Source organism: Pleurodeles waltl, chromosome 10 (assembly GCF_031143425.1).
Source record: "Pleurodeles waltl isolate 20211129_DDA chromosome 10, aPleWal1.hap1.20221129, whole genome shotgun sequence".
NCBI classification, from domain to species: Eukaryota; Metazoa; Chordata; class Amphibia; order Caudata; family Salamandridae; genus Pleurodeles; species Pleurodeles waltl.
The window spans coordinates 1,003,608,332-1,003,752,510 of record NC_090449.1 but is presented as its reverse complement, the minus strand read 5'-3'; the positions used below and the strand labels follow the sequence as shown (position 1 = coordinate 1,003,752,510).

General features: G+C 43.6%; 1 protein-coding gene across 1 annotated transcript; it reads left to right on the top strand.

Annotated features, from left to right (window-relative positions):
* The first annotated feature begins 53,769 nt into the window (after positions 1-53,769).
* On the top strand, positions 53,770-126,965 carry BMP15 (bone morphogenetic protein 15). Its single transcript, XM_069211857.1, has 2 exons — positions 53,770-54,494; positions 125,808-126,965. Exons 1-2 carry the CDS (start codon positions 54,164-54,166, stop codon positions 126,695-126,697), a joined length of 1,221 nt encoding a protein of 406 aa, XP_069067958.1. The 5' UTR covers positions 53,770-54,163; the 3' UTR covers positions 126,698-126,965.
* The last annotated feature ends 17,214 nt before the right edge of the window (positions 126,966-144,179 follow it).

The window sequence follows — 144,179 nt, the reverse complement described above, 5'->3', positions numbered from 1 at the left end:
GACAATTCTGCCCTTCCAGCTGAGAATAAGGAGTTTGAAGACATCACTAGAGCTAATACTTTATCACCTCCTTGAGACTACGATTGCTCTCAATATTTGATCCCTGGATCCAGTGGTGGCTGGTGACATTTGAAAGTCGTGGGGCGTTAAAGGTGGGTATGCTTTTACATAGTAAGTGAAGCAAGCACGCCTAATGGACAAACATGGGGTCCAGGGTGGGTCCGCCTCCCAAAATTGTTTTGAAAAAGATGAACAAATGGTGCATGTGAAAGACAAAGAATTTAGTGAGAAATTAAGGTTTATAAAGCAGTGCAAATGTATAGCCTTGAAATATTAAACACATTAAAAACTGCACAATATCTTACTGAAATAATAAGTTCAACAGTTATTTTAATGTGCAAATTGTACAGCATGACAACTTCAGGCCCCTTAAGATGTATGCTTGTCCAGTGTCTTGAACTGCGTGCAACATCAACTTTGGAAGAAAATGTTCTAACCAGGCATTGGGAAGCATCCAGAGCTGCTAGCTGCAATCAGCCATACAGAAATATGAGCAGGCAGGTATTTAAGTGGGATGCAAAAAGTGAGGGGTCTCCTAAAAGTACATGTAAAATACATGTCTGTTCTTCCCTTAGTGTACCACCCGACCTGTATTTTGGTTTCTCTCTGAGATCTTACTGCATCCAGAAATATAACACAACAACTGACGAACACCTAAAACTTGTCAGTCCTATTGGCTTTGTCAATGTTATTTGTTTATGCTAAATGAGTGACAACAATGACTTGTTATAAATAATTAACATTGGAAATGTTTCAATTCTGAAATTGTGAGACTATAAATTATATATTATTGAGGCCTGTGGAAGGAGTATGGCCTTCAGTTATGTGTGCTTTATGTTAGATATGTTTGCCCTTTTTCTCTGCACATCTCATCCATCAGCACATTTCCAACATCCTCTCTTTCCTCTTCAGCACCCTCTTTTCACTCTTGCCTGAATTCACTTCCTCGCATCGCCCTCATTTTACCATCTCAAATATACACTGCACTCAAACACATTGAAGCACTTTATTTCCTTTGGCTTTCACCTTCTAAATATTTTGACCTCTTTGCACAACCTTTGCACACATTTACACTGAATCTTAATTGTAACTGTATTACATGACCATTGTTTTGTGTGCTCTACAGAGGCGCCAACCAACTGACAGGCACTGTGCTTTGCCAGCTTCAGTCTCAGCGCCAGCCCGCTTAATCAAAGCCCTTCATAAACACCTGGCAAAAGTCTTCATTATTGAAGAGTAATACGAAAAAAATACAGAAACACAGCAAGATGAAACAGTTAACTCTCTTGGGGAATGCAACATTAAATAAAACATGAAAAAAAGAGATGAACAAAATCACTGACACACATTGCCTTTGCGTTTTTAACATTCATTGTTCGCAAATCAATCCATGTTTTTGGCATCAATGTTAAGGGCATGAAGATAGGGCCAGTTTTAATGCCACACAGCAGATAACTACCTTTCCTATAAGCACAAATTTCTGCCTTTGAGCTTGACTCGGATACTTGGATAAACATTGCAAAGGGAATTCAGAAGCATGCTCCTTTTTTGGAACAATTTAGCGGGGGAACAAATATAGCAGCTCCACTTCTGAAGGGTCTAGCGATCTGCAGACATGGCCTGGGGTGCCACAGTGGGGAGGCTAAGGTGACAGGGTTACAACTCAATATAAATAACTCAAGATTAGCATTATAACGCTTACCACTATCTAAAACAAGACACCAAATTACTCGTGCTTGCCTTCACTCATACTGTGTGACGAATGGGAAAGGATGGGATCTACGCCTGTGAATGAGGGATGGCTGCCCTCATGCAGAGAAGAAGACTCTAATGCATGAAACCATAATTCTAAAAGCGTCACTGGCCTACAGTGGATAGCAACATAGACCACAATGGAAACAAATGGCTTTAGAAAGCTGAGCCCTGCATCATGAGTCACAGTGCAGAAAAGTTGATTTACTGCCTGGCTTCTGTCTCCTGCTTCAAAGCGGGGTATGTCAGGCAGGAAGCCTAGGAATGACAGCCCAGAGTTAAATACATTGATTTGTTTGAAGGTACGATCATAGCTCCAAACAAATTGATCTGTTTTTTAATGTAGATGTGCAGGAATATCAGATGGGCAAAGCCCCTTAGCCCTAAGGGAGAAACTGCTCCTGTCTGGATCCAAGATCCCCGTGGCAGGATTCACTCTCCTTGGGTTCTCATTACGAATTGGACAGAGTTTGCAGCGGAGACAACAGAGGTTTGAAATTAAGTTTACCACCCAAAATCACTGCTGCAAAGTCTGGCCATTGCACTCAGATTTATCAGGTGTTTTTCCAAGCAGTTTTTACAATTTCCTGCGAAAAAACTGCTTAGCTGTTCCGTCTGCTCTGACAAGGTAGCAAATGTCTGCAGTGCTGCAGGTGGGGCTGTGGGGTTGTTAAATGCAGGGGTGGCTATTGTTAGGAATAACTGGTGGGTCAGTGCGTGGAGCGGGGTGGTGCGTGGGGGGAGACAATAATAAAAAAAGAAATACACTTACCTGCCACGCCTCCACCGCTTCCGCTACCTTGGTGCTTGCCTTGCTCCTCCGCACCCAACCCAGATGCTTCTCTCATGCTGTTACACAGCATGAGAAAAGCGTTGGGATTGGTCTGAGCATGCTGAAATGCCGCTCACAGAGGGAGTGGGAGCTTGTGCATGGTCTCCACCAGGCTGTGAAAGACAGTTCTAAGTGTGCATGTCAGTTTGGTCAGCCTTAGACAGCCAGTCAAACTGACATGCGCACTTAGAGTGCACCACTACCCTTCTCCCTGAGGATGCTTGCCCTGCCCCACCCTAGACTCAGTGGAAAAATAAAATGATAATTAATTATTATCATTTTATTTTTCTGCTGATTTTTAGCAGTGGGGCATCGCTCCTCTGCCATAGTGGAGGGGCCGCCCCTTGTTAAAGGGTAAGGGAACAGCGATGACAGATGCACTTGTGCCTGTCTGAGGGAAACATTAATTGCTCTACCCCAACTGCAGTAGGCAGGGCTGTCGAATGATGCTTGTGCCAGCCCTAGCCCCTGCAGTATACCTTAAAGGCCTGGGATTATCAGGTCCAGGGATTTTCACTGATAATTCCAGGCCCAAAACACTCATAATTGTGATTTGTGTTATTTCACCTGGAGTTACCACTCGAGGTGAAATAGCACTACTTGTAATAAGGGCCATAATGAGGGATTTAAGCCCGTATTTATACTTTTTTTGCGCCGCATTTGCGTCGTTTTTTGATGCAAAAACAGCACAAACTTGCAAAATACCATTGTATTTTGTAGGTTTGCGCCGTTTTGCGTCAAAAAGCGGCGCAAATGCGGCACAAAAAAAAGTATAAATACGGGCCTTAGGCGCATATTTATACTTTTTGACGCAAAACTGCGCTAACGCAGTTTTGCGTCAAAAAAATTAGCGCCGGCGGCACCATTCTGAAGCGCCATGCGGGCGCCGTATTTATTGAATGACGTTAGCCGGCGTTAGCCGCCGGCGCTGTCTGGTGTGCATTAAAAAAAACGACGTACACCAGGCAGCGCCGGCGTAGGGGGAAAATGGCGTGTGGGCGTCCACAAATGGTGCAAGTCAGGCTGAGGCAAAAAAATCGCCTCAACCCGATTTGCGCCATTTTTTTTTCACTCCCAACCCCCATTGAAATGACTCCTGTCTTAGCAAAGACAGGAGTCATGCCCCCTTGCCCAATGGCCATGCCCAGGGGACTTCTGTCCCCTGGGCATGGTCATTGGGCATAGTGGCATGTAGGGGGGCACAAATCAGGCCCCCCATGCCAATTTTTTTTTTTAAAAAACACTTACCTGAACTTACCTTAATGTCCCTGGGATGGGTCCCTCCTGCCTTGGGTGTCCTCCTGGGGTGGGCATGGGTGACAGGGGGTGTCCCTGGGGGCATGGGGGGGCACCTCTGGGCTCCTTCAGAGCCCACAGGTCCCTTAACGCCTGCCTTTTGCAGGCGCTAAAAAACGGCGCAAAAGCGGCCGTACGTCATTTTTTTTTACCTGCCCACTCCCGGGCGTGATTTTTGCCCGGGAGTATAAATCCCACGCACATGCCTCGGAGTCGATTTTTTAGACGGGAACGCCTACCTTGCATATAATTAACGCAAAGTAGGTGTCCACGCTAAAAAATGACGCTAACTCCATGGACTTTGGCGCTAGACGCGTCTAACGCCAAAGTATAAATATGGAGTTAGTTTTGCGTCGAAATTGCTTTAAAAAAAAACGACGCAATTTCGGCGCAAACGGAGTATAAATATGCCCCTTAGTGTCTAAGAGGATGAAGTATTGACAACCTATTTACTAGTAAATAAAAAGTTTCACTAGACACTCTACCTCTCCAGTGGGGGCTCTGCTGTTTTTGATCCTGAGCTGAATATACACCTTTTGTGGACTACAGGGAATTTAATGCAATAACCATATGTAACTAGCACCCCTTTCCATTGCTAACTATATTACTTGTTTAAGTGAAGAGGATAAAAGTGTCCTCCATGTTTGATTTGAGAAGAGCGTGCGGCCTAGCAAGAATCAAGAAAAGTGATGAGTGAAAGAGAGCATTAATACAGGGTACCAGTACTTACATACTAATGTTTTTTCAGTTTGATAATACCCAATGGTATTTAGCTCCTGGTTAATTAATCTTTTACAGACATACTAGATGCCTTCCCTGTCACCTACCATCAGGTAACCTGGAACTGCATCAAACGTAACTTTGTTAAGAACTTTCCACATTAAAACAGGATCATCTTTGTACAAAGTGGGAAAAAATCATTTTCAAAGTTTCTAGTGTGGCCTTCCTAAAATTTGTTACAATGGAACAAGGGCTAAGTGTGCACCCAAGAAACTTTGTAGCAGTATTGGAGTGTCCAAGACTCCAAAGCTCTCTAATATTTTCCGGGTTTGCAAACTGCAATGAACATTTTATCCCCAATCTTTAAACCAATCACTGATCTGATTTTGAAACGAGTTGACTCCTTGTTGGCATACGAAGAGGACTTCCTCAAGTTTTATCAGATGCTTGCGTTGAGTCCCATTCTACAATATCCTTAAATACACCTGCCCTTCAGTGTCTAAACCGATGCATCTTCCTTTGCCATTTGGGGTGCTCTGTTGTGACGTCACACAGATACGGGAGCTGTGCATCAAGTTACATTCCTTTCCAGAAACTTTACCTCGGATTAGAAGGATTTACACAGTGGAATCACCATTTGGATGGTCTTTACATCCCACTGTAGTGTGGACCGACCATCTGAACTTAACCTTTTCAAAATCTATGCTGTGTTAATCCCAGGCTCGAAAGTTGGATGCTGATCTTCTTTCGGCTCCATTATTATAACATAGAATTTCGACCAGAATGCAAGCATGACAGGTGCCTTATCTCTTCAGCAGGAAGGAGATGAACCAGAACCTCCTGCGCCAACAGAACCCTGGAAGAGGACACAACACATCGCAAAGAAAATATTATTCGAGGAACAAAGAATTGACTCTCGACAATGGATCAATGAGGAGTCATGGCTTGGTAGTATACAGAAACCAATTCTCTACATGGATCAGTGTATAAACATTACCAGTGAGAATTGACAAGAGCAAGGGAGAGAACATGCTCATTGTTAGTCTTCCAGGAGTGAGGAAAACCCTGGATTTGGTGCCTAGTCATTCCTGTAAGTTGCACCCCTCCACTCAAGTGTTCACAAAAGTGCTTCATGCGGACAGGCGAAAGCATCATCATAACCCCCTATGTCTCCATCAACCATTGTCCAACTCTGAGACAGACACGGTTCCTAACCACAGTGGATTTCATTATCAACCCACCCAAGCCTATGTGGTATGTAACTATTGTGATGGTTTGGGATTACTATACTAAGGTTGGACACTTATTTCATTTCCTTCACTTGCTAAGGCGTTTCCTGGCCTAGATCTTCAGGTTGCACGGTCTTCCTGAAGGGTTACATAAGGGATCTCAATTTATCTCTAGCTTTGGGTGGAAATGCTGAAGAGGCTGGAATAGCCTTGTAGCATCTTCAGACAGACTCCTAAACTTCAGTAACGAAAAAGACGGTCATCTTGCGCCTCCACTAGGTCCCCCAATCAGTGCCTTTCACGCTGTAAGTGACCAGAACCCCACTAAAACTTAGCTGCGTGTTGCTGCACCCCAAAAACTAAATCGAACGCAAACGCGGCTCAAAATAGTTGTCCATTATCCCATGCAGAATTACAAAACGTCATATTCATTCTCTGCCGCAGTTATCCCGGGATGCTATTGATGAATTTAGACAACTAAAGTCCTTCATTTGAAAAGGCCAATAAACTCTGCCACACTCTTTTTTTTAAGATTCGTACCTATTCTTATATAATAATACAAAATTAAGCAACTAGATCAATGTTTGAAAAAATAGTCATAAATGAATCTTCAAGAGCCTGCTGCCACCTGGTGGACAACCTGCACCAACTCCTTAAATAGCTATCTCCGGGTAGCAAAATAACTCGTGCTAATTTTTGCTGGGTAGTAACAGCTGCCACGGCTTTTTGTCATCTCAACAAGTGCTGGCAAAACTTTGTTGATAAAAGTATAACCTTTAATGTACAGACTTCTTTCAGCTCCGTCGAACTTTTCAGCCAAAACAGGATTAAACATCTTCGGCAAGTATATATTCCACATCCTCATTCAAATAATTCTACAACCTCACCTGCCCCATCCACCCCTGCTCCTCCACAACACTCTGCCTTCTCTCTACCACCCTTTACCTGTCTGATTCCCTCCCTGCAACTCTGTTACTCTCACTTTACCTGGTATTGGGAAATCTATGGAAATACTTACAGAAATACCACACATATTACAAGGAAGATATTTTTGTTGATGACAACCAGCACTTATTTTGGGTAAAATTACACTCACATCTTATAAATTACGACTCTTATATATCACTATATACTAATTGTACGAGCTTTTTTGCTTTTAACCACCAAAATAATCAGATTAGATATTCCCTTTAACTGTTTGCGCACTAAAAACACTTATTGAATAAACCCCAAACGTTGTCATGTTTAGTAGAATTGAACTGAGGATCCCATTATAGCTGTCTGATCGATTATGTCAACGTCCTCCATGGTTGGGTATGATAGTAACAAGGTATAAACCATGTTTGTGTAAAGAGTAACATTTACCCAACTAGTCTTTAATGAGGCCATGATTTCTGAACCAGCGATTAATTCTCATTGATGTGAAGCAAGAGAGCATCTCCTACTGATGATATAAAATACTTGTGTGTAAGGCACAGAGGTCATAACCTTCACTTGTGGTGAACTTGCATAAACATTAGAAATAATCTCTCCAGCCGGATGATTTTCCAGTTTATTTCCTGATTTGCCTGATACACCAACTCCTCACAAAGCGTGCTATATGTGTAATATGCTCTGAGTGATACCAGTTGAGGAAAGGGCGTGGCTTTCAGATTATTCGCTTGTCACATTTTACCTGCCCTTTTAGTGCCAAGAGATTCTTGGGGTGGTAATGCCCTTTATAGGTCTTGTTTTTTAAACATAGCTTAACAATATGTGCACCTTAAATGAACGCCTTTGAATGTGTATGAGAAGGCAAAAGGCAAGGTTGTCTGAAATATTTTCAAAACTGAAACAATCAAGGCTTATACAACATGAAGTTATGAAAATCACCATAAATGAAAAAGTCTGCCTGATGCAAAGGAGTGCCAAGTAAAATCTGCGAAGAAACCAGATCCCTCCATAGAACTGTTGTGAATTCCACACATCGATTTGCAGCTGTTCTCAGTTTCATCGTGGTCAGTGTGGGGTTAGAGGCGTTCTAAGCATCACACACCAATAATAGAAGCAATGCCTGTAGGAAAGTACCCCCAAATACTGAATGCCTTCATTTGCATAATACTTGCTTGGCTCTTCAATTCCTTGCCAGCCGCCAATTGCAAAACTTTCATATCTGCATCCCAGGTCCAGCTCCCTTCTTCTGGTAAATTCCTACAATATTTTGCATTTTGCAGGCTGAAGAGGTGTTAAAGCCTAACCTAACAATGATCTAAGCATTAAACCGTATTACAAAGCATCCAATCGCGGGAGAATGTACCAACGAGCTCCCTATGGATGACGTGTCTTTGATCAAGGACAGGGACATTGATCTCAGCCTCAAAATGTTGAAAACAGCTTGTCTTTTGTAACATTTCAATACCTGTGAGCCACCTATGGGTTGTGTGTTGCAAGGGGAGCTTATTGCTATTGTATTGCAAATAAATGTAAAACATTTAAGACATTTTTTAAAAACACGGGACCCTCTAAGTGGCTTCCTGACAAATAACTTGGAACATGCATTTTCTCCATTAATTTCCTGTTTTTTACTGTAGGTGTTGGAGAGCTTTAAAAAGACTGAAGAGTGATCCCATGAATATTTTGTACATTTCTCAAAGACTAACATTACTTCATGTTTGTATTTTTTTGTAGCTCATTATCACCCTTGGGTTTCTTGATTGTAAGAGTGATTAGTAACATTATTTATAGAGAGATCAACTATATTTCCAGTTCTTGTATTAATAGGTAGGTTTGGGGAAATTCAAAGGTCCTGTGTAAGAATACTGCACAACCGTGGAGACCTCACCCATCATGCTCAACTGAAGCGAAGCAAGAGTATCAAGATGGGACCAGCTTTGTTGAACGGGTGACGGGCGCCTTAGTGTACTATCCTTTATTTTCAGACTAGTACTGAGGCACAGGTCATGGATATTGTGATGCACGTCTGCACAAAATCTTACAGAAGAGATATCATTCATCATCCAAATTCAGCGATGGAATTTCATGGTGGGGGGGGGGGCTTTTGCTCCTCAATATTAATCTTGCTGCTCTGAGGTGGGTACTGTGAATACAAGGAGTTAGTTTAGATCTCAGACCAGACACCTGTTTTTGTCTTTAATAGCACAAAAGGCTGATCACGTGAAACTTCCTAGAGGAGTTGAAGGTCTCAGGTGTCCTTGATTTGGTGCTGAAGCAACCTCACCTGGTCGTTCATCCTTTGCTTTGGGTCAAAGAAGAAACCCACTAATTTTCCCTGTATCTACAAGACTAGTGAGCTTTCGCCCGCCGCCACACGTGAATAAACTCTGACAAGGCCAGCAAGTTCTTCCAGGAGTTCTAAAACTCCAAAACCAAATGAATGTGGTTGTTTAATGTGCAAGAAGAACAATGTTTTTAAGTCGCTGATTCCCCGACTAGGAGAGTAAGCTTAAGTTTAAATCGATCATCCAGCAAAGAATACTGCAACTAACTTTCGAAGATGGTACTAACTTTCGAAGACGGTACAGCTTTCGCGATTAGACTGGAAATTGTCTCAATCCTGCATGAATATTATATACACCATTGTCTCTACAGCTTTGTTTGTGCTTGGCTGTTCCTCATATATGTCCATCTTTTATGAAGACTTAATTTCAGTGGTTCCATGTACTGGGGATTTAGGATGTAGGATGAATAAAATTAGCTCTCCTACAGGTACACTTTGCCACTGGTACAAGAAGACATGGCTTCATCTAACTGTATTTGTGCAGATGCAACCTGAGGGATATCTTTAAGGAACACACCTCTGGAACCTGCCTGGATGCTGCGTCCCAAAAATAGTACATCGAGTAGTGAGGTTTATCTCTGACGCTATGAAACAGCTTAACGTCGTGCTTATATCATTGTGGCAAAGGAACTTGTTTTAAAACTGCAGCCCAGACTCACAAGAATCTGGTGCATCAGTACTGATGCACCAGATTTCTTGCGCCCACCTAACCACAACGTGGGTACGCTGTATTTACAATACGGTGCACCATGGTGCACATTAAGCCAATAGCATCAAAGTTTTTATGCTATAGTGGCGCTTTGCTCCACTAGCGTCAAAAATGTTGACGCTAGTGCAGCAAAGTGCAAGGAGTCCCATTGATTTCAATGGGTGCGTCCTTTTAACGCCTGTTCTGAGCAGGAGTTAAAAATGAAGCTAAAAATGGCAGAATGAAATCTTGTAGATTTCATTGCGCCTTTTCTGTGGGCCTCCTAACGCTAGAACACCCACCTTGCATGCATTATGGCAGGGCGCAGGCATAATGTGGCACAGCGGGTCACAAAGGGGCGCAATGCATGCATTGCACCACTTTGTAAATATGGTGCAGCGATGTTTGCCTCGTTGAGCCACATTAGCGTAAAAAAATGACGCTAATGTGGCACAAGGAGGCGCTAGGGCCTTATAAATCTGGCCCTATAACTTATAATGTGAGCGCAATGCTTGTTGCAATGCAGTACGTAAAATCGTATTGAGAGACTTTTAAAACCGTTTGTAATTAATATACTTTTAGCGTTTGAATATAAGAGGCCATCCCTTTTGGGGAACTGTGTGCTACAGGGTTTTAACTGCACAGTAGTATTTTTCCTTTTTATGTTTTAAAGCTGTTATATGAACAGCGCGACCCGCTTTTTAAAGCTCACAATAAAGGCAATCTAGGAGTGTACGAGCTTGACACCTCCCCTCTACATATTAATATCTGAGAGTATAAAATGTGTCAGGGTAGACGCTGGGGTCTCCAGTCCTCGAGGCTCAATGTCCATCAGCTCTTGAGTGCTCTGGATGGTTGTGCAAATAGAATGGCTCAGTGAGCTGAACACTTGCTGCGGCAAATGTGGTGCTCTGGAGACCAAGACTTCAAGTTCTGGTAAGGCAGAAGTAGCCTGCTATTGTGTAGGTCGATAAGTTTAGTGTTGCAAATTGGGTAAAAGTAATATATGTTATTTGCAATGCTTATAAATAGCAGAAGTGCGGTACTGAGCGCTACATAAAACAACTTAGGGCCAGATTTAGAAGAAACTGGCGCATCAGTACAGATGCACCAGTTTTTTTGCGTCACCCCTGCCCAACGTAGCGACACCATGTGTGCACCATATTTATGATACGGCGCACCATGGCACACTTTAGGCCAATAGCGTCAACATTTTTGACGCTATTGTGGCGCTTTGGTCCACTATCGTCAAAGATGTTGATGCTAGTGAGGCAAAGTGCAAGGAAGCCCTTAGGTTAATATGGGTGCGTCATTTTAACACTTTCTCTGAGCAGGGGTTAAAAATGATCTTATAGATTTCAATGCGCCATTTTTGCGGGCCTCCTAATGCCGGAATGTTCCCCTTGCATACATTATGCGTGACGCAGGCATAATGTGGGGCAAGGGTTTGCAAAGTGGTGCAATGCATGTATTGTGCCACTTTGTAAATATGGCGCAGCGAAAATTGATTCCTTGAGCCATTTAGCGTTAACAAAATGATGCTAGTGTGGCGCTAGGAGGCACTAGGGCCTTGTAAATCTGGCCCTTAGTATCTACCATCAGTAATGTGAATAGAGCTTCTAATGCAATATGTAGTAACAACTTAAAATGCGACAGTGTAAAATAAGTAACTTAAGGATGAATTTAGAATACCAGGATACTGTCCTGGAAACCTCTTGAGGAAGCCTGGTGCCCGTTGAGTTTAGAGAACATCTGTGCCACCTGTAATCCGTACCATGAATCTAGTTGTGCAATCAGACTGGAAAAAGACTGTGGACAACGTGTAATTGTAAGTCTAATTATTATATACATTATTAGAAATATTACAAAATCTGAGGATTTGTTAATCGTCCTCGAGTCTTGAAGTGATGCTAGTGACAATGGCCATGTGACATATGGAATTGATGCACATTTTCCTCGTCACTCAATGCCATATTGCCTGTGTTGTATATGGATTCTGTGTCTGCCCACTTGTGGTCTACCTAGCTAATACCTACTTATACCTAAAACCTGGCTGGATGCAGTGTGAGAGACACATACACACCTGCAAACGTGCATCTGCGCCCGCACACACACACACGGCACTCACATAAACGCACACATACCACACACAAAAACACACATCAAATTCACAAACACACACACCTGATATCGTTTACATTATTTTCGAGCAAGCCATGATTCATAGCATATGTGTGAAAAAACATTGATAAATGACAAGGGTCAAGGGAGCAGTCTTGATCTGAGCTTTGGAGGACTTTCCACCAAGATAAAACAATCTCAGTCCATTCAGTCAAATTGGTACCTGTGGGGAGTACCTGCTTACCATTTCTGGCCTGGAACAAGAAAATGTACATAATGCATGTGCCTAACACTAAAACAAAACTATAGTTAACAAATAGATGACTTGGGTAGAGAATAATAGAATGATTGAAATGACACCAACATGAAGAAAATGAAGTTATAGAGTCCTTAAAAACCGAGAACTCTTCCCTAAGGAGCTAAGTGAACTCAAAAAGCAATTAAGTCAACAGTGTGTGATAGAATGGGACTAATAGTGGATTGAACAAAGGTGAAATGTGCTAAGCCCCCTTTGGCTGGTCTTTTTTATCTGGAATATCCAGGTGCACCCATTACCTAGACCGCTGTGCAGGTGAAAGTTCATGCAAATGCAAATGCTTACATTTTTATCTAAAAAGTGCATTGCAATTCACTCTGTTTGTCTTCTTGCTTTGCCTCAGCTGGCACGGCCCAGGGCAGGGTCATGATCCAGGACGCAGGCAGGAACAGGGGTCTGCGGGGTGCGCGTGATCTGAGGGAATAGTCGCTCTTCGAGTAGATTCCCCTTTATTTTAGTTATAATGGAGTCATCTGGCCTGCTCCTATTAGGGCAGGGTCAAGACTGATTTGCCTATGGTTGTGTCCAAACAAAGGTGGCACGGTGGGCAAAAGAACGATGGACTGGAATGTCACTCCAAGCGATTGCCACTGGTTAGACTTATCACAAGCATTCCTCCCATCACGTTGTTTGTTTGATGTTCCATCCTTAGTGGCAACGGTATGGCCAGACATTGGTCCTGTGACCACTGTGCTACTGAAGCCAAACTGCACATGAATGATGCACCCCAGTTGGGGTAAGGTCGGTCTTGGGTTCTTTCCAGTCCAATCCAGATAGACTGGTAAAGCATGGCTAATCACCAGTGAGAGTATCCAGGCGCTGATATCTGGTGCTGCCGGGGCTTCTTCGAACAACCAGGTTTTGAGTCCTCCTCTGAATTCCAGTAGGGAGGGTGAGGTCTGTAGGTGAAGAGGGAGGTTGTTCCAAAATTTGACAGCGTGGTAGGTGAAAGAACACCCTCCACTGTTGCTACGATGAATGGGGGGGTTGTGGGTGAGGGAGACGGAGCGCATCTGTCTGGAGGGGAGCTTTGTGTTGTGTTTCAACCTGTCCCAGCCCCTTCAGGCTCGACTGCTCATAGTAGAGCAGGGGGAAGACTGATTTGCATACAGCTGGGTACAAACATAAGTGGCATGGTGGGTAAAGAAGGAGGGGTTGCAATGCTACTGTGAGCAATTGCCAATGGTTAGACTTATTACAGGGCTTCCTACCAAGCTAATAGAGGTGTAGCATTTTTTTATTTTGCCCTACATTTAAAAGAAACATATACATTCATTTAAATTAATATATAACATAAAAATTTTGTACTCATTTTTTCAAGTTTAATAAACTTTTTTAATTCTCCCAATACATTATGATGGGGACATCTCTGTCCAGGTGGTGGAAATCTCTATATGATAAGTATAGGTATAAGTAAAAAGCGTGCACAACAATGTTATGTTATGATATGTTATGTGAATTTGTAAAGCACACTATCACCTGCGAACGTGTGTGTGTGTGTGTGTGTGTGTGTGCTGTGTATGGTAGGTTTGTTAATTGAAAAGCCATGTCTTCAGCTTCTTGCAGAATCCAAATAGAGAAGAGGAGGCTCTGAGTGGGAGGTGATTTCATGCTTCCGGAGTCAGGTAAGAGGACGGCTGTTCGCATGAAAACAATCATGCATACATGCTGAGGCTGAATGAAAGGTTCTGAGACTGCAGGAGAAGTCTGCCCAGAGGAGCTAGGTCACCATGCCTAAGTACAAGGGACCATTGAGAACTGCAGACTGGTGTGGGAGAGATACACGAGCCAACCCGTGTGCTGGAGTGGGTCTCCCCGACCCCCCCAGTTGCTGTTAAATCACCATTGGCATGCTGCTTCCAAGAACAGGGAGAAGGAACAAAACAGGAGTTGACCAGAGTGCTGGAGTGGGTCAGCCTGCCTCCTGATCTCTGTTTATCTGGTGCTTTGTGCCAATCAAAGAGAATGAGAATCTGAGGGAGTGTGGCCATGTCCAAGGTCTCCAAAGACTTTGTCCAATGCCTGATGTCCTGTACTGATTCTTACAAAGAGGGGAGGATGGTCAAAGACTGAAGTATCACCTGCAACAGTGGGATTAAGTTTTCATTTCTTTGGGAGAGAAACGTTTGCTTTGGGCCTGCTCCCCTATGGGCATAACAGAGGTTCTTTCAGAGGAAGCGAAGGTTCTTGTACCCAGTGGGGACCTTGCAGCTACTACACTCAGGTAACCCCTGCACTGTTACCCCTGTGCTCACCAGACATTGGAACTCTTTCGGCTTCAATTAGAAAAATATATTGTAAGGAGTGACAGCAACAAATGCATTGAAAGGCTGACCTATGGGTCACCAGCACAGAAGTCTGCTTACACTAATCATAATGAGCATACTCCTGTAAGATTACTCTAGGCCTGATACGTTTTTGCCCATTCTCCCTGCTGTAGAACCCTGTGTCTTTGAGTTTTTTTATTTATTTTTGTATAATAAAGTACTTCTTTTTTATGAAAGGTAAGCGCTGGATTGGACAATCATTATTGCATGCTATTTGGAAATTGCTGAGCTCTGAGGGGCTTGGTACGTCACTGCCAGTGTGTCACTTTTTGTGATGCACCGGTGGTGGATAGTGCAGTGTGTCACTTTTTGTGATGCACCGGCGGTGGATAGTGCAGATCCATATCGACAAGACCACACAAGTCCCTGTGTTGCATTACACTGCATCAGGGAGGCGTACCATGGGCATTGTGGTGGGTGTTCCCATGCAACACCCATAGGTTTTGACACATTCCCAGATTTACAATAGTCCGTAAACCTGGGAATGCGTCAAAACTGTACGCCTCCCAGGGCAGGCACAACAAGGAGAAATATCTTTATTGCTCCTTACTGTTTCCTCTTTCATTGTGTGCTGCATTCTGCAGCACACATGGAAAGAGGAAATTGCCTCTCTGGATTGTTTTTGCGCAGGAAGATGGCCCTTGCATTTACAGTGCATTTCTACCCTTTCCCTGTGGCTCAGGACATTGCAGAAGTGTCACTTGCTGTACTGCCCTGAGCCACAGAACTAGTAAATATGCCCCTGAGTCTCTACCTCCTTGAGAAGCCTTCAACTGCTCCCCCTTAATAAATATGAGGCTCAAGTACTGAAAGGTGTACTTGGTGTACAGTTTCTAGTACCATAATAGGCCAGGTGGTAAAAACTCAACCACCACCCTGCTGTGGCCCAGTAACTCCTGCTTGCCCTGAGGCCCCTGAACAGATCCGACAAGGCTCAACACTAGTTAACAGCCTGAGGTTAGGTACTGGGCTACCAATTCTAAGTAAAATCATGAAAATGTTGGAGTACCTCAATAACAATCTTCAGTAGCAACTTATTTTTCCTCTCTCAATTTCGTGGTGTTGAACTTTTTTTGCGACAGAAATAGCATTCCCAGGCCTCTGGAACGAGATCCTGAGTTTGGCCACTGACGGGAATGCTGCTTTTCTAGTTTTCTGGGACAGCTCAACTGCTTTTGATACTGTGGAGCATCCATTATTTTGGAGATGATGGCCAAATTACCTTCACACTATCCTGCCCTGGTTTAGCTTGTTTCTAGCCAACCAGTGGCAGTAAGTCAAATTAGGCCTCTATGTTTGAAGAGGTTACTTAGAGACCCTGCTTCATCCCCTGTGTTGTAGGTCCTCTATACTATATCCCTAGCTATCTCTAGCAATTTGCAGGTAACTACACAACATGATTCAACGGAATGTAGGTATCTATAAAAGTAGCAACAGTAAGCTATCTTTACTAAACTACAAGAGTTCCTGCTAGCTGTTGCTGAACAGATGGTCTTTACATGGCTAAAACCAATGATGCTGATCTTCAATTTAGAGAAATAAAAGCACACATCCTTCTCTCGAGAAGCCTTGTAATGATATTCAATTAAAAAAATATATTATTTCAGACTATGCTGCTTAACATTAAATTGTTTGTATAATCTGTCCCCTGACTCCTTAAGGAATGTACAGTCCCATATATATTCCATCACTCAGGTGCTCAAATGAAATCCTGGTGGTCTTACCTACTTTTTAGCTAACCACTAAAGGGAGTAGACAATTCTCTGTGGTAACTGCCAAGATTTGGAATAATCTTCCACAGAACCTGAGATCAGAAACGTATTAAGAAGACTTCAACAATCCCTAAAAAACTATTTTGTCTACTTTACCGGTATCATCCTTTTGCGAGATTTGGAGCGTTGATCAGGATCTAGGGTACGAGGTGCTACATAAATACAGTAAGTGGTAGTAGTGTTAAATGCTATTGTTGATATAGGGGCTCATTCTGAGCCCGGCGGGCGGCGGGAGCCGCCCACCTGGAGGGAGCCGCCAAATGGCCGCTCTGCGGTCGAAAGACCGCGGAGGCCATTCTGGCTTTCCCGCTGGGCTGGCGGGCGACCGCCAGAGGGCCACCCGCCAGCCCAGCGGGAAACCCCTCCCCACGAGGAAGCCGGCTCTGAATGGAGCCGGCGGAGTGGGTATGTGCGACGGGTGCAGTGGCACCCGTCGCGTATTTCAGTGTCTGCACAGCAGACACTGAAATACAAAGTGGGGCCCTCTTACGGGGGCCCCTGCATGGCATGGGCACTGCAGGGGACCCCAGGGGCCCCACGACACCCCTCACCGCCATCCTGTTCCTGGCGGTCGGAGCCGCCAGGAACAGGATGGCGGTGAGGGGGTCGGAATCCCCCATGGCGGCGCAGCAAGCTGCGCCGCCATGGGGGATTCCCAGGGCAGCGGAAAACCGGCAAAAGACCGCCGGTTTTCCTTGTCTGACCGCGGCCAAACCGCCGCGGTCAGAATGCCCTGCGGGGCACCGCCAGCCTGTTGGCGGTGCTCCCGCATCCCCGACCGCCGGGGTCGGAATGACCCCCATAATCCCCTATTCTAGTGATACTTGGAGAAAAGAGTGATGCCTGCGGTCACCAAATCCGGTCACCAGATCAGGTTCACCAGATCAGGTTTGCAAAATGGGGCAATGGCCTACTTGTATGAAGTCAGGTTTTAGTTCCAAGTCTAACTTCGTTTGTCATTCACTTCTACCGTGTTAGCCTCACTCTAGTCTCAGATGAGTGGTTGACTCTGTTTAAACACATCTCTTGGAGGCAGTTGTCGTTAATGTTGAGAATGATGCAGAACAGGTGATATCTCCTGCTGTATCCTCGAAATACGGAGATACATTTGCATGTCTAGAGGCAGAGTTAAGATAGATACTGAATTCCCCTAAATGCCAGAGGTGAAGTAAACCAAGTCAATAACTGGGTACAAGCAGGAAGACACTGTAAGAAAATCGTATGGTGGTACAGTTGTCCATGTGGATCTACCAACACATCAGAGTTATGGTGAGGTGTCATATAAGAGACTGTAGAGATAAAGGGGGTGATTCTGACCCCGGCGGTCCTTGACCGCCGGGGCCAGGGTCGGCGGGAGCACCGCCAACAGGCTGGCGGTGCCCCGCAGGGCATTCTGACCGCGGCGGTTTGGCCGCGGTCAGAACAGGAAAACCGGCGGTCTCCTGCCGGTTTTCCGCTGCCCTGCTGAATCCTGCATGGCGGCGCAGCTTGCTGCGCCGCCATGGGGATTCAGACACCCCATACCGCCATCCTGTTCCTGGCGGTTCGCCCGCCAGGAACAGGATGGCGGTATGGGGTGTTGTGGGGCCTCTGGGGGCCCCTGCAGTGCCCATGCCAATGGCATGGGCACTGCAGGGGCCCCCGTTAGAGGGCCCCACAAAGAATTTCAGTGTCTGCTCAGCAGACACTGAAATTCGCGACGGGTGCAACTGCACCCGTCGCACCTTCCCACTCCGCCGGCTCCATTCGGAGCCGGCTTCCTCGTGGGAAGGGGGTTTCCCGCTGGGCTGGCGGGCGGCCTTCTGGCGGTCGCCCGCCAGCCCAGCGGGAAACACAGAATAACCGCAGCGGTCTTCTGACCGCGGTGCAGTATTCTGGAGGGGGGAACTCTGGCGGGCGGCCTCCGCCGCCCGCCAGAGTTAGAATGACCCCCAAAATGTCTTTAACAACAGGGCACCACCAGAAAAGCAAGATATGTAATAACCTGGTCAAGGTAAGTAACACATGTAGGTTTCCATTGCAGGTAATGAAGAGTGGGAATTGACACTGTTGTACCAAATGCTGGAGTGGGGAGATCCCCACAATTAGCTATAATGTCATTAACCAAATAGTTGAGGAATTACAGAGTGCAGGTGGCCACCCTTTTCATTTGGTACCTTAGCCAAATAACAAAATTCATGAGCTCCCAGCTAGTTGCTTGCAATATGTCAGCTTGCTTTACTTCCTCCATTTTATATCAGTCCTCTGTTCCTGCACTTTTTAGTGTATGCAAATCCAGCTCCCTTGAGCTTGTCTACCTCCCTGATGCAGTCCTGGATATGCTGCAGTTCTCTTTCTTTTGAAGACTTTTCGGTGTCTTCAGTGCTTAATTTGTGCCAGTGGTTTCCAATGCAGAGCACCGGCACTTATTTTTCTGCCTCAAGCATTTACTGCGAGCAAAAGACAATTATGGGAAAGACGGAGGAAGAGAAAAATGAAAAAGCCTCATAAAGGGAGAAAGCAGAAAGTTGCAAGAGTGAGCTGAAAGTGCAGGGAGTGGCTGTAAATGGATTAAAGAGGCCCGAGACGGCTTCAGGATTACGCTGCCTCAATATTTTGTGTTCGCACATTTAATTGCAGCAGCTGCGTGTTTGAAAGGAGGGCTTTGGGCACCAGCATGTTTTTTACAAATTAAGAACTAGTTTACCCTCTTGCACAGGAGTCCAGCAAGAATCACCTAATGTGCTTGGGAACACTGCAGTGCATGATTTTACATTATTGTGGTAATAACATTTCTATATGTGTACTGTTTTAAGGTTGCATTTGCGTGTAATTTTCAAAACACTTTCCCCCCTTTATTTTTTTATTTTTTTTATTTTCAGGGTAAATTATTTTATCGTGCAAAAGGTTCAGGTAGGTAGTCGATTTGTGAAGTCTTTCTCTTTTTTTACTGAAGAAAGGTTGGGACTGACTGTTTCATTCCACCTGATCTGCATCACCCTACTCATAGGTACAGTCCTGCTGCTGATCTTTGAGGAGGTTCTAGCCTGCCTTGTAAGGTGACCAAGCCAGGATCACCACCTAATCTGGGGTCCAGAGTTAGCTCCAGAATTCCAAGATGTTGCCCAATGTAGAATGGATGAACTAATTGACATAGTTAAGTGCAGGCAAGACACCCTGAGCTCAAGCAATTTGCCATCCTGTAGCTCCTAAACATTTAGGACAGCAGGCATGTGCTATTGTGACTACCTGGAAGATGGTGGACAAGTAATCATCCAAAGAAAACTTTGAGAAGACGAAAAAAAAGACGACAAAGGAACAGACCATAAAGCCATCCTCCCTTCCCCAAAATGGAGAGTGAAGACGAGTCACATCATCGCCTATACAATGGAAGATTCACAATGTAAAAGGACAAATCCCTATTACAGAGAACAGGTAGAAAAATAGAAACAAGCATCTTGCAGTGTATTCATAGTAACATTTCCCAAAGAAACAAGCGGACCCTTGTGATTCAAGCCCATATGTCAGGGTCCATAGCATCCACTGTAAAGCATATGTCCTATTATGAAAGTCATTCACTTTTTACTTATTGTGGGAAATGTTGCTACACTTTGAGATTGAAGAGCTCCTCAGGCTGACATGTGCACACAGCTGCAATGGAGATCTTAAAGTGCACCCAAAAAAACAGAGTGGGAATTAACAGGCATATTAAATCCTGTCTGTGAAATGAGGCAAAACCCACAATACAAGACCTGGGATGAAAAATACACAGCGGCTGGCCTGAACTGTACATTTTGTTGCTCAAGACGCCGTGATAGCCCCAGGTGGAGCTATCGACTTCAAGGAACTGTATTGTTAAGTTAAATCTTGCAAAATTCATATCTTTATTACTGTATGTCGGATTTTTATCATTTTGGTCTTGTTTTACACAGATAAATAAAGGATATTTTTCTAAAACTGGTGTGGTGTCCTTTTGTAGTGTTTTCACTTATTACTGGGTGTTCTGTGCAAATGCCTTACACATTGCTTCTGAGATAAGCCTGACTGCTCGTGCCAAGGTACCAAGGGGGTGAGCAGGGGTTATCTGAGCAGGCATCTCCCTTATCCTGACTAAAAGGAGGGTCCCTACTTGGATAGGGTTCAAACCAGCTGCCAACATGAGACCCCATTTCTAACACTGGTAGTCAACAGTGAGGATGGGACTTGCATTTGCATTCCACCTACAGTGATTGGTGTACACTACTACCATATCGCAGACCACTACGTGCCACATACAGATTTTAGTTTTAAATGTTTTCTCTTTGACCTATTTTTGATACCAAGTCGAACTTCCAACAACATCATGTCTCAGTCAAGAGCATCATCAGTTGCATCCCTGGATTTGGTTTTTGAGCAGGATAGGTTGGATCCCTACACCATGAAGGAACTGAAGGCGGTTTGCAAAAACCTCAATGTCCAGGTCAGAGGCCTCAACAAGAAGGAGGAGCTACAAAAGGCGCTGAGGGCCTGGGTAGCAGCCAGAGCTGCCAATTGGGGAGGCCGTGGAGCCAAGTCCTAGGGAAGATGTGCTTAGGGTGAAGGAGCTGTTCGGGGGGGGAGTTCCCCCCGGATCAGGCAGCAGTGGTGGTTCTAAGGGCCTGACTCCAGAGGAGCTGGAGGACAGGAGAGAAGACAGAAGGCACCAGATAGAGTTGGAGAGGTTAAAATTGGAGGATCAAAAGGAGAAGTGGGTCATGGAGGAAAGGAAGATGCTTTTAGACCATGAACTCAGAATGAAGGAGCTGGATCAGAGGAGTAGATCCAGCAATGATGGTGGCAGCAATAACTCAGTGCAGTCAGATAGAATAGTACACATTCCCAAGAATTTAGGAAGAGAGTACAAGAAGGGAGATGATATCCAGAGGTGGTTTCAGGGATATGAGGCATCCATCCACATGAATGGGGTCCCTAAGAATTGGAGGTAAGATTGTGGAACCTATGCACACAGGAGGGGAGGGACACGTTGCTAGCTTTGGATAAGGGGTACGCTGACATGAAGGAAGCCAATCTCATCAGGTATGGCCTCACTCCTGACAAGTACAGGGAGCAGTTTAGGGGGAGTAAGAAAACTGAGTCTCAGACATGGTTGGAATGTGTAGATTCATTTTGTAGAGCACTGGATGGGTGGATGAAGGGCAGTAATGTGACAGATGTTCAGGGGCTGTACAACTTGATTGCGTGGGAGCACTTGTCTAGTCTGTGTTTTGCAGAGCTGCACCAGCACTTGAATAATAGTAAGCTGACTGACCCCAGGAAGCTTGCTATGGATGGGGACCACTGGGTGAGTACCAGGGTCCACAAGAAGGCTTATGAGGGGGACTCCACCAAAGGTGGGCAGGGTTCCCAGCAGCAGAGTGGGGGTAGAGACAAGGGTAAACAAAAAGAGTTCTCCAAAGGGCCCCAATCTGGTAACCCGGGTAAGAATTCCCACCCCCCAGGAGATAAGAAACCATGGGCCTCTTCAGGAAAGCCTGCAGAGGCGGCACCCCATAAGTGCTTTGCTTGTGACCAGGTTGGTCACATGAAGGGGGATCCCAAATGTCCCAATTGGACACAACCACCAACTGGTGGGCAGACCAAGGGGATGGGCAGTGTAGCACTTGGGGAGGAGTTGGTCCCAGGTGGGTGGGAGAAACCCACAGAGATGACCCTTGTCTCACAAGGGGACAGTGAGATGGTCCAACGAAACCTAATGCCTGATAACACTATGAAATACAGGCAGTGGGTGACCATCAATGGGCAGAGGGTAAAGGCTCTCAGTGATACTGGAGCCAGAGTGACCATGGTTCGGTGTCACCTGGTGTCTGAAGAGCAGATAGTCCCTGGTGCATTTCCCAATTAGTTGCAGTGGACAACTCTGAATGCCAGTGCAGAGTGGCACAGGTTCCCTTTGAGTGGGGGTGGTCTCAGGTTCCCTGAGGGTAGCTGTGAGTACCACCATGCCTGTCAACTGTCTGTTGGGCAATGACCTGGAGACTTCCGCCTGGGTGGAGGTGGAGCTCAGGTGACACTTGGGGATGTTAGGGTTGCCATAGTGGGCGTACGTGACCACTAGGTCCATGGTAGCTACTCAGGGTGATCAGACAGACCTGGAGCATGACACAGTGGCCCAGGTGACTGCCAAGAGGAAGAGCAAGGGGCATAGGAAACCCGCCCCTGAAGTTCACATGGTCCTCGAGGAGGCTGACCTCCAGGGGAACAAGTTGCAGAACTGGGCGACCTACCTGAGCTGACCCATTGGCAGCAAGAAGGAGGTCCCACCAGGGAGGAGTTCTGCACCAAGCAGAAGGTGTGCCCCACTCTCGTAGGCCTTAGGCAGCAGGCAGCAGGCAGCAGGCCGAGGACCAGGCAGCTGGTGCTGAGCCCAAGGATCACCTGATCTACTGGGAGAATGGTCTCCTGTATAGTGAGCTTAAGACTGCTGAGCTTGGGGCAGCCTGAGTGCTGGTGGTACCACAGCGCTTCAGAGCCTTCCTACTGGGTTTAGCTCATGATGTACCTCTGGCAGGACATTTGGGGCAGGGCAAGACTTTTGACAGTCTTGTCACCCACTTCTCTTGGCCCCAAATAAGAAAAAAATCAGATGTGTTCTGTAGAACCTGTCAGACTTGCCAAGCAAGTGGCAAAAGTGGAGGGAAATGCAGAGCCCCCGCTCTAACCCTTTCCTGTCATGAGCACCCGTTTCGAGCAGGTGGGCATTGACATAGTAGGGCCTCTGGACCCCAAGACAGCCCTAGGCAACAGGTTCATCCTGATCTTGGTGGACCATGCCACCCGGTACCTGGAAACTATCACTCTGAGGAGCGTGACGTGTCCCTTGTGGCCCAGGCACTGATGGGGATCTTTACCTGGATGGGTTTCCCCAAGGAAGTGGTATCTGCCTGGGGTACCAACTTTATGTCTGTGTACATAAAGGCCATGTGGAAGGAGTGTGGTGTCAACTACAAGTTCACCACCTCTTACCACCCCCAAAGTAACGGGTTGGTGGAGAGATTCAACTAAACCCTGAAAGGCATTATTAGGGGTCTGTCAGAGTCCATGAGGTGTAAGTGGGACATGCTCTTACCATGCCTTCTGTTTACCTACCAGGAAGTAGCACAGAAGGAGGTTGGCTTTAGCCCCTTTGAGCTATTGTATGGGCACCCGGTCAGAGAATGTCTGAGTCTGGTGAAAGAGGGTTGGGAGCAAGCTCCTAGGAAGTCACCCAGGATATATTTAGCTACATTCTGGCCTTCAAAAACCAGATCACCATCTTCAGGAAGCTCGCACAGAAGAACCTTGAAGCAAGACAGGAGGACATGAATCGCTGGTATGACCAGAATACTACTCTGGTTGAGTTTCAGCCTGGCCAGAAAGTGTGAGTCATGGCCCCAATAGAGTTGTGTGCTCTACAGGACAAATGGACAGGGCCATTTGAGGTGAAGGCGCGCAAGGGTGACACCACTTACTTAGTGGACTTGTAAACTCCAAGGAACCCCTTGAGGGTCCTACATGTGAACCGCCTCAAGCCCCACTTCAAGATGTCTGAGTTGACAATGCTTCTGGCTACAGATGATGGGGCGGAAGAGGAGGTTGAACATCTCCCTGACCTCCTGTCTGCCCAGGAGCAGGATGGGCCAGTAGAAGGTGTGGTCCTCTCCCCTTCTCAGAGCAGCAGAGTGACTGTCGCCAGGTACTGGGACACTTTTCATCTCTGTTCTCACTTACTCCAGGTATCACCCATCTATGTGGACACTGGGGACAGCCTGCCTGTGAATCACAAAGTGTACAGGTTAGCTGACAGAGTGAAGGCCAGCATCAAGGACGAGGTGTCCAAGATGTTGGCTTTGGGGGTGATTGAGCACTCCTGTAGCCCATGGTCCAGCCCCATGGTTTTGGTACCCAAGGCTGTTGCACCTGGTGCCACACCAGAACTCCAGTTCTGTGTGGACTACCGGGGACTCAATGCAGTCACCAAGCTGGTCACCCACCCCATCCCCAGAGCAGATGAGCTCATTGATCGGTTGGGGGTTGCCAAGTTCCTCAGTGTGTTTGATTTAACGACTGGGTACTGGCAGATCGCCTTAACCGAGGGGTCCAAGAAGGGGTCGGCATTCTCAACACCAGAGGGGCATTTCCAGTTCTGGGTCATGCCCTTTGGATGCCCATGCCACCTTCCAGAGGTTGGTCAATCAGGTCCTGGCTGGGCTTGAAAACTTCAGTGCCGCCTACCTTGACGACATTGCTGCTTTTAGCTCCCGTTGGGAGGCCCACTTGCACCACCTCAGGGAAGTGTTGAAGGCGCTGCAAGATGCAGGCCTCATTATCAAGGCCAGTAAGTGCCAGATAGGGCAGCGGTCAGTGGTGTACTTGGGACACCAGGTAGGGGTGGCCAGGTGGCAGCCCCTACAACCCAGGATTGATGCCATTCGGGCTTGGGCACCACCCAAGACCCAGACAGAGGTGAGGGCCTTCTTGGGCCTCACCAGGTACTACAGGAGGTTTGTCAAGGACAATGGCACCATTGTTGCCCCCTTGACAGAGCTGACTTCTAAGAAGCAGCCTGGACAGGTGATCTGGGCTGAGGCATGCCAACCAGCATTTGACACCCTCAAGGAGACCATGTGCACAGCGCCTGTTCTGCTGGCCCCTGACTTCTCCAAGGAGTATGTAGTACAGGCAGATGCTTCAGATCATGGTGTGGGAGCAGTACTTTCACAACTGAACCAAGAGGGCCTAGACCAGCCTATAGTCTTCCTTAGCAGGAGACTACTTCCCAGGAAACAGAGGTGGAGTGCAATTGAAAGGGAAGCTTTTTCTGTGGTCTGGGCGCTGAAGAAGCTAAGACCCTACTTGTTTGAGTCTCATTTCCGGGTTCAGACCTCACATGGTTAATGCAGATGAGGGATGAGAGCCCAAAATTGTTGAGGGGGTCATTTTCCTACAAGGGATGGACTTTACGGTGGAACACCATCCTGTCATAGAACAGGCCAACGCTGATGGTCTGCCCAGGGTCTTCCGCCTTAGAGAGGACAACTCACCAGGGGTTGGATAGTTACCCCTACTCTCAGCCGGAGGGGACAAGTTTTAGACCTGGCAGCTTTTTGGCATTTCTCCCCTGTCTTTTTGCCTTCTGGCCTCCTCTTTTTATGGTATACTGGACTCAGTTTTTGCTGGTTTATTGTCTCTGTGCACTTTACCACTCAGATCAGTGCTAAAGTGCAAGTGCTCCCTTTGTAAATTGTACTGTTGATTAGTTTATCCATGATTGGCATATTTGATTTACAGGTAAGTCCCTAGTAACATGTGCTAGAGGTGCTCAGGGCCTGTAAATCAAATGCTACTAGGGGGCCTGTAGCACTGAATGTGCCTCCTACATGAGTAACCCTGTGAACATGTCTCAGACCTACACTGCAGTGTCTGTGTGTGCAGTTTTAAACTGCCAGTTCGACCTGGCAAGTGTACCCACTTGCCAAGCCCAAACCTTCCCCTTTTATACATGTAAGGCACCCCTAAAAGTAGGCCATAGGTAGCTCCATGGGCAGGTTGCAGTGTATTTATAAGGTAGGGCATGTGCTGGTGTGTCTTACATGTTCTAATGGTGAAATGCTGCCAAATTCGGTTTTCACTGTTCAAGGCCTATCTCTCATAGGTTAACATGAGGACTGCCTTTAAATATCATTGAAGTACAGATTCCCTTTGGGAGCAGATAAAGATGTGGAGTTTGGGGTCTCTGAACTCACAATTTAAAAATGCAAATTTTAGTGAAGATGGTTTTTAGATTGTTAGTTTGAAAATGCCACTTTTTGAAAGTAGGCATTTTCTTGCTTAAACCATCCTGTGTGACTCTGCCTGCTTGTGGATTCCTCGTCTGTGTCAGTTTGACAGTTGGGCTGTTGTGAATTCCCTCTAAACAGTGACACAAAGGAAGCTGGGGGGTAGCCTGCATATCTTGATGAGCCATCTGAGCTAAAGTGTAGGGAGGAGTGGTCACTCACACCTGAAAGGGCTGTGCCTGCCCTCACACAATGCAGTCTCCAACCCCCTAATATGTGTCTGACCTGGCCTGGCCAAAGAAGGCTCTTGCAAACAACTGAGACTTTCCTTTGAAGTTTGCCAACTACAAAGGCAGAAAAAAGTATTCAACCCAAAACCCCAGACTTGTAGAATCTTTCTGGAATCAAGAGGAACCCCTGCCAAGGAGAAGAGCTGAAGAGCTGGAGAGGGAGTACTATCCCTTTGCTGTGTTCCTTTGCTGGATTGGCCTGCAGTTCCTGTTTCTACCGTAAAAGAGAGCAAAGGGTGAACTTTGCTGTGTATCCTGCTTGAGAAAGTTCTCCATGGGCTCAACGAACCCACTGACCTGCACTGTGACCTGCGGACGCCACACTGAGCCGCTTTGCCCCGCTGTGCACTGCGACCCTGGTCTCACCGAAGGCGTCATCGGACGACTTCACCGAGCTGCTGCTCCCCCTCGACTTGTGGCCCCCACACTCCGGCATCGCCTGTTCACACCGAAGCCTAGGTATCTCCGACGCCGCCGCTCCTGCTGACACTGACGCCGCTGCCTGCACCGTGGCCTGTGAACACCACTCGTGAGGAGCATGACGCACCGTCCCGTACCGCACTGCAGCCCCGGTCCACCGACGACAGCACCATAGACTCGAGTGTTGTCAACAGGTGTCCCTGTCTGCAACGCGACCCGTAGACTCCGCCCAGAGCAGTCCGACGCCGCACTGCCGACTTGGGCCTACCGACGACAGCTCTTCAGGAACGCCGGTACCGCTGCCTGCACCGTGACCTGGTGACACAGCACGTCGTACCACCCCACTTCACACCGCAGCCCTGGTCTCACCGATGCCACTGGACGCCGTCACCGAGCGGCTGCCTCCATCGTGACCTGTGGGCACCGCATGTTGCATCATCCCGCTTCACACCACAGCCCCAACGACATCCACTCCAGCGCTCATGACTTCACCAGCCCAGAGTTCAATCTGCAACGCATGTGACTTCAAGTGCCCAACAACCCCCCCCACCGACTCTGGAACCGACATAGCGATGCCAGCGACGCCGCTCTCCGGAGCTCACCGCAAGGATCACGTCGCCCTGCAAATCCAAGGTACCGTTTGCTGGTCTTCCCGACACCTAGCTGGCCCATGATGCTGCAGCCGGCCTGAACTGCTGGTTTTGATGAGCACGACACCGTGATACCCCCAGGTGGAACTACTGACTACAAGGAACTATATTTTGGAAGTTAAATCTTTCAAAATTCATATCTTTATTACTGTATGTCAGATTTTTAACATTTTGGTCTTGTTTTACACAGATACATATTGGTTATTTTTCTAAAACTGGTGTGGTGTCCTTTTGTAGTGTTTTCACTTATTACTGGGTGTTATGTGCAAATGCTTTACACATTGCTTCTGAGATAAGCCTGACTGTTCGTGCCAAGCTAGCAAGGGGGTGAGCATGGGGTTTTCTGAGCGAGTAGCTCCATTATCCTGACTAGAATGAGGGCCCTACTTGGACTGGTTTCAAACCGACTGCTAACAAGAGACCCCATTTCTAAAATCCCCAATTGTAAACATTCACCTTTCTAAGAGCAGGAAAAAAGATAAAAGCCTTTTCACTTTGCTCCTGGCTCTGTCCAAGTTCCCTTCTTTGGCCAAAAAACTCTGTGACTGTAATTCATAAACATTTTCTCAGATTGTTAATCCCATGTGTAATTTACTCAGGTAGCTTGAGGAAATGTATGTGAACTAGCAAACACAAATTACTCAAAATACTCTAATCCTTTGTGAATTTAACTTTAAATGAATACAGCTGTACGTAATTAAAGTTAAAGATCAATGACTCTTGTGCAAAGAGGGCACAACATCTACAATTACACAGAATAAACATAAAAAAGCCCATCGTTTCAGTGTATTTTCAGTCTATACACCCATCTTGAAAGGCTCACACCTTCCTGTAATTCAGAAATGAGATGAAAATTTGTCTCTTCAAGGAGCGCTATCCCAATCCCACGCACAATCGGAACCTGAAAAAACAGCCTATGTACCTGATCCTAAATTGTATCCAAGGCTCATTCTCACTGTGCAGTGCTCTGTTGCTCTTCAGCTAGGGACACACTATATACATACCACCACAGATATATGTCCCATCTGCCTTTTAACATGTTGAACCTCACTGACTTAGTGATGTGGGTTTCAGGGTGCACAATATACCAACAATTACATTTTGGTAGTAATAAATGGGAGCCAGAGAGTCCTAACTTAAATTTTGGCAGACAAGGTACTCCATCACAAACGCAAGAGAGAACTCCTTACACCTAACCCAGGGTCCATTGGCCTCATTCTGAGGAACACTTCCTCCAACTTCCTAACAGATTAGGGGCCCAGAGGAAGGACTATACACTGTCTGCCCTATTTAGGATAGACAGTATAAAGTATTTTATTCCTGTGCATCACCACCAGGAAAAACGTAGCGGCAAAGGGATAGGAAAAAACAACAATGATCTTACTTCCTGCAGGACAACTCTCAGCGCTCAGAGTCATTTGTTTTATTCTTTAAACAAAGCAAACTTTCAAACAAATAAACAAACTTCAGTGGCAGGTAGTCATGGCAGATGGTACCATCTGTCAAACTTTTCCTGCACTGACAGAAACCACCTTCAGAGCAGTTCCTGTCAATGTAGGGACTTGGGCGCAGGGTGAGCACACAACTCAGGAGAAGTTCCATCAGTATGGCGAAGGTATTATCCACCACAATCCAAAAGGAGTAAACTCCATCTGCCAAATTCTAAAGTAGGCCCACAGTGCCTCATTCAGAAAGAAATAAGTGCACACACCCAAGGTTTTTCTTAGAAAGTGAATCACAACACTGCAGAATTCTTGGATTGATGAAAACCCAGACTGTAACCTTGATTCCACCTCAAGACTCTTTCTTGCAATATCTTGCAGGTTATTTTTCCAGACTTGCCAACTTAAAAAAAGTCCCCTGTTGAGGGGCAGGGGTTCCAGCTCACCTTACGTGCCAACATGTCATATTGGTTCTTCACCAGGTGACAAAGCTAATATGGTACCGCATGAGCTGGCACTTCTGTTTTTTATCCCTGCGTTCTCCCTTTATCACTGTTTCCTATCCATCTCAAAGTCTGATGATGAAAAATAAGTCCTGGTCCCCACAAATGAGTGTCAGTACTCATCACCTGGCACAAATTGAGCACATGTCACACAAACGTATCCAAGTCTTACATTGCTAATTACAGTTAACCAGTGTTGACCTCTTACTATAGACATGTCTTGGCCCTGTACAATTATTACAGATGATAATGCAGCATTCTGGTAATCAATGGGCAACCAATGCTTACTTTGAGCCGCTGGTTTCCAGTGGTCAACACCTGCACTTAAATGTTACCACCGGAGATTATTGCAGTCTGCCACATGGTGGCGCTGTTTGTCTAATTTACAAAATGGGCACAAGAATAGGTGTTTATTATTTGACTAAACAATAGAAATACCAATACCTGCTGCCCAAGCCATTCTCATGGCTTTGTGCACCTGGAACAGTCTGAATTTTCACACTTGTAGGAGTGTCATGGTTAGATTTTTTGGTACTGTAGTTGGCCTCTTTTGCAGAGGCAATGAGTGATGGAAACTGCAGTGGCCTCCTGACAAGGCCCTTGCGTTTATTTTATGTTTTTTACAGATTAAGCACCATGGGCAGCTAAAAAAAGGTGAAAGCTCTTTTGTCCTCGAGCCCAGACTCCATGTCTCCCTGTCTTGAGTTAGGAACTTTAATGAGGGGTAGCCCGTGGCAGCTTCAGCTACCCTTGGGTTGTCCTTTGCAACGCTTGGCACTGTCCTTGCTAAGGGTCATGGCGAGAGTGACCTAATTAGAAGGTAGAGAGGGCTAAAATAACTATTTGAGAAGGGAAATAGTGGCCTCTACTGGACAAAGTGAGGGACGAATGCTTCATAATTCTAAATTCAGAGATAGATTTGTTTTCTAACACTCACTATTGTACTGGATTTATTTTCAGTGTTTCTGTGTACATTGAATGGCAGAAGCCACTCCAATTGGTAATTAAGTGCAAGTTCCTTTTGCTTGCATTTGTTTTAATGGCCAGTGAAAATGTGGAACAAGTCTGTCCCAAGTCTTGCTTTTCCCAAAATGTCCTGCAAGGGGAATGTCATGTGCCAGGGTCAATAAGAATTCTTTAAACATCTGAGGTATGACCAACCTCCTGGTAGCACCAGGCTTGGGGTCCCTAGCCTCAGAGAAAAGGAGACCATTTTCCTAGTAGATCCTGTGGCATCCATAGACATCCCCTACCTCTTCTGCAGCAGCCTGCTGCCTGAGACTTTCAAGAGAGAGGCAGGATTTCTGCTCCAAACTCAGTTCCTCTCTGAAGGGACCCCCTGCCCTTAAGAGTTCTGCCATGTCAGGCCCAAGTTCCTCTGGGACAGTTGCCTCACAAGGGGTAAGATTATCTCCCTGAGACTGAACCTCACTGGGAGTGCTGGAGGAGGATAACTGATTTCCCTTCCTGCCTCTCTTTTGTGGGAGCAGTTTGCACCACTGTTCCAGGCTCCATTGCTCCTTATTCTCCTTGTTTCCTGGGCTCTAGTGGCCACAAACACACTATCAGGGATGCCTAGCATGGCTGCAGGGGCCTGCTACTCCACTTCAGCCCATGCTGAAGTCTCCAAATCATTTACCCATAAGATACACTAACAGCATAGCTAAGGACACCAGAACTTTTTTTGGGCCAGCACCCCTCTCTCTCCCCCCCCACACACACAGCTGAAATTGAAAACTGCCTTGGGATGGCTCTTAATGACGTTGTCAGGATTGGTCACTTGGTACATTTGTCCAAGTAGGATTTGCTCAGGTGACATCAGTTTTTCAGTCACCATGGTGACATTTTGAACCTGTGTCCCGGTAAGCATCTGGCTCAGTACCATTACTGAGGGGCTGCTGCCTGTACTTCCTCATATTAGGAGGCCAGGCAGCCAAAGTGACCAGTTAAATGCCACCCTCTGATACCAGCCCACCCTCAGTGGTTTCTTTGACTAGGCTAGAATCCACTGCAGTACCCAAGGTGAACCTAGCTACCCCCTTGGTACTGGTACTACTCCCAGTGCTGCTGCTAGGGGCACTAGGAAATGTAGTAGTAGTACTCTTGGTGCTTTTCTTAGGACAACTGGGGCCAGGTGTCTTACGGCCTTTTTCCTTACAAAGAAAGCACCAGGGTTTCTTATTAGGGGAATATAAATATTTAGACCGACCCCAGAAGAAGATTGTGGACCTGAGGAAGACTCTTTTTGTCCTTAGGCTTCTCCCCATCCTTCTCTTGGGACTTAGAAGTATTCTTTTTTTTCCTGGCCATCCCCACTATGAGTTGTCTTACTCACTCTGTTGTGGAACCACTTGTCTACCTTTTTTCCCAGGCCTTGGTGAGAAGTCAGCACAGAGACCACCAGGTATTGGTGCAGTTTTTCAGACACACAGTTCTTAAGGATGTGCTCTTTCACGATTACATTATACATCCCTTTCTGGTCATCTGCATTACTACCATGTAACTGTCCTTCCAGAGCCTTAACTGCATTGTCCACAAAATCATCCCAGTCTTGAGAGGACTCTTTCTGGGTTTCCCTGAACTTAATCCTGTATTCCTCAGTAGTAACCCCAAACCTATCAAGCTGCGCCTCTTTCAAGATCTGTTTGTTGTTTGCATCCTCTTCTCTGACTGACAAAAGTTTGTCTCTACCTTTGTCTGCAAAGGAGAGCCACAGAATATCTGCCCAATGCCTCTAGGGGACCCTCTGGACTTTACAGGCCTTTTCTAAAGCAGTGATCCACTTGTGGATGTCATCCCTAGATTTGTAAGGATGGACTATCCTGTTGAGATTCCTAGAATCAAAGTCATCTTCCCTGACTCTGGACTCTCTGATGCTGCCACTATGGGGTTCTAGCCCCAAACTCTATCTTTCCCTTTCCATTTCTAAGACCTCCTTCTCAAGAGATTGTTGCTGCTTTTTCAATTTGAGTTTTGCTTTCCCAAGTCTCAGCAATCTGAATCCCCTTTCTAAGGATTCCTCTTTTGCAACAGTAAATTAACCCAGCATAAGATGCTGAGGCATGGGAAGATGAGAAAGATCTACTCCTTTAGAAAAAACAGTTTAACCATCCTAGGGGAGAAAAAGTGGGGCTACTATTGTGACCCCCTTCTTGTACTACCAGCACATCCCCCTTTAGGCTCAGGGTTGCCCCCAAGGATCTCCTATGAATCCTTATTGTCATAACCAGTGTGGCCACGTGAAGTAGCGGGTACCTCCTTGTCCAGCACTGCTGGTTCACCCTCCTCGTCTAGCTCTTTCTCTCTCCCAGGGATCTGGATGTCATCCTGGATAAGCATCTCTAAGAGCATAGGTTTGGTAGGATTGCTACCTGTCTTGAGTTTCCTAGCTGTATACACAGTCCTAAGTTCTTTGAACCTAAGAACCCCATACCTAGACTCCTGAGTCTGGTCAGCTCCCTCAACTAAAGGCATGGTGTTAAAGTGGTGTATGTGTACCCACCCTACTCTAGAGTTCTAAACTTCTAAAGGATTGGAGAAAGGGCTATGGTGGACCCCTGACTACCCAAGCCAAAAGGTTTAGAAATACCTCAGGTTACAAGTACAGTATGTACCCAAGTCAGTAGTGATCTTTCTTATGGAAAGTCACTGATGACCAAGTGGCAAAGCAATGCAAGTGTCTATCCCACTGTTGTACCACCAATGTTGGAGGATGAGTCAGCTTATGGTGTACACCTAGATAACCAACGCCCTCTAGAGGTAGCAGCTAAGACGTATCAGGGAGGAGTGTAAAGCATTTGCAATAACAGGAAATTGTCAGTGATGTTCACACAAGAAAGAACCACATCAACTGTAATAAAAATAAAGTAGTCTTTATGATAACACAATTTCGTTCCTAACTTTGGTATATCTCCATTTGGAGATATGTGCACACAACAAATATACTCAGTAACAAGCAGGAGATCATAGAAATACATTGGGCCCTATGGGGGGGGAAACCATGTACTAGAAAAATGGTATAAGAACGGACGTGTCAAACCAAGGAGAGTGTGTTAGGATCCTAGGGGCTGGGGAAGTACGAAATTACCAAAGGTAATAATAGAAACCCCCCCAGGCGCCTGTGTGCAGAGGTGTTATCTAGCCATGTGTCCTATATGCTGACACAGGACCTTCGTGGTTGGAGTTTTTAAGATTTAGGACCATTCCCACAGGACCACGAAGTAACCAGTTGGCACAGGGAAGTTCGATAGTGCCCCCACCCATGGATACCCAGGAAAGTGGAGTACCTACACAAGTGCATCAGTGTGAAGTGAAGTCAGAAACTTCCATTGAAGTCAATCGGGGCCTCGATTGCCCAGCTGCTGTCATCACCCGTGGACCAGGTCGCTGGAACCCAAGGGTGGATTCCAGACAAGAAGAAACTGAAAAAGAAGGGGACAGAGTCCAGACCACTCGGAGATGTTCAGGCAGTGCAGGTAAGCAATGAACACCTTTCTTCGGGGGAAGAAGTTCCTGCTGGACGGTGATGGAAGGAGCACAGCTGCGAGTCCAAGTGATGGAGGAAGATCCTTTGAGTTGCCCATAAGCTGCCCCACGTTGATTACAGGATTGGAGAGGGGTAATGCAGGAAGGAGCTTGAGGGAAGTTTGCAAGTGTTTGGGGACCAGCAAGGTCCAACGGACTCGACCCTTGGAGGGGAGTCAGGACTGTCCCTCAGTAACAAGAAGTGCCAGAAGGGATCTTTGGAGCCCCCATGAGGACCCACTGGCAGCAGGCACAGAGAGTCACAGAGAGGCCTCAACTGCAGTTGCATGGATGACACTGTTCTGGAGTTACAGAATGCTGGAGGCCGGGGCTTCTTGGAGCTTGAAGGTCTTCGGAGTGTCCCGTAGGCTCTCATTATTCTAATGAGACTACTGGATTTTGAGCAGCAGGATCGTCAATGGTGTGGGAGACTGAGTCTAACCCACTGCGGGTGACACCTGTTGCTCTAAATCCGGGTTTTGCTCCGGCCACCTAGCAGTGCCTCATCTCTACCAGGGGATAGTGATGATTGGGCAGCCGAGCGCATGACATATTAGGCTTCTCAGGAAGTCGTGGTCACTCAGGTCGCATCCGGTTCTCTCATTTACAATTCGGTCTCATATACAAATGACAAACAGAGGCAGTATATGTTGTAATAATGGGTTTAATAAAACAACTGCATCTTAGATAGCAAAGCGTGAGCTGCAATAACCAGGACGACACAAAATGACAGCATTAAAATGGTGAAGAGAAGAGTGAAGCATAAAAACAACGCTATCATATTGTCACTATGATGGACGGATTAATTCCTATCCAAGTCATAATCTGAGCACAGCATGTTAATCTCTAATTCTCCCTTTCAGGTTCCCCCGGGAAGACGTCAACCCTCATACCCGAGCAAAGGCTTGTAGTCTGCGTTAGCATCTGTAGGGAAGCATTCAGCAATCAGCATACAGTCGTGGTTCCCTGGCTGGAATCTCCCTCTAACAAGTAATGGGACTAGGAAGTGTTTTTATAACAACACAGCTGATATTCAGAGAAAATGTCCCTACGTAAGGATTTGTATTTTCTACGAATGTTGGAGACTAAACTTCTACCACGTTCACCGGCAATGTACCAAACTGTAGCCTAGAATGAAGCACAGGGTGATCAAGAATGTCTTGTTTAAGAACACAGTGCTGGGCTAGGCAAAAACAGTTAGATAAAAGGAAAATAAAACAAGACCGTAGAAATGGTTATTGTAAAAATAACAATGCAAAGCTAAATAAAATATATCTAGGTTAAAGTGTACAGCGGCCAAGTGTGTTAAAATAATGTGCATGGAGCTATAACTAAAATGGCTACACAACACCCTCCTCTTGTTGGTTGAAAGTGGTTCAAAGCCAAAGCTAAAATTGTATTGCTAAAAGCTCGACCTAAGATATATATAAAAACCAAGTCAATTTGGACAAGTTAAAAGGACACACAAGCATCCTACATGTCAATTTAAAACATGAGCATGTGACTTATAACCGAATTAAAAAGACATGTCAATTTAGAAAAGTTCCAAACTAGGTATGAGTCATGGAGAACAGGAGATCTTCCACTTTGGCAGATGTCAAAGCCAGAAAGTCCTCACCAAAAAGGATCAAGGAGCAGGTGTGTTCCATAGCCCCAGTGTCAACCAAGGTGGCATCCCGTGGAGTGCCCATTGATGAGTTGTGAACAACTTCCCCCAGGAAGGTAACTCATAATTAGCTTTGTGCAGAAAACGCAACCTCAATGCGCATGTCCGGTAATGAAACCTCAGCGAGAACATCAACAGATCAGCATCTACTGCAGGCAAGTCTGCTGTGAAAGGCAGACCTCCAGTGCATGTTCGAAAGGGCACCAGATGCACTGAAACACGGGCTGCACACAATGCAAAAGTGGTCTAAATGACAAAGACCAGCCACACTCCAACTGCTCAAGGAGTGTTGCTCCAAAATACTGCATCATACGCTCACGACACAGCTGCGCCGATGGAAGCACAGTTGTTTCTCCTCATTGTGGCGGGACAGCCATTGAGCATAAACAACAGCAACAGCAAGATACCAGCTAATAAAGCCAAAGTTATTGGAAATCCCCAAAAATACTACCAAAAATTGAGTGAATAGCTGAAGGTATCAAACCGAATATGGAGGAGAAGGTGTGAACAAAACCAGAACCAACAGCTTTTTAAAAATGTGCAATTCCAGTTGTACTGGACGCATTAAATATTCGTCCCATGAGTTATCCAAAGTGTCTCGGAAAGTTTGTATTTAACAGGGACTCTATTTCTGCTGACGACCTTGCCACTGAAAGTGCGTAGGTCTCGCGCGCAAATGTAAGAGCCACATGCTTTTGAAACAATAAAGCCTTGAGTCTGCTTAACTTGTCAAAATTCACGTTTGAAGTAGCAATGTGAGGCCAAATATCAGCTACCTCCTTAAATTTAGTGGGGGGAAACAGTACATTCCCGCAGCATGTAACGACCTTAGAGACCGAAACAACATTAACTATTCCGGCCCGCATGCCACAACATCCTTCACCATTGAGGAGGACGTAGCTGCCATTTGAAAGCACCTGGAACGTAGGTCTAATCAAGGGGACTGGGACTCCCTTCAGATAACAAGCCAAGTTTGCAGCAGAGGCGTTACACGCCCCATGCAAGGACAGCTGTTTGCAAACTGCCGAATGGCTGACTGAAGTCTTGCATTCACTACTGCTAAGAAAGACCTCTTTCATGCCACTGAAGCATTTATACGAGAAAAAAAGCTCACACACCTCACAAATGTAACTACCTCCCAGTTTTTCATATCTGTCTACCGGAATGTGTTTTAAACAGGAGGTGAATTGTAGTGTAGAAATAGGCAGATTAATAACCCCACATATTAACCACTCTGCAGACGGTATTTCGGCCACAGTGAAAGGCAACTTTTCTAATTTCGTGATGTTAAGCATGACATAAATCGCTTCCTTCTTAGCCATTAGTTGTTGTTGTTGCGTTAGATTTAAGGAAGAAAATATCTCCCTTGCACTGACGTACTGCCATGGAACGCGAACCCCCTTCAATGTGTGAAGCGTCCAACCCAACTGCATAAAGGACCTGATCTGACTCTGTCCATGGTGTAAAGAAGATATATCTGATTGCATAATGTCTATGGCAGAAGAGACAATGCTATTTATGGTATATATCCGGTCGGACAAGGTGTTAATCCCATTATCCACAACAGCTAATGCCTTTTTTAGATTTTCCTGATCTATTTGCCTTAACCGGGCAGCAGCATTGTGTTGGGAAAGTTTCCAAATCTCATTATATACTGCATTTAAGAAACGCTTTCTACGTGGTGTTATGGGGCCTGACAAGAAATCTTGTAAGTCAGTGGAGTCTGAGGTGTTCTCTAACCTCGTCTAGTGAGGATGATTTTAGCCACTGCTGGCATAATTTTCCCACACTATATGTTGTAATTATACCCACATGCTCTGATGATATATAGCGAGGGTCTGGCCTACTCGTCCTAAAACCCCCGAGGAGTTTATAAAACGTTGATGACACCCATTGGTATCTATTGGCTACAATAACCACCCGCCAGGACGTGTCAGTGATGCATTAAATGTACCATTCTGGAACCACTCATCAAGCTCATTTTCAGTTCCATTTGTATATTTTTGCCATTTATAAAACTTTGCAGGGCAGGTATACTGGGCATGTTTAATTCCATAATTTTAGCTAAGCCTAAACAACTTGTCTTTGTACTGTGTCGTTTGAAAAGATCATTTGTACAGAAATAAGGCATGATCTAAACAAGGCTTCCTTTCCCTTAATTTGCCAATTTCTTGTTCTCCACCCACTTTTCAGATCAATTGATTTAAGCCAATATTCATAGCCTTCTATCGATAACCGGGAAGCAAAGGATTCCGAATATATGAATTTCGTATTAGTCATTAACAGATGTACATCCTTGGTAGGTGGTACTTTAAAATAATACGACTCAGCATTCTTTTGATTGTGCCCAGAAAAATATGCAAACTTTTCAGAATCTGTTTTGGAACTCTCCTGTGGCAGAGTCGGGCAATGTTCCCATTGCGTATAATTAAAAACAGTTCTGGGGCTGCTCGCTCTATGTATGAAATGGTGCCCATAATAATTATAGCAAAACATACCACCATAATTTTCTTTAAATTGGTAAACATCTTTGTTCTCAAAGACAGTATAGTATTGCAATTCAGTCATCATAGAATCAACTGTTCTCCCATTCCAATCATCAGAAACAATGCCTGGTATTACTATATCATTCATTGAAAATTTGAACACATACAGTATTTGAATAACTTCCGTGGGACCATATATATCAAACATTACTTTGTCCCAAACAATCCCATCAGGAATTGGCACTGAAGAAATGTTTACAAAGGATAAGTCTCTTCGGACTTTATGTGATGAAAAATGTGGCTTTAAAACCTCCTCCACCAGTTCAGCTGTTGATCTTTCAGGAAGAAAGTGATCATGTATTAATAAGAAAAAGGTGATGACAAAACCAATCCAAAGTACAAAGGCTAAGACAATCAAAGAAAGCCATAGATAGTTCCATGTAAAAAATAAATACGTTTCTTTAAGCCAGTTTGTTAGCTTACATGCACTTGACAAGTCAGCTGTCGAAGAGGCGAATGAGTCTGAGAAGTCATCGTTGAAGTCGACATAATATCCAGAGGCAGTTCGTGCAAATGGTGGAGCCGTTGTCAGTGGTGGAGTTGGTGTTTCCTGCGGTGGCACATTATAGATAGCACCATCCGTTTGTGTTGGCGTTGAGTTAACTTGGTCAAATGTTTCTAAATTAGTTGACGTTAGTGGAACTAATACAAGATCATCTTCCACCCTCCCCAAGTTCGGAGAGGTGTCGGTGTTGGTGTAAACAACTTTTAGAGGAACTTCTTCACCAGTAGCAAGAGGGATTCGGGAACTACTGGATGTTCCTCTTGGTTGGCTGTGCAGGATCAGCCACATGGTGTAGTTTGACATTGTCAATAGAGACAAAACGATTTTCTTTGGCACCTGCCAACGGTGGTAGAATTACAGTTCTGATACCGTGTATCCCTAGTACAGGGACCGGTGCTCGATAAGAAGGGCCAAATTCCTTTTTCACAGTGACTTTCTCACGTACATGATCCCCAACTCTGGGAATCCAACCGGTAGATGTTACAGGCACATCCTTAATTCCTGTGCAGGCGGCACTGTTGGAAGAATTATCATCACAGAACTGTTGCAATTCCTGTAAGACAGTGACACATTCATTTATGCCAAGAGGTGTTTCTGCTGCCTCCACGCCAGGACCATCAAGATCCGGAACATACATTAGAGTTCAGAACAGGCACTCATACGAAGTACGACCCCCCCGGGGACCTTCTAGGCAGATTATTTAGTGCTCTCTGGACTCCATACAGGTGGTTAAGCCAACTATGACCCGCAACTAAGACTCTGGCTGTTAAGGATTGTTTTAAATCACGGTGTAATCGCTCCACAACCCTATTTCCCTCTGGATGAAATGGAGACAGGTACTGGAGTTGGACCCCCAGCTAAGCCATGGCGTCCCTGAATGCCCTTGAGGCGAAAGCAGGGCCCTGGTCCGAATGGAGAGCCGCAACTGCATATGTACCGATAAAGACTCGCAAATCTTTAATAACAGTCCTAGCGTCAGCCGAGCGTTGTGGCCACACCCATATAAATCTGGAGCATGAATCAACAGCGACTAGAATATACTTGTATGCACTATCCAGTGTTAGGGGACCGCAAATCTTTAATAACAGTCCTAGCGTCAGCCGAGCGTTGTGGCCACACCCATATAAATCTGGAGCATGAATCAACAGCGACTAGAATATACTTGTATGCACTATCCAGTGTTAGGGGACCGCAAATCTTTAATAACAGTCCTAGCGTCAGCCGAGCGTTGTGGCCACACCCATATAAATCTGGAGCATGAATCAACAGCGACTAGAATATACTTGTATGCACTATCCAGTGTTAGGGGACCGCAATGGTCCAAGTACACACATTGTAATGGTTTGTTAGAAATTAAGAGGGGGTGTTTGTGGCGGGCGTTTGGCAGTGGAAGCTTTAATTTGTTGACATGTGTCACAACAAAGGACGTACTGCTTGGTCTCTTTATAGAGACCTGGCCACCAGTAACGGGCCTGCAATGTTGAAATCGTAGCTGCCACGCCAGCATGGGCAGATGCTACCCCCTCATGCCCTGCTGTAATCAATCATGGTCTCATGTCTTTGTTGGGGATGTCCCTTACGCCTACACCTGGTATTCTAACTTCAGCGTTCAGGCGATCCCCCATTCGATAGGTACATTTATTAGGAAATCCTTTAGGATAGGGCTTACCATCAGCCGTAGCTCTCACGGCAGCCCAAATGTCTGCGTCCGGTTTGGAATTCGAGCGAGTCACTGCAGCTACAGTAGCTACTGCCACTGCTGACTTTGCAGCTTCATCAGCCAGTGTATTTCCAGCAAAATGTATTCCAATGCGCTGGTGTCCAAATGTGTGTACTACATGGACATTTGGTAGCGTCTCTTTCAGGTCAGCTACTTTCCCCCACAGTAGACTGTGTTTAATGGCGTTACCTTTGGAATCTCTGAACCTATTCTGGTGCCAGTAATGCAGGTATTTATTAAAAGACTGGACTCAGTGGTACGAATCACAAACAATCAGCGTAGGCTGTGCAGGGTCCGTGTGTTCCACTGCCATCAGCAGAGCTTTTAGTTCTGCCAATTGTGCTGTGCAATCCCCTAGGGTTTGTGTAAAGGTATGTAGAGGACAGAATTTATCGCCCTCCATGTAGCCACTTACGACTGCGCAAGCAGCAGAATATTGATGTTTACTTCTAATTGCAGGTTGTGCTGAGCCATCGGTGTACATGACTCTATGATATTGTTCAATAGGCAATGTATTTGCTGGAACTGGGTATTCTATTTCATATTGTAAAAATTCTGGAGTTTGTAACTTTGGGTCAAAAATGTAGTCTACATTAGTGGCTGTCAGAGACGTAGCCCATTGTATACAATGTGGATGTAATGCTTTTGCATTTGGAACGCTAGCTTTTGTAACAGCCTCTAGGGCTGGGATCGGAGACACAACAATAATGCGTTTTCCTTGGGCAAGAGGTCTTTCTTTAATGGCAGCCGTACAGCAGTGAGAATTTTCTCAGTGGGAGCAAAGCATTGTTCTGCCGCTGAGTATAAGTGCGATTTGTATGCAATCAGGACTGTCTCACCTTCATTAAATGTCACATAGGTGAAACAGATGGCCCCAGCTATTACTCTGATGACCAAATGTGTTTTATTGTCCCTTGTATGTAAGTGTTGTGCTGCAAGCATATCTGTCTGCAATTCTCGAAGAATACATGTATGTTCAATTGTCCAGAATTTACTTGAAAAATCGGGACGTATTAAATCATATAAAGGTTTTATACATGTAGCATAATCTGGAATGTAAGTTCTGCCAAAATTTAGGAAACCCAATACTGATTGCAGTTTTTTAATCGTATTTGGTGGTTGTAACTGTGCGCATTTCTCTAAGAATTGTGGCGCTAGGCTCTTCCCTTCCCTTGACAGCTCATATCCTAGGAACAGGACGCTGAGGAAGGCTATTTTTGTTTTTTTTTAGTTTAATTTGTAGCCAAATTCAGCAAATCCGACAACAATGCGGGCTACCCGTCTTAAATGTTATAGCAATTCATCATCCGTAAGATAGATGTCATCTACATAGGATAATGCATCAGGGTCAATCTCGTGCAAAAATGCAGTAAAACGAGCTGCGAACAGTCCTGGGCTATTCTTATACCCCTGAGGTAAACAACAGAATTTTTTCTGGGAGCCTAGTGCACTGAAGCTTGGTAAATCTCTACTCTCAGGAGCTATATTCTGGCAGAAAAAAATATTCGAACTATCCAGTGTTGTTTTGTATTTTTAACACACTATGTTGCTCATTAGTGCTGTGCTATGCGAGTTTTGGATAGCATGGGTGCGTGTATGACTTTTTAAATGTCTGTAGTCTAATACTATTCTATATGAATGGTTTGGTTTAGCAACGGGGAATAATGGGTTATTCATTGGCGAGACACAGGGTTCAATCACACTCTGGTATTCTAATTGCTGAGTATGTCTCTCACTGGTGCTTTTGCTTCATGTTTTATAGGACACTGCGGTTGTGGCTGAAGTTCACTTTTAATTGGAAATACACGGTAGCGGGATTCTTTATCCCATCCTACGTGATTTCTGTATAATGCAGGTGTTTGTGCTAAAGCCCATTCAATGGAATAGGATTCAGCGAGTTGCTCTGGAACAAGAGGCGAGAAAGAAGGCTTAATTACTTCTTCTCCATATGGGCAGGTACGGACAAAGTCAGGTGGACAATCTTGTTCGGCCAACAAGACATCATATACTTTTACTACACGATCCAAAAAGATTGCGTCTATTATGCGTTCAATGTCTCCTTCTAATTGTAACATTACTTTTTACACCCTATCAGGCGTGGAGACACGCATGCCCGCAGTCTCTACTTGTATGAAGTCATCAGTTGCTTTCACCTCCAGATGCTCTAGAAGATTCCGGCAAACTATTGTGACCTCTGCCGCGCTGTCTAGCAATGCTAGAGCCCAATTCTTGTTCTTCAAGAGGACCCTCTTCCTGAGTGGCATGTCGGACTGCGACTGCTGACACTTTTTTCTTTTTAAATTGTGTTTTTTGTTGAGTGGGTTTTTCTTCCTTTCCTCCGAAGAGTGTTGTGATTTCTGTCTCGGTTTCACGTACTCTGTCCTTCGCTCTGATCGCCCACCTCTCTCATTTCTTTTTTCCGATGACTCCTGAAAGGAACGGGATTGGCGTGTATCAGTATACTGATATCTATCAGGCGTTTTTATATTATCTCTATTTCTGAGATTATAACTATTCTGTGGGGTCTCCATACGCGGAGATTCTCCCCTCTCTTTTTTAGGAGTTTGTTGCTTTTTATCCCAGCATTTCTTATTACCCTCAGGTGCTTGCTTGGGGGTATCTTTGTTCGATTTACCCTGAAATTGTGGTTTTTGCGGTCTGGCCCCTAAGCTATCTCGACCAATACTTGAATAGGTCTCTGCGATTATTTTAGGCAGCTCTCGTTCCTGATCCTGTTGTGGAACGTCATGGAGCTGCGTGCGCACTACAAGCGCCACCGCTTCCCCTTTAAGATTACTTAAAATTACTGAGTATACAGAGGCAAAATTGCCCATCAATTGCATCCCCAAATCTAGGGCTGGGGCAGCCCCGTATCCATCTTGAATTTGTTTCAACACCTCCGGTAAATTGGCAAGTGTCGGTGTTCCATGTGCGGTTGTATAGAGCGCAGCAAACACCGTGCCCCAGGTATTACAGCTATCTACTGTAGGGACAATCCCAAAAGGCAAGCACATTGTTAATATTCTATGTTTATCCTGAGGTCCCGTATGGGGAAATACTGCCTCCAGCGCATTAATTTTCTGTGCTTAACCAAAATGGAGTTTCCTCTCGTTTGGTGGGTACTTTACCCATAATCGAATGTACAGTCGCAGGATTTATACCTGCCGTTACTGCATGTGGATGTGCTGGAGCAGCACGTGCTGGGTTTGTATTTAGTGTTTGCATCACAAATTGTACGAATCGTCTATATATCGCTACTAATTCAATAAATAAACGACGAACCTCAGCTACTGTTATATTTGCAATCGCAGCATGTGGTGTATAGGTGGCCAATAAAGGCCAGGTAGGACCATCATTACTTAGTGGACCTAGCCTTACTGGTAATATTGTGTGGGGTAGGGCGCCATCAAGCCAATTATTATGTTCTTGATTAGATAGAGGTATCTCTAAATATGCGTATGCTCTGTATTGTCCAGGCGCATTCGCAGGTGTGTATTGGTGAAATGTATTTGTGTTCCCATCAACTGCTGGAAATGTGACCCAAGAAAAGAAAAGTTCTGTTCTATATGCTGCATGGGCATCCACCACAAATGTCACTGGACAATAATGAATAATAAATGTGCAGTTAGAGGTTGTCTCATATTAACTGCTATTTGTACCTGCTGTGGATTCGCCATAATAGTAACACTATGAGTTCCGAGAAGGCACACCAAATAGGGCTTTCCTTTTAAAGTTCAAGCTTGAACAAACTCCAGCTGCAGTAGGATAACCTACGCAGCTGTGGTGGAAATCCTCAGTACCATGGACGTCTCTGCATACGGTATTGAGGTGTCATTATATATAATGAGACATAGATACTCCGGAGGACCCGACAATTAGAGCCTGACCAAACGTTGGTGGCGCCATGTCACGTAGGCTCTCATTATTCTAATGAGACTACTGGATTTTGAGCAGCAGGATCGTCCACGGTGTGGGAGACTGAGTCTAACCCACTGCGGGTGACACCTGTCGCTCTAAATCCGGGTTTTGTTCCGGCCAACTAGCAGTACCTCATCTCTACCAGGGGATAGTGATGATTGGGCAGCCGAGCACATGACATATTAGGCTTCTCAGGGAAGTCATGGTCACTCAGGTCGCATCTGGTTCTCTCATTTACAATTTGGTCTCATATACAAATGACAAACAGAGGCAGTATATGTTTTAATAATGGGTTTAATAAAATGACTGCATCTTAGATAGCAAAGCGTGAGCTGCAATAACCAGGATGACACAACATGACAGTATTAAAATGGTGACGAGAAGAGAGAAGAGTGAAGCATAAAAACAACGCTATCATATTGTCACTATGATCGATGGATTATTTCCTATCTAAGTCATAATCTGAGCACAGCATGTTAAGCTCTAATTCTGCCTTTCTGGTTCCCCCAGGAAGACATCAACCCTCATACCTGAGCAAAGGCCTGTAGTCTGTGTTAGCATCTGTAGCGAAGCATTCAGCAATCAGCATACAGTTGTGGTTCCCTGGCTGGAATCTCCCTCTAACGAGTAATGGGACTAGGAAGTGTTTTTATAACAACACAGCAGATATTCAGAGAAAATGTCCCTGCGTAAGGATGTGTATTTTCTACAAATTTTTGAGACTAAACTTCTACCACGTTCACTGGCAATGTACCAAACTGTAGCCTTGAATGACGCACAGGGTGATCAAGAATGTGTTGTTTAGGAACACAGTGCTGGGCTAGGCAAAAACTGTTAGATAAAATGAAAATAAAACAAGACCGTAGAAATGGTTATTGTAAAAATAACAATGCAAAGCCAAATAAAATATATCTAGGTTAAAGTGCACAGCGGCCTAGTGTGTTAAAATAACATGCATGGAGCTATAACTAAAATGGCTACACAGCAGGAGTAAGAGTCTCCAATCCTTGGTAACAGCAACAGATGTGATGCTCTGGAGTTCCATTCCAGTGGCTGCAGCAAGGGCCCACCATTTCCCAACTTGGACAGAAGACAAGTTGGACCTGGAGAGGGCCACAAAACCACCACCTGTGTTATTGACCATTTCGATGTCTGTGGGACAGCAGGATCTACCAGCCAGTAGTTGTCATCGAGGTGCCTGCAGATGCAGGGGAGTGACTCCTTCACTCCAAGGGAGATTCCTTCTTGCTTCCTGACGCAGACAGAGTCCTTGCAACCATGGATGATTCACAGCCACAGATGTTGCAGAATTCCTGCAGGAGTTGGAGAAACAATGTCGCAGCAGGAGCCCTCCTACTTGATACAGTGTTGTTTCAGTTCCTAGGGCAGACCAGCAGCGGTTCTGGAGACCAGGTTGCAGAAGTGTCTTTCAGAGAGTTCTTTGTCGAGTCTTTCTTGATGAATGTGGGATTGTACCCACAGGGGAGCTCTTAAGTAACCCAGAAAGGGGGTTGGTCACTGTCTGCGGTGGCCCTCCTATCAGAGAATGTCAAGGACATCACCTAGCTGGCCTAACCAGTCAGATGCTCCCAGGGGCCTCTGCCCATCTTGTTTCCAAGATGGCAGAATCAAGCGGCCACCAGGCAGATCTCTGTGCACCCCACTTGGGGAGGAGTTGGACAAGGGGAGGTCGCTCCCCTGTCCTTTGTGAAGTTTCACACCAGAGTGGGAACCAAGAGTTCCTGTGATGGTAAAAAACTGTTTCTGTAAGAAGAGCACCAAATGTGCCCTTCAAAGCAGTCTGATGGTGCTCAGAGACCACCCCACCCCAGCCCAGAGACACCCTTTTTTTAAATGGAGAGGTGGTCACACCTCTTCCCTATTGGAAATCATTTGTTCTACCTTCCCCTGCGAGTTAGGCTCATCTGGAGGAGGCCAGAACAGTATCTAGGGTCAGCAGCAGCGAGGGTTGGCATGCAGACCCTGCAAGGCCGTCACAGGCAGATCTGGGAGATTCTCTAAGGAACCCCCAGAGTACATGGTATCATGCCACTAACACTGAAATCGGTGTAGTTGCATGATTCCAACATGTTTAATACCAAACATGACAAGGTTTGGGGATAACATGAAGTAGCTGGACATCTTGTGTTGACCAGTGTCCAACTACATACCTTACAATGGCTTCTCTGCACTTCCAAAGCTCAGAGAATGGAGTCTGAGATTGAGGGGGTGCCACTGCTCTTGTGGGGGTACCCTCACACTTGGGACCATGCACCACACCCTTGGGCTGAAGGGCCTACCATAGGGACAACTTACAGTGTCCAAGCGCAGTGACCGCAATATAAGACAAGCCTTATATCTAAAGTAAAGGGGCATGCACCATTTCACACAGGCTTCACTGGCAGCGCCTTGAGACCCTCACGGGTGAGTAGTCGCACTTTACAAATACTGATTAATTGATTGATTGATTGGCAGGCCTGCAGACACAGTTTGCATGGGCTCCCATGGGTGGCATAATACTTGCTGCAGCCCATGGGAGACCCCGGGTGTACCAATGCCCCGGGTACCTAAGTACCACTTGCCAGTGGCTTACAGAGGTACCCCAGTATGCCATTTGTGGGTGAAGGAGTCACTTAGCAAGTCAATTTTAGGGGAGAGAGCACTGACACTGGGGTCCTGGTTAGCAGGATCCCAGTGCAGTACAGTCTAAACACACTGACACCAGGCAAAAAGTGGGGGTAACTATGTCAGAACGATCCTACATTCCTACGGCAAGCACAATGCGAACAAAAAAAAAGGAAATTGGAAAACAAAGAGGTGACAAATGTGGGTGTAGGAGACAAGGTGACAAAGAATCATAGTCAAGATATAAATTTGATAGAGAAAGGGTGGAAGGAGAGACAGGACAGGGAGGTTAGAGGGAGATTGGGGGGAAGAGAAGGGCAGGACGTAGACTAACGAGAGAGGAGGCAGCATGAGGGAAAAGGTGGAAGAGAGCAGAAAGGGATAAGGAAAAATGAGGGGGATAAGGAGGAGCAAAGAGAGAACACACAATGTAAAAAGGGAGGAATTAAATAAAGACAAGCAAGAGATAGAGTGGAAGTGGAGAGGGGTGAGAAAAGGTGCGCGGAGGAGATTGGAGAGGCATGGATATAATGAAGAGAGAGGAATAACAGGCAAAAGATGCAGTGGCACTAGTGTCTGGGGTGCAAGGAGTCCACTGCACCCCTAGAATGCGTACCCTTTAAAACTAACCCATAGGAGTGAGGTCAATTTTCTCTGGTTTGCATTAGGGCCCATGCCACTCTTGCTATGCCACTGATTTTGGTAGCTTGCACATTGCATGTGCTTACATATTAAGTTGTCGCTTGTCTTCAGTGCACACAGCCTTGGAAGTAGCGCACAGATCAACTTTATTGCTGCTCATAGTGAAAACATTAGTGAGAACATTGCTTCCTGTACTGGTTTTTGGTCTTTGAATTCTGGTACTTATATTCCTATTTTTACTGTAATAAGCCATAACTATAGGTGCTAGAATGCAAAGAGAAAATAAGATGGAATAGAAAAGCCACTCATAGTTGGAATAGCAAAATATAGTTTGTGAAAGCATCCATGTCTTGGTATTTCTTTGTATGCTGATGATTGTAGACCTGCTCTTATAAAGAGAACATTTGTAGTTAATTTTAACTGTGGCATTTTTCACTCTACCTCTAAACATCACCATTGAAACAAATAATTTTAAAAGGTGTTGTTATACTTTCAATCACGAAACATATCTAGACCTCTAGACAATTATGCCTTGTGCTTAGCCTGACTAGATGCCTGATGTCAGCGGGACACCACATCAATTCCTGGACTTTGCTTTTAAAAAATCAATGCATTCTGGGAGTTGTAGTCTTGGTTCATTCTAATTCAGCCAATTGGACCAATACATCTGATAACAATGATATGTAAATGTAAAGTCCACAAATGGGAAAGTTGTGTCCTGGTGATCCATCTGGTCACCCTACCTGTGCTTAATACCCAGAACATAAATTATGACAATAGGCAAATCACACATCTTTAATCCATCACATTACACACTGCTTCTGCAATGATATAGTGCATTTTCATGATCAGGGCTTCCAAGACATAAACCACAGCAGTCTCTCTATTTGTTACTTCTGAAGAACAGATCTTCATATATTATATAAATCATTAACTGCTGTGCATGTACACAGGAAATGGAAACTGGAAAACTATGCTGGGATGGAAATGCACCCCTGCTCCGAGGGCCCAAGCTGCAACAATATCTAGATCCCTGGTGCTGATGTTTGTTGTGATGGGTGAACACCGATCATGCATGTGTGAAATGAAATAGTCCTGTCTCATTGATTGTGTTCTTGTTGGACCAGGAGGAACACTGAAAGGGCTTCGCTCATAGAGGCAAAAAGCTAATGCTTTTACCTGGGATTGAAGTAGCATGAGCGCTGTGGTGGCATCATACAGTGTAGTGATCAATAGAAGTGAACAGTCCTTTTTACCTTCGCCACTGGAGTGAGGCCTACAGGCTCACTCATTTTAAGTTCTGCTGTTGTGTGCATTACTCATCCTTGGTCTACATCAAGTTAGTATGTAGGGCTGTGTTGCAAGCGTGTGGTTGCATATGTGTGCTGTGCATATGCGTGCCTGTGAATAGTACAATACATGGAATACTGGGTTCCATTTTGGGAGACGTGGAACTGACTACAGGAGCATGAGGAGGTAGAGGAATCCACAGGACAGATTTGTGGATCTCTGCATTCCTGCGAGCTGTGTGAGGCACACACTGGAGGAAGGAGAGCCAGGCTCTCCGGTACACTTTAAAGCATGCTCTTTAATTCAAGTAAAGTTCACTTGAAAGGGGCCTGGGCACATCTCAGGAAGGAGATTGGGCTGGAGCCCTAAGGTAACCTTTTGTTGCACATATGACTGTAACGGACATCCAGGTGATAACCTCTAGCCACTCCCATGGCCTTTGTTGTGGGGCTATCAGATTTGTAGTCTTTCTTACTGTAACAGGCTGCTTTCTGGAGGAAGGGCAAGACTGAGGAGTGCCCATTTCAAAGGAAAGCAGCCCCAAAGACAAACTTCAAAGACTCAGACCCTACTTCACATGTGGAGTCTGGAAATGGAGTATAAGAAGGGGAGCTCAAGGTCCCCAAAACTGCCAACAGTCAATCAGCCAGCTGGACTGTATGTCAGGGAGGAGGGTCTCTGCAAGACTTCTGCCTGGGACCAAGGCTGGAGGCTATGGTCTGTCAGTCTCCCCCATGGGTGAGGTGACATCACTGAGGAAAATCCAAGACCACCAGCCCATAGAGCCTGGGACACCAGTGCCTGCCTGCTTGCCAAACCAGTGTGCCCTGTGAGGAAGAGGAGAGCGCATGAAGGGAGTGTGGTCCCATGGGGAAATCCTAGTGGGGGAATTTCTGTAGTGAGGTGTGAGGAGATGGCTGCTGCACCAACAGGGTCATCACTCATGTGCAGATTCAGGTCGGCGACTCCGTATGCCAGATTGGGCCACAGTGAATTTAGCCGTGGGTGCACTGCTTGGGCCATCTCCCATGTGCAGATTGAAGATGGTGACCCCATATGCCAGAGGGTGCTGCAGTGAAGATTGAACGACTGTCTTGCTGATCAAGCCCTAGCAGGTGCATGGAGTGAAGTCAGCGATCCTGTATGCTGAAGGCTTCTGTGAAGATTAAAAGACTGCTGTGTGGATTGGGCCGTCATCCATTCATGGAGTAAGGTTGGTGACCCTGAATGCCAGAGGGAGCCACCATGTAAGACAAGAAATGTGTCTTGGTTCCGCCGTCATCAAGAGGAGAGGTCGCCATAGTTACCTTTGCATGCTCAGCTGCAAATGAGGATTGTAATCTGAGTGACTGCATTCCTCGTCCCACCTGTAAGAAGGATCAAAGGAACTTACTGGCTTGCCAGAGAGCACTATGGATGCAAATACTGCCCCTGTAGAGCCACGAATGCTACTCACCAACAGCAGCCACTGCAGCCCTCTGCGAGGTCAGAGAATGAAACGCTCTCAGGGACTACAGTAGCGCAACCCCTCAGGAGGAGGTAGGACTGTTCACAGGGTACCACATGGTGCTTCAGGTGCTGGTACACTATTGACTTTGAAAGAGTTAGAGTTAGAGTCAGACTCCTGAGACTCGGACTACTAGTGGGGCGTAACGTAAATGTCACCTACAGGGAATGGCGAATAATCACTACTGTTAGTGAGAGAAAAGTTGGACTCAGAGACCTGCCTATCGAAATACTAGAGCCCCCACCTCAGCAAACTGTGTGTATTGATTGTGTATGTCATGTTTTACTTTGTGCTGGCATATAAATACTCCTTTTTCATCAAATCAAGTATCTAAGTGGAAGATTGTTTATTGCATTTTGAGTTATGAGCCAGTGTTCACCCCACTGCACCTACTCCTCCTTCAGAAGCCGTGGCTTGCTCAACCCCGAGTCAAGTGCAAAAGGGTTTCTTGGCCCAGACCCACAATAGGTCAGGTCCTTGGTCATTAGGAGTGAAAGACCTCAACCCACACGTTTGAGTCCAGTAGCTGCTCCTTGTCCAGTGTCCCTCTGAAAGGGGTTCCGACAAACTGTAAGTACAAAAATGCAAGGTTATCCCTAGTAACACCCCTGGACTGGGAGAATATCTCACAATTGAGATTCAGCACTTGACCGTTTCCAGGTCCAAGAATGAGTAGCTCATCTAAAGCAGGCCTTTTTCTTTGCATGCTGGGATTTGTAGGATCTGATGTTGATGCATGGACCTTCGAAACTTGAGAGCGTTGGGCATGGATCAGGGTGATAACTCTGAGTCTCGCCCAGTGGCAGCTGGCAGCTTTAGGATGGAGGGGGGCGGGCGGGAAGCACACACACACTCTTTCTTTAACACACGCACGCACACACATCCATTAACACCATTCATAACATTCAAACATGCACGCTCACACCAAACATTTTAAAAGATATCTCTCTCACTCTCTCTCACCCCCCCCCCCCCCTCCCCCACCCCCAGAGCTCCCAGGAGGGTTGGGACTGCTGCCTTCCCTCATTGGCTGACCTTAGCCAATGAGGAAAGGCAGGAGTCCCAGCCTCGTCACAGAGTGGGATGGGGTCAGTGAGACTGCTGACCCCTCCCCACTCTGTGACGAAGTGACACTGATTGAGACTCGCCCTGGGCGCTTCAGGGCTAAAACCTTAAGTGCCCAGGTCGAAGTCAATAGGTGAGGCTTTCCTTGTCACCCGGGGGAGGGCCTCGAGGCACCTTTGATGAGCCGCAGAGGTCACGCCCATAGGAGCTGTGACCTCCTCAGCCCAGCAAAGTTCAGCTCAGGCAGCCAGGGGTCTGCGCAAATCGCGCATGTCTGCTCCTGGCTGCCTGACCTGAACATGAAGAGTGTCTGTCGGGGTGACCTTGGCTCAGTCTGACAGACACTCTTCATGAGGGGCAAAAGGTGGGGGGGCTGGGCCCCTCCGCCCTAAAGGACGGGCCACGCCTGGTCTCTACATTGAGTGATAAAGCATTTTGCTCTCCTGGGACACACTTAAGACATAGACAAGCTTATGTCAGTGAGTGTGCCTCTCAGTCAGTGCTGTTTTATCCGGACAACACTACTAAGAGTGCTGCAACTTTTAGGCCATTGCTTATAGTGTGCAGTGCTGTTGACTAATACACAGGGATTGGAAAATGTCACACTCATGCAGTGCTTAATTTGTGCTTGTTGTTGCCGGTGCTGAGCACCGGCACTTATTTCTGAGGGCCGGGGCTTAGTTTTCTGTCTCAAGCATTTACTGCGAGCAAAAGACATGTGGGAAAGACCTTGGAAGAGAAAAACAAAAAAAGCGTCAGAAAGGGGAAAAGCAGGAAGCTACAAGAGTGAGCTGAAGGGGTATGGGGTGGCAGTAAATGGATTGAAGAGGCCCGAGAAGGCTTCGGGTTTACGCTGCCTCAGTATTGTGTGCTCGCACTTTTAATTGCAACAACCCCTTGTTTAAGAGAGGAGCTTTGAGCACTGGTACCTTTTTATTTACAAATTAACCACTGCACTCATGGCATCGTGTCAATTAACAGCTATAAAAACCAGTCCTTGACATAACCCTGAGCGGCATGAAACATCGTTTTACCTAAGCAACATTTCGGCACTGATACTGGTTTGCTGTTGCTTGTTACAAGCATTTTATGCGCATATGCTGAATATTCATACTTAATATAACTGCCAACTAGACCCATTTCACAATTTGAAAGTATTTCGTTTTTACACAAATTTCATGATGGATTCTGGGCGATGTAGTTTAGATAGTCAGTAAGTTACGGGTCTGCAGACCGCAACAGCCAGACCCAGCAGTCAGAGTAGAATGCTGTTGAATGCAAAGCCTGGCTCGGGGGACTCCCATCATAAAAAGGGGCGGTGGCTTCTTTGACCCCATAAATTAATACAATTCCTGCAAGTGAGCTAAGTTGAAAAACAAAGAGAATTGCAAATCCCAGAAAGCACACCCAGAACAAGCTAGTAAACAGAGTTACTGCTGAAACAAGCTGCTGAATAGAGTGACTGACATCCATCCATACTGGCTATTGATAGTGCACCTAGGACACTCGTTGTGCAAGTATGGACGTTTATCTTACAAATGAAGGCATTGTAGGAGTTGCAGTTGCATTGCTATCCGTCACTTGGTATCCGAGCGACATAGAGTGATATGTCCACCATACATTGTCTTCAATAAAAGTGGGTCCCATGTATTGCATCACACTTTCAGTAATTCTTCCCATGAGAAATGTCTAACTACAAAGCCCAGAGGGTAAATCTTTTTTGGCTCAAAAATGAGAACGAGCGGACCCTTTCTCACATGACATGTGGCTTTTTGGACACCAGAAAAAACGGCATAAGGATGGTATCACACATATCTATCTGGCCAATATTACACAAAAGACCAAAGCTCTCAAGTCTCCCCACAACATTCATTACTAGCTCATCAGCTTGACTTTTACTTTGCACTCTGAAGCTCGTGGGCCTGATTGCGTAATAGTAGTTGCAGGACTACTGATCCCAGAATGCAAAGCAAGGACTGGACTAGCTACTGGCACATGGGCCTGGGAAACTTGCGAGCTCTGGATGACCTACAGTGCTTTGTCCGATATATATGTTAATTTTTTAATACAGTAACAAATCAAGAATCGCATGTCTTATTTGCATAAATGAAGTGACCGTTCAGTGTTTATTCTTTGCCAAAAGACCTGACTTCCCCACGCTTTCAAGAAACGGAGCCAGGAGTATATTACGATGATTTGTGCCTTTAAATTTTAGACCAACCACTGCCACACCTTTTAAACAAAAAAGCGAGTGAGTTCGTCCCTTCCCCCTTCAGTGTTGTTTGGGAGGGCCGAGAGAATGTTTGCTCCTGACTCGAACAGCTGGGAAATGAGCCTTTTTAAGAAGCAGTTTTTAAGCGCATGGCTGTTGAGTACGCACTAGGAGGTATTAAAGAACCACAGCGTTAGGATGGATGGATTGTTTTGAGACGGTGTGAAGATTTAACTTATTTTTTTTTTAGCAAAGGTCTTGTAGAAATACTCAGGGAACACCAAGTCTTCTGACCTGGGTTCCAATTCAAGGCCGGGCAGGGATCTAACATGGTGGTGCCTGACTGAGAGGGGTCAGAGGGCAGGTGAAGGGGAGCCCGGGAGTCCGTCATTTTCCTGAGCATCACCTGCAGGAGAATGTTCCCGTGCTGTGGGCCTCTCAACACCGCCTCCTAAAGTCTTATGGACTCGCAGCCATGCTGCGCCCGAGTCATTTCCGGTTGTGCTTCTGCTTCTTTTTGGCAGTCCTGTTCATCAAGGGCTTGGCTGAGAAGGAGAAGGCTGCAGGCCTGAAGGGCCTGGCCAGAGTCCCCGCCCTGCCTCTGATACAGGTGCTCTTGGAGCAGCTCCCTCCCAAGCCCAGGGTGCTGTGGAAGAGGCAGGTCAGCAGCCAGCATCTGAACTACATGCTGAACCTATACAGGAAATCCGCTGACAGGGATGGCAGGCCAAAGGTGAACCGAAGCGTTGACTCCAACATGGTGCGCCTGGTGAAGCCCTTTGACACGGCAGACCTCTATGTCCAAGGTGAGATATGCAGCCATTGTGCAAAAAGTGTACATTTCAGCAATATGCGTGGGCTTTGCATTGTGTTGCAGCATTTATATAGCACTTACTATCAATCAATCAATCAAAAAAAATGTATAGAGCGTGCTACTCACCTGTGAGGGTCTCAAGGTGCTTGGGAGGGGTGGCAAGAGGTGGGGCAAGGAGGGTCACTGTTCAAATAACCATGTCTTGAGGTTCTTTCTGAAGAGCAGGAGGTCTTTGGTTTTGCAGAGGTTCGTGGGGAGGGAGTTCCAGGTTTTGGGGGCACTGACGCATTGGCCTACATGCGCAGTAAGCTCTGCCATGCGAGCCATATGGCTGGAAGGGTGTTGTCCTTGTTTTTTGATCCTATGTGGGAAGTGTTACCATGTTGTGTGTGATGACCACCGAGGTGTGGTTATCGTGTTATGGGAAGCATTGGTTAGCACAGTGGTGTAAGAAAAGCCCATGCAGCCCCTGTGTGGTGGGTTGAGGGGGTGTGTGAGCTCCAGGGCCCCCCCTCAGCAAAACTGGTAGGTGGTGGGCGTGGGAGGAGGTGGCCCCCTCCATGTAATTTTCAGTGGGCCCCTTCAAGTTTCGTTACACCTCTGGGTTAGCAATGTAGTAGATGAAGATGTGTGAGAGAGAGAAGACTAGTTCACGGTTTAAAGTGAGCTGGCACCTTAGAGCTTCAAGGATGGATGGTTCCTCTCTGTTGTCAGGGCAACGTGTTCCCAGTCAGGATTTCATTTGACAGCCTAATGTCTTCTTGGAATACTGATCTTGACTAGCTTCCATGTCTTGCTTTTAATTGGACTAACTGATCCAATGACAACAATTTGTAAATGGAAAGACTACGAATGAAATGTGATGTCCTAACGACATGGAGAGAGTTGGCAATCCTATATGGAAGCTTTTGAAGGTGGTTGAGTTTGTGTAATATGTCAGGTGAGTGGGTCAAGAGGGTTTTCTGTCCGTTTTTAGGTATAAGTTTGCCAGATAGCTCTATAGCACAGGGCTCATCAAGTGTTAGCTCTGTGCGTTCATTTATAAATTCACCTACAACAATTGTAATCTTTATTTCGCCTTGCTTGTAGTCTAGTACCATTATACATTAGTTTGTAGGAGAACATGCCAAGACTCCACCTAAGACGTCCAATGACTTTAAGTCATCTAGCAATCCTATAAAGAAAACTGGGTGGGTTTTGGTGTTGGACACAAAGGCGTTCTAGTGGTTTATCTGATGTCTCTGGTTTGAAATTGGGGTAAACTTTCTGTGACGTACCAGATATGAAGGTCAATGCATCTGGTTTTAATCTCTTTGTTATGGAGATACGTGGGATTAGTGTTGAATATGATTAGAGGGTGGGCTTTGGTAAGGTCTTGGCCATAGAAGCCTGGTATAGCAGTATTTAACATCTTGGTTGTGGAAGTATAGGCGTAATTCTAGGTCTTAGATATGAAGATGGGGGCTTCTTTGTGACAGATAATGTGTAACAGAGCCTGTATATTCTCTGAGTGGCCGTTATGGATTGATGGCCAGGTAGTTGGCTCTTTGCATAAGATCTTGTGTAAGAAGGCAGTATGGGCATTGTGAAACTAGTTGGTGGTATTGGTACAAATTCTTGGTTATAGACTCTGTGGGGCCTTTGAGTATGGTCTTCAGTATGTCTTTATCAAAGGTTTTTTGGAAGGCTTTGGGAATCGGGTTGTTGTTTTGTTTGCATTGATTGCAATTTTGAATAATACTTTGCATATTGTTGTTATATTTTACTTTAGTCCAGAACTTACTGTCCTTGGAATGGAATCTGAGGGGGCATTGTCCACTTTTGGGACCTCATGCTAGTGGAGTCAATTCAAAGTAGTTATTGACTTCTTCTCCTGTTAATTGTCGACCAGTGGGGTCCAGCCTCCTCCTATCGTCCATGTCTCTGGGGAACAGACGACAGACTTTTGCATGAACCTAAACAACACTATTATGCATATGTATGACTACCATGAGAAGCACAATACATGAGGTTGGATTTGAAATCCAGTTATTCACATCCCTGACACAAAGAATTGACAAACAAGCTCAGTGTTTTAGTTTTTCTATGCTCAAACTCTTACATCATAGCAGTGAACCACTGATTTGTTTTTCCTAATGCAGAGCAGGCGTTGATCTAGGACATCCCCTCTTGTCCAGAGTCCATGTGGAGGTTGTGAATTGGGAGATGATGTCTGTCATCTCCCCCCACTTCACTGAGATATCCACAGACCTGGGGGTGCAGGTATTCTCCAGAAATACTAACTCTATCTCCCCTGTCAGCCACAGATCTGCTTAGACTCCTGCCCTTAATAGGATTTGTCTCCACCCCTGAGGGGTTCAGGCAGATCTGCACTTTTCTCTGTGCACTTATAGATCTGTACCAAGTATGCACACTGCCCTCACATCAGTGGCACAGAGAGAGACAGGCAGGGCAGGCAGCACACAAGATACAATTGTTTTTGTTGGGAAGTGGAGGTTGCTGAGGGAGGTGGGAAAGGGTGTCAGGACCTCCCTTGCTTGTGTCAGTCAATGAGTCAAACCCTCCATTTTGTACAACCTCATACCATGTCTCTCTCGCACTATCTCACCCCGTCGCCCTCTCCCAACCAAGGTCCAACTTCTATCACCTGTGAAATTCCACCCCCTCATCTCTGGTTCCCACTACACCTCTCCCAATCACCTGTCAGGCCCTTCCTCTCTCTTGTGCTACCTGTCACATCTCTCGTCTCCCTCTTCACTTTCACCCTTCCTCTCCACCTAGTCTTGTCTCACTCTTGTCTGTGTTTCAGCACACCTACCCTGCCCTGCCTTTTACCCATCCAACTCGCCCATAATCTCACAACCACTCATCTGGCTTCTGGATTTCAAATGGCCATTGGAGCCATGTCTTGCTCTGCTCCTTTCTCCAACTGTCCCGCTACTTCTTTCCTCATCTTGTTCAGTGTCTCTCAGTTTTGGACTTCCAGGTTGTTGGTGCAAAGTGGACATGGCACTCCCATGACTCCTCACTGGTGTAGAGAGCTGACTCCACTTGTCGTCGGAATTAGGTAGAGAGAAGACTTCCCAACTATGACATCAATGCACAGCCCCGCACACTTTTGGCAAACAGAAGACTTTTTTCAGCTGACTTGGGCTCTCAGTACACCCATGAGTGGTCACAGCCAATGATCCGCAACTTGGGACCATAAAGGGAAACCCCTAAATTGTCATTTGAGAATCAGGAGTGCCCAATGTAGTTCTAGTTGTGCTTGATCTCTGCAATATCCTCTGGCTAGCAACTGACGAATACTTTCAGCTTGGGTTAATTGTATATAAATCTATTATATTCATATATCCTGAACATCTGGCATGGAACCAGCCTTCTTAGACCTGTTAGACTGTTCTGCTGTAAAGCATGTATCAGCATGAAATAGACCACCACCTCACTTTCACAACAGAGGAAAGTGGGTCAAATCCCACAGAGGTCACCTTCCTTCTGTCTGAAACCTTGAGTTCCACCTCTTCCAGGGAATACCTGACTAATGCAAAGCATGCTGGCAAAATGCTGCGTCATCGTTTGTCTCCGCTGTTCTAGATCGAATTGTACTTGTAAATTTATTTAGGGTTATTTAAACTGTATGTAACAAAAATAATTATCAAAACCTATGGTTCAAGGACGAACCTACCGCCTCCGCTCTCCGGCTTACAAACCACCACTTCTGAGGTAGCTCCAAAGTTTAATTTGTCTCCTTAAAGGGCACTGCCCACCGGCTCAGATTCTAATCCTTCTCTATGACAACAAAGTCTCTCCCCCGTTGTAAATCCTAACAATTATCCTAAACTTGTTAAGCAGTTTAATCTAAATCACACAAATCCCATTAAAGAGAAGGTGCAATTTAAATTGGTACTGGGTCATTTCCAACACTGTAACTTGCTTTAGAATGCAATGTTTGATTTTGCCAAATTAATATAATCCTACATTGTTCAAATTTTTGCAGTAACCATGCATGTCACCAGCTACAAATTTTAAAGGCAGATTTATGATGCGAGTAGCTACTAAACATACCAGTAGTCGTGCATTTAGTTTCTCTTTCATTTGTCCCACTGAGCATTTGTCACTTTGTGTATTTAAATCTGGGAATAATGCTACTTCTTATCCTGTGACAATTGCTTGTGCACAGATGTTTCACCCTTATTAACAGAGCAGGGAGTCAGTGTATCCGGGATGCACTTCCAAACAAAACGCAAGATGCCTGTCACTCCTCGCTTAGCGAGAATCTTTTCAGAAAGGAGAAGCACAACAACTTTGGGTTCAGCAGATGGTTTCCACGTGTCTTTATCCCCTGCTTACAACACATCTTTCTCACCATGTTTTGCTCAACATTTCTCTGACTCTTCTATTCCACCTTCCCCTCCTCTCTTACTCCCTTCTTCTGTCTTACCCATCTATTTCTGTCTTACCCATCTATCTCTCGCATCCCTTCCTGTTTTATCTCTGGCACGTGTCTCACTCCGCCTCACTTTTTCGCTTCCCTTTCACCGTAGCCAATGCAACTGTTTCAGAACTCTGTTTCTCCTCTTTTTAGTCGAGTGTGTGTTTCGTCAATTTCCATTCCAGGAATCTAGCACATACTCCTCCATGGGGCTATTGCCTCGTTTTATATCGGTATTCCCAAAATTTCTTAACCTAGTCTTTCTCCATATGCCTCTTTCACATTCCCTGACCCACATGGTTCTTTTTTTCCACACCTCACTCTGCTTCCAGCTGTTTCTCATCAGTTCTCGCTCTACGTGGCTCTTCTGACCTATCTTGCTTCATGTCTCACTCAGTCTAACATCATGTATTTCTCTCTCTTGACACCTTCTTGTTCTGTGTTCCCACGCTTCCATCTATGCATCCCACACATTTTCAATGCCTTGCTGCCCAACTCATTTTTGAACCTTCGTGTTCCTCATTCCTCTTTCTCAAATTCCTATTGTTTCCTCCACCTCACCCTTACCCCGTTGTATCCCAGGTCTCTCCAGCATCAAATGGCTCTTGTACCATATTGCATTCTCATTAATTGCTGTCAGGATGGCTCAGTGAGGGAAAAAACCTTACAGTTAGATGTTCTACTGGTCAAGAGTTTGCCTCCCAGGAAGGCCAAGTCGGTCTTCAGAACTTTATGTAGGTTTTCATGCATGGGTTGTTATTTAAATAGTGCAGGGGTCTCCAATTCCTCCTTACTAAGAGCTACTAACGTTCAAAGTAACTCATCCTGAGCTACTAGTATTATTAGCGCTATAATAGTGACCACATCGGACAATATTGTTGGTGTCACCCGATGCAAGATTACAGCAGCAATCACCTCAGTGGATCAGGCAGGCTTGCCAGAAGAATTGTGAGAAAGATTACTCACTTCGGAATGCCTTTCCAAAGTTAATACATAGGATCCATACTGGTACGCTCGTGGCACCAGAGTAATTATAATAATGGTGATAAGTCTCACCAATCACTCAAATATCAGCTTTAAAAATATTTAGGAAATTCAATAATTTTTTCAAGAAACATCAGTTTGAGTTCAGAAAATCTGCATGTTTTCGTCTCAAATACACACTTTTCAGTTTTCCAACAAATATATTGATTGAACCAAACAAAAGGTTCAACTTTAGTAGGATATGCTGCACATTAGAAGATATACTTAGCGGTAGCTAGAGAGCTACCAGTAGCTCATAAGATACTCGTAGGCGAGGCCTGATTTAGTGAATGTAGCTGTGAAGCAACAGAGCGGTGTACGATTCCTGAGGGGTTGGAAGACAATCTGCAAGATCGTGTACATCATGTCTCGATTATACAAATACAGTTTACACACATTTTAGGCACAGCAAATTAGGAGAATGTTTGGTATGTTGATTTCAATGGAATTGGGCAATAATAGCTTCATTTATTGAGATCTCATAGAGATGATAATACTGTATCATTTAATACTATTATTAAAATTATGATGACGAGGATTGGGATTCTGCTATAGAGCTAAGAGGTAATGGGAAAATGCACAGCTCTGCCTTGGACCTTGCCTTTAACCATCCCTTATCCCAACAAATCATAGCAGTTGTTCTATCTAATGGACTGTGAGAGCAACTCATGTTTGAGTTCACAGCATTAGCGTTGAGTTCCCTGTGATCCAGCATCCTCTTAGGAACACCACAGTACGTATGATTGAAGGTTTTTCTATATTGAGTGATAGGTTTGCAGCCCTTTTCTTGAAATGCTAGCCACAGTCTAACCTATATGAGCTATCTCCCTAATATTGTCTGCTCCCTGACATCCTTAAATACATCTTTCCTGGTCTTGGTTAATCAGATGATAGTAACACTGTCTATAATCTTTGATGTTTGTGAAAATATTAACGTAAAATTTAAGGAGAGCATTTAGGTCTCTATAATTAGCGGTGTGTGGTGTCTATAATGGGATTAGGTAGAATCAAGGTGGTAACCGCTGATGGCGATTCACCAAAACACCATGATTATCAGAAGTGTCATCACACTCTCTTTAACTTTAAGAATATCACAGGAAATGACATCAGATGACCGTTGACCCTGAATTTTTCACCAGTTGATGTCACATGACCATAACTCTGAGAATATCACAGAAATTAACTAGGTGTGGGCATATTTTGCTTTAGCTTAATGATAGCAAAATTCTGTGAGATTACTTAGAATTAGTGCAAAATACACTCTTGCATAAAAAATGGTCCTGAGGATGCATTTTGCGCTAAGAAAATAGTACTAAATGCAACAGGACACCAGCAGCAGCAGTTCACACTCACTTAGTTAATTATTCCTGTACTCCTGTGATATGATTTTGTGCCAGATTACTATTAATTATGCAAACGGGCATAATCATGTTAGTTCGGTAATTTTGTATTGAAGAGTAACGTGGAATTACCAAAATTACTCTGGCATAATTAATATTTAGCCCATGCCCATAATTATTCTCACTCATTTTTAGTGACTCACTCAGGAATTCATTCACACTCCCTCATATGGTTACTCACTCATGCTTTCTCTTAGTCTTATCCTCTCGTTTTCTCATTCCTCTCACTCAGTTGAATGCACCGTCACTCATTCTCATTCACACATTCTAACACTCCCTTTACTCATTCTTATTCATTCTCACTTACCCACTCTCACTCGCAGTCACTCTTACTCTCACTCTCTGACAGTCACACTCTTTCTCAATGCCTGTCACTGACTTTCACTAACACACACACACACACACAAATACTCTCTCACACATACAAACACATAGAGCCTCATTATGAGTTCGGCAGATGGTTTTGCCCATCTGCCGGAAGTCCGACGAGGAGGTTGCCGTCATAGTGGCTACCTCACCGTCTGGCTCATTAAGAGTTTCCGGCTAGGTCAGCAGGCGGAAACCTGAGTTTCCACCCCCAGGCCTAGCGGGAAACAGCCTACAGCATTGCTGTAGACAAGCACCCTCGCAATGCTCATTGTCTGCAAAGCAGACGGTGCTCATTGCAATGGTGCTGGCCAGGGGGAACCCTGCACTGCCCATGCCGAATGCATGGGCAGAGCAGGTTCTCCCCTGGCCCCCCCCTGCACCCGTTCTTCGCCAGCCTTTTCATGCCGGTGTTACCGCCATCAAAAGGCTGGCGGAGAACAAGGTCCTAATCCCCAGGAATTAGGACCGCCGCAACAGCCGGGATCTCTGATACTGGTGGTCCCACAGTGGCCTGACTGCCACAGTTAAAATATGGCGGTCGGACCGCCGCGTTGGCGACGGTCCAACAGCCATCCGCGAACCTGACTATCATGAGACCGACAGGCTTTCTCTTAGGTATAACTTTTCTCACACAAGCGCACCCGCCCGCACGCATGCAAACAGCATACATATATAAATTCCTTTTTTAATTACCTCCGCTGCTAGGTAAAGTCCCATTCCAGCTCCAATTTTTATCAGACTAATGGTAAAAAATTGATTGCCATTCTTTAATAAAATAAAAAAAAATGTGTTATTAGCACTCATTTTTCCTCCCTTGAAGGCAGGCATTACAAAGGAAGTGTCTGGTCGCAAGGAGCACGCCAGGAGTCACACATGAAACTAGGTGCGGCCCTCAAATACATCTATCCCCCCTTTGTCTTTATAGTAGGTGTCTTGGAATTCAGACACCAATTGTAAAGCTCACTAAAACGGCTGTCAGAGAAACGGGCCGAAGGTTTTGTAAAATTCCTCAAAATACTTATGTAGTACATTAATGTGCTTTCTTGTCTAATGGATAACAGCACTTCTCTTTACCTACGGAATCATCTAGGGATTTTAGTTTCTGTTAGTTTGGTCAGTCATCTAGTCCCTAGGTATTGCATACTGGACTCCAAGAGCAAGTTCTACTTCATATAGTGTTTGGTAATATTGATGGAACATGTGCAGTTTTTCTTATTCTTAGTTTCAGTATTCTCAGTAGTTAGGGGTTTTGGGATTTTGCTTCTGTCCTTCTAGTAACCCTGCCAGAGTTTCAGCATATACTGTTCTACCTTATCTTTTGCTCAGGGGTTTGGCTGCCCCATCATTGCTATTGCTTTTTAAACAGAGTAGAAGACACCTCAATTGCCATAATCGAGTATTGACTAATATTATAGGGAATCAAAACAAGGTGCATTCATAAGTTACTTTGTGTTCAGAAAATGGTTTTTACCCACGCTACAAAATATAAACATGAACATACATAAATGTGACATACAAAAATAAGAGAAATGAATCGCACAAAAATCAAAAGGAAGTACAAACGTAAGAACAGTGTTTCGTTAGTAAGCATAGAGAGTTTTTCAGTCTTTACCCTTTATAAATCAATAGCTATTAGTAAAGTGCACATTCACAGCTTTGTGATTCTTAGTTAGAAATTGCACTCGCCTTTGAGGGCTTTTAGGGACTGTACCTGCATGTTTCTGTTCTGAGACTATTGTAGAAAAGAGAAAAATAGGTATACCTCTTATACATGTTACATAGCAAAAAAGATTTCAAACCAAATAATGTTCTTGAATTAAGATCGTATAACAAAAAAATAAAAATATTGAAAAAGAAATTAGATGAATAACAAGAAAAAATGATTCCATATAAAAAACATAAAGTGTGTCGGCATGTTTGCATCATCAACACAAGGCTTCTTGTACATCTGATAGTTCTTCTTAAACGTCTGATAAATTGAAAAGATTCACGTTTCTTGCATAGAGTGAATCAGAGTCGAAGGATATTTTCAACTCCTCCTGTTTTTTTTAATAAACAACTCTGGTACGGTGTTGCTAAAAACAAATGGAAAAATACCAATTTAGTTCATATCCGAGGCCCATGGGGGGGCATCTGGTCCCCTCGCCATTACCAATTAAACAGCATACTGTTTTTTTTTTTTCTTTTCATAAAAGGAAATCTTTAAGTGCACTAAATATTATGGGTCACGTTGTCCATTCTTGCACTTCAACTCAGGTTAAAAAAAAAACAAACATGGATTTAAGTATTTCAAACACGTTACGCAAATAGCACTACATTACAATTAGTATGATAGATGCTCTTCCTTATTCAACTCTAATGGGCCCACTGTTGATAATTTCTCTATCCAGTATATCATACTTTGCAACATCAGATTTTAAACATCTCTACACATAGTGGCAGGGGTCATTTTTCAAAGATTTGGTAATGCACTTGGAGGATTTTATATTTACTAAGACTAGCCCTAGACAGATGTCAACCCTTCAAAACTAAAAGTCAGATTAATTGTTTGGGAGTTTGGCATATGTGTTTGCTTGTATTTTGTTTGTGTGTGTGTGTTTCTTTGTTTCTGGGCTGATGGTGTGTGTGTGTGCTAGCGTTAGGTATAGGGAAGCTCTGACAGTATGGTCTGTACAGTGAATGTCGGTGTGTATGAGCAGCATGGAAGCCAGGTTCACAAACTTATTGGTGGGGCCCAGTTTATATGAGTGGAGGTTGGTGCTTTGAGAGTAGTGAGGCATAATATTTGCTAAACAAGGGGGGGGCCTAGATAGTGGTTATATTTTCTCCAGATGCATCCTGCGACCCTCGTTATGGGTATGATGGAATTTGGTTTGGGGAGACTGGTGTGCTGGTATCTACAATTCTGCCATTCACAGAGGCAGAACTGGTGAAGAAATGTTTCCTTTCAGCAGCTGAATTTTTGTTTGAAAACTATAGCAACAAAGCCAGGATTGTAAAAGAAATCAATGCAGTACAGCTATCGGATTCCACTTGTGCGCGCAGAATATAGGCAATGGGTGAAAATGTCCAGGAACTGGTGATCAAAGCAGTCAGAGAGTCACTGTTCTTCAGCATTGCCATGGATGAGTCCACAGATATAGGTGATGTGGCCCAGTTATTAGTTTGTTTGAGGTATTTGGACCAATCGTTTCACCCCAAAGAGGAGCTCCTGTGCCTTCTACCACTGCAAGGGCACTCAAGAGGAGCCGATATACATGGCAGCATCTGCAACTACTTTCACACATATCACATACCTCTGGACACTCTTATCAGCATCACAACAGTTCAGGCTCCTGCCATGGTAGGCCATGACAGAGGCTTTGTATCTCTGCTTAAAAAAAGCAAAAAAAGCTTACCGTACAGACTGTGGTAGAAGACCTGAATAACGTCCTAAAACTTGCAGTGAAAATTGTTAATTTTATTTGTGCCAAAGCCCTTAACCATAGACTTTTCATAGCTATGCTGCGGGATTCCGAAGCTATATACAGACCGCCTGATGCACACTGAAGTGCGATGGCTAGGCAAAGGGACATTTCTGGAGCGGTTCATTGCTTTGCTTCCTGAAATTGAACACTTTGTAAACAGTAGAAGTCAATCATTCCCAGAACTAAAGGGTGTGAAATGGCTTTTATTGCTCCATTTTCTTTCAGATCTATTTGCACACTTCAGTGCTCTCAATTTGATCCTGCAAGGCAAACAACAGCTTGTGTGGTCCATGATGAATGGTATTTACTCATATGAAAGTAAGCTTGTGCTATTCAAAGAACAACTGGATGTTGCTGACTTCACCCACTTCCCAAAACTGTTGGTTGTGCTTAAGAGGTTTCCAAATGCACAAGAAATGCTGCCAACGCAAAACCTTGGTGCATATCGCGCGGAAATGTCTGAGGAGATGAAAAGGCTATTTTCTCAATTCAGAGCCCTCACCCCTCTGTTCCGGCTGGTTGAAAACCCCTGGATGGTGAGGGCACGAAATCTTGATATGGTTGAACTTCTTGGCATGAAAAAAGCGCAAGCACAAATGGAGCTGATAGACATGCAGCACAATTCAGCTCTCGAAGCATCTTTTTTGGGGCAGGCACCAGAAGAATTCTGGAACATTTTGCCTTCTGACAAATGTCCTGTTCTTTTTACAGTGGCCCAGAAAGTAAGTTGTATGTTTGGGTCACCATATGTTTCAGAAAGTTTGTTTTCCACAATGGGACTATTGAACAGTAAGCTCAGAAATGAGCTAACAGACGTACATCTGGATCAACTCTTAAGGCTTTCCGTTTCAGATATTGTACCAGATTACAGGACACTGATAGGAGACATGAAGTGTAAAATATGTTCTTAGTATATCTTTCTTTGATGTACCTATTTTTTGGTCTCAGTTAAACCTGTGCTGAATATCCGCTTAGGAAGGATTACCATGCAATGCCTCTTAAGAATGCTATTGTATGATAATAAAAATGTATTGTCAAAATTTCTAGCTTTGTACTTACATCTGGCTTCGAAATACAGCATTGTCTAGTAAATTTGTTTACACCAGTAGATTTCCCCCCCTTCACCCTGCCCACACCCTACAGGCCCATCAGTGCGGCCCTCGGCCCCAAATCAGAATGTAATTTTGGCCCCCGGTAAAAAGTTTGTGAGTACCCATGTCCTAGACAGTTTGGAGGCAGGAGAAGGGAAAGAACAGACGAGATCCAGCTATGGGGGGTAAGTCATGGAATTTCCCCACACAAAGGCTGGCACCAGGTATAAATATGCGACATTCAGAACCTCGGAGAGCGCTCCTGGATTTGTGGAAGATTAAGAAGGAATGCCCTGCTGTCTGAGGAAGCAGGACTGCACTGCTGCCTGAAGAAAGGATTGGACCTCCTTGCCTTGAACCCAGGCTACCTAGAATGACTTCAAGGGTCAGTTGGCTAACCTCCTGTGAGAGCTGCAAAGACACAACATGCTTCCAGAGGCCCTCCTGCAACTGCCTAGCTGACCAGCAGCATCTAGACCTGACTTCAACCTGCTGTTTTTCTCTGCTGGAGTGAGTCCTAACCCCCAAGAGGTCCTGGAACCTTGGCTGGCATCAGTGAGAAGTCCTCCTGAAGAAAAGGTGAAGCAGCAGATGTTTTGGGCTCCCCGCGACCACACAGTGGCCTTTTTGTGCCAAGAATTGGCTGCTCGTAATGACTGCAAAAGTGATGTTCCAGCTGCACCTACTCTTCACACTGTCAGCGACCGTCCCCAATGACTGACAACGTACCGACAGCGACCATCTGCAATGATCAACCAGTCTGAAACTCTAACAATGATTGTTCTTTGCACTACAGCAACAACTGTCCACAACGCTCAACATGCTCCTCACGCTGACAGCCTCTTCCTTGCAGCCTCTGCCAACAGGAATGGCACCCTTCGCACCAGATTTGAGAAGCTAACATTTCAGTGGGACTAACCTGGTCCCTTTATCCGAACCGCACTCCCTCATGGTTGGCCTCAACTTGTGATCTTCACCAGGTCTAGCGCGACCAGATAACCACAAGTGACACCTTTTTTCTATTTTCATCTAAAAATGTAAAAGTCTCATACCTCCAGTTCTATTGATTTGGATTTTGATTGTTTTGGTACTGTTTCTTTACTAGAATGTATTTTCTTTTTCTAAATTGGTTGCATAAATACTTTACCGCCAGCACGAAGTTCCAACGGGATCTGCCCTTTGCACCGACAGCAGCCATCGGCAAAGACCTATAACGCGAGACCTGTACTTGGCATCAATCAACCAACAGAAATATCCAGTGATGATTGGCTCTTCACACTACACACCAACCATTCACAATGACTGCCACCAACATGAACCCCAGATTTTCATCAAACTTAAGATCCTCACTCCCTCACGGGCAACCTGACCTGTGATATTCACCTGATCTAGCATGACCAGATAATCGTGACGGTGCTTTGTGCTTACTTGGTCAGTTTTCACCTAAAACGTTAAAAACTCATGCTTTCTTTTCTACTGATTGGATTTTAATTGGTTTTGTTTTGTTCTATTTATTAAATTTAGCTTTATTGTTCAACATTGATTTGAAAGTTTTCTTGATTTGTGTTTAACTTTAGTACCATCTGTGTGCTGCATAAATTATATACACATTGCCTCTAAGTTAAGAGTTATTGCTTTGTGATTAACTACCAGAGAATGAAGGAAATGTTGATTTAATTACTTTTGTGGTTAATCCATACATGGATTGTGTTTTTATTACTTAAGTTAAACTTTCCCCTCTCTCAACTAATAACCCAGTTTCTTGCACTTTCGATTGATTAATTGATTAGGGTCTGCTGCATAGTTTGTGATTAACTATTCCTGTTTTTTTTATAGTATAGCTCTTCAAAAATTTAAAGAGATGGGATTGTTAAGAATCTTGATGTGGTTTCTGCTCATCTAGGAGGGTGTTCCATTCTATAGGTCGGGCTGTGAGCAGGTGGCCTCTCAGCTTGCCAGCATTGAGGCAACGTACGTCAACTGACTAGTGCTCAAGGTTCAACCAGTGAGCAAGGTGGCTTTGCCACAGGTATTCTTGGCATTGCTCCTGATTGCAGGTAGGGGGATCCCATACAGAATGCTGAGTCAAGTTCAGGCGGCCATCTTCTTATTTGTTACACAACAGGATAGTTTAGTTCAGACCTTTCTGTTTAATTTAGTTATGTTCCAGACCAAATATTACGTTAGGAAGCTTACTTGCCTTTCTGTCTGTTTCTGATGATACTTCCCAATCCATTATGGCAAGATAGTACTTTCTTTTCATCTTCTGTTTCCTGTACCTGGTCAGTTCTCTCTGGGAGAATAAAAGGGAACTAATCAGCCTGCCTGCTACTTCACCACTGTCCTCTTGACTAGTTGCTCGCTGCTGGAAGCTTCTATTATTCCTGCCCTTCTGCTGCAAGGATTCTGACTGCTGCTCTTCGTCTGACTGCATTCTTAAAGGTTTTTTACTATTGCTTTTCTTCTCTCTAAAAGTTGATATTTTGTTCAGTGTGCCACCATTTCCCCTTGTCAGCCAGTTACCATTCTGTACTGAGATGTGTAAATAAGAAGCTGCAGGCCATATCTCTTTGAACTAAAATGAGTGCTGAAGTATGTTTCCAAAGATGTTCTCATAATAGAGATATTCAGAAAGATTTTTACAAACGGCCAACAGAAAATGCAAAGTGTATTCAAAGGCAAACTCACACCAAAAATTGGGAACAAGAGACAAATTCAATAAATGTATATTTCCATACACTGCAAGTGCCAGTTGTGCAGTTCAAGTAAGCCAGAATTGTTATTCTCAGTGTGATAAACTCTCAGTGGTGATTACTGATTCTATTTAGTACCCTCAAGCTACTAATTTTACAAGCTGAATCTAGGACAGTAGAAGTATCCCTCAGTGTTCATTCCGCCATACCCTGCCATAATTCCAAATATAAGCATATGTGCTATTGTATTAAGCCAGTGCGTCCCACAACATTTTAGAACCATGACCACATTTTTGGAAAGACAAACTTGTGCGACCCATTTAGCTTTAATGGACATGAGGCAGGGCAACTTTTTGAAATGTAATAATTTTTAACACTGTTTTGGTTTTTCAAAAAAAATATGCTGCCTCCAATAATGACCCGAGCTGGCTGGTACACTTGGCAGCTGCGTGCAGTCTCAAGGGAGTTGTGCTATGGTGCAATCATGCAGTGTGGTAGAACATAATCAGATTATTGAGCCCCAGAGCCTGTTTTCATTTTTTGTTACAGACAATTTAATACAGGTATAGTTTGCTTCAGACCCCTGTTTGTCAAACAGCTGTAATTGAGCTCCGAGAGATGATTTAGATATATATCAAACCTTGACAAACTTACAATATCTGCTTTTCTGTTATTTTTCCAAACCAATATCCTCAGGTTGCAGGCAACAGTGTCTTGGTCTTGTCAGCTTCAGAGCCTGATGGAGATTTGGCTATGCAGACAACTTCACGTAATTACTAGTGGACCATGAGATAGGACCCCAAATTGAGGCCATTGGTACCACTCGGGGATGGGTTCTAACATGATATTTTTTTCCAAGGTAGAGATGGAAAATGTGACAACAAGTCATCACTCTTTGCCTTTTGTCTGATTATTATTGGATTAGCAACCATAGCCATAAAAAAAATAATGGTTCTCATATTTTTGATAAATAGCATACAAATTCATCATAACATGTGGAAAAATAAATCTAATTCCACCAGATTGGTTAAATTCAATATAATAAAAAAATAATTATCATTATTAATTGTAATAATAACAATATAGTCCTTAAAAGAACAATAAAACTTCATTGTATTCCTCATGTATTGATATAGATTATATGCATATGGTTCACTTACGATTTCAAATAATAGCTGTCCCATCTTACACAGGCAATGTATGCCATGAGTGAACATAAACAACATTTTATCATTCACATTTGTTGTTATCTTCTTCTGAATAGGTGTCATAATTCCCTGCGCCTGTTTAATTTTCACAGGCAGGAAGTCTGCACATGTTACTGCACTTGAGGTCATTTAGACATCAGACACGTTTGCAGTTCCTAATGCAGTTGCAAACTAGTAGTTCTAACACAGCATGAGGTGCTGGCTACCCCTCCATCCAGCCACTACCAGTTTCTCTGCTCCCTTGTGTTTTTACAACTTCCACCCTCTCCCAATTTGACTAGGTGGATCATTCAGAAGACACCTCTTGCTTATAGCTGGTTGATTATTTGCACGTTCAACATGTTTCTTCAGACAGTCCCTGCAAGGGGGAAGTTGAGGACTACCTATCTCTGCCTTCTTTGCGCAGAATATGTGATATCTCAATTCATTCATGTGATGAACCAAGGATTTTGGAGCACACGGCGGACACAAGAATTGGTCCTATTTGTCCATTAGTTCTTTAGAGATCCCATTTGTCTCTGAGCTGTGAAAATGTTTCCTGTGTATGTCTGTTGGCAGACAGGATTTTGAGTGCACTTACTTTTCCTTTTCCCTCAAATGCGGTGTCACACCCAGTAAACGTATGGAGACCTGTCGTAGCTCGACAAACATTTTCACCAAGAGTTGAAGCTATTTTCCCAATGTCAAGGAGTCTCATGCATATTTTAGTGCCACATTTCAGAAACAATTTAGCCATGATTCGGTCATGGAATCCCAAGTTCATAATCAACACATTGGTGTAATCTGAGTTTATCATTACTGCCTCATAAGCAGCGTGTGCAGCATGCAGCAACAAATGACCATCTGCTTTTTTTGTGTGTACTGTTAATATCGGGCACTTCGTGGCTCCCTTCAGATGTGATTACGTAGCATTTATCTTTACAGTTCATGAACAGTGTTTGTTTTTTTTCTTAAGTTTCGCAATGTACTCCGGTTTCCTTCATTGGTTAACAAGAAATAAAATGAGAGTTGTTTTATTCCTTACGTGGCTTAGGAATGTCCTTCACTGTCTGACAATCTAGGAAGGTGAGATGCTCAGTAACTGGTGACCGAGTTCTTTCCCTCTGATTGTCTTTTCATTGTTCTCAATAGACGTATTGTACACATCAAACACAACATCGATTCTATTACTTCTATTTCCTTCCCATAAAGCCATGGACAAGACAGATGTAGCCACCTCACCAAAGTTTGATTCTTCTCCTTTTACTCTTCGAACAAGAACCATACCATCAATCAGCATGGCTGAATTTCCAGATATTTCTTCAGCAGGGGTACCATTTTTCTGCACGTATGTTGCTTAAACAGTTTTGTTTGTCTTTTGCAACAAACCATCTGGAGTTGCTAAAGTCCAGGGTAAAGGTCCTAAGTGATGAGAGAATACATCCGCATTTGAAGGTTCCGATTCTGTGCGGTCACAATCATTCAACCAAATAGTGCATTGTCTGCTTTCATGATAATTGTCCTGCCATTGCTGTTTACTGCCTTCTTCTTGAACATGTTAGTGAAGGTTTTTAGTTCGTTTATTTTCATTGGGTCATGAAACATCTTAATAGGTGGATTGCTCTCAAGTCGCTCAAGTTTGTAGTTTTTTTGCACTGTCCACCTATTTCACAAGCCTTCATTATGTCTGATACCATGTCTTGCGATGCCTGTGTTTTGCTGTGGAGAGACTGAGATCCTGTGGCCCAACAAATGGGTTTATCCAGCTTTGAACCAGACTAACTCGTAACGTCTTTTTCAGTTTGTGACTTATGTAGGTCTACGCGAGTAAGATCTTATCTGTTGTTACGAACCATTTCCCTTATCTGACCTAAGAAGTCGCTTCTGTATTCAGCCGTCATATATTATCTTTTCACAGCACCCTCCTTTGGGTTGAACCTTGTTGTACCACCCAGAGTTTGTGTCTTTGACTGTTACCGCTATCGCTTGACCGGAATTCGTCCAAATAGATTAACTTCTGACACTTAAACTGAAAAGCATCCATTGATGAAGTTGTGGTGTATCTCTGAAATTTTCACTGCATGTAATGTCATTTTGGGATAGTACACAGGAAGATATCCAGAGTAGTTCATCCTGTCAGACACAAAACACCATTCAATCATAGAGCGTATGGCAATAAGATGTAAATGCCAATTTCCTTCTCGAGCAGCACGTAGCAGAGCCGGCAAGACATTTTCAACAATATCCTCGTATGACATCCAAAGGCAGCATTCTGCAAGAGGTCTTCTAAACTCTGTTGGCATAGGTCTTTTGCAAAGTCATTAACATCCTCAATGAAGGAGTAGACTACCTGAATGTTCTCTTCATAATTCTTCCCCATCCATGGGTTAAATTCCAACCAAGGCAGTCTCAACATAGCTTCATACGTGCACGTGTTTACTCAAACTGCATGACTGTACATATGACCTTTAAGTGCTAATGATATTGATCCTTCTGCTATCATGTCTGCTTCAATGCAAAGTCTGCGAAGGCCAGCATCTTGAAAGCATTTTCCAACAGTGGACATGACATTGCAAATGGTGTGAAAGGTGCCCATTCAAAGAGATTCTGTGGTATGTTGCTTTCTGCTTCCACACAATCTCAGTTGCTTTTGCCTAGAGAGCTTGATACATGACAACTACAATTTTCACCAAATGCAGTGATTCCCTTATCAGCTCTGACAGTTTCAGAATTTCAGAAACAGTTGTAAACTCAGTTGCAGGGGCATTAATGGTGAGGAAGTAGCCAATGGAATCATGTGATAAACTAACTAGGTGTCTAGTACTGATGTTAAATCCTGTCCAAATTGGTATAATCTGTGCGAGGCTTGTCTTGTTTTGTAACACACCAGATTATGTTCCTATTTTGTGCAAGCTTCAATTGGGCAACACATTCTGGCATGACTTTGGTACTTGTCAACAATGGCTGAGGCCCAACTCATTCATCAGAAGCATACATGAACAATTCTTCAGTACTTGTGGTGGTCAATGTTCTTTGCTTTTGTTTCTCAGTGCTTGGGAGAGGAGTTTTAAGAATTTTTGGTCCAAACAACTTGGACTGCACAGCCATACCGTTGACTTGATTAGTTGTCCCTTTACCAGTAAGAGTCTCTTACAGACTATCAATGTTATTTAATGCTAAGTTAGGGAAGACATGGGTATGAATGTTGGCTGGAAGAACATTTTGCTCACTTAAGGTATCAGTAAGTTATTGAAGACAGAAGGCGGTATCATTTTCCTCCAGTTGCAAGTATGAAATCCCTTGACCAGGTCTGTTTAGAATGAATAATTTCAACATTGCCTGTCAGTGTTTATATGGTGTATGGGAGCAACAATTGTTTGGAAGGTTTGTACTGGCAATTTGTGACTGCATATATAATGTCCTGCATAAATGGTTGCATAAGCAAGGTGACCCTTTTGGACGGCTTTGCGTTTTCTGGATCTCCAGTCAGGAGTCCTAATAGGAACTGTTTATGGTAATCGGGCACTGTAAATGAATCTATCTGGTTGAGCCAATAATTTTCCTTGGTTGCCCAGGAATATGTGGAGGCTGTCTCTGAACTCTGAGTCTGATTTTTTTCTAATATGCTTCTTTGTTTTATCTATTCCCTGTATTCCTCTGCGTGTCATGAGGGTTTCAAGCCTTTCAGTGAGAGTTGTCACACGTATTACCTCTTTGTTAGCAATAACCAGAGTTCAAATGTATTTAAATACTTCATAATATGCTTAATCTCTCACATTTTGGTAGTAATCATTGGTTACTTGCATGATTTTCCTACTTTGCTTTAGCCCTGGTATAGTTCCTCTAACAAGATGCAGGATAATGTGCTTCTGCAGCACCAAAGTCCCTACTGCAAATTAAGATCTTTGATTCGCAATTAATGGTTGCACACTCTCTGAGCCTTTTGTCAACTCTAAGGTCTGTGGCTTTCATTAATTTCTCACGCGTTGATATTCCCTTGTAGCATTTTATCTTTCTACAAAATATACATTCTTCGGCATACACATTTGACTTTAATGATGTTCTTCTGTTTAAGCATTTACTTGTGCGCTCACTCATTCCAGCTTCATCACTGACACTTGCTTCAGCTTTACGCTTAATTGTCTGTAAATCTCTCTTCATATTAAACAGACTCCTGCACTTCCTGTGGTAAAATACTAGGAGAACCGTGTTGCTTTCCACATTTCTCACAATGTCTAACAGTGGAATGTGATTCCTTACTTAAGTTGCCTCTAACAAAGTTTTCCATGGAGAGTAGCCCTGTGAGCTTGTCAGCGTAACTCCATGTTGGACATTTGACCATAAATGAATTATACACTGGGGATCAGAGGGACAGGATGTGCTTGTTTCAGTCTTCTTCATGATGCTGCATGGTCATTCACCACCAGCTCGGGAAAAATAAATTAGTTTAAAAAAATTATACATTTTATTTGGTGTACCTAATATCATAATTACTATAATAATTATCAATGTATAAAATCACATTTACTGTAACTGTAATTTTTTAATAATGTTCACAAGAATAACAATTATGAAAAAATGTCCATTTACTTCAACGTACCTCGGAGTGGAGTGGTAACTCACAAAAGGCAAAGTTATGACTTGCTTTCACATATTTTCCATCTGCAGGCATACATACCTTGCCCATAAATGATATTAGAGCCAATCCCCCCACGTGGTACCAATAACATGGTTGGCTCAAGGTCTACAGCAGGTCAGTCCTGCTTGATGGCCAGTAGGACCTAGTCAGTCATTCATATTTAAAGCTTGTACTTTATTTGGAATTCACTTCTTCTCAGTCCTAATGGTTAAAATGCTTTATTTACAAAGTAAATGCAAAATGACACCAGCAGACAGACATGCTTGTGTTCCAAGTGATGTGCATTGTCCTATCCAAATAATGTTTACATCAGATTACCGACTGACGTATTTACATGTCTCCATCTTCAAGCACATTCACTTGTGCTCTCTTCGAAGACTGGAAGATGTAAAGACGTGGAAATATTTTGGTGGTTAATCTGCTGTAAAATGGTTTAAATTGGACTATGCCGAGAATAAACACATGACTGGAACCCACTAAAAATCAGCTGCGCCCCCCAACATTTTGGCGAATGCTGTAGTAAGCATTTTGCTTCATAGCATGTTAATCATGTATTGCGCCTCTATTTTGTCTAATAGCTTACCTCTACATCTATTGCCTGGTCTCCATCCCAGCACGTAAAGCACCATTTCCTATATTAGTTTCCACATAGATGTAGAGCCAGTGCTCAATTTGGCAACAAAACAAAAATATGAATTTTAAAAAATGTGCCTGCTCGCATCTCAGGAGGCCACCTCGGTGTGCACCACCCATTGCCACTGCCAATGACTGTACATAGACAACTGCTAACCAGCACACTGCTATAAGTTTGACAATTCGGACTGTTGAAGGTTGCCAAAGCTATACGAATGGCTTGGCAGAAGGTATTTGTTGTTTTAAATGCATGTTGCAATGCTAATCAACTGTTGTTCTGCTTATCTTTAAATTATGCAAACAGTGCCACCATGTGGCAGCTGTCATAAGTGCCAGTGTTGACAATTAAGTGCTGGCGTAGAGCCCCGGAAACCACCGGCTCAAATTAAGCAGTGTGTAGAACTCTGTTGGGAACCTGTGTCACACCTGAAGCGCTCTTGTCACTTCTTCTTTCTTGAACTATACTTGCCTGCCTCAACCTCCAGCTCAACCTCCACTGCCTCTTCGATCCCCACCTCACCCTCTACTTGTTATCCTTCATTGCCTCCACATTTTCCCCACCTCACCATTTGTCATCTCCTCCCTCTCATTTGTATTGTATTCTCCTCCTCCCTTATTATATCCTTTGCTTCATCCTTCATTTCCTCTTCACCTTGTTCTCCAGTCTCTGCCCACTGCTGCCACCTCCTCCTCTGCGTGTTCCTTCCACTCCTGATCATTCATTCTTCAGTAACCTGCAGACCATTTACTTCTCTGCCTCTCGTTCCTTTAGAATTTAGATCAGCAAACGAGCAAGGAGGGAAGGCCAGGGTCTTCTGGGGAATTCAATATCAAGTGAGTCAGCCCACAGCTACCCCTGATCTTCACTAACTGTTTCCAGTTAACACAATACAATCCACAGTGTCCACCAAGTAAGAAGTGTTGTAAAGCAGCGACAGCCACGTACGTCTGCTTGTGTGTGTGTTTTAGTGTGGTAGTGGCTGGCTCCTTGGCCCAGCAGCCCTGGTGCACCGTCTTGTGCAAGAATTTTCGCAACCTAGGCTAAATAATTTTTTTGCATTTGGGCGATCCCTTTCGTCTGAAAACCAGACCTGTTCTGAGGCAGGTTTTTTTTTTTTTTTTTTTTTTTTGCAATTTAGCACCCTCTGTGGTCACTTCTTGTGGCACTGTAGGGCATTGGATTGCTGTCAGTAGCCTTACAGTGCAATAGGTCCTACTGGGGTTACTGAACGCCCAAACCCCTGACCACGCAGCCCCATGGAGAAAGCCTAGCTTGCCCGATGCAGACCTCCATGCCACTGGGCTGTTGCACTTTAGTGTTGTGCCCAGGAATAGTGGTGCAGGCTTGTTTAATTACTTCTTACACCATCCTCGGGCGCGGGGGAGATGTTCAGAAAGCCACTAGATGGCGTACAAACATCACTACTGCATTCAGTATATTTCTACTGTATCAATAGTCGTGCATAATGAGAAGGGCTGTACGTTGTTGCACATTTTATATTTTTGCTAGTGGCACTTACAAACTATATTTTAATAAGATCTGCTTCCAGGCCTTTAATGGAACGTAAGGCAAAACCATCAGTGTTTATTTACTAAGTTCGTTATTTGTGAAATTAAACCAGTTAAATGTTCTAGGGCAGTGGTTCTTAACCTGTAGTCCGAAGACCCCTTGGAGTCCTCATGGTCTGCTCAGTGGATCAGCGACTGTTTTACAAAATTTAAATAATACTGAAATTAATACAGTAAATACAAACAAAGAAGCGAAATTGAAAGTTTAAAAACCTTTTCTATACTTGGTTGTGAATAAATCAAAATATTGAAGTATTTGAGTATTTCATTTGGTGTGCGCATATATATATATATATATATATATATGTGTATATATATATATATATATATATATATATATTTTTTTTTGTGGGGTTGGGGGAGGGCGTTGTTTTGAGGAACAAATCACAGAAATTGCGTAGGCGGGGCGTCCACAGCGTCCAGTAATGTCTTGGTGGGGATCCTCGATTCACCAATGAGTCGGTGAGTGTCGACAGAAGTCAAAAGGTTAAGAACAGCTGTTCTAGAGAAAGGTCACAAACCGCAGGGTCTCGCTAATCTTAGGGAAACGCTTCCTTTTCACAGCGTAAATAGACAGCAGCGCCTAGCTCTCTGCCGTGGGCCGAAAGTGTCGTCAGAGCGATTTCTGGTCTCGCCAGCCTGGGGACGAAGTACATGATGTGGGCAAATGTACAGCACGTTACTGGGTCACAGCCATGGACAGAGAGAGTAACTAAAATGCCAGGGGAAGCGGATATGACGTCATGCACCATTTGACACCCGAAAACATAACCGGCTTCACCCACTGTCCTCTTTGAGGCCCTCCGCTGCCTTTTATTGGCTGGACTAAGGGAACAGCAGGGGGTGGAAACTGCCACAGCCCTGGTGGCTTTATGCAGAGTTGCAACTTTTAGCCGAGTTTGAACTTTTTTAATGTGCAAATCGTAAACCGTTGCACAGAGGTATCCCTATTTTTCGTGCCAAAGTGTTGCTCTTTGGGCGAATTTAACATCAAAACGTGCAAGTTTTTTACTACTCAGTGTCATTGAAAGTGATGTCATAGCCACAGACTCCCATCTCGACAGAAATGTTTCCACCAAAGTAGTTGGTCCACTGAATGGCAAAGAATCAATAGAATGACATCTTCAACACAGGTTTCAGATTCAAAGTACTTTGTACCTGGAAAACAAAGACTGGTGAAAACAGCTCTGTCTGCTGAAAGCAGTGAAGCCCTTCGTCCCATTCACTTGAATGGAGACCATGGTCTACCCAGTGGCTTCCCTGACGCCACTTTAGCTCCTGTGAAAGGCATCCTCCCTACATGAGCATGCCTTTTCAAAGATGCAAAGAAGTCCAATTACTTTAATCCTGGGATTCACCACATATAGTGGTATATCGGAGGAAGTAGATGCATATGCTACATACTTACTGACATGTAGAGACATACAAACTTCCGGGTCAAAACAAAAGAATGTTTAGGGCCCAGTTCCAGAAAAAGTTTGTAAAGTCCAAAAGTTGTCCATCCTATATCTGCTTCTGATTTGCTACGATTTCTGGCCTTTCAGCCATTCAGAAAGAAGCACTTGAGCAAACATGAATTCTGTGTATGTTTTCAGTGTCTACGCACAAACATCCGAGTAATCCAAATTTGTTCTCAAGAAACACGTTTTTACCCGGGGGAAAAACATTCCCTTGAATTCCTCATATACAGTGGTGTATCTGATCAGGCAGATAGAGGGTTACCCAGGACGGAGGACCAGTTACATGGTAATGGATTAAGTACATTGTCTCCATATGTTAGATACATGGTTTTGGATCCATCCATACACCGGACGTTCTCCTTCCTTTGATGGGGTGCATGGTACAAACCTAAGAAATGTTGGATTTGTTCTCTGGACGGTTTTCCAAGTGGAGGTGGATTTGTGTGTCATCAGAATACATTTATATGTTCAGCAGACACTGTTCAAGGACCTGTGCCAGAGATCTATCTTTCCATTGAAGGAGACCGAGATATGAAATTTCAGGTGCATGGTAAGACCCTTGAAGTCTTGGCTGTAGGCCAGGCAGCAAGGTTTTGCACATCGAACTGATAAATAGCATGTGTGGGTTGTGAGTGCCTATATACCAGAGAAATGCTACACAGGCACTATATAAGTGTTATTTCTAGGATATTTTTTTTCCTGAACAGACCTAGAGCTCCATCATCGTGTGCCCCATATGACACATGCATAAAGGATCCACACTTCTTTTATTTATCAAACCGCTGACACCTGTTGGTGGCAATACCCACTAAGACGCCCACAATACTTGCGAAAATGTGCCTTCTTTATTTTACTGATTTCTTTTAAAGTGCACAAATGAGGACAAAATAGAATCTTGTTAAACTTGTATAGCTCATGATCTGTAATGTATTCTGGAACTTGCCAAGCTCATCATTTAAGTCCCAAATCACAAACTGTTGGCACAGCCAAATGAAATGTAGGCACCCGTAAACCACAATTTGTTCACCCAGAAACTCTTCTGTGTGGTGGCTTTGTAGTGTAAGCAAATGTGTGTTTTGGTCAATTATGCACATGTTCCAGGGTAGGTCTGTGTGCAAAAATGTGGTAGCATCCACGAAAACCAGCTAGTAATTACATTACCTTTGCATGTGGTGTCATGACCCTAAGAAAGGTTGTGGCGTTTTTTCCTTTTGATGGCAAAGGTAAACCATTGTCATTGAAGGAAAAAGGACCTCTCATGAAACTGGTGTGTGTGGGAGAGGAGTGTAGAAGGAGTTTCTCCAAAAAGAAACCCGTTACAAATCCACAAGCAGAAATGTACACGCTATTTTTCATTGTGCGTAAATCGACATGCCTATGAGTACTTGGGATCTGCAACAATCCGACTCCCTCACAGCTCCTGGAATTCGTTGTGAATTCTATTAAACTCAAGAATTTCCTCAAAATGTAGTCTTAATCCAACATGAATAAATTCTTGACTTTCAGTCATGGCTATCTGGCCATTGCATAAATATCAGATTAATCACAACATTTTCCATTTTTATTGCGACAGGGCTGAAGGTTTTCCCAGAGGTTTGCAAAGGGCTACTAACTAGTCGCTGCACAGGCTGTTTCCTGGTGGGCGCCTCTCATCAGAACCTTCTGTTCTCATTTGGTAGGAAAGCCATGTGACTAGTCTTTTCCCCAATCTTTTCTAAAGGGTGAGGTATCCCTTCAAGATCGAGCATGTGATGCAGGACGATCGGACAACAGACACCTTGATTTGGCGCGAAGCACATGGAAAAAGAGGCTCAACAATTAAACCACAGGTTGAAAGCTCTGGATGGCAGTTGTCTAAGCCTCATCTTACAGCAGAACATGCAAACCTACCAGACAGAAAAGGGGCAAAACAATCCTACTGAAGGGCTTGACCTTACATATTTCTAAAATTCCAACAAAGAATAATACTGCCTTGTTGTAACCGTACACATCTTTCTATACATCTGGCTCCAGGAGGCCACTCCATGACTGAGGGGAAGTCTAGCTTAAGAAGGAAGTGCAGCTAAAGATACCAAAGGCAAGACCAGTGAGAGGTATTATGTTTCTGAGACACCCGTCCAACATCCTTGTGGTAGAATGCACATAGTAATAGGGAATCCTTCTTTCAAATGCAGAGCATTTGCTTTATATTAGCATAACTAAATTTACAAGAGTTTTTTTTTTTTTTTTTAATTGCCATCAATTCACGGGGGAAATCATATCTAAGTACATTAGACAAATTACACATATCATTTATTCCTAGGAGGTCTACCTTGACATAAATTTACAGATATGCTATTATACTTGGGAGGGGTTAATGGATAAAAGAGGGGGAAGGCAGTTTTTGCTTCTTCTGGACACATAGCACAGGGGGTGTCAGTCCAGTCACCTTGAATTTGTAGAACATCTAGCTCTATGTTCACTTCACCATGATCCCCATTTCACAGAGCCTTTGGGCTTCAGGCTCAAATTTTACAAAGCAATCCCAATCTATAACCAAGATTACACCAACGCAGTTCCAACATTGTAACCTTTTCAGCAAGTTGAGTGGTGTAATGATGGACTCCATAGTAGTGATGATAACGAAACTGGAAAAGGATCATGCCAGTCTCACAAATTATCTTTCAGTTTCGCTTTTAACCCTAAAAGGTATATTCTAACCAAAGATATTTAGTAGCTACTAGATTTCCTAGAGGTAAATTAATACACCCAGACAACTCATTGTTTTTTGGAAAGCGGGCTTTCATGGCAACAATGCCAGAACTTTGTTACATCATTGAGCAAGATATAAAGGTGAACTCACTTGTTGACGCTATCTCTTCAAGCACAGAGAAAGCCTTTAATCGGGTATCAAGGACGTTCCAATTGTGAAGCCTTTAATGGTACTCCAGAGTCAGTCAGGAGACTGTCTATATGGTTATGGTTGGCTTGAAGTGAGGAACTAGAAGTGTTTGGCATCTCTACCCACTTTTATTTGTACTTGTACTTTAACCACCATTGATTTTAAAAAATAGCATATTCCCCTGCTTTCTCGTGTGTCTAGATTGCTAATGAGATATTTAATTGTTACCCTCAAAGAAGATGCGTACATAGTGAAGTTACTAAAATAATTTGGAAAGCTAATACCAAAATAATACATTTACACTACATCCAAAAAACAAACACAAATTTAAAATGTCACACTGGGACATTTGTTTTCTCAAAATATCAAGAAGCTACCCAAACAGCAACTCTGCACAGAATGTGGGACATGGTGCCAGGAGAGGGGGGGAGAGAATCTAATTTGGTGGGGATGGAAGGACGTAATTAGAACGGCAATTGTTGTCATAATCAATTAAATACTACAAATTGTCCTAAGAATGTCTCAACATTTTATTTGTAAACAATAGATTTTATCATTTTTGATTTTGAATAGTGTGAAAAAAAAGTCTAGAATAATTTTGTGCAAGCAGTGTCTTGGGAAAGAACTGCTGGCATAATCTTTGCAGTCTACCAGCAGCAATAAATACTCATTCTTCTATAGCAAAGTTCTTTATGGTTTCTGTAGTCTGCTTTAAGTGTGCCACACCCACTTTATTTGTAGGTGAAGAAAGTAATATTTCTTCCTGGAGAGATCCTTTAATTTTTAAACAACCCCTGCTTTTGTGCGTATCTCAAAGGTTTTGTGGCCAGGGTTAAAGTAGCCGTGGATCTTCAAAGCAAAATTAAATTAACTAATTACAATACACAGCAAACTGGAGAAATGAAAAAATGAGAACTAAGCAAAAATCACCAGACTGGAAGTCCTAGAAAGAAGTGAGAGTTAATAAAAACCAAATCAACTCCTTTCTTTCAGTTAGACGCAAGCATTATGCAAAAGTATTTCTGTAAAATACATGTAAAACAAAACTGTTAAAGAAAAACTCAGAGAACCTGAAGAAAGGCAGTTACACTTTAAAGGTCCACCCTCTTCCTTTGATCTCCAACCCATTTGACTACCCCAGGGGCAAAAATGTGGGTATGACCTTTTAAAGCCAATATGACTGTTGCTATTGCACCAAACATCTTAAAAATGCATAAACAGGGTTTCTTCCCCTCATGTTAACACTGACCCAGTCTGGCACAATTTGATGATCTGATAGGTATGCTTTATAATAGTTAAGCTTGTAGGTCAGATTTTGGAAGCTATATAGGTCTTTATCACTTATATTGTTCTGTAGCAATCCCAGATTAACCCAACCTTGGTTTGTTTTAGTTAATTACAATGATTGTTTCCAACTTGATCTGTTGCTATCTTCAGCCGTTAAAGGGCAAAACTATCACAGTACGCATGGCGGGTGTGTTTTAGTTATCTTCACAAATGTGACTATATTATCATTGGAAGAATACGTAACACTCAGGGCCTGATTACAACCTTGGCGGATGGGATACTCCATCACAAACATGACGGATATCCCGCCCGCCATTTAACAAGTTCCATAGGATTAAATGGAACTTGTAATATGGCGGCCGGGATATCCATCACATTTGTGATGGAGTATCACATCCGCAAAGGTAGTAATCCGGCATTCGGTGTCCACTTATTTCGGGATGCTTTGTCTAAATAGTTGCAAAGGGTTCAACTACTGTAAACTTATCAACAAGATTGGATTTTACCCATGCTCCACCAATAAAGGTTTGGTTTCTTATGTCTGTTTGGTTGGGCAGGGTTTCTGTTTTTTTCGTCTGGTAGTTGGCAGACTAGCCCAACCATATGGGGTGGCCGTTCTCTTAAAATCTTATGCTACAACGTGATAGGTAAACTCAGATTGAGTCCACCTGTTAGTGGAATAACTCCATGTTGCTGCGTCATAGTCCTTTTAATAATATTCAGTCAATATTTTCTCTAGCTTTCCTGTTTTTCTAACTATTGATTTGTTGATGTTATTTTACGAGGCAAATATCGAGAATTCGGACTCTCACCCATGTGGGGTCATTGCAACTACCGCAGAGGTTACTGACTTAGCAAGGCAGTCTAAATTTAGAATTTCACTGGTAGTGGTCAAAATAATCCGTAATGTGTCTCGCTTCTTTTGTTGGTTTGGAAATATCAATAGAGAATTCAGATTTTTTTAAAAGAGCAAATTATCCATATATAACATTAAGGATCCATGGCTCATTGACCAAATGGAATACAGCAGCAAGGTCCTTATTAAATAAGTGTCAGTGTGAGACACTCCAATCATAGACACAATATTTTAAGGCAACCACAACTAAAGCTAGCTTTGGGAAATGTTTGTAAATGCTGATCTGAAATTAAGCCAACCCATAGACTAACCTTAATTAGGAACTTGATACTTAATACATCATGTGGCACTTAATCCACTTTGTCAATTGAATCAAAATTCACAACAAAATGTGACTCATTCCAAATAGGAGTGCTTCTGATTATTTTTTTTGGCAAGTGCTCAAACATCCAGTATTGTCTGTTGTAAGGGACCAGTGTTGACACCTATCCACCGCTTTGCAAGTGTATCTGCAATTGTAGGAAAATGCCACTGTTGGCATGGTTACCCCCTAACATTTTGCCTTTTGTTGATGCTAGTTATCATTGAAAGTGTGCTGGGACCCTGCTAACCAGGCCCTAGCACCAGTGTTCTTTCCATAAAACTGTACCTTTGTCTCCAAAATTGGCACAGCCCTGGCACACAGATAAGTCCCTTGTAAATGGTACCCCTGGTACCAAGAGCCATGTGGCCAGGGAAGGTCTCTAAGGGCTGCAGCATGTATTATGCTACCCTGGGGACCCCTTCCTCAGCACATGCACACTGCCTCACAGCTTGTGTGTGCTGGTGGAAAGAAAAAGACTAAGTCGACATGGCACTCCCCTCAGAGTGCCATGCCCACAACCCACTGCCTGTGGCATAGGTAAGTCACCCCTCTAGTAGGCCTTACAGCCCTAAGGCAGGGTGCACTATACCACAGATGAGGGCATAGCTGCATGAACACTATGCCCCTACAGTGTCCAAGTCAATTCTTAGACATTGTAAGTGCAGGGTAGCCATAAAGAGTATATGGTCTGGGAGTTTGTCAAACACGAAGCCACTCTCAAGGACAGGAGTCATTGGCTACTGCCCCCCAGACCTAAACGCACCCCTAAATTGAGTATTTAGGGGTGACCCTGAACCCAGATTCCTGATGACCTACAACAAGGACTGCTGACCTGAAAACCCTGCAGAGACAACGGAGACGACAACTGATTTGGCCCCAGCCCTACTGGCCTGTCTTCAGACACAAAGAACCTGTACAGTGATGCATCCAGCGGGGCCAGCAACCTCTGAGGACTCAGAGGACTGCCCTGCAACCAAAGGACCAAGAAACGTCTGTTGACAGCAGCTCTGTCCAAACAGCAACAAAGAAACCATCTTTAAAGGGACTCCAGCCTCACTCCGGAAGCGTGAGTCCCCAACACTCTTTACCCGACGCCCCCGGCTCGTCTCCAGAAGAACCAACACTGCAGAGAGGACCCCCAGGCGACTCCAACAAAGTGGACACCCTGAGACGACCTCCCTGCACCCCCACAGCGACACCTGCAAAGAGAAGCCAGAGGCTCCCCCAACTGTGACTGCCCGGTAACAAAGAACCCAACCCCTGGAAGAAGCACTGCACCCACAGCCTCCAGGCCCGAGAGAAACCAACTACTGGTGCAGGAGTGACCAGCAGGCATCCCTCATTCTTGCCTAGTCGGTGGCTGGCCCGAGAAGCCCCCCTGTGCCCTGCTTGCATTGCCAGAGTGACCCCCGGGTCTCACCATTGGTTTCAACGCAAAACCCGACACCTACTTTGCACACTGCACCCGGCTGCCCCTGTTCCACTGAAGGTGTATTTTGTGTGCCTGTTTGTGACCCTCCCAGTGCTTTGCAAAAACCCCCTCGTCTGCTTCCTGAGGCTGCAGGTACTTACCTGCTAGCAGACTGGAACCGGAGCACACTTAGGGCCAGATGTATCAAGGAGGCCTTTTGCGAGTCGGAAATAGCGATTTTTAAGAAATCGCTATTTCTGATTCGTAAAATGCAATGTATCACAGTTGCGAATCGGTAATAGCGATTTCTTAAAAATCGCAAATGCTATTACCGAATTGCAAATTGCAATACCAGCCCCATTCGCCTCTATGGGCCTGTAGGCCCATATCTGCTAATTTTTTGCATTTCCAAAATTGCGATTTCTTAACCAGAAATCGCAATTTTGGAAATGCAAAAACCCAGGGTGCTGGGGGGCCTAAGGACCCCTCTGCTGCACCCCAAAATAATTTTTGGCAACATGTAAGGTGCACACATGCCAAAAGGGCATGTGTGCTTTACATGTAAATTATAAAAATGCATTTTAAATGCATTTTTAAAATTTGCACATGGTTACCACCAGGTTCAACCTCGTGGTAAATAGCGATTCCTAAGTGCCCAATTCGCATTTAGGATTTGCTTCTTACATGTGCTTAGAAATCGCAAATAAGGAATCCTTATTTGCGATTTTTTATTTAGAGAGTCGCAATTTGCGACTCTCTAAACAGGGTCGCAATTTTAAGGACTCGCTATTTTAGCGATTCCTTAAAATTGCGTTCAGAATGTCTTTCATACATTCTGAAATGGCTTTTTGCATTCGCAAACGGGCATTCGCACAGTTTGCGAATGCAAAAAGCTTTCATACATCTTGCCCCTGTTCTCCATAGGCACCCATGCTATTTGGACCCTATTTTGACCTCTGCACCTGACCGGCCCTGTGTTGCTGGTGCTGGGTGTTTGGGGTTGACTTGATCCCCCAACGGTGGGCTGCCTATGACCCGGAGACTGAACTTGTAAGTGCTTTACTTAGCTGAAAAACTAACAATTACTTACCTCCCCCAGGAACTGTGCATATTACTGTTTTAATTCAAAGTTCCATATTCACCTATGCCAAGTAACTTACAATTTATGTACTTGAATTCTGAATTAGTATTATCTAATTTTGCCACTATCAACCTCTAAGGGGAACCCTTGGACTCTGCACACTGTCTCTCGCTTAGAGTTAGCATTTACAGAGCCAACTTCCTACAGCAATCCATATAAAAAGACAGCAATATGGACTGCATGTGATAGGGGTTAATAAAATTGAAATACACATGCCTGGATAATTACATTGAAGAAAATTGAGTTGTTTAATCATTCTATTGATTTCAAAATGTCCACCAAACTTCCTCCTATTAAGACACTTAATTTCATGGCCCCTAAAAATAGTAAAATCTGCTACTGCATCTTCTAAGGCTTACTAGATACTTGTATGCTGTGTTTACAATAGAACACAACGTTTAGTCTTTCAAACAGACGTTAACAGTTCTAATGAATTTTATACCCCTTACCCTTAACAATCCAGTTTCGGGTATTTTATAAAATAAGCATCTGATATCTTTTGTAATAAACATTATATTTGCTATATCTGGAGCATTGACTTCTGAGGCTATCCAAAAAGATACAAAATAAAAAAATAATTATTGACAGCAATCAAATCAATCAAAAAGGATTTTTATCATTAGGCCACTCCATTAAGAGAGAAAATGCCTTATTAACGCCTCACAAAATTGAGCGGCTAGGATAGCTCTTCAGCCTAATACTCTTGAGAAACGTAGAAACAAACTCATCACTTACTATCTACATCTTATTTTTTTTTTTAAATACTCAGAAAGTTCTGACTTATGAACATTAATTGTACCACATGACACACCCATGCAAAACAATGTTGTAAGAAAATATAGTAGTTTAACTAGAGTAGCCTCCAGCGGTGTCATTTTCCATTCCATGCACCAGCGCATCCATTACTTTCATGCAGGCCTAAATGCCTAACTTGTTCCTGGGTTCAGGATTCTCTAAAAAGATTGGGAGTCCTGATAACTGCCAAGATCCTTTGACATTTTCCACGCCAAATGCTGTAGGTAGCCTGAAACTATCATCCCCATCACTTTTCCCTTTCAGGACCAGATAATTCTGAACATTTGGGAATCTGGATCAGAACCTCCATACACATCTACAGCAACATCAGAAATTAGTACTATCCCGACAATGCCAAAGTGATTAAAAAACAGAAAGGCTTTACTTCTCCTGCCTTATGTCAAATCTCTCCATCATCACGGTAGAACGAAAAACCTAACTCGCCATTTATGACTAGGTCTGAAGAAGAGGATCTTCTGCCATTGCTCCCAGCAACAGTCTCTGTAATATTTTGCTGTGTGCCTCAATATGCCCAAAGGCTTACACCCATCTCTGGAGAACCCAGAGAGACACAGTTGGCGGAGTTAATCCAATGTCCAGCGACCCTCTAGCTTACATCCCAAAGTTATCCTTCGTTCCAATCTACTGCTATATTTGATGTTCCTGGAAGATACCCCACTATCACTGAAACTTAGTTTTTTGATAAAATGCTACTTTTTTGGTAAATTCTGCCAAATGTGTAAACTCTGTTTTCCCTAAACGTTTGGTGTACTAGACTGTTTCAACACTTTTCGTCCTTAACAGCACTGAATGCCTGATGTTTTCCCTCACTAAAGTTTGACAGTGAATGTACTTTTGAGCTGTTCTATACAGTTTTGGCGTCTAGAAAGACAAAGGGAGAGCCAAGCTCTCTCTCCATTCATAAAAAAACAAGAAACTGCTTGCCTTGTAGTTGCCTATGAAGACTTTTTCTTAGTCTCTAAACCCAGATTTTGTTATTACTGAAGTGTCAAATTGTAAAGATGAGATATTTCTTAATTGAGGCCCCTGAAACAACTGCTCCAACTAACAGATGCTGTGTGACTTAATGCTTGCTAACAAGGTTCTAAGCCCACTAGCAAATGATGCATGCAAACAATTTCTAACACATCTTCCCCTTTACACAACCATCAATCATTCTCGCAACTAACACCCATTCACACACGAGACCCCACAGAAAACAAATACAAGTATAGCCAGGCAAATGAGTATGAAGGACTATACAAAATCAACACACAAAATTTTGAAATTTCTATGGACTACTTTTCCTCCTTTCTGACCGCTGCACTTGAGGAACACACTAATCTGAGGAGCTACAAGCGCAACGCGACTCGGGAAGAACAGACTGCCTCCTTGTTCCACTTGTTATCATCCAGTTTGACTGCATGCATCTCCACTGCCGCTACCATTTTGGGATCTGAAAATCTGGATACTTTTTTGCAAACAAAACCAGGCAATCTCACGTGACAAATTCACACCATACAAACATGGAACCAGTGATCTGGACATTCCACATATTTTTATTATGAAGATTTTTTATTTCTGCTGGTACATTTCTTAACTTTATCCAGAGATATGGAAGCTTTATCCAGGTCCTGATAATTTTAGATGAAAGCACTGTCGTGCTAAAGTAAAAGGGTGAAACATCTGTAATGGCCTTTGGTGTAGTGTGATTGGCCTAAAACAGTTTCCTCATTTCCTGAAAACAACCTAAAACATTAACATTAGCACATTGTTCTTAATCGTCCTGCTGCACCAGTCATCAAACCCATTGATTTTGAGATGTTCCAAAATGCTTAGTAAACTGGCCCACTGCCCCCTGTCCATTACAATTTTAATACTGCCACTTGGCTATCATGGGAGTGGATTTGTTTGCCCTTTGGGTAAATGGCATATTCGGATACCCACATGGGCTAAATTGGTTGACTTCCCACCAGCAAGCCAAAGCTTTTCACTTTATGATGGAATAGTAGGCGTGTTTGAATGTATGTATTTATTTAGTTTCTTTATTTTGTTTAGTTATTGGGTTTATTGAATTTCTTTATTTAATGAGTTTCTTTCTTTATTTATTGAGTTTCTCTGTTTTCTTTCTCTTTCGTTCTTTCTCTCCCTTTTTTCTCTCGCTCTCTTTTTCCACCTCTTTTGCGCTCTCTCTCTCTCTATATATTTGTGTGAACCTTCCCCTCTAGCTACTTCAGAGTTGAAAGACAGTTTTTGACTTAACACAGGATAAATATTGCTGTGTTTTGGTCCAGGATGTAGCCATGTATTTAGATGTTTTTTTAAATTTCAGCGAAGAGGATTCCTCGTGCAATTCCGGATACTGCAGCCACTAAAATGGATCTACTGCACAAAGTTATTGGGGTGCATTCAAAAGATTGACATTTTCAGACCTGAGCTTACATGTAGGTCCATAGAATGAAAATCTGTTAGTTAAAGGATGAGGGCGTGGACCACGAGGTGCTCTTTATGCACCACGTAGGATGATTTCAAATTTTTTTCTTTGGCAGGCTGAAGGCCAGTGTCGTTTGTTTTACACTGGCAGCTTTATTTCCTGATGTTCAAAATCAATCTGAACACTGTACTCTTTGGAGTTTACGTGTCATTTTTCCCGGAAGCTTCAGAGGAAGAGCATCGTAGTAATCCATGCTGGCAGAGACAAATGCATTCATGATCTAATTCTTTCTTTGTGGTGAAAGAAATAATTATTCATTTCAAAGTCCTTAGTTGGTAGAAGCATGACTTCATACAGAACTAACGTATGTATGGCTCTTGTAGATAGCCTCTATCGTTTATTTCAGTATCTAAATCTCGTAACACACTGCTGTGACATAGCAACAATTGATAACAAAACACTTTACCCACTGTTGTGATGTCCTAAAGGCCTTCTGGTAGGGTACTGATTGTAAGAAAGCCCTGGAACCAAGAAACTAAGATGTCTTGGACCCCAAATCCCTCTGGCATTCTAACAACACCTGGTGGTTCCCCTTGACCTGCATGAGGCAAACATTACAACTTCATCTACCCTATTCCTTCTCTGGAGCATTATGGAACCAAGATTACGCTGGATGGCATCCATCACTACCAAATAAGGATCACATGAATCTAAGGGTTTGAAAGGTGTGGCATTAAAACTTGTAGTTTTACAATTCAAATTTTGTCATCACATCCTTTATCCCAGACTAATCTTTTAATCTTCTTGAGCACTTGGTGCATGTTCTGTACCTTCTCAGCAGGCTACAGAATAAAGAGACAATAGAACTCTAAAATGCCATGTAAATACCTTAATTCTCCTGGTGCGACAAACTCTGTGATATACTTCACCAAACGCATTGGGTTCAGCATCATGTGCAGGCAAATGGTAACTTATATAATCAACACTTAGGACACCAAATGTACATTTCTATACCTTTAATGGGGGACTGAGTGTTGGCAGGATGAGCCATCTTTGCAGGATTAGGGACTGTGTGGAAAGTCCAAGCTTTGACTTCAAAGACACTACCTCAGCACACAAAGAACTTCACTTTAGCCTTTTGTGACCCCAGTCCCTGTGAAGCCCACGCAGGAAACTTCAGACCGGAACCAACCTGCTCACCAATCCACCCAAAGTACATAGTCAATCGGCCTAACTCCATTGTAGCTCCTGGTCCATCTTTCTCTGCAACAACAAATCCTGTTCAGCGGCTTCTCTTCAGAAAGGTATCCAGGCCTCGTGGACCCCTTGCCAGCTACCAGCTGTAGCCTTGTCTGGTTGGAGATTTCTGACTTCCAAAATAGGACTAAGTCCGAATGTAGAAATGTTCACCCAGACGATGACACCTTCTCCTCTGTCACCACCAGTTGCCTTGCCTGCTGAAATTTACTCTGACATTTCACTCTGAAATTTCTTCTTATTCTGAAGGTAAGCGGAGCCAGGACCCAATCTACTATGTATAACTGAACAACGCTCCATAGTGGGCAGCCATAACTTTTAACTTTGCCCTGAACTCATAAGACTAGATGTCCACAGTTGGCACTTTGATCTTTTAGGCAATAGATTTCACTAAAAGCTTTAAAAATTCATAGCTGTGGTTTTATTGATTAGATGTTTGTCATTTTTTGTGTGATAAGTAATTCAATGTTACTTTTTTTTTTCTAATTGGCATAGGGCTTTTCTTGTGTTGTGTTTTCACTTTGTTGCTGTCTAAGTACTGCATAAATACTTTATACATTGCCTCAAGTTAAGCCTGCCTGCTTTTTTGTGCCAAGTTCACTTCGAGTTAAGCACAAGTTTGAGTGATTTTTTTGTGGTGGTTTAGCCTGACTGGGATTGTGGCTGTTGCTTAAGAAGGGCTCACACACCCCTCCTAACAACCAACAACCAATTTTTCACGTTGATGTTCAGCGGTGGGATCCAGTACTTGTGTTTGTGTAGAACCATACAGTGATTGGTGCTACACTAAAATCCCAGATAAATAACTCCTTAGTTTATGATTGGCTATCTTTTTCTTGTTCCAATTTTAAGTTTATATTGCCTCCTTTTGCTACAATGGGGATGAAGTTGATCAAGATTGATAACCTCTCTACAAAGAGAGGGGGCTGAATGTGGAGAAGAGGGTCACCAAGGAGGATCTCCAGGTAGCCATCCATGCCTATGAGGAGGTCAAAGGGTGCAGTGCACCCCAGAGCAGCAAGAGGATGACAACCTAGAGGAGAAGGAAGTGGGCTTACAGGAGGATGAAGGGGGTATATGGTCGTTGAACCCTGAGCTGCAACTCCCTGAGAAGAAAGAGGAAGAAGGCAACATACCTGCAGAAGAGGAGTCCCTTGCCAAAACCAGAAGCAGTGTGTGCTCCCACAGCTTTCCCCCTGAGAAATTTGCAGACAGGCTGTGAGGGAGCTCAGGCTGCAGCTGGACAGACTTAAAATGGAGGAGAAGCTGGCTCTGGAGGAAAAGAGGCTGGCTCATGAGAGGAGCCTGAGGGAGCTGGACATCCAATCCAAGCAAGCAAAGTCCAGCAACAACGGTGGCAGCTTTAACCCAGTGTCCAATGGAGAGTTAAGACTCTGCATACCACAAGACCCGGTGCCCAGCTGTGTGGTAGAAGACATGGACAAATGGTTTTCTGCATATGTAATAGCCCTAAGAATGCACATAGTCCCAGGGTGGGGATTGGGGAGCAAGCTTGTGGTAACATAGGCGCACAGTAAGGAGTGACATCCTTCTGACACTTGAGGTGGGGGACAGATGCAGTATGCTCCTATGAAGGCCTTTTAACTTTCTAAGTTTGGGCTGGCCACTTAGAGGTACCCCCTCAGGTTCAGGGACAGACATGAACTCCCAAACATGCCTTGGATTACTCCAACAAGGCATTGAGTGGTTGGGTGAGGGCGGCAAAGTTGATGATTATGCAGGGTTGTACAATGATTTTGAGGCGCACATACTCAATACGTTTTACAGAGCTGCACCAACACCTTGTTGCTAGTAAGCTCATTGACCACAGGGAGCTTACTAAGGAGTCAAGCCTTTAGGGCAGCAGAAGAGCATTCATAAAGGCATCTGGGAGAGATTCCCAAAAGGGTGGATAGGGCTCTTGCCAGAAGGAGGAGGAGTAAAATGAAAACAAGGAGTTCCCTCAAGGCCACCAAAATAGCTCAAAGGGGAACTAGTCCCAATCTGACAAGAAGAAAAATTAGCCTGTAGATTAAAAAACAGGACAGTTTGTTCACAAGTGCTATGAGTATTAAAAGTATGGGCACACAGAAGGGGACATAAACTGACTGCCCAAAAAGGGCACAGGCCCCCACTGGTGGGCAGACCCAAGGGTTAACCCATGTAGCGCTTGGGGAGGGGGGGGGATTGCCCTATTTAGTATGTGGGGACAGCAAGGGTTGCCCTAGTGTATGTTCATGAGTGACAGCGATGGTGCTCAAAACCCACATACCTACTAATATTTATAAGTGTCTGACATGCGCAATTCAGGCTTTCCCAGTCATTGCTGTCAGACAGTTGGGTAACCAGACACACACGCCCACCAGTTTTGGATGCAGCGCTATGTTAGTCTGTCCCAGCCAATCCTCTCAGTGCTCTTATGCTGTTTACTATTATAAAAAGCATGAGCATACTGCTTTCATTGGCTAAGGTGTGAGGTACTAGTTTCCCCATGCCCAGCATGCACAGCTCTTCAGTGGAGCAGTAGGGAAGCCCCAACCACTCGTTCCCTTTCTGCAATTAGTCTGGTGGCATCTGTCCACTTGCGTCCATTCCCACCCTTGTACTAGAAAAAATATTTGTATTGAGTAGTGCAGATTTGAACATAGGTTTTTGATGCTACAAAAGCACTGAATGCCGTAAAAATGTAAAGGAGCAAAACATACATATCTACGCAGCCCCTAAGCTTTCAACACGTGGTCCAGGGATACAGCCTGACGAGCATGTCTTGCAGAACAAGGTTAATGTGAGTGTGCCAGCTGCCTGACCACTGCCAAGCATCTGGGTCAGATAATAGTGCTATAAAACAGGCCACTGCAGCGCTGAGAACGGGTCTCAGGCCCAGGCATTCCCTGGCAGACAGCTGGTCTCTTGGGGTTTAAAGAGGCTTGAATGCCTGGTCTACAACCGCAGACTGCAAAACAGTCTGTCTAGGGGTGCTTTGGTTTAGAAATGGGAAACACCCAAATCATGAGGGTTCAGTAAACCAGAGGTCAAGCACTAGTGACAAAGGTGATTGCCAAACCCAGCAGATTCGGTTGTGTGTAATAAAAGTGCTGGTACTCACTAGCCACAGTACCTGTTTGCTACTGAGAAGTGCGGGTGGGTGGCCATTAAATGCATCGCAGCAGTGCTGACATGTGCAGGTGCTCACCCTTGCACATTAAACATGTTCCAGGTACTCCGTAATGAACAGTACCTGTCCACGAATTGCCCATGTACTGGTCGATCTGAAAGAGTTGGCCCGCTGTGTGGAAAGAAGATAAGGTAAGATGATTTTTTTGTAGTATTTGAGTACTGTGTAATGTAAATGGTGCTCATATAAGGCACTCCCATACCCTCAGATGGAGCTTATGCTAGGTAAATTCTGGGGGGAAGAAACATTTGTAGCAGTGGCATAATGCTTCTAATGGCCTTGTGACAACAAATATGTATCCAATGCATGTCTCAATATTTTCAAGAGACACCAGCTGCCACTGGTTTGCCATTCCATTTGAGTCCTCCCAAGCTCTAAAAAGAAAAGGCAGAGTTCTGACGTTTTCTCTGCTTGTGCTTCCAATGCTAGGAATGCTAAATGTCAAAGCTGCCCATTTACCTAAAATGAGCTTTTTATAGCCAGTGCTTAAATTGTAGCCACAATTATCTTGCTTCATAAAACTATTAATAACCTCTTTTGTTTCTCTATCTCAGTAGTACTAATACTAGCACTTGCTGGTGATGAGGGCTTGGCTGACAATTCTGCAAGTGTTGGTGGTGAACCATTTGTAGATCTGCTTGAGCATCTTGAGTAAGTGGAGGCAGGAGACGAAGACTGCAATAACTTGGCCAGTCATGGTGAGTTGGTTGTCGATTACTAGTCCAAGGTTCTTGGTATGGGTTCCAGGATGGGTTACAGGTCAGAGTTTAGCAGGCCAAGAAGTGAAGTCACAGAGTGAGGTGCCTTAGCCAAAGATTACTTCTTCTGTCATGTCTGTGTTGAGATTGAGGCAGTTGGTTTTCATCCGTCTGTCAAGTTCGGTCAAGCAGGTGGAGAAACTGGTCCGAGTGTTTGGTTTCTCATCGGAGATTGAGGTCGTCAGCATAGGATAAGATGTTGATTCCATTGGACGGATGATGCTGGTGAGTGGGGTCATATAGGTGTTCAACACAGTGGGGCTGAGTGAGGATCCTCGTGGAACTATACAACTGAGATTGACTGGGTGTGAGGTGAAGGGTGTCAGGCTGACTCTTTGGGTGTGGCCTCTCAGGGAGGAGCGAATCCAGTTAAGTGCAGGACCTTGGATGACGGTTTCATGCAGCTGTTGAATTCAGATGGGGTGGGAGCCGGTTTTGAAGTCTGCAGAAAGATCCAGAAGGATGAGGGCTGTGGTGTCCGTTCTGTCCACGATCACCCAGATGTTGTCCTGGTGGTGATAAGGGAAGTCTCTGTATTGTGGTTGGGTGTCTCTTTAATGTGCTTGGGCCTGTATCCAGATTGAGTGGTGTCAAGGAGGGTGGTTGTCAGCAAGTTGGTGGTCAGGACATTCTTCATTTTTTCCATGACTTTTGCCAGGTAGGGTAACAAGAAGGTAGGCCGGTAGTTGGTTAGCGTCTTTGGATCTGCTGAGGGTTTCTGGAGGAGGGGAAGAACTGTAGTGTGTTTTCAGGTGTCTAAATATAGGTGGCTGTGATGATTGATTTATTCAGGATCAGGGTGAGGGCTGCGACAATGGGGTCCAGTCCTTTGACAGACTGGACACATTTATTGTCAACTTTCTATAAATAAACTTTGGCAAAGCCAAAAGATCTTACGTTTGGAACATATTACCTTTGCCATTATCTTTTGTTAGTGATTCTGTGTAGCATGGGCAACAGTGGAGGAAAAAAAGAAAATATGACACAGTTGCATCATTTCGTTAACTGTGCTGGCTTTCTCCGGCCCGGCAGCACAGTGCCAGGCTGGAGAGACTTTAACCCCTTCGCTGCCAGGCCTTTTCCCCCTCCTGTGCCAGGCTTTTTTTTGCCTATTTGGAATAGTTCTCGCTTAGGCCCTCATAACATTTTGTCCACATAAGCTACCCATGCCAAATTTGCATCCTTTTTTTCCCCAACATCCTAGGGATTCTAGAGGTACCCAGACTTTGTGGGTTCCCCTGAAGGAGGCCAAGAAATTAGCCAAAATATAGTGAAAAGTTTGTTTTTAAAATAAAAAACTGGGAAAAAAGGGCTAGCAGAAGAAGGCTTGTGGTTTTTTCCCTGAAAATGGCATCGACAAAGGGTTTGCGGTGCTAAAATCACCAGCTTTCCAGCTTTCAGGAACAGGCAGACTCGAATCAGAAAACCTAATTTTTCAACACAATTTTGGCATTTTACTGGGACATATCCCATTTTTACGATTTTTTTGTGCTTTCAGCCTCCTTCCAGTCAGTGACAGAAATGGGTGTGAAACCAATGCTGGATCACAGGCACCTAAACATTTCTGAAAAGTAGACAAAATTCTGAATTCAGCAATGGGTGATTTTGTGTAGATCCTACAAGGGTTTCCTGCAGAAAATAACAACTGAAATAAAAAAAATATTGAAATTGAGGTGAAAAAAAACAGCCATTTTTCTCTATGTTTTACTCTGTAACTTTTTCCTGCATTGTCAGATTTTTTAAAGCAATATACTGTTACGTCCGCTGGACTCTTCTGGTTGCGGGGATATATAGGGCTTGCAGGTTCATCAAGAACCCTACGCACCCAGAGCCAATAAATGAGCTGCACCTTGCAGTGGGTTTTCATTCTATACCGGGTATACACCAATTCATTTGCTGAAATATAGAGAGTCAAAAATAGGTATCAAGAAAACCATTGTATTTACAAAATGGGCACAAGATAAGGTTTGAGGAGCAGTGGTTATTTTCACATCTCTGAATTCTGGGGTGCCCATTACTAGCATGTGAATTACAGGGCATTTCTCAAATAGACGTCTTTTTACACACTGTCTCATATTTGGAAGGAAAAAATGTAGAGAAAGACAAGGGGCAATAACACTTGTTTTGCTATTCTATGTTACCCCAAGTCTCCCAATAAAAATGGTACCTCACTTGTGTGGTTAGGCCTAGTGCCGGCGACAGGAAATGCCCCAAAACACAACGTGGACACATCCCATTTTTCCACAGAAAACAGAGGTGTTTTTTGCCACGTGCCTACCTGTGGATTTTGGCTTCTAGCTCAGCCGGCACCTAGGGAAACCTACCAAACCTGTGCATTTTTGAAAACTGGAGACCTAGGGGAATCCAGGACGGGGTGACTTGTGGGGCTCTCACCAGGTTCTGTTACCCAAAATCCTTTGCAAACCTCAAAATGTGGCTGAAAAAACACTTTTTCCTCACATTTCGGTGACCGAAAGATTTGGAATCTGAGAGGAGCCACAAATTTCCTTCCACCCAGCGTTCCCCCAAGTCTCCCGATAAAACTGGTACCTCACTTGTGTAGGTGGGCTAAGTGTTTGTGACAGGGAAGAGCCAAAAACACGTCGAAATTGAGGGGGAACCAAAGTGGGTCCAAAAGGGCAGTTTGAAAAAAAATACATTTTTAGGCTGACAAGTGAAGCAGAAATGTTATCGGTATAGATGAGACAATGCTGGGTGGTAGGAATTTTGTGGATTACTGCAGATTCCAGAAGGTTCCATCACAAAAATGTGGGAAAAATGTGTGCTTTCCAGCAAAATTGCAGGTTTGCATGGTATTGTGGGTAAGGAAATGGTGTGAGGTGCATGTGAAGCACACCACCCTGGAATCAACTAGATGTTTAGTTTTCAGATGTGTCTAGGTCTTGTGGATTTTTCTACATGGCAGCGTCCCAAAGCAAAAAAAAAAAAAAGTGCATCCCTCACCATTCCAAGTGGGACGATTCTGAGAGTTACCAAGCTCTCATGGCCCAAGTGTAAAACAAAAAACAAAAATAATCAAATGTCCTCTTGCTTGCCATGGGATAAGATGTTTTAGTGTGCGTGGGAGAGCTGAAAGACTGTTAGCCCCTTCAGGTGGGGTGGGGGCATAACCAGGCCCATACTGGTTGGTAGCCACCAACCCACTATTCTTTTTTTTTTTTTTTTTTTTTTTTTTTTTTATTCCCTGGCATCTAGTAGACTTTCTGTCTCCCCCAGGGTGTGGATCGGGGGGATAATTTCCCAATCTGCCCACTGGTGGACAGAACAACTTTGGCCCCATTTTTTTGGGGTGCGGGTATGGCCATACCCCCAACCTCTTATTTTGAAAAGAAAAATCTTCCCTGGTCTCTGGTGGGCTTTCTGCCCCCATTGGGGGCAGATGGGCCTTCCAAAATAGGCCAGTCTGCCCCCAAGGGGGGCAGTTATGGCCAACAGTAATGTGCCCCCATGGGGAGAGACCCTTGGCCAAGGGGCTGCCCCCTCCAAACAGAACACACACATACACACACCAATCCATGGTGTCTAGAGGTTTCTGCCCCAAAGGGGGCAGATTGGCCTTACAAAAATAGGCTGATTTGCCCCCCAGGGGAGCGACCCTTGTCTAAGGGGTCGCTCCCCATACATAAAAACATAAAGTAAATAAAAAAATATATATATCCCTGTTGTCTAGAGGTTTCTGCCCCCCCCCCCCCGGGGGCAAATCAGCCTAATTATATTAGGACGATCTGCCTCCAGGTGGGGGCAGAAAAGGCCTAAAAATATTTTGCCCCCACCCCCGGGGAGTGGCCCTTGCCAAACGGGCCACTCCCCTTATGCGTTAGTATAAAAAAAACAAAAATTCCCTGGTGTCTTGTGGTTTCTGCCCCCGGGGGGGGCAGAAATGGCCTAGTAATAATTTGCCCTCCGGGAACGACCCTTGCCTAAGGGGTTGCTCCCCAAACATAAAAAAAGAAAAGTAAATAAAAAAATATACATATCCCTGGTGTCTAGCGGTTTTCTGCCCTCCCCGGGGGCAAATCAACCTAATAATATTAGGCCAATCTGCCCGGGGGTGGGGGGAAGAAATGGCCTAGAAATAATTTGCCCCCCGAGGAGCGGCCCTTGCCCAAGGGCCCGCTCCCCTTATTTTAAATAGCCCACACAAAAAAATATTCCCTAGTGTCTAGTGGTTTCTGCCCCCCCCTGGGGGCAGATCGCAAGGACGATCTGCACCCAGGGGGTGCAGAAATGGCCTAATAATGATTTGCCCCCGAGCAACCCTTGCCCAAGGGGTCGCTCCCAAAACATAAAAAAACTATTAAAAAAATTATCCCTGGTGTCTGGCAGAAATGGTCTAGAAATAATTTGCCCCCCCGAGGAGCAGCCCTTGCCCAAGGGGCTGCTCCCCTTACTTCAAATAGCCCACAAAAATATATATTACCTGGTGTCTAGTGGTTTCTGCCCCCACAGGGGGCAGAAATGGCCTAATTTGCCCTCCCTGGAGCGACCCTTGCCCAGGGGGTCGCTCCCCAAACATAAAAAAAAATAAAAAAAAATAAATAAAGAACATTTTCCCTGGTGTCTAGTGGATTTCTGTCCCCCTGGAGGCAGAAATTACCTAGAAATAATTCCCCCCCCGAGGAGCAGCCCTTGCCCAAGGGGCTGCTCCCCTTACTTCAAATAGGCCTCAAAAATATATATTCCCTGGTGTCTAGTGGTTTCTGCCCCCACCTGGGGAAAGATCAGAAGGCCGATCTGCCCCCAGGGGGGGGCAGAAACAGCCAAAAAACAAATTGTCCCCCTGGAGAGCGGCCCTTGCCCAAGGGGCCACTCTCCTTATTTAGTAAACAAAAAACAAAAACAAAAATCCCTGGTGTCTAGTGGTTTCTGCCCTCCTTGGGGGCAGATTGTCCTAATAAAAATAGGCCAATCTGCCCCCAAGGGTGGCAGAAATGGCCTAGAAATGTTTTTGCCCCCAGGGGAGTGACCCTTGCCTAAGGGGTCGCTCCCCACAAATAAAAAAAACAAACAAAAAAAATAAATAATAATCCCTGGTGTCTAGGGGGGTTTCTGCCCCCCCGGGGGAAGATCGGCCTAATTGTATTAGGCCGATCTAAACAGCCAAAAAATAAATTGCCCCCCTGGAGAGCAGCCCTGGCCCAAGTGGCCGCCCTCCTTAGTGAAATGAACCAAAAAAAATAATTCCCTGATGTCTAGTGGCATTTGCAGAAGAAATGCTCAGAGAAGCCTGAAAGGAGAGGAAAGGCCTTTCCTCTCCTTACAGGCTTCTCTGACCCCCTCCACGTGATCAGAGGAGAAATGTTTTTCATTTCTCCTCCGATCCGGCACTGGAAGCTGAGCTTCCAGCACCAGAGGGAAGGCCTCTGATGAGGTCAGCGCACGAAAGCGCGCTGACGTCATCAGACGCCACAGGGGGTGTCACGGGGGGGGCGGGGGTGGAAGGGGAAGCGATTCTAATTCCATCCCTGCCTGGGGGGGGGTGTGCCTGGCCATCGGGGAGCGCTAGCGCTCCCCTCGGGGGCCCCTAGCAGGACGAGGTGTTCTCGTCCAAGGCCCCGGGGAACTGGCGCCTTGGACGAGATCACCTCGTCCTGGGCACACAAGGGGTTAATACATAACGATATTAAATATAGTTTATTATCGTTTTGTATTAAAGTGTTTGCAGCTGCTGGCGGGGCGGGGGGGTGCAGGGGTGGTGGTGATGCTCCGGACCCAAGGCCCCGGAGGAGCCGCCCCTGTATACAAGTGTAGTCTTCTGTTCATTTCAAACTGTCCACTTGTCACAGCATATTCAGTGCTACAGGACCTTTTTTACTTACATTTTGTAATGGGATGCTTTCAAAAGCATCAAAGAGCTATTTGTTGGCATTCAACCACATGAGACCTTGTCCAGGGCCATGTCCTTATCTGGCCGCTAAAGGCCAACTAACAAATGGTATATTGCGGACTGGGTGTTTGCTCATATCGGTGTTCCTCATTAACAAGAGCTTTATGTTCCTGTAAACCAGTCTTTTGCTCTCATAATCCGAGGGGCTGCGTCGGCTTTCCTAAATTTTGCAACATCCGGTGCATGATAAGGAACACAACTAAATTACCAGTTCTTTCAGCAATGTTTACTGTAGAATGGAACAGTAAAAAGATCTGAAGAGAACATGAAAATACCTCTGCTTTGAATGTTTGAGTAAAATGAATAAAGCACCTGAACTGTTCCCGATAGTTAGGAATTTCCAAGTGACCCTCTGCTTGGACTGTGCATAAAAGTTACATTTTTTTTCACTTCCAAAAGTCTTTGGGTTAGCAAGCTCTTCCCGTAGGAACAGGGAAAGCAGGCAGATGAAAAATTATCTAGATTGTTCCCTTCTTCCACCTTAGCCTTTTGTAAAATCCGAAGCTGAGTACTTAACATGTCCCTCAAACCCACCTGCCAGCAGGAAGTTCACCTACCTGCATTTATGGATAGAGGTCATGCGCACATCGTGGCTCACGCGGTTACCTTACTAGTGAACACCTGGTCGACCTTGATGACCACTCCTGTCGCGCTTAAAAAACAAAAACAAAAAATATTTGTGTTCTGCGATAGAGTGCTCCACTGTATGCCACTCTGCTCCACTCTACGTCACAGGTGAGTGGCATAGAGTGGAGCACTGTATGCCACTGCACTCTATGCCACAGACGGTTGTCCCCAGTTTATTCCACGACAAATGCTTCCTGTTTTTGGGGTGTTGGAGTGGGGGGTGGGGTGTTGTTCACACAGTATCTTACACACGTTCAGCCACGATAGCCTATGCACCACTGATTGACCATGGTTATTGACTTAGGACAGCCCTGATACACCCACACACATCGATCCTAGATAGGTCCCACTCTCACAGTAAACTATGCTTCTTCACATGGAATATCAGTGGCCTTTTAGACTCTGTAAAACAGGGGGCAATCCTGCAAGCAGCTAAACGATAAAGAGTGGAGAATCTCTTCCTGCAGGGGGTGTACCTGGTGGGCAACAAGTGTCCCTTTCTGGTGAGGATGGGTTACGCCGAAGTATTCCACATGGGTTTTCTGAGGTAGTCCTGGGGCATAGCCGAGTGCCATTGAAGGTGTCTCAGATATGGTATTATAATAGGGACTGATATGTGGCAGTGGGCCTTCTTGACAGGAGACCTCTTGTGGTGTATATGCCCCCACCTCTCACTGCTGACATCTTACGTACAATGGTAGCACAATTTCCACCGGACCCTGTATCCTTGGAGGGGTAAGGGGGTGATATAAATGGGATGGTGTGTCCTCTCCTTGAAAAATCCTCTAGGAGGGGACACGTGCAGGCTAAGGGCCCCCTCTTGCGTGATTCCAGGAAACCCAGGGACTTTCGGGTGTATGGCAGGCCCTTTATCCTTGTGAGAGAGGCTATACCTTCTATTCAGTGGACCATAAACTGTAGTCACGCCAGAACTACTTCTTCATGCTGACCTCTGACATAAAGTTATAGACACACAGTCTCATTGGGACTCTGTCTGACCACTCCCAGCTGGGGCTACTCCTGGGCCCCAGAGGGACAACAGCAGTTGGCGCCTTAATGCCTGGTGGTTGCATGATGCTGAGGCCAGGACGCACATCCACTCAGCTATTGTTCAATGCCTTAAAAATAAACACCAGGTCGGCAGACTGGCCAGTAGTTCTACAGGAGGCAGTGACGATTATCAGTTACATTTTAGACAGGGAGCGTAGGCGGTGACAAGAGGTGACAGACCTTGAGAATCGCATCCTGCAGCTGGAGATGGAGTTGGTGGTTTCCTGCAAGCCGGTGTTCTTAGGGACTCCCTTCACACGCAACGTGTACTGCAACAGACATTGTTGCAGGAGGCCCAGACAGTGTTGCTCGCTACCCAGTCTCATCTATTAATGGGAAGACAAAATGCGCAAGACCTTCCACGGGCTGTGTACAAACTGCACCTGACCAGAGCTAATTGCATATGTTTTGTATGAGTTGGGTCTGAGATTGACGCAAACTGAGAACATCGTCCAGTGTTTTCCCTCCTACTATGCAACAGTATATGTAGACGGGGGTTGGTCTGATGAGACGGCTGTACAGGAGTTTGTAAGGGATCTTCCGGTAGCACCTCTGCAGAGGGAGCACACAATGGGATTGGAGAAAGACATCGCACTGGAGGAGGTGGCATAGGTCTTTTTTGAGCTTAGAGAGGGGGAAAATGCTGGGTCCCAGTGGATTCACTGCAGAATTCTACAAAGCATTTAGTGTCCAGTTGTTAAGCCATTGCTTAAGACCCTACTGGCAGCCCTAGAGGTGGGGGCTTTGCCGCCAGGCCTTCGATTGGAGAAGATAGTAGTGATATTTAAACTGGGACTTCCACCAGATAACTGCTCGTCATATCGACTCATTTCGTTCTTGAACACAGGGGCGAAGATATGGAGCAAAGTATTGGCTAAGTAGTTGCTTGCATTCATCTGCTCAATTGTCCATCTCAATCAATCAGGCTTCATGCCACATCAAGCCATGTGTCATAATATCAGTTGCGTTTACAGTGCTATGGCCCTGACTGAGCAGCACCTGGAGCCACGTGCTCTCTTGCTAGCTGACTTTCTCCAAGCTTTTAACTCTGTACAGTGGAACTACTTGTTCTGTCTTTTGACTAGCTTAAGCGTTGGCCCTAAGTTTATTAGCAAAGTACAACTGCTGTATGTAGACTTGTCGGCCTAAATACAGGTCGGTGGTGCTGCTTCAGACCGGTTTCAGATATGCAGGGGGGCTCGGCAAGGGTGCCCTCTATCGCCACTGCTCTTTGCTTTGCTGATTGAGCATTTAGCCAGATGGATGAGGGTGGATGCTGTGGCTTGGGGACTCGACTGGATGCTGTCCACCTCTGACCAAATCGCATTATGTGCAGACAATGTCCTCATATTAATGGCTGAGCCTCGAGACTCCGCGTCCGAGTCCTCCAGTTCAGGTGCATTTTTAGAGCTTTTACAGTGCTCACCCTGAACAAAACCAAATCCATAACATACCCGATAAACTGCCCATCCTCGGAGCTGGAGTGGGCCAACGACTTACAAATCTGGGCAGTGGGCTAAAATATCTGGAGGCATGACAACGATGGCACAGAGGGCATAAGAACAGAACGTTCAGCCCCAAATAAAAAGGTTGTCCCAAAATACTGAGTTCTGGTCCAAACTCATGTTGTCTCTTATGAGCCACTCTTCTATGTTCAATGTGATAGCCCTACCACAAGTACTCTACCAACTACAGAACTACTCCTTCCCCATACCTCAAACTAACTTTCTTTAAAACATTAGAGACAACACTAAGTAGTTTTTTGTGGAACCATCAGGTCTCCGCATTGCCCTTTCCAGATGTTCCAAATCAACCTAAGATGGGGTATGCCCGCCCGAAGGTTTTATTCAGGGTGACATTTTTGGAGATTTGCAGCTTGAAGTGTAGGTATTCCATGAATGGGGTGGCATTCCCTGTGGATGTTGTGCATTTGATGAATTCCTTGCAGAGGTTAGTGAGTCGTCCTCCTCCTTTCTTGTGAAGGTGGTCCTGACGAGCAAACTTGTAGCCACCTTGGATTGCCATGGCAATGTCAGGAGCCAGTGAGTGGTTGGGCCAGGTCTCTGTGTTGAAGAGTGTCTGCTGCATCGCTGCTCACCAGGTCCCATATTTCAGATATGTTTGCTGAGCGATTGTGTTTTGAGAGCATGTATGTTAGTGGGTGTTGATGTGTGGGTTTGCTGTAGCGTGTGGTGTAGGTTGGGGGTGAAGGTGCTGTTGGTGCTGCTGGGGCATGTTTGTGTTAGGAAGGAGTGTTGAGGGCATTGTTAGTATTTGTCAATGGGGTGTGGGTAGGTAGCTGGCTGCTGGAGAACCAGTATTGGGTGAAGGTGAAAGCTTTTACCATGGTGTGAGCTGCAACAGTTGGGGGGTAATGACATCTGGGGTCTAGTGACCTAAGGAGTGCTGCATAGTATTGCTGGTGGTGATCGTACCAGGGTTCCTGGCGCTGGGCAAGGTCTAGGCCTGGACAAGTGCAGACAGCCTTGCCTTTTGCATGTATGTCGGTGTTGCTGCTGTTAAGTAGGGGCTGTGGGGGGGGGGGGGGGAGAGAAGGAGTGCAGAGTGCTGTGATGTCATTTCTGTTCTGATGGGTGAGGGGAAATGAAGTCCTATCATTTTGCTTCTTCTTTTAAAGACAGTTTTGGCCATGCTTGGCCATGTTAGTCCCTGGGTTCCCTGTGCATTACCTGTGCGTTACCTGTGTCTCTAAACTACCAAGGCTTATGCTTGCTATAATTGTAGATTTATGGATTTTAAATGTAATTGGTAGGTATTGATACAGCTATACTGCCTTGGTACACTAATGTGATTGGAATTGTATGCATCTCATATAGCATGTATCCCCTTTCTAGGGATGAGTCTGCAACTTGCGCATTTGCTCTCACTTGCAAGGCCCTATTGTTCACAATAAAGGGCTTGCAGCCTGCCCATTTCTTACCATTTCTGGGTGTCAGGGTAACTTCTTTTCTGCCTCCTGATTGGCCAGTGCAGGCAGTCACTTCAGTTCTTTTCTGTGATGCATGGACCAAGCACAGATTGATTTAACAGCACAGACTGATTCAACGTAATTAGTGCCCATTCGCTGCTCGTGCTATGATTCAGGTACTATTTCTTCTCCCCACCTTCCCTGGCCCAGTTTGGTGCTTCCTCACTCCTCCCTCCCCATTGTTGCCCCCCTCCACCCCCAACATGGCTTAAAAAACAAAGCTGTATGACCCGGTCAACAGTGATGCAAGATACCACTTTTTTCCCCTTCATTTCAAGTCCTGTTGCACAGCAGCACGCTCTGCTGTGCAACCTGTAAAAAAAAAATGGACAAAGCCATAGATCTTGCACAGGTGACATCTATTACCTTTCACAGTGCTTGTTGTCAGTGGCTAGTCACAATGTGCACTAATATATGTTTTTTTTTTTTTTTTTTTTGGTATTTACCCACTTTCAGCTTTCAAACTGAAAACGGGGTGAAATATTAGTAAGTTTTAGCCCGTGTTTTGGAGTTGCAAGGGGCTATTCATGCCATGTTTTTATTTATGGCAACATTTTAATCTGTTTTTTCACAGTTGCAAGGTTACATCCTCTTTTCATATTACAGGAGGTTCATATGCTCTGGTTATTAGTGTGTCAACAGTAGAAACGGATCACAGTGCACAGTATTTTTTGCCTTTCTTGAGTTACTAGGATTGTAGGATCGTCCTGTTCAGGGATTGAGAGGTACCCAAATATGGAGTGTTTTTCTGTAGCAGGCACTCATGGTAATTATAATGGTTTGAAGGGTATGTCCTTTGTGGATGAGGAGACAGGATGGACTGGTTTATTTTTCCTACATTTAGGCATTCTCTTACTCGATTCTTTTTCAAGCCAGTGTTTGTGTGAGCATCTGTATGCTGCATTAGTCTTTGTTAGCTGATGGGGGAATGAGAATTGTGGGGTTCTGGGAGGTGTTCATGTGTCCTTGATGTTATTAGGGGTATCATTTGATTCATTTTATGACTGTACTTTACGTTAGTTTCTTCTCTGGGTTTTCCTAAGAGTATGCTTTTTTTTTTTTTTTTTACTATTTGTATGTTGCTTTTGTAAAAGAGGGAGATGTGTGGTGACTTGCTACGCAGCTGTCTTGTGATGACATTGAACACTGCAGTATGGAGTCTCACTGGGATCTTTAGCATGCAGTTTGACCTTGGGTTCAGCTCTTGGTAACTTCTACTCCCAGTCTGTCTGTATAGGCTTCTACCTGCTCCTGCCATCATGATGCTGATTATATTCTCCTGTTGACCTACAAGGTGTCATAGTACATTCCAGTGCCACCTATCACTCATCCACCTCTAAAGCGGCTCATTCCCACCTGCCAGTAATCAATCCTTCAACACTGATGTTTTCCCACTTGAACTTCTTGATTCATTGTGGTGCGTACATCCATTTGTTTGAAATGGAATATGTGAAATATCTTTAACACAATCCTGGATGTCTGGGTGGGTGGAGTCCACCCAATGATGGACAAGCCACAAATGTGTGATCAAAATAGCGAGAAAAACAAAGTCACATTTAACCTCTGTAGTCTATCCCATCATAGTTGGAGTGCATCAAGGCTAACTGGAAGACCATCTGCTGTCTTGCTGATTCTAAGGTCAGCAGAGAGGACTATAGTGGCACGTTGTTTCAGCAAAAATACCAAGCAATTATATTTAATTAAACAAATGTGTTAATGGTGCACCCAAACTAAAGCACATGGCATGTCTTTGAAATTAAACATTCAGCAGAGCATGGAAAGTAAAGTACACAGCACCTTCCTAATTGAAAAACAGTTATGACAACAGGGAACAATCAACATGAGTATGTTGCCTACAAATAATTCATTCTGTATATCTTCTTAGAGCACTAAACCCATCAGGCATCCAAGTGTGATTGTGTGCTTACCGATGAAATAGAAGGGTAAATATACTATTTTCAGCTTCATGTTGTACACAAAATTGATACAAATATAGATGAAATTAGCAAAAAAGAAAGATATGGCTAAATTTGGATTAAAACATTTGAAAAATAAATAACATAGATCTGGAAGACTTAATCATCACTCCGATAGCAGAGAGTGGCTGTTCTCTCCATCTTTCTTTTTTGGACATGTTTGAGGGGGGAAACGTGTGTCAAAATGTTAAAGTAGTAACTGCATTGAAAAGCAGAATAACAACACAGGTTAAAACACAGTCATCATTCTGAGTTAATATTTAGAGTTAATATCCACATAGCTTGGGAAAAACTAGTCCAGAAAACAATTATAAGCAATAGAGCAGTAGCATATCTTGAACATTGGAAGGTTTCTCTCTCTATGTAAAAGGATGAACAGATTGGGTCCTCCTTGGACAGCAAAAACTTGAAATGGGTATCTGCCTTTTCATTAAAAATGGTGCAAGTTATCATGTATGTATTTGAAAATGCAAGTAGCAATACAATCATTTAAAGAACAAGAGAAAGAAGATAAATAGCTTACAATGGGAACAACAACAGGATTGCAAAGATCCCTTGTAAGCTGTGTAACAATACAAACACAATTTTAACAATGAATACATAATTCTGAAATACATACAAAATTCTAATTCAGGTTTTTATTATGCTTAAACATAGTGTAATAGGGATCTTGCATGCATATTGTTTTACTAGGATAATATTGCATTATGTCCCCATAATAGACTAATTATCACTTTTGTCTCCTGTGCTCAATTACTTTCCCGATACTTCCTCAAGGATCTTACTGATTTGGGATTGAAGATTAGATTAAACTTGGCCCCCTTTCCCGAACTGACTTAGGCAGTTATTATGAACCTGGTGAGAAATCCAGCGCCACCAGCGGTGGCGGTAACTACTGCCAACAGGCCGGCGGTGCAGACCGCCAAATAAAGAAGCGCAGTAGAAACAGCCAGCTGCCCATCCACTCACCTCCATTTTGGTAGCACCACTGAGGATGACGGAGGCCATCGTCAGCCCGGCGGAAAGGCCCAACCCGACCACCATATAATGAAACACCACACCGCCATCAGTTCTTGGGCGGGAACCACCGCCACGCAATGCTTGGCGGAAACGACCCATATAAAGAGAAACACTCACCGGAGGCACATAGAACACTCCGATGCTGACATGGAGCGAGAGGTGGAAATAATCCCAGTGCTTTTCCTTGATATATATCCCGGACCGTGACGGCCGACGAAGGCGACGGTAAGTACCGCAACCTAGCACACATAGGAGGAAGGGGGACAATTACACATCCACCCACCCCAACCACACCGCAACGCACACCCAACCATTCCCACCACCCCAAGCCATACATACCCTAACAAAATGTACTTACCAGACACAAACCAACAAATACCTGCACCAATGCACACACCTGTGCACACCACACCCACACAGTGAAATGCTGCACAACAGGTCAACATAGCACCAACATGTCTGCTGGCAAAAGAATTTATTTCCAACAAAATTTAATTTGTCCAAACAAGGCCATTGGCCAGTCCATTTCAAAGTTCCAGAAGAGCAAATATAGACCACACTTGACTTGTACGATGGAAAAAAAAAACTCCACTGAGAAGGGGCATTATTCGGGCACCTAGGCACCTCAGAGTTCAGGGGGTTGTGGGGGTGGAGACTCTAATTTGGGGGGGTCTTGGGCGTAGGCTCTGGAGGCAGAGAGGGTTTGGGCTTGCCCTTGGGAGGAGAAGTTGGCCTGGACGGGGGTGGCAGAGGGACCAGGGGCAACAAGGGCCTTCTTCCTCCCCGGGGGTAGGGGCCCAAGAATGGGTAGGGTGGACTGGGATGGACTTGGATGAGGGAGCAGTGGTCATCTGGAGGCCAAGGGAAAGTTTAGGCACACAACGGGGTGGGCCAGTGGGTTCGAACAGGTCAACACAGGAGAGGAATAGCTTTCGAGGAGGAGCTGGAGGGGTCTTGGAGACAGGTTTGGGAGTGGAGGTTGAGGGAGTGGTGGTATGAGGTTTAGGTCTGCTGTGCTTGGATGCAGGTGTCTGCACAGTATGCCCATGTTTGATGGATGTGTGTGGAGTGGATGTATGGGAGTGTTTCTGTGTCCTGGGAGGAGGGGATGGACACAGTGGGGGAGGTGGATGTTGCTGTGTCTGCCTTAGAATGTTGGATGTGTGCCTGCATGTGGTGGGACATGTGGTACTTGAGTTTGTCTGCCTGCTTCTTGGGTGTTGATTTGGGTGCATGGCTGTCGGGATGTGTGCTTGGGATGGGAGAAGGGAGTGAGATGCTGGAAGGGGTATAGGTGGTCAGAGAGGAGATGGAAAGACCAGGGACATTGGCTGCCATCGAAAAGAAGGCCAGAGTCTGAAAAGATCTCTGTAGGCCAGACATTGCACCATGGAAAGCACCTTCCCCCTGCAGGTCATTCCATCTTTTCCTGACACCCTCACTTGTGCGTGGATGGATTCCAACAGCGCTGACCTTGTTGACAATCCTCTGCCATAGCTCCAGCTTCTTGGCCAAGGGTGTCTGCTGCACCTGTGCCCCAAATAGCTGCGACTCGACCCTGAGTATTCCATCCACCATGGTCCTCCACTCCCTGTTGGTGAAGCGGGGTGCTTAGGAGCTGCCATTATGTGTATTGTGGGTGGTGTGTTGAGGGTGTGTTGGTGACGGTGCTGTTGTGTGTGTGGTCTGTAATGGTGTGTATGCTGTGTTCGATTTTTGGTGGTGGTTTTGTGTGTATGACTTGTGAGCTGGTTGTTTGAATGTGTTGTGGTGTAGATTTCTGTGGTGCTGTTGGTGTTACAAAGGATTCTGGGTTGTGTATGTGTGTGTTTTATGGTGGTGTGGATGTGTGTCAGGTGTGTGCTATTCAAATTTGCCAATTTGTCCTTCTGTTGGCGGGTTCCTGTTTCTGAGAGCGGCTGTTGTTATCGCCATTGGTCGTTCGACATTCACTGTCCTCCGTGCTGATTTGTGCACCATTATTTGGTGGATGGGGGTGTGTAGGGATGGAGGTGGCGGGGTGCTGTGTCCTGCCTTTCTGCCGTCGTTTGCCCTGGCGGTGAGTGGAGGTTGTCATTTCATTGGCGGAATGTGTTTTTGGGATCATTATTCGGCAGTCTGCAGTCCACCGCCACTGGTGGTCTTTTGTTCACCCTCAGCTCGGTGGTGATTGCCGCCAAGTTCACAATGAGGGCCTTAGTGTCCAAGTGCCTAACATATGTCTTTGCAGTAGAAGTTTCATGAAGGACTCTACTCTTATGTACTGTGCATGTGTTGATTTTTATACTAGCTAGTTCTTTTTGTGGAGTAAGTTGCAGGTGCTAGGGATTTCATCTAGGCTGGTTTCTTTAACTGAAACACATTAAAAAAACAACAAAAAAAACAGCTACATCTTTGTTTAACATGGCATAGTCTGATAGGATCCCAACACCAAATTGTTGGAAGTAGAAATATTGGTTCCCCTAAAGTTCAAACAATAAATTGTGAGCTCCTCATTCTATATGGCAAAGGAGAACATTACCACCAAAACAAGGTAAGGTTCGGTCTATCCTTTTTAAATATGCTCAACCTTTTTTAGGATGAACGTGTGTTTGGAGAACAGAGTTTCATAACAGTGGCTCAGGGAAAGGGCCTGGTTAAATTAGTTATTTTCACTTAAAAACAAGATTGTAGTTGTGGCCAATTTTACAGACGCTGACCTAGGTGAGGTTATCTTTGGCATGAGGCCAGTAGAGATCAATTGCAGTAAGAACTGATTGTTGAATGATGTTTGCCTCTATTATCTCTTAGAAGTAAGCATTATATTGGTTATCAATAAGGTGGGAACATTTTGTTATCTTCTGATTTATCTGAGACTTATATTTTTGGAGGGTCAAAGTTGTTTAATATATATTGGTTTTCAGTAGTAGGGAGCAGTGTCTGCCACCAAGGAGAGTTCATTATTGACTTTCCACTCTTGTGTATCAATCCAAATAAGTTGGCTAGTATCATAGCTTGTGAATCCAGCTATAAAGTTACCAAGCCAAAAAGAAAAATATTATTACATATTGAAAATAACAAAGGCTGCAAAGCAGGACTAGTCACCTTTGTGTTGCTTATTGCTATATTTGGGTGTTAAACTGGTACTAATGAGGTGCAACCATTGCCCAGACAGTGTTACCAAGCTTTAAAATATCAAAATAATGCAGTAATACTGTTACAAAATGTGCTGCATTAAGCCGCATAAGTTACTCAACCCTGTTGCATAATTTGGCCTTCTTTTGCTGTATAATTCCAATGGCTCTGATTATATCACTAAAAGTATGTTAAGTCATAGCATTCATAACGCTCTTACATCTTTTATGAGGACACTGTGCATGGTACAGGGCTGAGTTATAGTTGACTTAGCCCGTCTCTGAAAGTTTTAACACTATGTAGAAACGTGCACAAGGTACATACAGATTTGGTAGTGGTGGAAATGATAACATAAAGTAGATCTGTGGCAAAAGTTTAAAAAACCAAAACCAGTGTGGGGTCATGTCTTCTTCTTCTTTTTTTTTTTTTTTTTTTTTTTTTTTTTTTTTTTTTTTTTTTTTAATAACCCCGGGGTGGGCCAGGTCACAGGGTGGGGTGGCAAGGTTAACTTTATACTTTGGGGAGGGCGCATGTGGCCCCACTCAGTGAGTCTCTGAGAAGCCCTGGGGACCCCATCCCCTAGGGCCGCAGTATACAAAATACTGGAAGAGGTGCGCAACCTCACCTCCTCAGGACAAAGTGAATAACAAAAGGGGAGGGTGGCCCTCCTCCCCTTTAAAATGTAATTTGGCTCCAGGGTGGGGTCCCAGGAATTAATAAGGCTTGGGGGAGTGCTGGACCCCCTCCTCTTTATTTATTGTATTTTGTCCAGGAGATGGGTTCCCTGGGGCCTATTAAAGCTCCAAGACTCGAGGCCACATGTTCCCTTACATTACAATTTGGCCCTGTGGGATGGGGTCCACCAGGCTCAAGAAGGCTCTGGAAGGGGCCCTGCATCACCCTTCCCCTGTTTGATTGTATTTGTCCCCACGGGATGGAGTACATGGGGCCTAGTGAAGCTCAGGGAGGGGGTGCCACATGGCACCTCACCCCTTTTTTTTTTTTGGAACTTGACCTCAGCTGTCAGGGTCCCCTGGGGCCTATTAAGTCTTGGGAAATACCGCTGCACATCCACCTCCCCTTAATGTTTTGACTCCATGTTATGGGGTCCCTGGGCCCAAAGGCCAAGCCCACGACATACACACTGAAGGATATGCATGATGTGGGGTTGGCAGCCTGCTGTGAGGTTGGCCCCAAGACTTTGTGGCTGGCCAAGCCTTGTGTGCCTAGCCCCTGCTGGGCACTGTCAAATGCTGTGCACAGCGTGGGACTGGCTGCCTGTGGGGAGCAGAATGTCCCCACGCCACACACGACAAAAGCCCGTGCCCAGTGTGGAGTTGGCTGCCTGTGGGGAGGTTGGTTGCCTCCAGGTAGTCTGGGCACAGGGCCTATTGCCTACCCCAACTCTGCACTGTGCACAGTGTGGGATTGGCTGCCTGAGAACATGCCCTGCGGCCAATCCCCTGCTGTGCACGGGCTATGGCCATGCGCCGCAGGGTGTGGGCTGCCTGCAGAGGGGTGACCACAGGCAGTAAGGTGAAATGTTAAGTGACAACTTAACATTTTAAGCTATGAAAACCAGAAAACTTCACTACTTAAAATTATAGTTATCCCCAGTAACTATAAGACATGCCCTCGCCATGTACTGCTAATTACCCCATATATTACATCATTGACAATATCACTGCAATATTTGCAATTAAATTAGTGATGAGAAAACTGTGCATGGCGGAGGTGCAAGTTATAGTTACCATAAGGCGTAAGGCACGAGTTATAGTTGCTTGAGATAACTTTAACTATAACTGGTGAACTTCGGTGTTTTTTTAGAATTGTAAATGTTGTGTTGCTACTAAACTGCTCACCCATCTATAATGTTACTTTAACCTTTGGTTTTTCATATATATAATATATGCACATCTGTGCACCTCACACTCGCAATAAAGTGAAATAAGTAAGCGGATTGTACCTGTGTCTGTTCTCGTGTTAAATGTGAAGTCATCAGTCTCTTTGAATGTCAGTGTTGATGTGGCACATTTTGCTTCCTGACAGTGACTTTGTAGTAATCCTTTTAGCGATGCCTCAGACAAAACCTAGGACAGATTTTTTCACATGTAACGGCCTGTATTATTTACACTGTAGACATACATTTTAAATGGGGTTAGTAATGACCCCTAACCAGATACGATAAAAAGGCATGGCATACACCTATTAAATGGCAGTGTCGTGAGGAGGGTTGCATTGGAGCATGGCTCCCTTTGCATCCTGTCAGCTGGTATTTGCTAACATGATAAAAAAAATTGTGGCTTTTTTGCTACGCAAAAGGTTGCCATTCTGAAAAAAAATGTTAGCATCTCAAATTGAAGTATTATGAGATTTGTACGCATTTACCTATGTTTTAATACTTCCTACACAGGCAGTTTTAAGTACCTCTGTATGGACTGGTGACTAACCTATACACACTTTTAGTACTAAGTGCAGAGCAAGAAAAATCAACATTGACCGACATTATATCTGACCTTCGCCAAGTAGGCGTGATGGTCATGTTTTTATTTTGTGTTGCATGCAAAGGCCATAAAAAGACAACATGGAACACTTAAACATGGCCATGTGTTTGCTATTATTGGTGCAAAGGCAAGATGGCTCCGTCTTCTTGTTCTAGTAATTCAGAGTTTAAACGCATAAGGGTGGCTCAAAAATCAATAAAGGATAAAGAATAGAATTAAAACAGTAGGGTATTGGCGCATTAGCGATAACAATGAAGTGCCCTTCGTTTTAGGCGAATGTGCACGTGATCAGCAGAAAAGGCCAACGCTTAAAGTGCAAGAGAACCAATGTTTGAAGTGGACTGACTTGCCGCATGGTGAACGGTGTGGAGTGCAGAAGAAAAATGTAAATGACGGGATAGATGGTATAAAACATCTTTATATATGCATATATGATTTGTCTTTTTTTTTTTTTTTTTTTTTTTTTTTAGCACAATGTACCCTTGGCAGTGTGACGGGTGGCCCCTCAACAAGGTTAATTCAGACCCATGCAGACTGCCAATTCCGCATTTTCATCCAATGCAAACTTTCATCTTGGTTCAGAGAATGCAGTCCCACTGTGGATGAGATCTCCAATGAAACTTTATTCACAAACATAACTGCAAGCCCTACACATTTTGGCCTCACCTGACATTTTCATAATGAGCAGCCATTTTGCTGTAACCAATGTAAACAATTCTTAACCCAACTCACTATATCAAGTACAGACACAGGATAAATGCTACAGTGATTGCTTCATCAATGATGCCGCTCATCATGAAAAATATTTTAGATGTTTTTGCCCTGTGTAATAGGATATTATGTAATGTTCAGTTTGTGTATCATTCTGAATAAATTGAAATTAATTCCAATTATATTCATGAATTGTAATCATAGGAAAAATGGTTCATCATGCTTTCATTTTCTGTGTTCCTCTCGTTACTTAATGTCACAACACGACATGATATAAAGTACTAAGACGCTAATATATATGATCCAAAAACTGTGGAACCCCCTTTTATTATGTTCAATAAGAAATCCAATAACACCCATGTGACCCTTATGGAAAGTACTACTGTGCACAAAAAAATAAAAGTGGAAGGTAACAATAGTCTATCTTACTATGTCACCCTGAATTCTAGGGTACTCGTGAAATATCGAGCTGAAGCTGGTAATATGGGCCACTGTTTTTAAATTAAAACAAAGTCTTAAACTTTGAGGATGGGAGATGAGAGGAGGCCCTGGGTTCACCAAGAGGGGTTGTGATAAAGTCTGGGTTTCGATTGATGCAGCTATGTGTACTACATCGGCCATACTAGTCTCGAACACTCCTGCTGAAAATGGGAAGGGCATCCTCTGGCCTATGCCTGCAAGGATGCAAGCAAGTAGGCTCCTTCTTTCACATCCTCTGGGAATGGTCGATGTTACAAGACTTTTGGTCGAAAATCATGTATTATATGCGACAGGTGGGAGGAGGGTAACTAGTAACTTGAGAAAACAGCTGTGTGCTTAATTTGAGGGAAGGAGGGGGTGACTAAACTGCAGAAGAAATTAGACACGCTGGATCTAATGGTAACCCAAAGGAATATTGCAAAAGCCTGGAGAACTGGAAACCTGCTGGACCCAGAGTCCTGGAAATGGGACATGGATTGGTGTATGCTGGCAGAAAAAGTGATCTATGAAGGAAGTGGCAGCCCTAAGAAATGGGAGAAGAATTGGAGTAATTGGAACTCTTATTGAGGAGTTGTGTAGTCAAGAAGGGAGCCACATTCCCCACTCAATGATGAGGGTGCTTCCACCTCGAAATAGGCCCAAGAGAGGAAGATACGATGTGGGGGTAGGGGGAATGACAAACCTAGGGGAGTGGGAAATAGCTATGAATGTAAAGCTTGTACATACAACATTAAAAGTTGTGAATAAAAAGATCTTTAAGAAAAAGAAGTGATGTCAAATAATCATCACTTTTCAGTAAAAATCATCTCTCGTATATTCAAGTAGTCAAACGCACATCGCAACACAAGTGAAGTTTCTCACTGACCTAATACAATGTGAAGATTGTTTTCAAAACATGATTGCTTAACACAACCTTTCATCTCAGAAAAGACATTCTGCAGCAATTTACAAATGTGTGTAAATATCTTCTACATTTCAAACATATGATTCTAAAGCATATTTCTTAAACATGTCTTGATTTCCATTTCCTTAATATTGACAATTTTCTTATCTAGAGAGGCTGGGAAAACATTCTATTACAGAATAACATAAATTTTATGGAAGTGGCAGGATACAGAAAAACTTCTGCCCCGTTGATTGCATTCCCATGTTGCAATATTCTCTTTTGTGATTATGAAATATGACTCCCATTATAAAATGTGAAGCAGAGACATACTGACATATCGAAAACAAATTAAACATCAGATGTTGATATACCTTTCTTGAGTTCCTGGAAAAAAGAGGACGGAATTACTTGCAGTCAATACTATATTTACATGCATTACACTTTTTGCACCCTTTGAAACCCAGGCACAATATAGGCTACTCCTTTTTTTGGTTTTGAATTACCTGTGTACTACCATATTCTTTGGTGACTTGACTTGTCAGTATTTTTGTTCAGAGTCTCCGAGGTAGTACTTTGCCTCCTGCAGGGACACTGATGATTAAATTCCCATATTTACTCATAACAGAACTTTTTATTTTGGGAGCTATTTGTGGTAATCGGTCGGACTGCTGTGTTTTCACCAATCTGTCACTTTTCCTTACTATACAGCAATTCCTCCCATTTTGTGTGTTAATTTTGGACATCTCACAGCAGGCAGCATACAAAGAGCAGTTAGTGTTGCTTTGCCACTTCATGATCATTACCTGTTAATTAATTTGCAAATCCTGACCCTCTACATATTCTCTGGGCTGAGAATTTTGTAATAGGGATCTTCTTTGTCAGTAGGTTGTGGTGAAAGGGTTGGGCTTGGAAGAAGCTGTTTCCTGATGTTTCTTTCCAATGGAACGGAGTTGCCATTTTGCCATTGTTGTGTTTTTTTGTTGTTGTTTTTTTTTTATTTATTTTTTTATCTCACGTACCAGATAAACAGTGTAACTCCTGCTTATTGTAGATGTTAAGTTTAAATTCAGATTGCTGTTGTTTAGTGTCCTAATATACTTTGCTTTCTCCTGATCTTTCCATTTACTGAAAACATCATTGATATATCATAGCCATACAATGACCTTCCTTCCATTATTTTCTGATGTCCTGTTTATAGCACCAGTTCCTCTGTCCCGTCCCCCCCCCCCCCCCCCCCCCCACTAGCCCATATGCAGATTCACGTAGCTGGGGACAAAAAGGAGCCCGCAGCAAATCCTTCAATTGTTTTTACAAGATGTTATCGAAGAAAGCAATGTTCTTATTTATGCAGAAGTGCATCTTCCTAAGAAGTGTTATTGGGTCTCTACAGTCTTCTAGGTCTTGATTTAACAAAAGGTTCTGCTGCTCTGAGACCATTACTTAATTTATATAGTGAGGATACGTCCAGGGTGACAAACGAGCATCATCTTCCCTTTGTATGTCAACTATTCTATCCAAAAAATCTGTACTGTCCCTGAGGTATGAGGAAAGCCTTGGGTAAGTGGTCTGAAAAAGTAATTTGTATATCTTGATATTTTCTCCAGAAGACTGCCTGATAATATTGGCCTACATTGGGGATTTTAACTGTTCTTGTGTGTTTCTTGGAGTAAATAAAGAGCCCGAATAATGGGATGTTCATTCTTTAGAAACAGATGTTCATTCTGTTCTGGTAATCCATTGCTGTAGCTTTGCGTCATTCTGCTATGTCTCTTGTTAAATTACTCCATTACATATCTTGTCACCTAATTGTCTATGTACCTTTTTCAAATATGGATCCACAGCACATGGACATAAGGGCATATGCCTTATATAATAGGTGTGATAAGTGTTCCCCAAAAAGTACTATATCAACTAAGAAAGGGAGGTGCACATTGACATACCCTCGGTCCTATTCAAAAATGCACCTATCCATGCACATGCAGAGCCCTCAGGTATTGGCGCAACAGTTCTGGCATGCTGCAGTGAAATTTCTGCAAAATTACGCTTAATTATTCAAAATGTGAGCACATTGTTTAGAGCTTTATTTTAGTGCAGCATACATCTTTGCATCACTTTTTGCTCTAAATAACAAAAGCTAAGCTTTTACTAATATTTCAAATAATTTTTTGCAGTTTATTTTCTAATCTTTATTCTACAGTTGTTAATTTTTTTAATCAGATATTATGACATCATGATAGATATCGACCTCTGACCTGCCTTAGGTCTAGAGCTCGCCCCCCACGTCCGCAGCACCAACCTGCTGTCTCCTGCCTCTGACCCCCGCTGCTGCTAGCGTGTTCGAGGCCCTCCTCCACCCGCAGGCATCCTCCTGCGCCTCATCCCTGGTGTCTAGTGGGCTCTAGTAAGCTTCACTTGACCCGTGTGCCGCTTTACGCCGTCCTGTAAGTGTTTTCTATATTTTCTGCGCCTTGCCTCCTTGCGCTTCTGCCCCCGTCGTGCCCCTTCTGATTGTGCCACTTTTCGCCGTCCTGTAAGTGCTTTTCTATTGTTTTCAAGCGCCTTGCCTCCTGCGCGTGTGCCCCCGTTGTGCCCCTCTGATTGCTGTGCCCCGATTGTATTTTGTGCCATTAGTGTATTTTTGTGACTGTTTTTCTAATTTGTGCCTGACTTTTTTTGTGCCTTGTTTTTGTTGTTTTCGCCCCTTGGGCGCTCCCCCTAGCAGTTCTCTCGCTGCCGCTGCCTCCCTGCGGCCCCGCCCCCCTCGCGCCCCCATTCGCCGCTCCCTCCCGCCTCCCAGCTGCTCCCCCCTCCCTTCTTAATGGCTGGCGCTGCGCATCCGCTTCATTACTCGGCCAGCGAACTCCTCGCCCTCAAGCCTGGCCCCTCCACAGAGTGCTTCCAAGCCAGCCCGAAGCACACCAAAGGACCTTTTTCCTGCCGTACCTGCAACTTCACCTGCAACAGAACAACGAAGCCAGCAACAACCAACACTAACCATCTGCACTGCATCCTCCTCAACACACGCTCCGCACGAAAGCACGCCATAGAACTCTGGGACCTGCTCGACAGCAACGCCCCAGACGTAGCCTTCCTGACCGAAACCTGGTGGAACGACTCCTCGGCCCCTGACATCGCCATCGCCATCCCTGACATCGCCATCGCCATCCCTGACGGCTACAAGATCACCAGAAGAGATCGCACCAACGGAATCGGCGGAGGAATAGCCATCGCCCACAAAGCTACCCTCAAGATCAATACCCACACGGACGACACCCTCAAAACAGCCGAACACCTCCACTTCCAGAATCACATGGACCCCAACACTACCCTCAGAGGAACCCTCATATACCGTCCTCCAGGACCAAGAGCCCTCTTCAGCGGCACCGTCTCCGACCTCGCAAGCACCCACGCCCTCGCCTCTTCAGACTACATCCTCCTAGGAGACCTAAACTTCCACCTGGAGAACAACAATGATGTCCACACCGCATCACTGACCACCAACCTCTCCAACCTCGGACTCCGTCAACTGGTCAACACTCCCACCCACATCGCCGGCCACACCCTTGACCCACTCTTCACTTCAAGCAACCACATCTCTTTCAGCCACACCTCCGAACTCCACTGGACCGACCATCACTGCGTCCATTTCTCCTTCAAGAAAAACACCGAACACCACCGCACGCCTCACCGCCGCTGGGGAAAAGTCACCAAAGACCATCTCACCAACAACCTCGCCAAAAACCCTCCACCCGACCCCACCGACCCGGACTCCGCCGCCATCAACCTCCAACAATGGATCCTCAATTGCGCCAACATCCTAGCCCCACTCAAGAGACCCACCGCCAACCAAGAAAAGAAAAAACCAGCCTGGTTCACAGACGAACTAACCACCTCCAAACGCACCTGCCAGAAACTCAAGAAAAAATGGATCCTCGAGCGTACACCCGAGAACCTTGCTACCCTCAAGGAAGCCAACCGGAAACACCACCAACTGATCCGACTCGCCAAGCGCTCCCACTTCACAGAACGCCTTAACAACAACGCTCACGACTGCAAGGAACTCTTCAGCATCGTGAAGGAACTCTCCAACCCCAACGCCAACGTCAACGACATCCCTCCATCCCAGAAACTCTGCGACGATCTCTCCACCTTCTTCTACCAGAAAATCGCAGCCATCCATGACAGCTTCAACACCTCACCTCCGCCAGACCCCACACCCAACAACTCCTCCCACGCCGACCACATCACCACCTGGACCCAAGTAGACGACGCCGAAACCCTTAAATCCATGAACTCCATCCACTCAGGATCTCCATCTGACCCCTGCCCACATCACGTTTTCAACAAAGCCGACGTCGCCATCGCCCCCATACTCCACAAGATCATCAACCTTTCCTTCAACACAGCTACCTTCCCGGACAGCTGGAAGCACGCAGAAATCCAACCTCTCCTCAAGAAACCTAAGGCTGACCTCCACGATCTCAAAAACTTCCGTCCAATCTCCCTCCTCCCTTTTCCAGCAAAAGTCATCGAGAAGATCGTCAACACACAGCTCGCCCACTACCTAGAAGACAACTCTATCCTAGACCCCTCCCAATCCGGGTTCAGACGAAACCACAGCACAGAGACTGCACTCCTCGCCGCCACAGATGACATCAGACTACAAATGGACAACGGTGAAACCTCAGCCCTGATCCTCTTAGACCTATCAGCCGCCTTCGATACAGTCTGCCACCGCACCCTACTAACCCGTCTACACGAAGCCGGCATCCAAGACAAAGCCCTCAACTGGATCGCCTCCTTTCTCTCCGACAGAACCCAGAGGGTCAGACTCTCACCTTTCCACTCCAAAGCCACCAACCTCATCTGCGGCGTCCCCCAAGGCTCCTCACTAAGCCCAACGCTATTCAACGTCTACATGGCCCCCCTCGCACAACTGGCCCGCCAGCACAACCTCAGCATCATCTCCTACGCCGACGACACCCAGCTCGTCCTCTCCCTGACCAAAGATCCTCTCACCGCCAAAGCCAACCTTCACGAGGGACTGAAATCCATCGCCGAATGGATGAGCAACAGCCGCCTAAAACTTAACTCCGACAAGACGGAAGTCCTCATCCTCGGACGCACCCCCTCGGCCTGGAACGACTCGTGGTGGCCCTCCGCCCTAGGCCCTCCTCCCACCCCAGCCAACCACGCACGAAATCTCGGCTTCATCCTCGACTCCGCCCTCACCATGTCCAAACAGGTCAACGCAGTCTCATCCTCCTGTTTTAACACCCTCCGCAGGATCTTCAAGTGGATTCCAACAGGAACCAGAAAGACGGTAACCCAAGCCCTCGTCAGTAGCAGACTCGACTACGGCAACAAACTCTCTACACAGGCATCCCAACAAAAGACATCAAACGACTCCAACGCATCCGCCCGCCTGATCCTCGACATACCCCGCCGATGTCACATCTCCCCTCACCTGAGGGACCTCCACTGGCTCCCCGTGGACAAGAGGATCACCTTTAAACTCCTCACCCACGCACACAAGGCTCTACACGACACCGGACCCACCTATCTGAACACCAGACTCAACTTCTACGTTCCCTCACGTCAACTACGCTCTGCCAACCTTGCCCCCGCCATCGTCCCCCGAAGCCAGCGCAAGACCTCTGGCGGCAGATCCTTCTCCTACCTCGCCGCCAAGACCTGGAACGCACTCCCTACCTCACTACGCCAGACCCAGGACCTCCTCACCTTCAGGAGACTCCTCAAGACATGGCTCTTCGAACGATAGCAGCACCACCACCCCCCCCCCCCAGCGCCTCGAAACCCTAACTGGTACATAACGCGCTTTATAAATTATTGATTGATTGATTGATTGATTGATATCTACCAAAACCAAAGGCATCAGGTGCATATATACTTTTCGGGGCCTAACTTCATTCCTGGCACCATGACATATAACCACCCCAAAGACATGACCTTAAAGATTTTACGCATATTGTACTGATTTGGTTTACAGTCTGTTTTAAGGTCATCCAAATCATTGTCTTTACCCTTCAAGTTTGATCCCAGCTCTTGTCTGTTTAATACTTTTCTTTCTTTGTAGTGAAAAATGTATCTGGAGATGTAATTTACATGTGAACTGATACACATCTATCTTTGTCTGGACATAATCAAAACATGATTCTGGGCAGTAAGGTCAGTCAAGAGATAGTATTTATGTTTCAGCCGCTGTCAAAGTATTATAACTGAGATTGCTTACCATATAACTTCCAGTTTTATCTTGTTTTTTCTTATTACATGAGACTTGTCTTTAGGCCACACTTAAACAATCACGCTACATTTTCCACCCTGACACTTTTTTGCTTACCAAACAATGTCAATTTATACAGTATATTGATCACATATTGAATGATTTCAGCTTTCGTACCAGTTGTGGTGTTCTACTTTGAACGAAGAGGAAACCATGCCAAAGAATGCAGCCCTCTTAGTCATGGTAATGAATTTATTAAGGCACCTCCCAGATATCAAATAAAACCACCCGAAAATATGAACATGAGCCTTTAACTAGAATGCAGTAAAACGTGTGTAGGTGCCAAAATACTCACAGCAGTTAAACATTGACAGACCGCAAATGTGCAATACGTCAAAAATGAAAATATATATATATATATATATATATATATATATATATATATATATATATATATATATATATATATATATATATATATATATACATACACACACACAAAAAAGAATAGAGAACTCTGGGTAGTTCCCAAGTTTAGGTGGAGGGCAGCTCTAGTAAGGAGCACCATGCAACATCAGCGACACTCTAGATTTGCTTACCTCAAATGTCTGTTTATCTAGCAAAGTTTTTAAGCATAGGATCAGCATAGTGCTATCCACGCCGAGCTAGATAGTGACAAAGTCTTTTGCCATTTGTACAGCAAAGCCTTTAAGCATAGGTTTGACACAGTGTCAACCTTGCCGAGCTGTAAAATGACAAAAGCCATTTACCACTCAAGGATCACAGTATTACAGCTTTGGACTGGTAAAATACTGTCCAAGCCAACCTGGAATGAGTAAGAGCAACCCCTGACACGTGTTTCACTCTCAGAGCTCATTAGAGAGGGCTAGCTTTGTCCAGACACAAGGGAGCACCCAGTATAAGTCGAAACAAATCCCTTTCAGGATTAGAGTGACGCATAAATTATGCAAAAAAGTATAGAGTCCTCTGGGTAGTTCCCAAGAATAGGTGACAGTGTCAACCTTGCCGAGCTGTAAAATGGCAAAAGCCCTGAAAGGGACATCCAGAAATGTAAGTAAAGGTGGAGAGATCTGTATTACTTATTGTCCTGAGTGTGCTTGTTTATTTGACATTTTTTGCCTGGATTTTATACTGGCTTGCTCTGCCGGTTTACGCATCACCTCTCTCGGGCCGCCCGAGCCCAGACGGAGCACGTTGTTTGATTTTTGTTTATATATAATATACACACACACCGAGTCAAGCTAGATAATTAAGAATTAAAATGCATCATCATGAGGGTTTAATTCTTCATTCTTGCCAGCATCAAACCAAGGAACCCTGGATGGCTGAGGCAGGAGCTCTTCCCAACACAGGATTTTTTTACTGAGCCGTGCGCCCATGTTCAGGTGAGCTCCTTCTACCTCAGTGCCAAGCTTCCCCACCTTATATACCTTAAACTCCAGAGGAAGATTGTAGCACTCTTCTCTCTCCCTTCCATTCTGAAATTCAAGTGCTGGCTGTACTTAGTTTGCATCAAAAACATGTAAAGGAGTGGGCCCTGCCCCAATGCGTATTTCAGAGACGGAGGAGCTGTACTTTTCCTTGATGAAAACAATCCCAGGCTGAGACTCTCTTATCCCTTCTACCTTCCACATCCCCCATGTTTTGTTCCATCACAGTGGAAAACAAGCTTGGCGTGCGGGTCCCCTGTGCCACCACTGTGACTGCACCTAAAGCTAAGCACAAAATGGACTTGGTGGTTAAGATGGAGTCGGTGGTAAAATACAGATAGCATTACACCAATAGGGTATGAAAACCCCACTACATTATGTATCAACATGCCCTATCCATACCGTTAATATGTGCCAGCTGCTTACATAGGAAAAAGAGGCAGTGTAGAAACAGTCCATTCTAAATGCTCAAGCTCAGAGCAACATCTCCCCAGAAAGAGCTTACAGTGTCTACTCTCTCTTCCGTATAATCTTGGTAAAGTAAAAATAAATAAAACATAAGCATTTAATACACACGTTCAAGTAGAAACTAAGACCTACCAATTTTGGTGTAAAATGTATAACTGCCAATCTATATGTATATATGTGGTATGCAATCAATTCCTCAAACTAAAGAAGACAATTGTTACACTGCTTTCTACTTTCTAATATTCTGCTTCAATTTGGTTTCACAGACCAAAATAATGGTACTCCAATTGTAGCCACTGTCTAACTTTTGCTCAACAAGTGGAGCATTATAAAGCTTTTAATCCATCTTCAAACAATTCTCTGCTGTTTCCTTATTCAACGCATGTATCTTTTCTTTCAAAATCTTTGCCTTTCAAACTGGAGTGGTGTTTGTGGTTTGGTAATGTTTCAGGTTATAATTTGGTTGTAGTTTCATGCAGTGTCATGTGTTGTCCTGTATTCATGTTGAGTCAACAGACTTCTTACAAGGGGTTTTAGTTTAGGTAACACCATTGCTGATATTGCCATGCAGCTGCATGTTACAGTTGTCATGCTCTTTGTAGACTAGCTTCATGGCATTTGTAAACAAACTGTCTTGCAAGTATTGAGTAGATTGGGAAGGCTGAAGGTTATAGTGCTAGGGACAATCCTTGTCATGCAGATGCAGTGTGTCGGGAAGGGTGAAGGTTCAAGATGGGGAGAGAAGTCCATGCATTTAGTTATTCTATGGTCCACGCTTAGTCATGCTTCACTAGAAGTGTCTTTGGTGCTTCAGACATGCAGGTTGTCACTTAATGTGGTAAAAATTCACAATTACACAGTTATGTGGTATTTTACATTGTGTATAATGCTTTGCCTCTGGAAAATAAACTGATTTGTTGTTGTCATGTGCTATTTCCTAATACTTCCTATTACTTGTCATGTGCTACTTACCATTACTTGCCTTTGATTAGCATTGTTGTTGCAACATGTTACATTGTAGCTTCATTGAAGTCAATTGCATTGGATGGTAAATTTATACATTATATGAAAACAAACCTTTCCATATAGTGCTTTGTGAATAATGCAAAGTATCTCAAAAGTAGATCTTCTGGCTTACAGGGAGCTAGTGAAGAGCCTTTAGGATAGGGGCAATATGGGCTCTTTAGTTTGCATGTGTGAACAGTCTTGCTGCTCCAACTGAGGTTGAGATTCCATTCTACAGTCCAAACCTTATTGTATTAGTTATTGAAATTGAAATCTTCAGTCATAAACCAACTCTTAGTTCAAAAGCTGCTTCTTTCATATTCAACTTGTTGTTGTTAAATGTCCATGATATGTTCAATATTTAATATTCTGATATGTGAACATGCCCACATCAATGTCCTAAATTAACATTTACATACAATACTACTCAACATTATGCACTACACATTTAATTCTGACATAGATTATTTTCATTGTCAGTCTCTTGCTGTGCTTAGAAAATCAAAAACTACGAATGCTCACTGATGTGTCCTTTTCCTCAATATTACAGATCCTTGGATTGTACATACACTTCAGTTCCACATAGAAGCCTTTTCTGCATCAGAACAACTGGTGAGAGCTGCAATAGTCTATTCTTCAACTCTCTCTTTGGCCGGCTCTTGGTTTTCATGCAAGTTGGAGTTATTAGTGGAGGGAGGCGTGTCGTCAGAGCATCTACTTCATAGCACCAAATTCAACTCTCGTCAATGGAATACTTTGCATAGAAACACCTTTTTTAAAAGATGGTCCGAATTGGACATCACCTCTTATCTGAAGTCACTGTCTTGGGAGCCCAAAGATGCACCTTTCCAGCACATTCAAGTCCATTACTTGTGTATTCGATCAGAAAAGATGGATACACCACTGTTTTTGAAAAAGACTAAAAATGAAACTTCTCATCACCTTCCTTTCCTGTTGCTTTACCTCAACTCACGTAAGAGTTTTCCTGAGACAGAAGATGCTGTGCCTTCGCTGGAAAAGAAAACTAAGACGCCCAAGACATCTTCACATTCTCGTAGAGCTCGCCAGGCCGGTAACATTGGCCTGAAACTTCCCAGCTATCGTCAGAAGAATAGCATTAGCAAAACCCAGTGCACCCTTCACTCCTTTAGGGTCAGCTTTCATCAAATGGGGTGGGACCACTGGATTATCGCCCCTCACAGTTACAATCCAAAGTACTGCAAGGGGGACTGTCCAAGAGTCCTACATTATGGATACAACTCACCCAATCATGCCATTGTCCAGAATTTCATAAATGAGTTGGTTGACCAGAGTGTCCCACGACCATCCTGTGTCCCCTACAAGTACAGCCCCATCAGTGTGTTAATGATTGAGGCCAATGGCAGCATCCTATACAAAGAGTATGAAAATATGATTGCTGAGTCGTGCACATGTAGATAAATAAGAATGAATGCAGATTAAAATGGAAAATAATAGCACTTTAAAAAAAACAAAAAATATACTTTCCAGAAGCACTGATTCAAAGATCTCAGTGGCATAATCTATCTCAAAGAAAAAAAATGATTATTTCTATTTTGTAAATAAATTCCAGAGCTTCCCCCATTGTCTGTTGATATATATGTTTTGAAACCACGTTTTTGGCAGCCATTTACGATGGAAAACGCCATCAATGTTAATTGTCAATTTTTCAAATTTTCATTTTTCTTTTGGTTTCTCACTTCTATTTTGACTTTTTCTCCTCTATACTGAAAGGGCACAGAATAACATTTTATATATGTATCTAGATTAAACATTTTTTTATAAAAGAATGGTATGTTTTAAGGGAGAAGTAAAAGGCATTCGCTTCCTTGGAAAAATACCCTAAATAACGTCTGCAGTTATATGCCAGTATTCTGTGTATGGCTCCGAAGTAAGTTTTGTCTTCCCACAGCACTTTTTTTTTTTTTTTTTTTTTTTGTCACCACCACTAGTTACATGAACTTGTCCAGTGGGGTATCTGGAGTCAGAAAGATCTGCATCAAGTAAGACCCTGAGAAAGGATATGCTTTATGAGAAAAGCATCTCAGGATTGTTCTTGATGGATCCGATCTAGGTCTTCATGTCCCATTCTGGATATAAAACAGAATTTTTAGATGAACAATAGATATTCAGTTAGATAGGCAGAGAGAATGCTCATATCACCCTAAACAACAGTACTTTGTAACTGGACTTTAATTGCATTTTTGCCAATGGCTACCAAGTCCTTTATCACTCGTAGAATTTAGGAGTTGATGCATTGCCTTCATCTGGCCTGTAAGTCTTGCAAAGGCCTATTTTAGATAGGTGTTAAACTACGGCTAATGGTGAATTTCAAGATCTCACATTCCTGGATTACATCTACAGAGGATGCTGGAGAGCAGATATGTGTTCCAATCTATAACAACTTGATTTGCTCACTTCTTAAAACCAGCTATCGAGCAATGAGCAATTAGGGTGTGACATTATATGCGGACGTAGAAAAATAAAGTTCCACAGGAGAAATGCTTAAAGTGAAGAATAATCCCAATGTTTTGCAAGAGAAGAAACACCTAAAAGATGGATGAAGATTCAAAAGCATCTTGAAAAACGGGCTTGGTAAATGGACTGTATACATACTGTTAACAAGTTTAGAAAATAATGACTTTATAGTTAAAGCTTATGGTGGGGGAAAAAGTTGATGTGTTTGAGCCAATAGCCCCTTACTCTCTTATTGAAATTTGTAGACCATTCTTGAACCCACATTAACAGTGGGCATGAATACCTAAAAAATGTATTGCATGTAGAGCTGGGCCTGCAGATTTTTCTTGGGCTCTGTATTTGTAACTTAAAATGTGATCTACATATACTACCTTGTTTTCTAAACCCAAATGTTTGTCTTCTCAGTTCAAGAGAATTGTTAACCTGAACTTCTTTGGTAAACTATTGGGATGAAAATTTGAAGAAAATCAGGCAAGCCAGATAGTCGTACTGTGAACTCCCACAGCAATCAACTAGCTAGGACCAGGATAGCCTCACCAAAAATTGTTTGATTTTTCACGATCTATGTTTTTCATAACATTCTAACTTATTAATCTCTTCTAGCTATCATACTAAATATCCAGTGTTACATAGAAGCTGTTAGGTCCATTACAATCATCTAAACAGAATGTTGTTAAAGACACTGTAACAACTGTGTACCATGCCTCACTTTATGTAACCTCTGATTCATCCATCTTGATAACGATAACCGTTTTTATTCAATGACTGGCTCCATGGTTCTCTTGATGTTATCAATGTTTTCCCCTCACTATCACTCACTCTCTCAAATTCTAGCAAACTCTAGTGTTCTCGCTGGTTTAAGATGCTCGGAGGTTTAGCAAAAGTCACTAAGAAATATTTTCAAAAGATTGTTTATCCCATCACATCTCTGCTAGTTATGCACACAGAAATAGCTCGATTTGTAGATTTTAAATTTGGCATTGATTAGTGGAACTGTACTGCAATGGTACAATAGTAAAACCTATAAATGCAAATGTAGAGCTACCATAATAAGTTGCTTAGTTGCAGGTGGTGTTGCCACTCATGGTTTATATTTCTGCATATTTAACAGAACAACCATAACAAATTAAGGAGGGGTCCAAAATGTAGGCCAGTTGCGTAGTGGGATTGCTCTAAAAAATATTATGACCAGAGGTTACCCCTGAGAGGTGGTTGTGTTTTTGCATGTCATAGGTTTGGAACTGTGATACAAATTATTCATATTGCATTTTCTCTGTTTCTAACCCACTATCTTTTTGTGATTAATTGTGGCAGTTTTCTCAACCTTTTCCACAGCAAAAAGATGTTATCTGTTGTATAAGAATGATTAATGAATGCGGAAATGCTTATTCATAGAGTACACCACATCTGCAAAGTCAAGCTCCTTTGGTGGTCTCAAGTTGGTACTCAACTGTTAGCAATTTAAACTGCCTCGACAAAAAGACATGTCAAAGTTAATGATAAATAGAATAGGTTCAGTGAGCATATGCACTTTTTGTCGTCTAGCACTTTCAGAAATTTGCCAAGTGTTTGTGAAGAGATTTTGTGTGATTTATTGTATGGAGAAAGGGAAGGGATCGTATTGTTACTAATCCAACTGTGGTTGTGTTGAAACATTCTGTTGGTTTATAGTCCCACTTTTCATCTTCTCAAAAAATACACGAGAACGTTGCATGTCTAAATCTCTCATTGTGTGGAACCAATGTTTAAAATATTATATGAATTTATAAACATTTGCCTTAAATGGGCTCTTAAGAGTAAACTGAATGAATGTTAAAACTTTTTTTCTATTTATTAGCCTCTTATTGTAAGGCAATTTTCTTCATAAATGTTTTCTTTTGCTAAGAAATCAAAAACTTGCATCAACTGTGTTTTTTATTATTATTTCTTTATTCATTTTTTTGTTTTATGGTTGTGATCTGTAAAGTCCAGCTTCCACATATGGCTTTTTGAGGCCATTTCCAAGAAGGGTGGTGGAGGATGGTGTTTTATTTAAAGATAAGAAAACCGTGGTTATGGTCATGATGCTTTCTACTGTCTAACAATATTGCTTTAATCAAACAAACTTTTCCATTAGGCAGTTTTTAATTATGGTGTTGTATGGTCCCGTAGCAACAGGCACACCGACAGTCAGTTGATGAAAGTTGCTCACTGTGTTTTTCTAAGCATGCCGGACTCTTTAGTGTACCTTTCCTTCATTATGAAGGGGTGATCTGCGAGTTCCCAGGAGCAGGACTAATATGCAGGAATATTATGTTAGTGGCTATAAACCACAAATTTGCTTAATTTTAACTCCTACATTTTGGCAAAACAGAACGCATAACACTAGGTTCACAAAAAGGTACAACATTGTTGTACCTCTTGTGACCTGATGTTGCCCAGCTACCAGTTTGCCCCTCCAGAACCCAAGAATAATGCACAAGTGCAATACTCCAAAAGAACCCGTTTATCTTACACAGAACTCCATTTAGGTACAGCAACTCAAAAGGTAAAGAATTCTAAATTTCTAGAACAAAGACCAGAGGTTATGATAGGTTTTATTGACCTAATCAGGAAACCTATTCTATGACTGAACAAAACAAATTTGTTTTTAAACTTAAAGCTTAAAAGTGTTCTTTATCAGAGAGCATTAAACCTTTCGGCAAATCTTTTTCTACAAAATAAAAAGAACATTCATTTCCTTCAATCTCGGTAAAAGGTTTGGGATAGTTATTTATTTTTATATATATATATATATATTTATATATATTTATATATATAATATTATATATAATATTATATATATATATATATATATATACACTCTCTCTCTCTCTCTCTCTCTCTCTCTCTCTCTCTCTCTCTCTCTCTCTCTCTCTCTCTCTCTCTCTCTCTCTCTCTCTCTCTCTCTCTCTCTCTCTCTCTCTCTCTCTCTCTCTCTCTCTCTCTCTCTCTCTCTCTCTCTCTCTCTCTCTCTCTCTCTCTCTCTCTCTCTCTCTCTCTCTCTCTCTCTCTCTCTCTCTCTCTCTCTCTCTCTCTCTCTCTCTCTCTCTCTCTCTCTCTCTCTCTCTCTCTCTCTCTCTCTCTCTCTCTCTCTCTCTCTCTCTCTCTCTCTCTCTCTCTCTCTCTCTCTCCCCCTGTCAGGTGAGAGGGGACCATGTCTTTTACTCAACCCCAGTCTTGAAAGTTCATTTGTTGATGTAGTAGGCTTGGAGAGACACCATTACTCAGGATGAGTATGTAGCAGATAGATTGGAACTACAAAAATTAGATTCAACCAACGTCCACATTTCTGCATTCCCAGAAATTACATATCTACTGCGCATGTCTGAAGGGTTGTCTGAAGGTTTTAGATCAGAACTATTTTGAACATTTGAAATTACGTTTTTAAATCCTGAGTTAAATTAATATGGGAGGGTTTAAAAAAAAAAAAAAAAAACTCTGATTAAAAAAGAGAAAATGTGCTACCTTTGTAGATCAGCTTGGAGCAAGCAGTAGAAGTTCAGTTTAAAGGAAAAGTACATGGCATACACCGAGCAGACTGCAGTTTCCGGGTGTCGTAAAACTCTGTGTTTATAAAAGATGAACTGTGATTTTGCTCTCAATAAGTTTACCCTGTACCTCCTGGTCAATTGCATGTATATATTTTGAGCAAAATGATTTCCTGAAAACACCAAACAAGCATGCTACACATTCACAAGAACAATACATGTATGCGGATAGCAACCCTTAGTTATTGCCTGTATGAGTTGTGTATTACATTCAAGTTCTCCATCTTTGCAGTGATTACTGGAAATATAGAACTGAATTGTCACACACCAGTATCATGATTAGATGTATATACAGTACAAAGTGAGAAGCTATATTGGGTTGTCTGAGATCTTTCAATCAACCTCATTGCCACAAGAGAATCTGGCATTAACAATTCCAACAGATACATCAACGTAGAAGGATAAATGCTACCAGGTAACGTATCACTGACTGTTGAGAATCCCACCAGGGAGCATATTACCAACTGTCTGTGGCCACAGTAGTGTGTGTGGATCTGAGCATGGTTCTTAGCTCAAGGGGCCTATCTTCGCTGTGGTTCAGAAGACCTGGAGTTCATAGTAGCAGTGCAAGTGCTTAATTTGTGGGGAAGGTCGGTACTGACGCTTTCATTTGGGAACCCCGGCTAATTTTTTTGTTTGCAGACTTTGATCCTAAGCAAGAGAGGAAAGGACAGAAATAGGAGAAAATGTGAGGCAGAGAAAAGTAGGAAAATAGTGACAGAGCAAGAAGAGTGGGATGAAAAATACCCTGCAAGAGGAAGATGAAGGGCCAGGAAAGGGAGGGTGGTGGAAGAAAAAGGCATGAAGTGTCAGTGCTATACAGCGGTGTTTTGGCACCCTCTTAGCATTCAACAGGACTGGTATTGGGCTGCTAACAGAAATTTTGGGCCCCTTTGCTTATGTTTTTTAATTAAGCACTGGACAGTAGTTGTGTGTATTGTGACTGCAGGCTATAGGGGTCCTAATAAGCCATTAAAGATTGTGGTCTGCATATCCAGGCAGTGGAATGGAATGTGGGTGTCCTAATATTGGTGGGTTTACTAGTTGTCCCCATACACCCCTCTTCCTCATGCCTTCCCCCCCCCCGCCCCCATCTGAGCCATGAACCCGGGATCCCTGCTAAGAAAGGTTGTCTTACTCCGAACCATGTTACAACAGGAAGCCCAAACATTGAAGAATGTTTCTTTAGAAGTTAAACCCTCACTTTTCATACTGAAATCATATACAGCTATCAAATGGCAATTTGAGAGATCTGATACAATTCATATTTCATCTTTCAAAAGAACAGAGGAAACATTGAGAGAATGAGAGCATTAAGATGCATGGTTTCAACACAGTAAAAGAAGAAAATGAACCTTCACCAGTGAAGAAAGTTACAGAATTATCTAGTCGAGTCAGGAATAGGTATCATAAAGATGTGAATCCTTGATACTGTGAAAGAGTAGAGAGATAAACATAGGACTAAGGAAGGAAGATGATAGTTACAGAGAGGAGCTGCCAAATTTATACTGATAGACTGAAGATCACAAGACAAAGGTTAGATAACCTCATTGTAACAAAGGGGGTATTCCTCAAGCTTGGGTATGTGAGGTTCCAGGTTGTTTTGTATACATCTTTCAGAAACCTCAATTACCTCTTCATCCATGCCTTGCTTCCGACTACCTGTGGTGAGTGATGTCTTTTATTATCTCTACACCTGAATGGGATGTAGGTGAGGTCCTCCATTGCATTCAATCTAAAAGATGACTCTCCTTTCAGAAAAAGGTTGCTGCTTAAGATGTGAGGGCACACTTGGAACATCTCAAGTCAGCTGATGTTACCCAGATGTCCCAATCTCCTTACTCTTCACAAATAACTATAACTCAGAAGAACAAAGTTTACTTATGTAAAGACTATAGCTCCTCGACAGCCACCTGTTCACATGTCACTCCACCAGAGCAGATGATGCTCTCGTTCTCCCCAAGTTGTCCTCTGAAGAAGAAAATAGTTATTACTAGTGGGCAAAGCCTACCAAGAGAACGTAGTTTTCAGCTGCCTGTCTAAAAAGTAAAGGGAATGCCCCACAGACCTGTATTGGAAATGTCACTTGAACAGTGATGTAAGTAATAAGTTCTACTTTTTTGCATCCCACAAGCGGAACCTCCAGGAACACAACTAGCAGTGTAACAGCTGCCTTGCTTTCTTCAGCCATGCACACTAGTTCAAAATGAATGCATTCCAGGTGTTCTTGCAACATTCCCCTGCTAGACCATACTCTAACATTCCTTTGTAGGTGCTACCTGCCAATTTGAAATGAAAACAATCCCTCAAAATTACGTCCCATTATTTGGTACAGTTAGAACTGCTATACACTTGTTTGCTTATCACCCTTCTTCACATTTCAGCATCCTTTGCTATATTTGCAGTTATTTTAGTCCATCTGGATTATGAATCGAACACCAAACATTTTGTTACAAAAAAAAATAAAAAATCCTTTCTCTGCCATCCATATCCCACAAAAGGCCATAATGTGCCTCTCGTAGTCTTCAGGGACTAAACAAATGTATTGAAGTCCCCTTGATTGCATATCTGAAAGGCGGATGCCAGCTATTTACCTAATGGCTTCTTTTTCCTTCATAAATAGGTTTCTAATGCCCCTTTAGGCGTTTAACCTTACCTGGAACCCCAGGCCGATAATAGTGCCTTATCAACTGCCTTGAACCCTTATTAAAGGCTATGGGAGTTAGAAACCCATGGGATTCAAAATGCAGTTTTCTTACATGCTTCAATCTATTTTGCTTTTTTATGACTAGCATCTCTATTAATTAGTTGACAACAAAGTTCCAGGTATACTCAAGCAACCTGCTGTTTTCCTCAAGGATTTTTTCTTTCCCTCTAGAATTTTGATATTACCAGGACACTATTTTATTTGTTTATGATCTGCCACATTGGACATGATTCCACCAAGGGGTGGCGCACACAATCCTAATTAACCGTTTAGTGTAGATGTTAGTAGAACGTTTGGGATGTCTTCTGGTGAATACAGCATCTATTCTTTATCAGGCGAAGTCATCGTTACACAGTCAACATAAACTTTTAATTAGAAATCATCTGTGAACAGGATCAGGGCTTTGTAGTGTTTGAGTATTAAAATACGTATTAATGCCAGTAGATTAAGTTTTTCTTCCCTTCCATTGATGAGTTTATGTACACATTTACAACAATTAAAGGAACTCTGGGTCATCGATTAACCACTTCACAATGAAGACTACATCTGCAGATGCCACGGATGGTGGAGGAATAGGAGTACTTTCATGCAAAAAAATGTACCTAACCGCTGCCAGTCCACCTGTAATCCGCACTGGCTATTGACGCTGGCTGCATTGATGTAATGATATGGCTATGCATCAAGATAAGTTGGATCTTGAGCCCAAGTTTCCTGCAAGTAAATAATCTCATACTATTTAAAGAATAAAAAAAATAAAAACTGTACCCTTGAGGTGTTCTTAAAAAAAAATAAAAAAAAAATGACAAAGGCCAGCAGCGTTCCAAGATAGTACATTCACCAGATTTTCTAGCTGTAGAATCTTGGGGCCAGATGTAGGAACCGTTTTGCATGGCGCAAACTGCGAAAGTCGCAGTTTGCGCCATGCAAAACGGGCATCGCAATGCACATTCCCATTTTGCGAGTCGGTACCAACTCTCCAAATGTGAATGCGACTCGCAAATAGGAAGGGGTGTTCCCTTCCTATTTGCGATTCGCACCGTGATGCAGAATTGCTTTGTGAACGCGGTCGCAAAGCAATTCGCAGTTAGCACCCATGTGAAGTGGGTGCTAACTCATTCGTTAAAGGGAAGGGGTCCCCATGGAACCCCTTCCCCTTTATGAATGTCGCCAAAAATATTTTTTCAGAGCAGGCAGTGGTCCAATGGACCACTGCCTACTCTGAAAAAATGAAACCAAATGGTTTAATTTTTTTGTTTGTATTGCAAATCGTTTTCCTTTAAGGAAAATGGGCTGCAATACAAAGAAAAGAAAATGCTTTATTAAAAAAGCAGTCACAGACATGGTGGCCTGCTGTCTCCAGCAGGCCACCATCCCTGTGAGTGCAGGGAATCGCAAAGGGGTCGCAAATTGCGACCCACCTCATTAATGAGGTGGGTCTTTTCCGACCCCCTTACGATTCGCAGATGGTGTCATGGACACCATTCTGCATATGGTTTTGCGACTCGCAAAACCATATCTACCTACATCTGGCCATTGGTGTTTATTAAATTAAATCCTCCTACTCTTAAGGGTATAAATTATTGACAGGAACCAACAAAGTGGTGATCCGTCTTCACTTCTGCAGGACAACACTGTTTTCACTTTGAGCAAGACTGTTACTTCTGCCCCTCATCATCGAGCTGAATTTTCTTTATGGTCTGGAGATAGCCTTGAATGAGATACAATAACTTCCCCTGTTAATAGTTGATGCCAGAGATCCTCTACATGGCCTGCTGGCCATTACCTTCTTTTGAAAACGCATCTGGATATCTTTAAACCCTTCTCTTAGTTTAAAGGAGAAATGTATTTAAAAATATTGCAACAAAGAAGATAAGAATACAAAATCAGATTATAAGAATATGATCAATAACAGTGCAATTTGTTGATAAATGTAACATTATATTGAAAATGAATATTTTGCTTAGAAATAAATATTCTGATAAAATGAAAAGAGGGGAACGAAAAGAAGTAAGAATGGAAAAAAACAATTTTTAAAAATAATTTGATATGAGCGTAAAATGTAGAGTGAAAAAGAAAGTAAGAATATACACACAGTTTCACTTACACTATACTGCTCATAGGAATTGTAGGAATATATAGGAAATTTTAAATAGACATTCATTGAGGTTTGGGGTCTTCTTCCAAGAAGGGTCTATGCGCATTAAAATTTCGATAACGGGTATCTAGAAAAACTGTGACAGGTGACCAAAGAATATCTCTTTTTATAAAAACTGAAATTGGGTGAACTTAGTTGGGGATTATAACAAACATTGTTTCACCAGGTTTGAAAGGAAAGCTGGCAAGGCAACTGCAATTAGTAAGTCAAGGAAAACAGTTAAGAAGGAATTGTTTTGCCATACATCTGAAAGACTTCAAAGAAAGACTTTGAAAAAGTTGAAAATGTAATATTAGTATGAAATTGATTTGGGACCATATTTTTAGCCAAAATTGAAGGGTATATGGGCATGAAAATAGAATATTATATAAATCTGCAGAAGCACGTGACCAGCAATCTGACGGGATTTCAGGATTAAATTTATACAGGTTGACTGGTGTAATCATGAGTCTATTATATATGAAAAAGAGGGTTTGCATCATGTTAGCAGATCTTGATGTTTTCTGAATTTTAATCCAAACTCTGTCTCGAAGGGTGGGAGACTGAAATATGGAAGTTTTGTTCTACTGTAATTCAACTTCTGATTTAATTCTTTGTTGTGTACTGTTGGTAAGTATTTGGTAAATGGAAGAGGTGCTAGGATGATCAGTTGGCAGAGGTAGAAGTTGGTTATTGACGGTTGAAGGGGTGGTGTGAGATGATAATGTGGTAAAGGTGGACTCAATGGCAAGAATTAAAGTATTACATTTAGTGCAATAGTGATTTGTGAAGTTGTATAATAATTGTGCTTGTGGAAAAGTACTAAAAGAATCTTGTGATTAGAACTGATGAACCCAAAGTAACCCTTTCTCCATTATTTCCAAAAATGTGTTTATTATTAATTTTGAGAAATGTGTTATGCCAAATAGAATACTGGAGAAATTGTTCTTTATCTGAAAAATGGGAGAAAAATATTGGCTTAAGTAATTTAAAAGTCGTTTTTTGATTAGGGTCAATAAAACGTGTTTTTTTAAGAAAACAAGAGAAATTCTTTGAATGAAAAAGAAGATAAAAAGGCTATGTCATTGTCTTTCTATACAGGAGAAAACTCCATAGGTAGATCCAATCGACAATTGGAATTTTGATTATGTAGAAATATGGGGGCATATTTATACTCTGTTTGCGCCGGAATTGCGTCGTTTTTTTTTACGCAAATCCAACGCAAAGCTAACTCCATATTTATACTTTGGCGTTAGACCCGTCTAGCTCCAAAGATCTTGGAGTTTGCGTCATTTTTTAGCGTGGACACCTACCTTGCGTTAATGATATGCAAGGTAGGCGTTCCTGTCTAAAAAATGACTCCAAGGCATGTGCGCCTTATTTAATCTCCCATGCTAAAATGACGCACGGGAGTGGGCGGGTCAAAAAAATGACGTCCAGCCGCTTTTGCGTCATTTTTTAACGCCTGGTCAGGGCAGGCGTTAAGGGACCTGTGGGCTCGGAAGGAGCCCAGAGGGGCCCTACCATGCCCCCAGGGACACCCCCTGCCACCCTTGCCCACCCCAGGAGGACGCCCAAGGATGGAGGGACCCATCCCTGATTTGTGCCCCCCTACATGCCACTATGCCCAATGACCATGCCCAGGGGACATAAGTCCCCTGGGCATGGCCATTGGGCAAGGGGGCATGACTCCTGTCTTTGCTAAGACAGGAGTCATGTCAATGGAGGGTGGGAGTAAAAAAAAAAATGGCGCAAATCGGGTTGAGGCAGATTTTTTGCCTCAGACCGACTTGCCCCATTTTTTGGCGCCCAAGCTCCATTTTCCCCTACGCCGGCGCTGCCTGGTGTGGGTCATTTTTTTTGACACACACCAGTCAGCTCCGCCGGCTAACGTCATTCCATAAATAAGGCGCCCACATGGCGCTTTGGAATGGCGTTAGCCGGCGTTAAAATTTTTGACGCACAACTGCGTTGGCGCAGTTGTGCGTCAAAAAGTATAAATATGGCCCATAGTATGATACGTTTGGAAGTCAGGGAAATTGACACCTCCGTGACATTTAGTACATTTAAGTTTATTTAAGGAGAAAGATGCAGGGTTTTTTGTTCCATAAAAAGGAGAAAATTAAAAAGTAAATTCTTTTGAAAAAATAAGCAGGAATATTAAGAGGAATAGCGGAAATAATGGGCATAAGCATTATCTTAATAGTGTCAAGCCTACCTCACCATGACAGAAAAAGAGGATGCCATTTAGTAGTTAGATAAATTGGTAATAGCTGCATTTAAATTTAAGGATACAGTTTGTTTAATAAATGATGAAAACCTAAGTATTTAATGTTGTGAGGATTCCAAGAAAAATTGAATAGAGAAAAGTCCTGTTTAAAACATTAAGGGGAAGAATGTCACACCTTTATTTAATTTACAAGCACTTAAAAAAGAGAAAGAAACAACCCTTCGCAAGAAACCTTTGAAGGGAGGAATCTGGTTTGGATAAGAATAAGAGGATGTCATCAGGGTAGACACATAATTTAGCCTGATTATGTCCATTTTGAAAACTATATCTAAACTACACTATAACTATATATAAGGATTTTGTCTACTTTTTTTTGTAAGAAAAGGTTCCAGTGCAAGATTAAAAAGAAGAGGGGAAAGAGGGCATCTTTGTCTTAAACCTCAATGTAAAGAGAAGGAGGGGTGTTTGAGGCCTTTTGCAAAAATGAAGGCTTTTAGTGCAGTGTATAACAAAGATATATGGGAAATTAATTTAATGCCTAATCCGAACCATGAGTGTGTGTTAAAAATAAAAGTCCAGTCTATGCGGTCGAAGGCTTTTTAAGTGTCTAAAGAAATGGGGAAAAGTCAATGTTGCTGTCAACATTGACTTTTCCCCATTTCTATTGATGTATGGCGATCGGGCTTGGATTGGTTTCAGGGCTATAAAGAGTTGATTAATATGCTTTAAATTCATCTAAAATTTCTGATTGTTTAAAAATGGATTGGGATTTTGCATCTAGAATAGATTCAATTTTAGTGTATTCTTTTTTTAATTTGGAGGTATGTAGCAAGTCATTTACATGCTTTGTTTCGTCCTCCATAGTATTTGGTACTTACCTTAAAGATAAGAGGCAATATTTTCTGTGGATAGTTTATTATATTTAAACTGTTCTCTCAAAAGATCATTGAGATGAGTAGTAGAGTTAGTGTTTGTGTAGAGTTTCCAAATGTTTAATATGTTTTAAAATATCTAACGGTTAATTTATTTTCTTTTTGAAAACATAAAATATAATAAGTTCTCTAGCTGATGCTTTATATGAAGCCCATGCAACCTGAAAGGGAAGGTCGAAATGTGAACTGATGGAAGAGAATTCATTAGAGAAGGATTCAAATGTATAAATTAAAAGAGGATCCAGTATCAAAGAGGTGTTAAAATGTCATCTTCTACCATTAATAATGGGGGGGTAATTATAAGGGCGTGATCTGATATTGATATAAAGCCAATTTCAGCACTTAATATATGTTGTGTTAATGATTTAGACGCAAACAGACAGGAGCGGCTCCTCCATAAGATCGAAGAGCGTTGCCCCCCCCCCTCCCTGCCAGCAGTGGCAGCTGAATAATTTCCCCCAAAAATGATAGTAAACTTTGTTTATTATTGTTTTTGGGGAAAAGGGGCAGGGCCACGGGGATGACGAGCAATGAGGGGGAGTGCTTAGCACTCCCCCCTCAGAGTGCATGTGTGTTTGGCTAGCCATCTCAGGCCGGCCAAACACACATGCGCACAGGGCTCTCTCCAGCCCAGCACAGGCTCCAGTTCACTCCCCCCAACCCCACCCACCCATTTCTGCATCGCAGAGGCCATGACTGCAAGCAGATGGTCGATTCGAGATTGGGTTAAATGTGTGAAAGAGAGTAATGTATATTCTTGGAGTGATGGATAACATAGTCTCCATGAATCAATAAGAGAGCGTTGTTCAATAGTTGTAGTGAACTGTTGATGCATAGGAGATAGAATAAAAGTTGACTTGGAAGACTGGTCAATGTAAGAATCTAGGACTAAATTGCATTTGCCACCAAAAATCACATATTTGGTAAAGATGGGCATTAGTTTGGCAGAAATAAAAGGGCCAAAAAGCATTATCAGTCTTAGTAGGTGCATATAGATTAAGCAGAATGATGGGAACAATATCATCATGAATATGAGTAATCGCCCATCTTCCTTCATCATCTGATTCTTGTGAAATAAGTTTAATATGTAGTCTTTTATGGCAAAGAGTAATAACACTATTTATTTTCCCAGAACCAGGAGAAGAAATAATATTTCCCACCCTTTGGCGTTTAGGTTTTGGAACCTCTGCATTCATCACATGAGTTCCTTGTGAAAATACAATATCCGCTTTAAGTTTGGATAGATGAGTGAGTACTCTTTGCCTTTTAATAGGTGAAGCCAAACCTTTAACATTCCAGAAAATAACACGTAATGTCATTTATCAAAAATCAATATATATGAAATAGTATTCATAATTACTATAACAATTTGGAAAGGATATATTAGATAAGAAAATACTCCCTAAGGAAAATGAAGCCTGAAAAGAATCAAGAGTATATATTCGTAAAGTGCAAAAGAATAAAAGCAAGCAAAGGGAATGAGAAAAAGGAAGATAGAAGAAAAGACAGAATCCATGTAAAAAAATAAAGACAATGACAAACTGAAGAGACAAACATACATCGAGGGTGGTCCGGCCACATGGTACTATGCCAAAGACTGGGCGGAACTGCAGGGCAAGTCAGGGGGAGGGTAGACTATCCAAACAGACTAACAATGAACAATTATGATGGTATTGCCCAACCAAATAAAGAAAAGAAAAGCAAGTATTATTGTGAATACCCTGACATATCCCCCAAAAAAGTTAACAATTTTGCAACTTCCATGTCCTCCTCTCTATAGTTGCCTAAGAATTGTCGCAAGAGAGCAGGATCGTCGAAGGTAGTCGTTTTATTTTTGTAAGTCACTTTGAAAAGTCATGGATGGAATAGTCCATATCTGGTGTTTAGACTCCGTAATGGTGGTCGCAGTTCTAGAAATGTCTTTCTTTTATCTGCTGTAGATTTGGAGTAGTCCTGAGAGAAGAACAAAGTGGATCCTTGCCATGGGATTCGAGGTTTTGTTTTGATTGACTGCTTGTAAAACTTTCAATAGGTCAGTATATTCTAAACAAAAAAAAAGATGCCCCTTGGATTGTTGTAGGAGGATGCATTAAATGGATTGTGGCCTAGTCTAGGTGCTTGTTGAATGTTCAGTATTGGTGTTTCAGGGAGACTGAGGGTTTTTGGGAGAAATTACTGAAAAAAAGAGATCGGGTTGGATCTTTCTTGTAAACCATAAATACGATTATTGCATCTGTTGCGATTTTCAATATCTTCAACTTGTTTTTTGAGATGTAAGATTTCTGTTTGCGAAGGAGGAAACTGTTCGGCAATGACTTGAATTGACTCCACCTTTTGCTCCATCTGTGTGACTTTACTGTCAATAGTGGACCACTTGTCTGCTAGATTTTGAATACGCTTATTAGTTTCTTCCACATATGGTTTGAAAGCTCATATTTCCTCTAGCAATAATACATATAGGCGGAGGTGATTTAGTAGGTGAAGGTGGATCATTTTATAACTTTTGTTGGAGGAGATTGATGAAACGTTTGTTTTAGAAGTAGGTTTTGCAGCTGGAACGGATGTATTAAAAATTTAAGTTCCTGATGCAGAGGAAGAGCTATCCTGCTCGGATTCTGTCATTGTTTCTTGTAATATAGAGAATGGATTAGATTCCAGTAGAGCAGAATTTGTAGTTTGCGAGATTGAAGAAGTGAGTTTATATCTGAAGGATTTAGTTCTCCCCATAAACAGAAGTAATGTGAAGCAAATTATATTGGCTATTTGCTGCCATGCAAAAGTTATGCTAATAAAGTCTTATGAAGAAGAGTGATAGCAATTAAGGCTATACCGCAATATAAAGTATATCGTAAGTGCAGTGCCAATGACATAGAATCCCAGCACCTCTTGTTATCCAGAGTAGGGAAAAGAAATCATAGAAATTGCAAAATGAAGGCGATAAAACTGTTAGCACTGTGCAATGTTCAGTCTAGATTATGGCATGAATGACTACCAGGTAAGACAAAGATGTAAGGAATTCCTTCTTCACTTCATAATAAGATTCAAGACATTTGTTATCATAGTCAGAGTTAGCTGACCAGGGCCATCCCAGTGATAAAATAACAGTTTAAACAATAGCGCCTTTGTGAAAAATTCCATGGTGCACATAGAATTTCCAGGGTAGCTTCAGGCATATTAAATCTAGCTTGTAATTATGTCTAAAATGCCTTCTGCTTTACGCTGTGCATTGTTATTTGAAATAAAGATGAATGCGGCCAAAATGTGAGAGACAACAAAATGTCGGGCACAATTCCTGTGAGGAAAGTGTATCAGCTGAAAATGTTGATATACGCCGTATTTACCGCTTACTGAGAGGAACCAAGGTCATCTTTGTGGTGCAGGGACGTTCCTGCACCCAACTACGTCAGCCCGAAAAGTGCTCGCTTGAAACAAATCCAGAAGGATCAAACCAAATCTCCTTCACTGCCGCGGAGCTGCGATATCCGGAGGCCATCTTTATCAGTGTCAAAACCACGTCCCCGAATTCTTATAACCTTATACCCCATTTACTAAATGTCACTTACCAACACAACATATTTGCTTCTTCAGCTGAATGTCATTTTACTTTAGTGGTTTCCCTGGCACCATCAATTGGCAAAGATCCACATTTTATCATGTCTGTGTCCGTTGAGGACAAGCGACAGAGCTCAGGAAGTTTTAATATTTTCTCTCAGTTTAGAACTTCTAGGCGCACTCTTAAATTACTGAGTGGAAAATTTGAGAGTAAAGGCCTTCAGACTGGCCTCATGAAGGGTGTGGACAACCAACCTCCCCAGATTGTTAGTCACAGGGCTAGTGGCAGGTTTGATCACTTCCAGGTTTGCTCTTAAAAGCATTCATCGGGAAGATCTCTGTTGTCCCCTGTCCTTATCTAGCACCGAACTCTCTCCCAGTGCAGTACCCAACCTGTCTATTAGTTACCCTGTCCTGTGGCCTCTGGCTCACATGTGTTTACTGTTGTAATGACATTCAAGATATTCTGATCGATGGGTAAATCGAGACCAGGTTTTTCAATTGGCCTTTATGGATCACCTATTGCATTTTATCCATGATGCTTTCACCTTGTGCTTATGGTGCTATCTGCTTCTCTTCCCAATGCAGGAAACAAATTGAACTTGTGAATTGAAGCTGCTTTCCGAATACCTAGAGTTCTGGTAGAGGACATTGTTACAATGGGATCAGACATCACTGAATTATTGATTCCCTATGCCCTTAGCACTACATTATCCTATTTTTTAATTGTTTATTGGTCCCCTACCCCATCTCCCGCAATTCTGCCAATTATCTTCCTCGATCCTATGGTTGCCTTGTTACTGAAAGACTTAAAATAAGATAGTGTTCCCAGTGGACCTGCTGTGATGGGCACCAAAATAATTTTTCCTGCACTACAATTAGAGCTTCACAGATGCTGTTCCTGTACTAAAACTGGCTTTATCGTCCAACCAGCTTTAAATCAGCAATGACTGTTAGAAGCATATTAGCAAGTGGATCCAGAAATGAGGAGCAATTAGTCTTTTGCAACTGAACAAAAATATTAACATTTTTATATGACCCAAATAACTACTTAGGGTTTCATCAGTGGAACTGACATGGGTTATTAGTGTTTGGAGAAGTTCTACCTGAATTCCAGGCTTATCGAATTGGCATGAAACAGCGTAAATTTATATGTAAAGTTCTTATTAAATTCAATTTTTCACCAAGACTGCATTCTTTGTTACATACTGAAATGCCTCTGTGGCCTCAAGTCCTGTTACCAAGTTCAAGATGCTGACCTCTTGCCGCTGAGATCTGATAGGCCTTGTAGAAGCAAGTGAT

Excerpts from the sequence above, each read along its gene's own strand:
- BMP15 (XM_069211857.1), top strand. The coding sequence starts at position 54,164 with ATGCTGCGCCCGAGTCATTTCCGGTTGTGCTTCTGCTTCTTTTTGGCA. Across the intron at positions 54,495-125,807 it reads GGCAGACCTCTATGTCCAAG|ATCCTTGGATTGTACATACA; the intron begins GTGAGATATGCA and ends TCAATATTACAG.